We start from the raw sequence: 134587 nt of genomic DNA, 5'->3' as shown, positions 1-134587 counted from the left end.
GGTGGACCCCTGGGTAGCTTGCTGGGGTCAGAGGCCCCTAGGAGGAGGGCCAGGGGGCACCCTGTGGCCTCTACTGCAAGTCCAGGGAGAGAGGTGGATCCCTGGTTAGCTTGCTGGGGTCAGAGGCCCCTAGGTGGAGGGCCAGGGGGCACTCTTGGGCTTCTTCTGCAAGTCCTGGGAAAGAGGTGGAACCCTGGGTAGCTTGCTGGTGTCAGAGGCCCCTAGGTGGAGGGCCAGGGGGGACCCAGGGGCCTCTATTACAAGTCCAGGGAGAGAGGTGGACCCCCGGGTAGCTTACTGGGGTCAGAGACCCTAGGTGGAGGGCCATGACGCACCCTGCGGCCTCTACTGCAAGTCCAGGGAGAGAGGTGGACCCCCGGGTAGCTTGCTGGGGTCAGAGGCCCCTAGGTTGAGGGCTAGGGAGCACCCTGGGGCCTCTACTGCAAGTCCAGGGAGAGAGGTGGACCCCTGGGTAGCTGGCTGGGGTCAGGAGCCCCTAGAAGGAGGGCCTGGGGGCACCCTGGGGCCTCTACTGCAAGTCCAGGGAGAGAGGTGGACCCCTGGGTAGCTTGCTGGGATCAGAGGCCCCTAGGTGGAGGGCCAGGGGGCACCCTGGGGCCACTACTGCAAGTCCAAAGAGAATGGTGGACCCCTGGGTAGCTTGCTGGGGTCAGAGGCCCCTAGGTTGAGGGCCACGGGGCACCCTGGGGCCTCTACTGCAAGTCCAGGGGGAGAGTTGGATCCCTGGGTAGCTTGCTGGGGTCAGAGGCCCCCAGGTGGAGGGTCAGGGGGCACCCTGGTGCCTCTACTGCAAGTTCAGGGAGAAAGGTGGACCCCTGGGTAGCTTGCTGGGGTCAGAGGCCCCTAGTTGAAGGTCCAGGGGCCACCCTAGGCCCTCTACTGAAAGTCCAGGGAGAGAGGTGGACCACTGGGTAGCTTGCTGGGGTCAGAGGCCCCTAGGAGGAGGGCCAGGGTGCACCCTGTGGCCTCTAATGCAAGTCCAGGGAGAGAGGTGGACCCCTGGGCAGCTTGCTGGTGTCAGAGGCCCCTGGTTGAAGGGCCAGGGGGCAGCCTAGGGTCTCTACTGCAAGTCCAGGGAGAGAAGTGGACCCCTGGGTAGCTTGCTGGGGTCAGTTGCCCCTAGGAGGAGGGCCAGGGTGCACCCTGTGGCCTCTACTGCAAGTCCAGGGAGAGAGGTGGACCCCTGGGTAGCTTGCTGGGGTCAGAGGCCCCTAGGTGGAGGGCCAGCGGGCATACTGGGGTCTCTACTGCAAGTCAAGGGAGAGAGGTGGACCCCTGGGTAGCTTGCTGTGGTCAGAGGCCCCTAGGAGGAGGGCCAATGGGCACCCTGGGACCTCTACTGCAAGTCCAGGGAGAGAGGTGGACCCCTAGGCAGCATCCTGCTGTCAGAGGCTCCTTGGTGGAGGGCCAGGGGGCACCCTAGGGCCTCTACTGCAAGTCCAGGGATAGAGATGGACCCCTGGGTAGCTTGCTGGGGTAAGAGGCCCCTAGGTTTAGGGCCACAGGGCACCCTGGGGCCTCTACTGCAAGTCCAGGGGGAGAGTTGGATCCCTGGGTAGCTTGCTGGGGTCAGAGGCCCGTAGGTGGAGGGCCAGGAGGCACCCTGGGGCCTCTACTGCAAGTCCAGGGAGAGAGGTTGACCCCTAGGTAGCTTGCTGGGGTCAGAGGCCCCTAGGTGGAGAATCAGGGGGCACCCTGGGGCCTCTACTGCAAGTCCAGGGAGAGAGGTGAACCAATGGGTTGCTTGCTGGGGTCAGAGGCCCCTAGGCGGGGGGCCAGGGGGCACCCTGGGGCCTCTACTGCAAGTCCAGTGAGAGAGGTGGACCCCTGGGTAGCTTGCTGGGGTCAGAGGCCCCTAGGTAGAGGGCCAAGGGGCACCCTGGGGCCTCTACTGCAAGTCCAGGGAGAGAGGTGGACCCCTGGGTAGCTTACTGGGGTCAGAGGCCCCTAGGTGGAGGTCCAGGGGGCACCCTGGGGCCTCTACTGCAAGACCAGGGAGAGAATTGAACCCCTGGGTACCTTGCTGGGGTCAGAGGCCCCTAGGCGGGGGGCCAGGGGGCACCCTGGGGATTCTACTGCAAGTTCAGTGAGAGAGGTGGACCCCTGGGTAGCTTGCTGGGGTCAGAGGCCCCTAAGTGGAGGGCCAGGGGGCACCCTGTGGCCTCTACTTTAAGTCCAGTGAGAGAGGTGGACCCCTGAGTAGCTTGCTGGTGTCAGAGGCCCCTAGTTGAAGGTCCATGGGGCACCCTAGGGCCTCTACTGCAAGTCCAGGGAGAGAGGTGGGCCCCTGGGTAGCTTGCTGGGGTCAGAGGCCCCTAGGAGGAGGGCCAGGGTGCACGCTGTGGCATCTACTGCAAGTCCAGGGAGAGAGGTGGACCCCTGGGTAGCTTGCTGGGGTCAGAGGCCCCTAGGTGGAGGGCCAGGAGGCACCCTGGGGCCTCTACTGCAAGTCCAGGGAGAGAGGTTGACCCCTGGGTAGCTTGCTGGTGTCAGAGGCCCCTAGTTGGAGGGCCAGGGGGCACCCTAGGGCCTCTACTGCAAGTCCAGGGAGAGAGGTGGACCCCTGGGTAGCTTGCTGGGGTCAGAGGCCCCTAGGAGGAGGGCCAGGGGGCACCCTGTGGCCTCTACTGCAATTCCAGGGAGAGAGGTGGATCCCTGGTTAGCTTGCTGGGGTCAGAGGCCCCTAGGTAGAGGGCCAGGGGGCACCCTGGGGCCTCTACTGCAAGTCCAGGGAGAGAGGTGGACCCCTGGGTAGCTTACTGGGGTCAGAGGCCCCTAAGTGGAGGGCCAGGGGGCACCCTGTGGCCTCTACTTTAAGTCCAGTGAGAGAGGTGGACCCCTGAGTAGCTTGCTGGTGTCAGAGGCCCCTAGTTGAAGGTCCATGGGGCACCCTAGGGCCTCTACTGCAAGTCCAGGGAGAGAGGTGGGCCCCTGGGTAGCTTGCTGGGGTCAGAGGCCCCTAGGAGGAGGGCCAGGGTGCACGCTGTGGCATCTACTGCAAGTCCAGGGAGAGAGGTGGACCCCTGGGTAGCTTGCTGGGGTCAGAGGCCCCTAGGTGGAGGGCCAGGAGGCACCCTGGGGCCTCTACTGCAAGTCCAGGGAGAGAGGTTGACCCCTGGGTAGCTTGCTGGTGTCAGAGGCCCCTAGTTGGAGGGCCAGGGGGCACCCTAGGGCCTCTACTGCAAGTCCAGGGAGAGAGGTGGACCCCTGGGTAGCTTGCTGGGGTCAGAGGCCCCTAGGAGGAGGGCCAGGGGGCACCCTGTGGCCTCTACTGCAATTCCAGGGAGAGAGGTGGATCCCTGGTTAGCTTGCTGGGGTCAGAGGCCCCTAGGTAGAGGGCCAGGGGGCACCCTGGGGCCTCTACTGCAAGTCCAGGGAGAGAGGTGGACCCCTGGGTAGCTTACTGGGGTCAGAGGCCCCTAGGTGGAGGGCCAGGGGGCACCCTGTGGCCTCTACTTTAAGTCCAGTGAGAGAGGTGGACCCCTGAGTAGCTTGCTGGTGTCAGAGGCCCCTAGTTGAAGGGCCAGGGGGCACCCTAGGGTCTCTACTGCAAGTCCAGGGAGAGAGGTGGACCCCTGGGTAGCTTGCTGGGGTCAGAGGCCACTAGGAGGAGTGCCAGGGTGCACCCTGTGGCCTCTACTGCAAGTCCAGGGAGAGAGGTGGACCCCTGGGTAGCTTGCTGGGGTCAGAGGCCCCTAGGTGGAGGGCCAGGGGGCATACTGGGGCCTCTACTGCAAATCGAGGGATAGAAGTGGACCCCTGGGTAGCTTGCTGTGGTCAGAGGCCCCTAGGAGGAGGGCCAAGGGGCACCCTGGGGCCTGTACTGCAAGTCCAGGGAGAGAGGTGGACCCCTGGGCAGCTTCCTGCTGTCAGAGGCCCCTTGGTGGAGGGCCAGGGGGCAACCGAGGGCCTCTACTGCAAGTCCAGGGATAGAGATGGACCCCTGGGTAGCTTGCTGGGGTCAGAGGCCCGTAGGTGGAGGGCCAGGGGGCACCCTGGGGCCACTACTGCAAGTCCAGGGATAGAGATGGACCCCTGGGTAGCTTGCTGGGGTAAGAGGCCCCTAGGTTTAGGGCCACAGGGCACCCTGGGGCCTCTACTGCAAGTCCAGGGGGAGAGTTGGATCCCTGGGTAGCTTGCTGGGGTCAGAGGCCCCTAGGTGGAGGGCCAGGAGGCACCCTGGGGCCTCTACTGCAAGTCCAGGGAGAGAGGTTGACCCCTAGGTAGCTTGCTGGGGTCAGAGGCCCCTAGGTGGAGAATCAGGGGGCACCCTGGGGCCTCTACTGCAAGTCCAGGGAGAGAGGTGAACCAATGGGTTGCTTGCTGGGGTCAGAGGCCCCTAGGCGGGGGGCCAGGGGGCACCCTGGGGCCCTCTACTGCAAGTCCAGTGAGAGAGGTGGACCCCTGGGTAGCTTGCTGGGGTCAGAGGCCCCTAGGTGGAGGTCCAGGGGGCACCCTGGGGCCTCTACTGCAAGTCCAGTGAGAGAATTGAACCCCTGGGTACCTTGCTGGGGTCAGAGGCCCCTAAGTGGAGGGCCAGGGGGCACCCTGTGGCCTCTACTTTAAGTCCAGTGAGAGAGGTGGACCCCTGGGTAGCTTGCTGGTGTCAGAGGCCCCTAGTTGAAGGTCCATGGGGCACCCTAGGGCCTCTACTGCAAGTCCAGGGAGAGAGGTGGGCCCCTGGGTAGCTTGCTGGGGTCAGAGGCCCCTAGGAGGAGGGCCAGGGTGCACGCTGTGGCATCTACTGCAAGTCCAGGGAGAGAGGTGGACCCCTGGGTAGCTTGCTGGGGTCAGAGGCCCCTAGGTGGAGGGCCAGGAGGCACCCTGGGGCCTCTACTGCAAGTCCAGGGAGAGAGGTTGACCCCTGGGTAGCTTGCTGGTGTCAGAGGCCCCTAGTTGGAGGGCCATGGGGCACCCTAGGGCCTCTACTGCAAGTCCAGGGAGAGAGGTGGACCCCTGGGTAGCTTGCTGGGGTCAGAGGCCCCTAGGAGGAGGGCCAGGGGGCACCCTGTGGCCTCTACTGCAATTCCAGGGAGAGAGGTGGATCCCTGGTTAGCTTGCTGGGGTCAGAGGCCCCTAGGTAGAGGGCCAGGGGGCACCCTGGGGCCTCTACTGCAAGTCCAGGGAGAGAGGTGGACCCCTGGGTAGCTTACTGGGGTCAGAGGCCCCTAAGTGGAGGGCCAGGGGGCACCCTGTGGCCTCTACTTTAAGTCCAGTGAGAGAGGTGGACCCCTGAGTAGCTTGCTGGTGTCAGAGGCCCCTAGTTGAAGGTCCATGGGGCACCCTAGGGCCTCTACTGCAAGTCCAGGGAGAGAGGTGGGCCCCTGGGTAGCTTGCTGGGGTCAGAGGCCCCTAGGAGGAGGGCCAGGGTGCACGCTGTGGCATCTACTGCAAGTCCAGGGAGAGAGGTGGACCCCTGGGTAGCTTGCTGGGGTCAGAGGCCCCTAGGTGGAGGGCCAGGAGGCACCCTGGGGCCTCTACTGCAAGTCCAGGGAGAGAGGTTGACCCCTGGGTAGCTTGCTGGTGTCAGAGGCCCCTAGTTGGAGGGCCAGGGGGCACCCTAGGGCCTCTACTGCAAGTCCAGGGAGAGAGGTGGACCCCTGGGTAGCTTGCTGGTGTCAGAGGCCCCTAGTTGAAGGTCCATGGGGCACCCTAGGGCCTCTACTGCAAGTCCAGGGAGAGAGGTGGGCCCCTGGGTAGCTTGCTGGGGTCAGAGGCCCCTAGGAGGAGGGCCAGGGTGCACGCTGTGGCATCTACTGCAAGTCCAGGGGGAGAAGTGGATCCCTAGGTAGCTTGCTGGGATCAGAGGCCCCTAGGTGGTGGGCCAGGGGGCACCCTGGGGTGTCTACTGCAAGTCCAGGGAGAGAGGTGGACCCCTGGGTAGCTTGCTGGGGTCAGAGGCCCCTATGTGGAGGTCCAGGGGGCACCCTGGGGCCTCTACTGCAAGTCCAGGGAGAGAGTTGAACCCCTGGGTAGCTTGCTGGGGTCAGAGGCCCCTAGGCGGGGGGCCAGGGGGCACCCTGGGGATTCTACTGCAAGTTCAGTGAGAGAGGTGGACCCCTGGGTAGCTTGCTGGGGTCAGAGGCCCCTAGGTGGAGGCCCAGGGGGCAGCCTGGGGCCTCTACTGCAAGTCCATTGAGAGAGGTGGACCCCTGGGTAGCTTGCTGGTGTCAGAGGCCCCTAGTTGAAGGGCCAGGGGGCACCCTAGGGTCTCTACTGCAAGTCCAGGGAGAGAGGTGGACCCCTGGGTAGCTTGCTGGGGTCAGAGGCCGCTAGGAGGAGTGCCAGGGTCCACCCTGTGGCCTCTACTGCAAGTCCAGGGAGAGAGGTGGACCCCTGGGTAGCTTGCTGGGGTCAGAGGCCCCTAGGTGGAGGGCCAGGGGGCATACTGGGGCCTCTACTGCAAATCGAGGGAGAGAAGTGGACCCCTGGGTAGCTTGCTGTGGTCAGAGGCCCCTAGGAGGAGGGCCAAGGGGCACCCTGGGGCCTGTACTGCAAGTCCAGGGAGAGAGGTGGACCCCTGGGCAGCTTCCTGCTGTCAGAGGCCCCTTGGTGGAGGGCCAGGGGGCAACCGAGGGCCTCTACTGCAAGTCCAGGGATAGAGATGGACCCCTGGGTAGCTTGCTGGGGTGAGAGGCCCCTAGGTTGAGGGCCACGATGCACCCTGGGGCCTCTACTGCAAGTCCAGGGGGAGAGTTGGAACCCTGGGTAGCTTGCTGGGGTCAGAGGCCCCTAGGTGGAGGGCCAGGGGGCACCCTGGGGCCTCTACTGCAAGTCCAGGGAGAGAGGTGGACCCCTGGGTAGCTTGCTGGGGTCAGAGGCCCCTAGGTCGAGAATCAGGGGGCACCCTGGGGATTTTACTGCAAGTCCAGGGAGAGAGGTGGACCCCTGGGTAGCTTGCTGGGGTCAGAGGCCCCTAGGTGGAGGGCCAGGGGGCAACCTGGGGCCTCTACTGCAAGTCCAGTTAGAGAGGTGGACCCCTGGGTAGCTTGCTAGTGTCAGAGGCCCCTAGTTGAAGGGCCAGGGGGCACCCTGGGGCCTCTACTGCAAGTCCAGGGAGAGAGGTGGATCCCTGGGTTGCCTGCTGGGGTCAGAGGCCCCTAGGTGGAGGTCCAGGGGGCACCCTGGAGCCTCTACTGCAAGTCCAGTGAGAGAGGTGGACCCTTGGATAGCTTGCTGGTGTCAGAGGCCCCTAGTTGAAGGTCCAGGGGGCACCCTAGGGCCTCTACTGCAAGTCCAGGGAGAGAGGTTGACCACTGGGTAGCTTGCTGGGGTCAGAGGCCCCTAGGAGGAGGGCCAGGGTGCTCCCTGTGGCCTCTAATGCAAGTCCAGGGAGAGAGGTGGACCCCTGGGTAGCTTGCTGGGGTCAGAGGCCCCTAGGTGGAGGACCAGGGGGCATACTGGGGCCTCTACTGCAAGTCCAGGGATAGAGGTGGACCCCTGGGTAGCTTGCTGGGGTCAGAGGCCCCTTAATGGAGGTTCAGGGGGCACCCTGGGGCCTCTATTGCAAATCCAGGGAGAGAGGTGAACCCCTGGGTAGCTTGCTGAGGTCAGAAGGCCCTAGGTGGAGGGCCAGGGGCACCCGGGGGCCTCTACTGCAAGTCCAGGGAGAGAGGTGGACCCATGGGTAGCTTGCTGTGGTCAGAGGCCCATAGGAGGAGGGCCAGTGGGCACCCTGGGGCCTGTACTGCAAGTCCAGGGAGAGAGGTGGACCCCTGGGCAGCTTCCTGCTGTCAGAGGCCCCTTGGTGGAGGGCCAGGGCGCACCCTAGGGCCTCTACTGCAAGTCCAGGGAGAGAGGTGGACCCCTGGGTAGCTTGCTTGGGTCACAGGCAATAGGTGGAGGGCCAGGGAGCACCCAGGGGCCTCTACTGCAAGTCCAGGGAGAGAGGTGGACCCATGGGTAGCTTGCTGTGGTCAGAGGCCCATAGGAGGAGGGCCAGTGGGCACCCTGGGGCCTGTACTGCAAGTCCAGGGAGAGAGGTGGACCCCTGGGCAGCTTCCTGCTGTCAGAGGCCCCTTGGTGGAGGGCCAGGGGGCACACTAGGGCCTCTACTGCAAGTCCAGGGAGAGAGGTGGACCCCTGGGTAGCTTGCTGGGGTCAGAGGCCATAAGATGGAGGGCCAGGGGGCACCCTGGGGCCTCTACTGCAAGTCCAGGGAGAGAGGTGGACCCATGTGTAGCTTGCTGGGTTCAGAGGCCCCTAGGTTTAGGGCAAGGGGGCACCCTGGGGCCTATACTGCAAGTCCAGTGAGAGAGGTGGACCCCTGGGCAGCTTGCTGGGGTCAGAGGCCCCTAGGTGAAGGGCCAGGGGGCACCCTAGGGCCTCTACTGCAAGTCCAGGGAGAGAGGTGGACCCCTGGGTAGCTTTCTGGGGTCAGAGGCCCCTAGGAGGAGGGCCAGGGGGCACCCTGTGGCCTCTACTGCAAGTCCAGGGAAAGAGGTGGACCCCTGGGCAGCTTGCTGGGGTCAGAGGCCCCTAGGTTGAGGGCCACGGGGCACCCTGGGGCCTCTACTGCAAGTCCAAGGGGAGAGGTGGATCCCTAGGTAGCTTGCTGGGATCAGAGGCCCCTAGGTGGTGGGCCAGGGGGCACCATGGGGTGTCTACTGCAAGTCCAGGGAGACAGGTGGACCCCTGGGTAGCTTGCTGGGGTCAGAGGCTCCTAGGTGGAGGTCCAGGGGGCACCCTGGGGCCTCTACTGCAAGTCCAGGGAGAGAGTTGAACCCCTGGGTAGCTTGCTGGGGTCAGAGGCCCCTAGGCGAGGGCCAGGGGGCACCCTGGGGATTCTACTGCAAGTTCAGTGAGAGAGGTGGACCCCTGGGTAGCTTGCTGGGGTCAGAGGCCCCTAGGTGGAGGCCCAGGGGGCAGCCTGGGGCCTCTACTGCAAGTCCAGTGAGAGAGGTGGACCCCTGGGTAGCTTGCTGGTGTCAGAGGCCCCTAGTTGAAGGGCCAGGGGGCACCCTAGGGTCTCTACTGCAAGTCCAGGGAGAGAGGTGGAAACCTTGGTAGCTTGCTGGGGTCAGAGGCCGCTAGGTTGAGGGCCAGGGGGAATACTGGGGCCTCTACTGCAAGTCGAGGGAGAGAGGTGGACCCCTGGGTAGCTTGCTGTGGTCAGAGGCCCCTAGGAGGAGGGCCAAGGGGCACCCTGGGGCCTGTACTGCAAGTCCAGGGAGAGAGGTGGACCCCTGGGCAGCTTCCTGCTGTCAGAGGCCCCTTGGTGGAGGGCCAGGGGGCAACCGAGGGCCTCTACTGCAAGTCCAGGGATAGAGATGGACCCCTGGGTAGCTTGCTGGGGTCAGAGGCCCCTAGGTTGAGGGCCACGCGGCACCCTGGGGCCTCTACTGCAAGTCCAGGGGGAGAGATCGATCCATGGGTAGCTTGCTGGGGTCAGAGGCCCCTAGGTGGAGGGCCAGGGGGCACCCTGGGGCCTCTACTGCAAGTCCAGGGAGATAGGTGGACCCCTGGGAAGCTTGCTGGGGTCAGAGGCCCCTAGGTGGAGAATCAGGGGGCACCCTGGGGATTCTACTGCAAGTCCAGGGAGAGAGGTGAACCCCTGGGTTGCTTGCTGGGGTCAGAGGCCCCTAGGCGGGGGGCCAGGGCGCACCCTGGGGCCTCTACTGCAAGTCCAGTGAGAGAGGTGGTCCTCTGGGTAGCTTGCTGGGGTCAGAGGCCCCTAGGTGGAGGGCCAGGGGGCACCCTGGGGCCTCTACTGCAAGTCCAATGAGAGAGGTGGACCCCTGGGTAGCTTGCTAGTGTCAGAGGCCCCTAGATGAAGGACCAGGGGGCACCCTGGGGCCTCTTTTGCAAGTCCAGGGAGAGAGATGGATCCCTGGGTAGCTTGCTGTGGTCAGAGGCCCCTTGGTGGAGGGCCAGGGGGCACCCTAGGGAATCTACTGCAAGTCCAGGGATAGAGATGGACCCCTGGGTAGCTTCCTGCTGTCAGAGGCCCCTTGGTGGAGGGCCAGGGGGCACCCTAGGGCCTCTACTGCAAGTCCAGGGAGAGAGGTGGACCCCTGGGTAGCTTGCTTGGGTCAGAGGCCCCTAGGTGGAGGGCCAGGGGGCACTCTTGGGCCTCTTTTGCAAGTCCTGGGAAAAAGGTGGAACCCTGGGTAGCTTGCTTGTGTCAGAGGCCCCTAGGTGGAGGGCCAGGGGGAACCCAGGGGCCTCTACTACAAGTCCAGGGAGAGAGGTGGACCCCCGGGTAGCTTACTGGGGTCAGGGGCCCCTAGGTGGTGGGCCATGACGCACCCTAGGGCCTCTACTTCAAGTCCAGGGAGAAAGGTGGACCCCTGGGTAGCTTGCTGGGGTCAGATGCCCCTAGGAGGAGGGCCAGGGTGCACCCTGTGGCCTCTACTGCAAGTCCAGGGAGAGAGGTGGACCCCTGGGTAGCTTGCTGGGGTCAGAGGCCCCTAGGTGGAGGTCCATGGGGCACTCTGGGGCCTCTACTGCAAGTCCAGGGAGAGAGGTGAACCCCTGGGTAGCTTGCTGGGGTCAGAGGCCCCTAGGCGTGGGGCCAGGGGGCACCCTGGGGATTCTACTGCAAGTTCAGTGAGAGAGGTGGACCCCTGGGTAGCTTGCTGGGGTCAGAGGCCCCTAGGTGGAGGCCCAGGGGGCAGCCTGGGGCCTCTACTGCAAGTTTAGGGAGAGAGGTGGACCCCTGGGTAGCTTACTGGGGTCAGAGGCCCCTAAGTGGAGGGCCAGGGGGCACCCTGTGGCCTCTACTTTAAGTCCAGTGAGAGAGGTGGACCCCTGAGTAGCTTGCTGGTGTCAGAGGCCCCTAGTTGAAGGTCCATGGGGCACCCTAGGGCCTCTACTGCAAGTCCAGGGAGAGAGGTGGGCCCGTGGGTAGCTTGCTGGGGTCAGAGGCCCCTAGGAGGAGGGCCAGGGTGCACGCTGTGGCATCTACTGCAAGTCCAGGGAGAGAGGTTGACCCCTGGGTAGCTTGCTGGTGTCAGAGGCCCCTAGTTGGAGGGCCAGGGGGCACCCTAGGGCCTCTACTGCAAGTCCAGGGAGAGAGGTGGACCCCTGGGTAGCTTGCTGGGGTCAGAGGCCCCTAGGAGGAGGGCCAGGGGGCACCCTGTGGCCTCTACTGCAATTCCAGGGAGAGAGGTGGATCCCTGGTTAGCTTGCTGGGGTCAGAGGCCCCTAGGTAGAGGGCCAGGGGGCACCCTGGGGCCTCTACTGCAAGTCCAGGGAGAGAGGTGGACCCCTGGGTAGCTTACTGGGGTCAGAGGCCCCTAGGTGGAGGGCCAGGGGGCACCCTGTGGCCTCTACTTTAAGTCCAGTGAGAGAGGTGGACCCCTGAGTAGCTTGCTGGTGTCAGAGGCCCCTAGTTGAAGGGCCAGGGGGCACCCTAGGGTCTCTACTGCAAGTCCAGGGAGAGAGGTGGACCCCTGGGTAGCTTGCTGGGGTCAGAGGCCACTAGGAGGAGTGCCAGGGTGCACCCTGTGGCCTCTACTGCAAGTCCAGGGAGAGAGGTGGACCCCTGGGTAGCTTGCTGGGGTCAGAGGCCCCTAGGTGGAGGGCCAGGGGGCATACTGGGGCCTCTACTGCAAATCGAGGGAGAGAAGTGGACCCCTGGGTAGCTTGCTGTGGTCAGAGGCCCCTAGGAGGAGGGCCAAGGGGCACCCTGGGGCCTGTACTGCAAGTCCAGGGAGAGAGGTGGACCCCTGGGCAGCTTCCTGCTGTCAGAGGCCCCTTGGTGGAGGGCCAGGGGGCAACCGAGGGCCTCTACTGCAAGTCCAGGGATAGAGATGGACCCCTGGGTAGCTTGCTGGGGTCAGAGGCCCGTAGGTGGAGGGCCAGGGGGCACCCTGGGGCCACTACTGCAAGTCCAGGGATAGAGATGGACCCCTGGGTAGCTTGCTGGGGTAAGAGGCCCCTAGGTTTAGGGCCACAGGGCACCCTGGGGCCTCTACTGCAAGTCCAGGGGGAGAGTTGGATCCCTGGGTAGCTTGCTGGGGTCAGAGGCCCCTAGGTGGAGGGCCAGGAGGCACCCTGGGGCCTCTACTGCAAGTCCAGGGAGAGAGGTTGACCCCTAGGTAGCTTGCTGGGGTCAGAGGCCCCTAGGTGGAGAATCAGGGGGCACCCTGGGGCCTCTACTGCAAGTCCAGGGAGAGAGGTGAACCAATGGGTTGCTTGCTGGGGTCAGAGGCCCCTAGGCGGGGGGCCAGGGGGCACCCTGGGGCCTCTACTGCAAGTCCAGTGAGAGAGGTGGACCCCTGGGTAGCTTGCTGGGGTCAGAGGCCCCTAGGTGGAGGTCCAGGGGGCACCCTGGGGCCTCTACTGCAAGTCCAGTGAGAGAATTGAACCCCTGGGTACCTTGCTGGGGTCAGAGGCCCCTAGGCGGGGGGCCAGGGGGCACCCTGGGGATTCTACTGCAAGTTCAGTGAGAGAGGTGGACCCCTGGGTAGCTTGCTGGGGTCAGAGGCCCCTAAGTGGAGGGCCAGGGGGCACCCTGTGGCCTCTACTTTAAGTCCAGTGAGAGAGGTGGACCCCTGGGTAGCTTGCTGGTGTCAGAGGCCCCTAGTTGAAGGTCCATGGGGCACCCTAGGGCCTCTACTGCAAGTCCAGGGAGAGAGGTGGGCCCCTGGGTAGCTTGCTGGGGTCAGAGGCCCCTAGGAGGAGGGCCAGGGTGCACGCTGTGGCATCTACTGCAAGTCCAGGGAGAGAGGTGGACCCCTGGGTAGCTTGCTGGGGTCAGAGGCCCCTAGGTGGAGGGCCAGGAGGCACCCTGGGGCCTCTACTGCAAGTCCAGGGAGAGAGGTTGACCCCTGGGTAGCTTGCTGGTGTCAGAGGCCCCTAGTTGGAGGGCCAGGGGGCACCCTAGGGCCTCTACTGCAAGTCCAGGGAGAGAGGTGGACCCCTGGGTAGCTTGCTGGGGTCAGAGGCCCCTAGGAGGAGGGCCAGGGGGCACCCTGTGGCCTCTACTGCAATTCCAGGGAGAGAGGTGGATCCCTGGTTAGCTTGCTGGGGTCAGAGGCCCCTAGGTAGAGGGCCAGGGGGCACCCTGGGGCCTCTACTGCAAGTCCAGGGAGAGAGGTGGACCCCTGGGTAGCTTACTGGGGTCAGAGGCCCCTAAGTGGAGGGCCAGGGGGCACCCTGTGGCCTCTACTTTAAGTCCAGTGAGAGAGGTGGACCCCTGAGTAGCTTGCTGGTGTCAGAGGCCCCTAGTTGAAGGTCCATGGGGCACCCTAGGGCCTCTACTGCAAGTCCAGGGAGAGAGGTGGGCCCCTGGGTAGCTTGCTGGGGTCAGAGGCCCCTAGGAGGAGGGCCAGGGTGCACGCTGTGGCATCTACTGCAAGTCCAGGGAGAGAGGTGGACCCCTGGGTAGCTTGCTGGGGTCAGAGGCCCCTAGGTGGAGGGCCAGGAGCCACCCTGGGGCCTCTACTGCAAGTCCAGGGAGAGAGGTTGACCCCTGGGTAGCTTGCTGGTGTCAGAGGCCCCTAGTTGGAGGGCCAGGGGGCACCCTAGGGCCTCTACTGCAAGTCCAGGGAGAGAGGTGGACCCCTGGGTAGCTTGCTGGGGTCAGAGGCCCCTAGGAGGAGGGCCAGGGGGCACCCTGTGGCCTCTACTGCAATTCCAGGGAGAGAGGTGGATCCCTGGTTAGCTTGCTGGGGTCAGAGGCCCCTAGGTAGAGGGCCAGGGGGCACCCTGGGGCCTCTACTGCAAGTCCAGGGAGAGAGGTGGACCCCTGGGTAGCTTACTGGGGTCAGAGGCCCCTAGGTGGAGGGCCAGGGGGCACCCTGTGGCCTCTACTTTAAGTCCAGTGAGAGAGGTGGACCCCTGAGTAGCTTGCTGGTGTCAGAGGCCCCTAGTTGAAGGGCCAGGGGGCACCCTAGGGTCTCTACTGCAAGTCCAGGGAGAGAGGTGGACCCCTGGGTAGCTTGCTGGGGTCAGAGGCCACTAGGAGGAGTGCCAGGGTGCACCCTGTGGCCTCTACTGCAAGTCCAGGGAGAGAGGTGGACCCCTGGGTAGCTTGCTGGGGTCAGAGGCCCCTAGGTGGAGGGCCAGGGGGCATACTGGGGCCTCTACTGCAAATCGAGGGAGAGAAGTGGACCCCTGGGTAGCTTGCTGTGGTCAGAGGCCCCTAGGAGGAGGGCCAAGGGGCACCCTGGGGCCTGTACTGCAAGTCCAGGGAGAGAGGTGGACCCCTGGGCAGCTTCCTGCTGTCAGAGGCCCCTTGGTGGAGGACACCCTGGGGCCTCTACTGCAAGTCCAGGGAGAGAGGTGGAACCCCTGGGTAGCTTGCTGGGGTCAGAGGCAATAGGTGGAGGGCCAGGGAGCACCCTGAGGCCTCTACTGCAAGTCCAGGGAGAGAGGTGGTCCCCTGGGTAGCTTGCTGGGGTCAGAGGCCATAAGGTGGAGGGCCAGGGGGCACATTGGGGCCTCTACTGCAAGTCCAGGGAGAGAAGTGGACCCCTGGGTAGCTTGCTGGGGTCAGAGGCCCCTAATTGGAGGGACAGGGGACACCCTGGGGCCTCTACTGCAAGTCCAGTTAGAGGGGTGGACCCCTGGGTAGCTTGCTGGGGTCAGAGGACCCTAGGTGAAGGGCCAGGGGGCACCCTACTGCCTCTACTTCAAGTCCAGGAAGAGAAGTGGACCCCTGGGAAGCTTGCTGGGGTCAGAGGCCCCTAGGAGGAGGGCCAGGGGGCACCCTGTGGCCTCTACTGCAAGTCCAGTGAGAGAGGTGGACCCCTGGGTAGCTTGCTGGGGTCAGAGGCCCCCAGGTTAAGGGCCAGGGGGCACACTAGGGCCTCTACTGCAAGTCCAGGGAGAGAGGTGAACCCCTGGGTAGCTTGCCAAGGTAAGATGGCCCTAGGTGGAGGGCAAGGGGCACCCTTGGGCCTTTACTGCAAGTCCTGGGAGAGAGGTGGAACCCCTGGGTAGCTTGCTGGGGTCAGAGGCAATAGGTGGAGGGCCAGGGAGCACCCTGGGGCCTCTACTGCAAGTCCAGGGAGAGAGGTGGACCCCTGGGTAGATTGCTGGTGTCAGAGGCCCCTAGGTCGAGGGCCAGGGGGGGACCCAGGGGCCTCTACTACTAATCCAGGGAGAGAAGTTGACCCCCAGGTAGCTTACTGGGATCAGAGCCCTCTAGGTGGAGGGCCATGAGGCACCCTGGGGCCTCTACTGCAAGTCCAGGGAGAGAGGTTGACCCCCAGGTAGCTTACTGGGGTGAGAGGCCCCTTGGTGGAAGGCCAGGGGCACCCTAGGGCCTCTACTGCAAGTCTAGGGAGAGAGGTGGACCCCTGGGTAGCTTGCTGGGGTCAGAGGCCATTAGGTGGAGGCCAAGGGGGCACCCTGGGGCCTATACCGCAAGTCTATGGAGAGAGGTGGACCCCTGGGTAGCTTGCTGGGGTCATAGGCCCCTAGGTGCAGGGCCAGGGGGCACCCTAGTGCCTCTACTGCAACTCCAGGGAGAGAGGTGGACCCCTGGGTAGCTTGCTGAGGTGAGAGGCCCCTAGGTTGAAGGCTAGGGAGCACCCTGGGGCCTCTACTGCAAGTCCAGGGAGAGAGGACGACCCCTGGGTAGCTGGCTGGGGTCAGGAGCCCCTAGAAGGAGGGCCTGGGGGCACCCTGGGGCCTCTACTGCAAGTCCAGGGAGAATGGTGGACCCCTGGGTAGCTTGCTTTGGTCAGAGGCCCCTAGGTTGAGGGCCACGGGGCACCCTGGGGCCTCTACTGCAAGTCCAGGGGGAGAGTTGGATCCCTGGGTAGCTTGCTGGGGTCAGAGGCCCCAAGGTGGAGGTCCAGGGGGGCATCCTGGGGCCTCTACTGCAAGTCCAGCGAGAGAGGTGAACCCCTGGTTAGCTTGCTGAGGTCAGAAGGCCCTAGGTGGAGGGCCAGGGGCACCCTGGGGCCTCTACTGCAAGTCCAGGGAGAGAGGTGGACCCCTGGGTAGCTTGCTGGGGTCAGAGGCCATAAGGTGGAGGGCCAGGGGGCACCTTGGGGCCTCTACTGCAAGTCCAGGGAGAGAGGTGGACCCCTGGGTAGCTTGCTGGGGTCAGAGGCCCCTAGGTGGAGGGATAGGGGACACCCTGGGGCTTCTACTGCAAGTCCAGTGAGAGAGGTGGACCCCTGGGTAGCTTGCTGGGGTCAGAGCCCCCTAGGTGAAGGGCCAGGGGGGCACCCTAGTGCCTCTCCTTCAAGTCCAGGAAGAGAGGTGGACCCCTGGGTAGCTTGCTGGGGTATGAGGCCCCTAGGTGGAGGTCCCGGGGGCACCCTGGGGCCTCTACTGCAAGTCCAGGGAGAGAGGTGAACCCCTGGGTAGCTTGCTGGGGTCAGAGGCCCCTAGGCGGGTGGCCAGGGGGCACCCTGTGGATTCTACTGCAAGTTCAGTGAGAGAGGTGGACCCTTGGGTAGCTTGCTGGGTTCAGAGGCCCCTAGGTGGAGGGCCAGGGGGCACACTGGGGCCTCTACTGCAAGTCCAGGGAGAGAGGTGAACCCCTGGGTAGCTTTCTGGGGTCAGAGGCCCCTAGGCGGGGGGCCAGGGGGCACCCTGGGGATTCTACTGCAAGTTCAGTGAGAGAGGTGGACCCCTGGGTAGCTTGCTGGGGTCAGAGGCCCCTAGGTGGAGGGCCAGGGGGCAGCCTAGGGCCTCTACTGCAAGTCTAGTGAGAGAGGTGGACCCCTGGTTAGCTTGCTGGGGTTAGAGGCCCCTAGGAGGAGGGCCAGGGGGCACCCTGGGGCCTCTACTGCAAGTCCAGGGAGAGAGGTGGACCCCCAGGTAGCTTACTGGGGTGAGAGGCCCGTAGGTGGAGGGACATGAGGCACCCTGGGGCCTCTACTCCAATTCCAGGGAGAGAGGTGAACCCCTGGGCAGTTTCCTGCTGTCAGAGGCCCCTTGGTGGAAGGCCAGGGGCACCCTAGGGCCTCTACTGCAAGTCTAGGGAGAGAGGTGGACCCCTGGGTAGCTTGCTGGGGTCAGAGGCCATTAGGTGGAGGCCAAGGGGGCACCCTGGGGCCTATACCGCAAGTCTATGGAGAGAGGTGGACCCCTGGGTAGCTTGCTGGGGTCATAGGCCCCTAGGTGAAGGGCCAGGGGGCACCCTAGTGCCTCTACTGCAACTCCAGGGAGAGAGGTGGACCCCTGGGTAGCTTGCTGAGGTGAGAGGCCCCTAGGTTGAAGGCTAGGGAGCACCCTGGGGCCTCTACTGCAAGTCCAGGGAGAGAGGACGACCCCTGGGTAGCTGGCTGGGGTCAGGAGCCCCTAGAAGGAGGGCCTGGGGGCACCCTGGGGCCTCTACTGCAAGTCCAGGGAGAATGGTGGACCCCTGGGTAGCTTGCTTTGGTCAGAGGCCCCTAGGTTGAGGGCCACGGGGCACCCTGGGGCCTCTACTGCAAGTCCAGGGGGAGAGTTGGATCCCTGGGTAGCTTGCTGGGGTCAGAGGCCCCTAGGTGGAGGTCCAGGGGGGCATCCTGGGGCCTCTACTGCAAGTCCAGCGAGAGAGGTGAACCCCTGGTTAGCTTGCTGAGGTCAGAAGGCCCTAGGTGGAGGGCCAGGGGCACCCTGGGGCCTCTACTGCAAGTCCAGGGAGAGAGGTGGACCCCTGGGTAGCTTGCTGGGGTCAGAGGCCATAAGGTGGAGGGCCAGGGGGCACCTTGGGGCCTCTACTGCAAGTCCAGGGAGAGAGGTGGACCCCTGGGTAGCTTGCTGGGGTCAGAGGCCCCTAGGTGGAGGGATAGGGGACACCCTGGGGCTTCTACTAAAAGTCCAGTGAGAGAGGTGGACCCCTGGGTAGCTTGCTGGGGTCAGAGCCCCCTAGGTGAAGGGCCAGGGGGCACCCTAGTGCCTCTCCTTCAAGTCCAGGAAGAGAGGTGGACCCCTGGGTAGCTTGCTGGGGTCAGAGGCCCCTAGGTGGAGGGCCAGGGGGCATCCTGGGGCCTCTAATGCAAGTCCAGGTAGAGAGGTGGACCCCTGGGCAGCTTCCTGCTGTCAGAGGCCCCTTGTTGGAGGGCCAGGGGGCACCCTAGGTCTTCTAATGCAAGTCCAGGCATAAAGGTGGACCCCTGGGTAGCTTGCTAAGGTCAGAGATACCCTAGGTTGAGGGCCATGGGGCACCCTGGGGCCTCTACTGCAAGTCCAGGGGGAGAGTTGGATCCCTGGGTAGCTTGCTAGGGTCAGAGGCCCCTAGGTGGAGGGCCAGGGGGCACCCTGGGGCCTCTACTGCAAGTCCAGGGAGAGAGGTGAACCCCTGGGTAGCTTGCTGGGGTCAGAGGCCCCTAGGTGGAGGCCCAGGGGGCACCTTGGGGCCTCTACTGCAAGTCCAGAAAGAGAGGTGGACCCCTGGGTAGCTTGCTGGGGTCAGAGGCCCCTAGGTGGAGGGCCAGGGGGGACCCTGGGGCCTCTACTGCAAGTCCAGGGAGAGAGGTGGACCCCTGGGTAGCTTGCTGGGGTCAGAGGCCCCTAGGTTGAGGGCCACGGGGCACCCTGGGGCCTCCACTGCAAGTCCAGGGGGAGAGTTGGATCCCTGGGTAGCTTGCTGGGGTCAGAGGCCCCTAGGAGGAGGGCCAGGGGGCACCCTGGGGCCTCTTCTGCAAGTCCAGGGATAGAGGTGGACCCCTGGGTAGCTTGCTGGGGTCAGAGGCCCCTTAATGGAGGTTCAGGGGGCACCCTGCGGCCTCTATTGCAAGTCCAGGGAGAGAGGTGAACCCCTGGGTAGCTTGCTGAGGTCAAAAGGCCCTAGGTGGAGGGCCAGGGGCACCCGGGGGCCTCTACTGCAAGTCCAGGGAGAGAGGTGGACCCATGGGTAGCTTGCTGTGGTCAGAGGCCCATAGGAGGAGGGCCAGTGGGCACCCTGGGGCCTGTACTGCAAGTCCAGGGAGAGAGGTGGACCCCTGGGCAGCTTCCTGCTGTCAGAGGCCCCTTGGTGGAGGGCCAGGGGGCACCCTAGGGCCTCTAATGCTCGTCCAGGGAGAGAGGTGGACCCCTGGGTAGCTTGCTTGGGTCACAGGCAATAGGTGGAGGGCCAGGGAGCACCCAGGGGCCTCTACTGCAAGTCCAGGGAGAGAGGTGGACCCCTGTGTAGCTTGCTGGGGTCAGAGGCCCCTAGGTTTAGGGCAAGGGGGCACCCTGGGGCCTATACTGCAAGTCCAGTGAGAGAGGTGGACCCCTGGGCAGCTTGCTGGGGTCAGAGGCCCCTAGGTGAAGGGCCAGGGGGCACCCTAGGGCCTTTACTGCAAGTCCAGGGAGAGAGGTGGACCCCTGAGTAGCTTGCTGGGGTCAGAGGCCCCTAGGAGGAGGGCCAGGGGGCATCCTGTGGCCTCTACTGCAAGTCCAGGGAAAGAGGTGGACCCCTGGGCAGCTTGCTGGGGTCAGAGGCCCCTAGGTTGAGGGCCACGGGGCACCCTGGGGCCTCTACTGCAAGTCCAGGGGGAGAAGTGGATCCCTAGGTAGCTTGCTGGGATCAGAGGCCCCTAGGTGGTGGGCCAGGGGGCACCCTGGGGTGTCTACTGCAAGTCCAGGGAGAGAGGTGGACCCCTGGGTAGCTTGCTGGGGTCAGAGGCCCCTATGTGGAGGTCCAGGGGGCACCCTGGGGCCTCTACTGCAAGTCCAGGGAGAGAGTTGAACCCCTGGGTAGCTTGCTGGGGTCAGAGGCCCCTAGGCGGGGGGCCAGGGGGCACCCTGGGGATTCTACTGCAAGTTCAGTGAGAGAGGTGGACCCCTGGGTAGCTTGCTGGGGTCAGAGGCCCCTAGGTGGAGGCCCAGGGGGCAGCCTGGGGCCTCTACTGCAAGTCCATTGAGAGAGGTGGACCCCTGGGTAGCTTGCTGGTGTCAGAGGCCCCTAGTTGAAGGGCCAGGGGGCACCCTAGGGTCTCTACTGCAAGTCCAGGGAGAGAGGTGGACCCCTGGGTAGCTTGCTGGGGTCAGAGGCCGCTAGGAGGAGTGCCAGGGTCCACCCTGTGGCCTCTACTGCAAGTCCAGGGAGAGAGGTGGACCCCTGGGTAGCTTGCTGGGGTCAGAGGCCCCTAGGTGGAGGGCCAGGGGGCATACTGGGGCCTCTACTGCAAATCGAGGGAGAGAAGTGGACCCCTGGGTAGCTTGCTGTGGTCAGAGGCCCCTAGGAGGAGGGCCAAGGGGCACCCTGGGGCCTGTACTGCAAGTCCAGGGAGAGAGGTGGACCCCTGGGCAGCTTCCTGCTGTCAGAGGCCCCTTGGTGGAGGGCCAGGGGGCAACCGAGGGCCTCTACTGCAAGTCCAGGGATAGAGATGGACCCCTGGGTAGCTTGCTGGGGTGAGAGGCCCCTAGGTTGAGGGCCACGATGCACCCTGGGGCCTCTACTGCAAGTCCAGGGGGAGAGTTGGAACCCTGGGTAGCTTGCTGGGGTCAGAGGCCCCTAGGTGGAGGGCCAGGGGGCACCCTGGGGCCTCTACTGCAAGTCCAGGGAGAGAGGTGGACCCCTGGGTAGCTTGCTGGGGTCAGAGGCCCCTAGGTCGAGAATCAGGGGGCACCCTGGGGATTTTACTGCAAGTCCAGGGAGAGAGGTGGACCCCTGGGTAGCTTGCTGGGGTCAGAGGCCCCTAGGTGGAGGGCCAGGGGGCAACCTGGGGCCTCTACTGCAAGTCCAGTGAGAGAGGTGGACCCTTGGATAGCTTGCTGGTGTCAGAGGCCCCTAGTTGAAGGTCCAGGGGGCACCCTAGGGCCTCTACTGCAAGTCCAGGGAGAGAGGTTGACCACTGGGTAGCTTGCTGGGGTCAGAGGCCCCTAGGAGGAGGGCCAGGGTGCTCCCTGTGGCCTCTAATGCAAGTCCAGGGAGAGAGGTGGACCCCTGGGTAGCTTGCTGGGGTCAGAGGCCCCTAGGTGGAGGACCAGGGGGCATACTGGGGCCTCTACTGCAAGTCCAGGGATAGAGGTGGACCCGTGGGTAGCTTGCTGGGGTCAGAGGCCCCTTAATGGAGGTTCAGGGGGCACCCTGGGGCCTCTATTGCAAATCCAGGGAGAGAGGTGAACCCCTGGGTAGCTTGCTGAGGTCAGAAGGCCCTAGGTGGAGGGCCAGGGGCACCCGGGGGCCTCTACTGCAAGTCCAGGGAGAGAGGTGGACCCATGGGTAGCTTGCTGTGGTCAGAGGCCCATAGGAGGAGGGCCAGTGGGCACCCTGGGGCCTGTACTGCAAGTCCAGGGAGAGAGGTGGACCCCTGGGCAGCTTCCTGCTGTCAGAGGCCCCTTGGTGGAGGGCCAGGGCGCACCCTAGGGCCTCTACTGCAAGTCCAGGGAGAGAGGTGGACCCCTGGGTAGCTTGCTTGGGTCACAGGCAATAGGTGGAGGGCCAGGGAGCACCCAGGGGCCTCTACTGCAAGTCCAGGGAGAGAGGTGGACCCATGGGTAGCTTGCTGTGGTCAGAGGCCCATAGGAGGAGGGCCAGTGGGCACCCTGGGGCCTGTACTGCAAGTCCAGGGAGAGAGGTGGACCCCTGGGCAGCTTCCTGCTGTCAGAGGCCCCTTGGTGGAGGGCCAGGGGGCACACTAGGGCCTCTACTGCAAGTCCAGGGAGAGAGGTGGACCCCTGGGTAGCTTGCTGGGGTCAGAGGCCATAAGATGGAGGGCCAGGGGGCACCCTGGGGCCTCTACTGCAAGTCCAGGGAGAGAGGTGGACCCATGTGTAGCTTGCTGGGTTCAGAGGCCCCTAGGTTTAGGGCAAGGGGGCACCCTGGGGCCTATACTGCAAGTCCAGTGAGAGAGGTGGACCCCTGGGCAGCTTGCTGGGGTCAGAGGCCCCTAGGTGAAGGGCCAGGGGGCACCCTAGGGCCTCTACTGCAAGTCCAGGGAGAGAGGTGGACCCCTGGGTAGCTTTCTGGGGTCAGAGGCCCCTAGGAGGAGGGCCAGGGGGCACCCTGTGGCCTCTACTGCAAGTCCAGGGAAAGAGGTGGACCCCTGGGCAGCTTGCTGGGGTCAGAGGCCCCTAGGTTGAGGGCCACGGGGCACCCTGGGGCCTCTACTGCAAGTCCAAGGGGAGAGGTGGATCCCTAGGTAGCTTGCTGGGATCAGAGGCCCCTAGGTGGTGGGCCAGGGGGCACCCTGGGGTGTCTACTGCAAGTCCAGGGAGACAGGTGGACCCCTGGGTAGCTTGCTGGGGTCAGAGGCCCCTAGGTGGAGGTCCAGGGGGCACCCTGGGGCCTCTACTGCAAGTCCAGGGAGAGAGTTGAACCCCTGGGTAGCTTGCTGGGGTCAGAGGCCCCTAGGCGAGGGCCAGGGGGCACCCTGGGTATTCTACTGCAAGTTCAGTGAGAGAGGTGGACCCCTGGGTAGCTTGCTGGGGTCAGAGGCCCCTAGGTGGAGGCCCAGGGGGCAGCCTGGGGCCTCTACTGCAAGTCCATTGAGAGAGGTGGACCCCTGGGTAGCTTGCTGGTGTCAGAGGCCCCTAGTTGAAGGGCCAGGGGGCACCCTAGGGTCTCTACTGCAAGTCCATGGAGAGAGGTGGAAACCTTGGTAGCTTGCTGGGGTCAGAGGCCGCTAGGTTGAGGGCCAGGGGGCATACTGGGGCCTCTACTGCAAGTCGAGGGAGAGAGGTGGACCCCTGGGTAGCTTGCTGTGGTCAGAGGCCCCTAGGAGGAGGGCCAAGGGGCACCCTGGGGCCTGTACTGCAAGTCCAGGGAGAGAGGTGGACCCCTGGGCAGCTTCCTGCTGTCAGAGGCCCCTTGGTGGAGGGCCAGGGGGCAACCGAGGGCCTCTACTGCAAGTCCAGGGATAGAGATGGACCCCTGGGTAGCTTGCTGGGGTCAGAGGCCCCTAGTTGAAGGGCCAGGGGGCACCCTGGGGCCTCTACTGCAAGTCCAGGGAGAGAGGTGGATCCCTGGGTTGCCTGCTGGGGTCAGAGGCCCCTAGGTGGAGGTCCAGGGGGCACCCTGGAGCCTCTACTGCAAGTCCAGTGAGAGAGGTGGACCCTTGGATAGCTTGCTGGTGTCAGAGGCCCCTAGTTGAAGGTCCAGGGGGCACCCTAGGGCCTCTACTGCAAGTCCAGGGAGAGAGGTTGACCACTGGGTAGCTTGCTGGGGTCAGAGGCCCCTAGGAGGAGGGCCAGGGTGCTCCCTGTGGCCTCTAATGCAAGTCCAGGGAGAGAGGTGGACCCCTGGGTAGCTTGCTGGGGTCAGAGGCCCCTAGGTGGAGGACCAGGGGGCATACTGGGGCCTCTACTGCAAGTCCAGGGATAGAGGTGGACCCCTGGGTAGCTTGCTGGGGTCAGAGGCCCCTTAATGGAGGTTCAGGGGGCACCCTGGGGCCTCTATTGCAAATCCAGGGAGAGAGGTGAACCCCTGGGTAGCTTGCTGAGGTCAGAAGGCCCTAGGTGGAGGGCCAGGGGCACCCGGGGGCCTCTACTGCAAGTCCAGGGAGAGAGGTGGACCCATGGGTAGCTTGCTGTGGTCAGAGGCCCATAGGAGGAGGGCCAGTGGGCACCCTGGGGCCTGTACTGCAAGTCCAGGGAGAGAGGTGGACCCCTGGGCAGCTTCCTGCTGTCAGAGGCCCCTTGGTGGAGGGCCAGGGCGCACCCTAGGGCCTCTACTGCAAGTCCAGGGAGAGAGGTGGACCCCTGGGTAGCTTGCTTGGGTCACAGGCAATAGGTGGAGGGCCAGGGAGCACCCAGGGGCCTCTACTGCAAGTCCAGGGAGAGAGGTGGACCCATGGGTAGCTTGCTGTGGTCAGAGGCCCATAGGAGGAGGGCCAGTGGGCACCCTGGGGCCTGTACTGCAAGTCCAGGGAGAGAGGTGGACCCCTGGGCAGCTTCCTGCTGTCAGAGGCCCCTTGGTGGAGGGCCAGGGGGCACACTAGGGCCTCTACTGCAAGTCCAGGGAGAGAGGTGGACCCCTGGGTAGCTTGCTGGGGTCAGAGGCCATAAGATGGAGGGCCAGGGGGCACCCTGGGGCCTCTACTGCAAGTCCAGGGAGAGAGGTGGACCCATGTGTAGCTTGCTGGGTTCAGAGGCCCCTAGGTTTAGGGCAAGGGGGCACCCTGGGGCCTATACTGCAAGTCCAGTGAGAGAGGTGGACCCCTGGGCAGCTTGCTGGGGTCAGAGGCCCCTAGGTGAAGGGCCAGGGGGCACCCTAGGGCCTCTACTGCAAGTCCAGGGAGAGAGGTGGACCCCTGGGTAGCTTTCTGGGGTCAGAGGCCCCTAGGAGGAGGGCCAGGGGGCACCCTGTGGCCTCTACTGCAAGTCCAGGGAAAGAGGTGGACCCCTGGGCAGCTTGCTGGGGTCAGAGGCCCCTAGGTTGAGGGCCACGGGGCACCCTGGGGCCTCTACTGCAAGTCCAAGGGGAGAGGTGGATCCCTAGGTAGCTTGCTGGGATCAGAGGCCCCTAGGTGGTGGGCCAGGGGGCACCCTGGGGTGTCTACTGCAAGTCCAGGGAGACAGGTGGACCCCTGGGTAGCTTGCTGGGGTCAGAGGCCCCTAGGTGGAGGTCCAGGGGGCACCCTGGGGCCTCTACTGCAAGTCCAGGGAGAGAGTTGAACCCCTGGGTAGCTTGCTGGGGTCAGAGGCCCCTAGGCGAGGGCCAGGGGGCACCCTGGGGATTCTACTGCAAGTTCAGTGAGAGAGGTGGACCCCTGGGTAGCTTGCTGGGGTCAGAGGCCCCTAGGTGGAGGCCCAGGGGGCACCCTGGGGCCTCTACTGCAAGTCCATTGAGAGAGGTGGACCCCTGGGTAGCTTGCTGGTGTCAGAGGCCCCTAGTTGAAGGGCCAGGGGGCACCCTAGGGTCTCTACTGCAAGTCCAGGGAGAGAGGTGGAAACCTTGGTAGCTTGCTGGGGTCAGAGGCCGCTAGGTTGAGGGCCAGGGGGCATACTGGGGCCTCTACTGCAAGTCGAGGGAGAGAGGTGGACCCCTGGGTAGCTTGCTGTGGTCAGAGGCCCCTAGGAGGAGGGCCAAGGGGCACCCTGGGGCCTGTACTGCAAGTCCAGGGAGAGAGGTGGACCCCTGGGCAGCTTCCTGCTGTCAGAGGCCCCTTGGTGGAGGGCCAGGGGGCAACCGAGGGCCTCTACTGCAAGTCCAGGGATAGAGATGGACCCCTGGGTAGCTTGCTGGGGTCAGAGGCCCCTAGGTTGAGGGCCACGCGGCACCCTGGGGCCTCTACTGCAAGTCCAGGGGGAGAGATCGATCCATGGGTAGCTTGCTGGGGTCAGAGGCCCCTAGCTGGAGGGCCAGGGGGCACCCTGGGGCCTCTACTGCAAGTCCAGGGAGATAGGTGGACCCCTGGGAAGCTTGCTGGGGTCAGAGGCCCCTAGGTGGAGAATCAGGGGGCACCCTGGGGATTCTACTGCAAGTCCAGGGAGAGAGGTGAACCCCTGGGTTGCTTGCTGGGGTCAGAGGCCCCTAGGCGGGGGGCCAGGGCGCACCCTGGGGCCTCTACTGCAAGTCCAGTGAGAGAGGTGGTCCCCTGGGTAGCTTGCTGGGGTCAGAGGCCCCTAGGTGGAGGGCCAGGGGGCACCCTGGGGCCTCTACTGCAAGTCCAATGAGAGAGGTGGACCCCTGGGTAGCTTGCTAGTGTCAGAGGCCCCTAGATGAAGGACCAGGGGGCACCCTGGGGCCTCTTTTGCAAGTCCAGGGAGAGAGATGGATCCCTGGGTAGCTTGCTGTGGTCAGAGGCCCCTTGGTGGAGGGCCAGGGGCACCCTAGGGAATCTACTGCAAGTCCAGGGATAGAGATGGACCCCTGGGTAGCTTCCTGCTGTCAGAGGCCCCTTGGTGGAGGGCCAGGGGGCACCCTAGGGCCTCTACTGCAAGTCCAGGGAGAGAGGTGGACCCCTGGGTAGCTTGCTTGGGTCAGAGGCCCCTAGGTGGAGGGCCAGGGGGCACTCTTGGGCCTCTTTTGCAAGTCCTGGGAAAAAGGTGGAACCCTGGGTAGCTTGCTTGTGTCAGAGGCCCCTAGGTGGAGGGCCAGGGGGAACCCAGGGGCCTCTACTAAGAGTCCAGGGAGAGAGGTGGACCCCCGGGTAGCTTACTGGGGTCAGGGGCCCCTAGGTGGTGGGCCATGACGCACCCTAGGGCCTCTACTTCAAGTCCAGGGAGAAAGGTGGACCCCTGGGTAGCTTGCTGGGGTCAGATGCCCCTAGGAGGAGGGCCAGGGTGCACCCTGTGGCCTCTACTGCAAGTCCAGGGAGAGAGGTGGACCCCTGGGTAGCTTGCTGGGGTCAGAGGCCCCTAGGTGGAGGTCCATGGGGCACTCTGGGGCCTCTACTGCAAGTCCAGGGAGAGAGGTGAACCCCTGGGTAGCTTGCTGGGGTCAGAGGCCCCTAGGCGTGGGGCCAGGGGGCACCCTGGGGATTCTACTGCAAGTTCAGTAAGAGAGGTGGACCCCTGGGTAGCTTGCTGGGGTCAGAGGCCCCTAGGTGGAGGCCCAGGGGGCAGCCTGGGGCCTCTACTGCAAGTCCAGGGAGAGAGGTGGACCCCTGGGTAGCTTACTGGGGTCAGAGGCCCCTAAGTGGAGGGCCAGGGGGCACCCTGTGGCCTCTACTTTAAGTCCAGTGAGAGAGGTGGACCCCTGAGTAGCTTGCTGGTGTCAGAGGCCCCTAGTTGAAGGTCCATGGGGCACCCTAGGGCCTCTACTGCAAGTCCAGGGAGAGAGGTGGGCCCCTGGGTAGCTTGCTGGGGTCAGAGGCCCCTAGGAGGAGGGCCAGGGTGCACGCTGTGGCATCTACTGCAAGTCCAGGGAGAGAGGTGGACCCCTGGGTAGCTTGCTGGGGTCAGAGGCCCCTAGGTGGAGGGCCAGGAGGAACCCTGGGGCCTCTACTGCAAGTCCAGGGAGAGAGGTTGACCCCTGGGTAGCTTGCTGGTGTCAGAGGCCCCTAGTTGGAGGGCCAGGGGGCACCCTAGGGCCTCTACTGCAAGTCCAGGGAGAGAGGTGGACCCCTGGGTAGCTTGCTGGGGTCAGAGGCCCCTAGGAGGAGGGCCAGGGGGCACCCTGTGGCCTCTACTGCAATTCCAGGGAGAGAGGTGGATCCCTGGTTAGCTTGCTGGGGTCAGAGGCCCCTAGGTAGAGGGCCAGGGGGCACCCTGGGGCCTCTACTGCAAGTCCAGGGAGAGAGGTGGACCCCTGGGTAGCTTACTGGGGTCAGAGGCCCCTAGGTGGAGGGCCAGGGGGCACCCTGTGGCCTCTACTTTAAGTCCAGTGAGAGAGGTGGACCCCTGAGTAGCTTGCTGGTGTCAGAGGCCCCTAGTTGAAGGGCCAGGGGGCACCCTAGGGTCTCTACTGCAAGTCCAGGGAGAGAGGTGGACCCCTGGGTAGCTTGCTGGGGTCAGAGGCCACTAGGAGGAGTGCCAGGGTGCACCCTGTGGCCTCTACTGCAAGTCCAGGGAGAGAGGTGGACCCCTGGGTAGCTTGCTGGGGTCAGAGGCCCCTAGGTGGAGGGCCAGGGGGCATACTGGGGCCTCTACTGCAAATCGAGGGAGAGAAGTGGACCCCTGGGTAGCTTGCTGTGGTCAGAGGCCCCTAGGAGGAGGGCCAAGGGGCACCCTGGGGCCTGTACTGCAAGTCCAGGGAGAGAGGTGGACCCCTGGGCAGCTTCCTGCTGTCAGAGGCCCCTTGGTGGAGGGCCAGGGGGCAACCGAGGGCCTCTACTGCAAGTCCAGGGATAGAGATGGACCCCTGGGTAGCTTGCTGGGGTCAGAGGCCCGTAGGTGGAGGGCCAGGGGGCACCCTGGGGCCACTACTGCAAGTCCAGGGATAGAGATGGACCCCTGGGTAGCTTGCTGGGGTAAGAGGCCCCTAGGTTTAGGGCCACAGGGCACCCTGGGGCCTCTACTGCAAGTCCAGGGGGAGAGTTGGATCCCTGGGTAGCTTGCTGGGATCAGAGGCCCCTAGGTGGTGGGCCAGGGGGCACCCTGGGGTGTCTACTGCAAGTCCAGGGAGAGAGGTGGACCCCTGGGTAGCTTGCTGGGGTCAGAGGCCCCTATGTGGAGGTCCAGGGGGCACCCTGGGGCCTCTACTGCAAGTCCAGGGAGAGAGTTGAACCCCTGGGTAGCTTGCTGGGGTCAGAGGCCCCTAGGCGGGGGGCCAGGGGGCACCCTGGGGATTCTACTGCAAGTTCAGTGAGAGAGGTGGACCCCTGGGTAGCTTGCTGGGGTCAGAGGCCCCTAGGTGGAGGCCCAGGGGGCAGCCTGGGGCCTCTACTGCAAGTCCATTGAGAGAGGTGGACCCCTGGGTAGCTTGCTGGTGTCAGAGGCCCCTAGTTGAAGGGCCAGGGGGCACCCTAGGGTCTCTACTGCAAGTCCAGGGAGAGAGGTGGACCCCTGGGTAGCTTGCTGGGGTCAGAGGCCGCTAGGAGGAGTGCCAGGGTCCACCCTGTGGCCTCTACTGCAAGTCCAGGGAGAGAGGTGGACCCCTGGGTAGCTTGCTGGGGTCAGAGGCCCCTAGGTGGAGGGCCAGGGGGCATACTGGGGCCTCTACTGCAAATCGAGGGAGAGAAGTGGACCCCTGGGTAGCTTGCTGTGGTCAGAGGCCCCTAGGAGGAGGGCCAAGGGGCACCCTGGGGCCTGTACTGCAAGTCCAGGGAGAGAGGTGGACCCCTGGGCAGCTTCCTGCTGTCAGAGGCCCCTTGGTGGAGGGCCAGGGGGCAACCGAGGGCCTCTACTGCAAGTCCAGGGATAGAGATGGACCCCTGGGTAGCTTGCTGGGGTGAGAGGCCCCTAGGTTGAGGGCCACGATGCACCCTGGGGCCTCTACTGCAAGTCCAGGGGGAGAGTTGGAACCCTGGGTAGCTTGCTGGGGTCAGAGGCCCCTAGGTGGAGGGCCAGGGGGCACCCTGGGGCCTCTACTGCAAGTCCAGGGAGAGAGGTGGACCCCTGGGTAGCTTGCTGGGGTCAGAGGCCCCTAGGTCGAGAATCAGGGGGCACCCTGGGGATTTTACTGCAAGTCCAGGGAGAGAGGTGGACCCCTGGGTAGCTTGCTGGGGTCAGAGGCCCCTAGGTGGAGGGCCAGGGGGCAACCTGGGGCCTCTACTGCAAGTCCAGTGAGAGAGGTGGACCCTTGGATAGCTTGCTGGTGTCAGAGGCCCCTAGTTGAAGGTCCAGGGGGCACCCTAGGGCCTCTACTGCAAGTCCAGGGAGAGAGGTTGACCACTGGGTAGCTTGCTGGGGTCAGAGGCCCCTAGGAGGAGGGCCAGGGTGCTCCCTGTGGCCTCTAATGCAAGTCCAGGGAGAGAGGTGGACCCCTGGGTAGCTTGCTGGGGTCAGAGGCCCCTAGGTGGAGGACCAGGGGGCATACTGGGGCCTCTACTGCAAGTCCAGGGATAGAGGTGGACCCGTGGGTAGCTTGCTGGGGTCAGAGGCCCCTTAATGGAGGTTCAGGGGGCACCCTGGGGCCTCTATTGCAAATCCAGGGAGAGAGGTGAACCCCTGGGTAGCTTGCTGAGGTCAGAAGGCCCTAGGTGGAGGGCCAGGGGCACCCGGGGGCCTCTACTGCAAGTCCAGGGAGAGAGGTGGACCCATGGGTAGCTTGCTGTGGTCAGAGGCCCATAGGAGGAGGGCCAGTGGGCACCCTGGGGCCTGTACTGCAAGTCCAGGGAGAGAGGTGGACCCCTGGGCAGCTTCCTGCTGTCAGAGGCCCCTTGGTGGAGGGCCAGGGCGCACCCTAGGGCCTCTACTGCAAGTCCAGGGAGAGAGGTGGACCCCTGGGTAGCTTGCTTGGGTCACAGGCAATAGGTGGAGGGCCAGGGAGCACCCAGGGGCCTCTACTGCAAGTCCAGGGAGAGAGGTGGACCCATGGGTAGCTTGCTGTGGTCAGAGGCCCATAGGAGGAGGGCCAGTGGGCACCCTGGGGCCTGTACTGCAAGTCCAGGGAGAGAGGTGGACCCCTGGGCAGCTTCCTGCTGTCAGAGGCCCCTTGGTGGAGGGCCAGGGGGCACACTAGGGCCTCTACTGCAAGTCCAGGGAGAGAGGTGGACCCCTGGGTAGCTTGCTGGGGTCAGAGGCCATAAGATGGAGGGCCAGGGGGCACCCTGGGGCCTCTACTGCAAGTCCAGGGAGAGAGGTGGACCCATGTGTAGCTTGCTGGGTTCAGAGGCCCCTAGGTTTAGGGCAAGGGGGCACCCTGGGGCCTATACTGCAAGTCCAGTGAGAGAGGTGGACCCCTGGGCAGCTTGCTGGGGTCAGAGGCCCCTAGGTGAAGGGCCAGGGGGCACCCTAGGGCCTCTACTGCAAGTCCAGGGAGAGAGGTGGACCCCTGGGTAGCTTTCTGGGGTCAGAGGCCCCTAGGAGGAGGGCCAGGGGGCACCCTGTGGCCTCTACTGCAAGTCCAGGGAAAGAGGTGGACCCCTGGGCAGCTTGCTGGGGTCAGAGGCCCCTAGGTTGAGGGCCACGGGGCACCCTGGGGCCTCTACTGCAAGTCCAAGGGGAGAGGTGGATCCCTAGGTAGCTTGCTGGGATCAGAGGCCCCTAGGTGGTGGGCCAGGGGGCACCCTGGGGTGTCTACTGCAAGTCCAGGGAGACAGGTGGACCCCTGGGTAGCTTGCTGGGGTCAGAGGCCCCTAGGTGGAGGTCCAGGGGGCACCCTGGGGCCTCTACTGCAAGTCCAGGGAGAGAGTTGAACCCCTGGGTAGCTTGCTGGGGTCAGAGGCCCCTAGGCGAGGGCCAGGGGGCACCCTGGGTATTCTACTGCAAGTTCAGTGAGAGAGGTGGACCCCTGGGTAGCTTGCTGGGGTCAGAGGCCCCTAGGTGGAGGCCCAGGGGGCAGCCTGGGGCCTCTACTGCAAGTCCATTGAGAGAGGTGGACCCCTGGGTAGCTTGCTGGTGTCAGAGGCCCCTAGTTGAAGGGCCAGGGGGCACCCTAGGGTCTCTACTGCAAGTCCATGGAGAGAGGTGGAAACCTTGGTAGCTTGCTGGGGTCAGAGGCCGCTAGGTTGAGGGCCAGGGGGCATACTGGGGCCTCTACTGCAAGTCGAGGGAGAGAGGTGGACCCCTGGGTAGCTTGCTGTGGTCAGAGGCCCCTAGGAGGAGGGCCAAGGGGCACCCTGGGGCCTGTACTGCAAGTCCAGGGAGAGAGGTGGACCCCTGGGCAGCTTCCTGCTGTCAGAGGCCCCTTGGTGGAGGGCCAGGGGGCAACCGAGGGCCTCTACTGCAAGTCCAGGGATAGAGATGGACCCCTGGGTAGCTTGCTGGGGTCAGAGGCCCCTAGTTGAAGGGCCAGGGGGCACCCTGGGGCCTCTACTGCAAGTCCAGGGAGAGAGGTGGATCCCTGGGTTGCCTGCTGGGGTCAGAGGCCCCTAGGTGGAGGTCCAGGGGGCACCCTGGAGCCTCTACTGCAAGTCCAGTGAGAGAGGTGGACCCTTGGATAGCTTGCTGGTGTCAGAGGCCCCTAGTTGAAGGTCCAGGGGGCACCCTAGGGCCTCTACTGCAAGTCCAGGGAGAGAGGTTGACCACTGGGTAGCTTGCTGGGGTCAGAGGCCCCTAGGAGGAGGGCCAGGGTGCTCCCTGTGGCCTCTAATGCAAGTCCAGGGAGAGAGGTGGACCCCTGGGTAGCTTGCTGGGGTCAGAGGCCCCTAGGTGGAGGACCAGGGGGCATACTGGGGCCTCTACTGCAAGTCCAGGGATAGAGGTGGACCCCTGGGTAGCTTGCTGGGGTCAGAGGCCCCTTAATGGAGGTTCAGGGGGCACCCTGGGGCCTCTATTGCAAATCCAGGGAGAGAGGTGAACCCCTGGGTAGCTTGCTGAGGTCAGAAGGCCCTAGGTGGAGGGCCAGGGGCACCCGGGGGCCTCTACTGCAAGTCCAGGGAGAGAGGTGGACCCATGGGTAGCTTGCTGTGGTCAGAGGCCCATAGGAGGAGGGCCAGTGGGCACCCTGGGGCCTGTACTGCAAGTCCAGGGAGAGAGGTGGACCCCTGGGCAGCTTCCTGCTGTCAGAGGCCCCTTGGTGGAGGGCCAGGGCGCACCCTAGGGCCTCTACTGCAAGTCCAGGGAGAGAGGTGGACCCCTGGGTAGCTTGCTTGGGTCACAGGCAATAGGTGGAGGGCCAGGGAGCACCCAGGGGCCTCTACTGCAAGTCCAGGGAGAGAGGTGGACCCATGGGTAGCTTGCTGTGGTCAGAGGCCCATAGGAGGAGGGCCAGTGGGCACCCTGGGGCCTGTACTGCAAGTCCAGGGAGAGAGGTGGACCCCTGGGCAGCTTCCTGCTGTCAGAGGCCCCTTGGTGGAGGGCCAGGGGGCACACTAGGGCCTCTACTGCAAGTCCAGGGAGAGAGGTGGACCCCTGGGTAGCTTGCTGGGGTCAGAGGCCATAAGATGGAGGGCCAGGGGGCACCCTGGGGCCTCTACTGCAAGTCCAGGGAGAGAGGTGGACCCATGTGTAGCTTGCTGGGTTCAGAGGCCCCTAGGTTTAGGGCAAGGGGGCACCCTGGGGCCTATACTGCAAGTCCAGTGAGAGAGGTGGACCCCTGGGCAGCTTGCTGGGGTCAGAGGCCCCTAGGTGAAGGGCCAGGGGGCACCCTAGGGCCTCTACTGCAAGTCCAGGGAGAGAGGTGGACCCCTGGGTAGCTTTCTGGGGTCAGAGGCCCCTAGGAGGAGGGCCAGGGGGCACCCTGTGGCCTCTACTGCAAGTCCAGGGAAAGAGGTGGACCCCTGGGCAGCTTGCTGGGGTCAGAGGCCCCTAGGTTGAGGGCCACGGGGCACCCTGGGGCCTCTACTGCAAGTCCAAGGGGAGAGGTGGATCCCTAGGTAGCTTGCTGGGATCAGAGGCCCCTAGGTGGTGGGCCAGGGGGCACCCTGGGGTGTCTACTGCAAGTCCAGGGAGACAGGTGGACCCCTGGGTAGCTTGCTGGGGTCAGAGGCCCCTAGGTGGAGGTCCAGGGGGCACCCTGGGGCCTCTACTGCAAGTCCAGGGAGAGAGTTGAACCCCTGGGTAGCTTGCTGGGGTCAGAGGCCCCTAGGCGAGGGCCAGGGGGCACCCTGGGGATTCTACTGCAAGTTCAGTGAGAGAGGTGGACCCCTGGGTAGCTTGCTGGGGTCAGAGGCCCCTAGGTGGAGGCCCAGGGGGCACCCTGGGGCCTCTACTGCAAGTCCATTGAGAGAGGTGGACCCCTGGGTAGCTTGCTGGTGTCAGAGGCCCCTAGTTGAAGGGCCAGGGGGCACCCTAGGGTCTCTACTGCAAGTCCAGGGAGAGAGGTGGAAACCTTGGTAGCTTGCTGGGGTCAGAGGCCGCTAGGTTGAGGGCCAGGGGGCATACTGGGGCCTCTACTGCAAGTCGAGGGAGAGAGGTGGACCCCTGGGTAGCTTGCTGTGGTCAGAGGCCCCTAGGAGGAGGGCCAAGGGGCACCCTGGGGCCTGTACTGCAAGTCCAGGGAGAGAGGTGGACCCCTGGGCAGCTTCCTGCTGTCAGAGGCCCCTTGGTGGAGGGCCAGGGGGCAACCGAGGGCCTCTACTGCAAGTCCAGGGATAGAGATGGACCCCTGGGTAGCTTGCTGGGGTCAGAGGCCCCTAGGTTGAGGGCCACGCGGCACCCTGGGGCCTCTACTGCAAGTCCAGGGGGAGAGATCGATCCATGGGTAGCTTGCTGGGGTCAGAGGCCCCTAGCTGGAGGGCCAGGGGGCACCCTGGGGCCTCTACTGCAAGTCCAGGGAGATAGGTGGACCCCTGGGAAGCTTGCTGGGGTCAGAGGCCCCTAGGTGGAGAATCAGGGGGCACCCTGGGGATTCTACTGCAAGTCCAGGGAGAGAGGTGAACCCCTGGGTTGCTTGCTGGGGTCAGAGGCCCCTAGGCGGGGGGCCAGGGCGCACCCTGGGGCCTCTACTGCAAGTCCAGTGAGAGAGGTGGTCCCCTGGGTAGCTTGCTGGGGTCAGAGGCCCCTAGGTGGAGGGCCAGGGGGCACCCTGGGGCCTCTACTGCAAGTCCAATGAGAGAGGTGGACCCCTGGGTAGCTTGCTAGTGTCAGAGGCCCCTAGATGAAGGACCAGGGGGCACCCTGGGGCCTCTTTTGCAAGTCCAGGGAGAGAGATGGATCCCTGGGTAGCTTGCTGTGGTCAGAGGCCCCTTGGTGGAGGGCCAGGGGCACCCTAGGGAATCTACTGCAAGTCCAGGGATAGAGATGGACCCCTGGGTAGCTTCCTGCTGTCAGAGGCCCCTTGGTGGAGGGCCAGGGGGCACCCTAGGGCCTCTACTGCAAGTCCAGGGAGAGAGGTGGACCCCTGGGTAGCTTGCTTGGGTCAGAGGCCCCTAGGTGGAGGGCCAGGGGGCACTCTTGGGCCTCTTTTGCAAGTCCTGGGAAAAAGGTGGAACCCTGGGTAGCTTGCTTGTGTCAGAGGCCCCTAGGTGGAGGGCCAGGGGGAACCCAGGGGCCTCTACTAAGAGTCCAGGGAGAGAGGTGGACCCCCGGGTAGCTTACTGGGGTCAGGGGCCCCTAGGTGGTGGGCCATGACGCACCCTAGGGCCTCTACTTCAAGTCCAGGGAGAAAGGTGGACCCCTGGGTAGCTTGCTGGGGTCAGATGCCCCTAGGAGGAGGGCCAGGGTGCACCCTGTGGCCTCTACTGCAAGTCCAGGGAGAGAGGTGGACCCCTGGGTAGCTTGCTGGGGTCAGAGGCCCCTAGGTGGAGGTCCATGGGGCACTCTGGGGCCTCTACTGCAAGTCCAGGGAGAGAGGTGAACCCCTGGGTAGCTTGCTGGGGTCAGAGGCCCCTAGGCGTGGGGCCAGGGGGCACCCTGGGGATTCTACTGCAAGTTCAGTAAGAGAGGTGGACCCCTGGGTAGCTTGCTGGGGTCAGAGGCCCCTAGGTGGAGGCCCAGGGGGCAGCCTGGGGCCTCTACTGCAAGTCCAGGGAGAGAGGTGGACCCCTGGGTAGCTTACTGGGGTCAGAGGCCCCTAAGTGGAGGGCCAGGGGGCACCCTGTGGCCTCTACTTTAAGTCCAGTGAGAGAGGTGGACCCCTGAGTAGCTTGCTGGTGTCAGAGGCCCCTAGTTGAAGGTCCATGGGGCACCCTAGGGCCTCTACTGCAAGTCCAGGGAGAGAGGTGGGCCCCTGGGTAGCTTGCTGGGGTCAGAGGCCCCTAGGAGGAGGGCCAGGGTGCACGCTGTGGCATCTACTGCAAGTCCAGGGAGAGAGGTGGACCCCTGGGTAGCTTGCTGGGGTCAGAGGCCCCTAGGTGGAGGGCCAGGAGGAACCCTGGGGCCTCTACTGCAAGTCCAGGGAGAGAGGTTGACCCCTGGGTAGCTTGCTGGTGTCAGAGGCCCCTAGTTGGAGGGCCAGGGGGCACCCTAGGGCCTCTACTGCAAGTCCAGGGAGAGAGGTGGACCCCTGGGTAGCTTGCTGGGGTCAGAGGCCCCTAGGAGGAGGGCCAGGGGGCACCCTGTGGCCTCTACTGCAATTCCAGGGAGAGAGGTGGATCCCTGGTTAGCTTGCTGGGGTCAGAGGCCCCTAGGTAGAGGGCCAGGGGGCACCCTGGGGCCTCTACTGCAAGTCCAGGGAGAGAGGTGGACCCCTGGGTAGCTTACTGGGGTCAGAGGCCCCTAGGTGGAGGGCCAGGGGGCACCCTGTGGCCTCTACTTTAAGTCCAGTGAGAGAGGTGGACCCCTGAGTAGCTTGCTGGTGTCAGAGGCCCCTAGTTGAAGGGCCAGGGGGCACCCTAGGGTCTCTACTGCAAGTCCAGGGAGAGAGGTGGACCCCTGGGTAGCTTGCTGGGGTCAGAGGCCACTAGGAGGAGTGCCAGGGTGCACCCTGTGGCCTCTACTGCAAGTCCAGGGAGAGAGGTGGACCCCTGGGTAGCTTGCTGGGGTCAGAGGCCCCTAGGTGGAGGGCCAGGGGGCATACTGGGGCCTCTACTGCAAATCGAGGGAGAGAAGTGGACCCCTGGGTAGCTTGCTGTGGTCAGAGGCCCCTAGGAGGAGGGCCAAGGGGCACCCTGGGGCCTGTACTGCAAGTCCAGGGAGAGAGGTGGACCCCTGGGCAGCTTCCTGCTGTCAGAGGCCCCTTGGTGGAGGGCCAGGGGGCAACCGAGGGCCTCTACTGCAAGTCCAGGGATAGAGATGGACCCCTGGGTAGCTTGCTGGGGTCAGAGGCCCGTAGGTGGAGGGCCAGGGGGCACCCTGGGGCCACTACTGCAAGTCCAGGGATAGAGATGGACCCCTGGGTAGCTTGCTGGGGTAAGAGGCCCCTAGGTTTAGGGCCACAGGGCACCCTGGGGCCTCTACTGCAAGTCCAGGGGGAGAGTTGGATCCCTGGGTAGCTTGCTGGGATCAGAGGCCCCTAGGTGGTGGGCCAGGGGGCACCCTGGGGTGTCTACTGCAAGTCCAGGGAGAGAGGTGGACCCCTGGGTAGCTTGCTGGGGTCAGAGGCCCCTATGTGGAGGTCCAGGGGGCACCCTGGGGCCTCTACTGCAAGTCCAGGGAGAGAGTTGAACCCCTGGGTAGCTTGCTGGGGTCAGAGGCCCCTAGGCGGGGGGCCAGGGGGCACCCTGGGGATTCTACTGCAAGTTCAGTGAGAGAGGTGGACCCCTGGGTAGCTTGCTGGGGTCAGAGGCCCCTAGGTGGAGGCCCAGGGGGCAGCCTGGGGCCTCTACTGCAAGTCCATTGAGAGAGGTGGACCCCTGGGTAGCTTGCTGGTGTCAGAGGCCCCTAGTTGAAGGGCCAGGGGGCACCCTAGGGTCTCTACTGCAAGTCCAGGGAGAGAGGTGGACCCCTGGGTAGCTTGCTGGGGTCAGAGGCCGCTAGGAGGAGTGCCAGGGTCCACCCTGTGGCCTCTACTGCAAGTCCAGGGAGAGAGGTGGACCCCTGGGTAGCTTGCTGGGGTCAGAGGCCCCTAGGTGGAGGGCCAGGGGGCATACTGGGGCCTCTACTGCAAATCGAGGGAGAGAAGTGGACCCCTGGGTAGCTTGCTGTGGTCAGAGGCCCCTAGGAGGAGGGCCAAGGGGCACCCTGGGGCCTGTACTGCAAGTCCAGGGAGAGAGGTGGACCCCTGGGCAGCTTCCTGCTGTCAGAGGCCCCTTGGTGGAGGGCCAGGGGGCAACCGAGGGCCTCTACTGCAAGTCCAGGGATAGAGATGGACCCCTGGGTAGCTTGCTGGGGTGAGAGGCCCCTAGGTTGAGGGCCACGATGCACCCTGGGGCCTCTACTGCAAGTCCAGGGGGAGAGTTGGAACCCTGGGTAGCTTGCTGGGGTCAGAGGCCCCTAGGTGGAGGGCCAGGGGGCACCCTGGGGCCTCTACTGCAAGTCCAGGGAGAGAGGTGGACCCCTGGGTAGCTTGCTGGGGTCAGAGGCCCCTAGGTCGAGAATCAGGGGGCACCCTGGGGATTTTACTGCAAGTCCAGGGAGAGAGGTGGACCCCTGGGTAGCTTGCTGGGGTCAGAGGCCCCTAGGTGGAGGGCCAGGGGGCAACCTGGGGCCTCTACTGCAAGTCCAGTGAGAGAGGTGGACCCTTGGATAGCTTGCTGGTGTCAGAGGCCCCTAGTTGAAGGTCCAGGGGGCACCCTAGGGCCTCTACTGCAAGTCCAGGGAGAGAGGTTGACCACTGGGTAGCTTGCTGGGGTCAGAGGCCCCTAGGAGGAGGGCCAGGGTGCTCCCTGTGGCCTCTAATGCAAGTCCAGGGAGAGAGGTGGACCCCTGGGTAGCTTGCTGGGGTCAGAGGCCCCTAGGTGGAGGACCAGGGGGCATACTGGGGCCTCTACTGCAAGTCCAGGGATAGAGGTGGACCCGTGGGTAGCTTGCTGGGGTCAGAGGCCCCTTAATGGAGGTTCAGGGGGCACCCTGGGGCCTCTATTGCAAATCCAGGGAGAGAGGTGAACCCCTGGGTAGCTTGCTGAGGTCAGAAGGCCCTAGGTGGAGGGCCAGGGGCACCCGGGGGCCTCTACTGCAAGTCCAGGGAGAGAGGTGGACCCATGGGTAGCTTGCTGTGGTCAGAGGCCCATAGGAGGAGGGCCAGTGGGCACCCTGGGGCCTGTACTGCAAGTCCAGGGAGAGAGGTGGACCCCTGGGCAGCTTCCTGCTGTCAGAGGCCCCTTGGTGGAGGGCCAGGGCGCACCCTAGGGCCTCTACTGCAAGTCCAGGGAGAGAGGTGGACCCCTGGGTAGCTTGCTTGGGTCACAGGCAATAGGTGGAGGGCCAGGGAGCACCCAGGGGCCTCTACTGCAAGTCCAGGGAGAGAGGTGGACCCATGGGTAGCTTGCTGTGGTCAGAGGCCCATAGGAGGAGGGCCAGTGGGCACCCTGGGGCCTGTACTGCAAGTCCAGGGAGAGAGGTGGACCCCTGGGCAGCTTCCTGCTGTCAGAGGCCCCTTGGTGGAGGGCCAGGGGGCACACTAGGGCCTCTACTGCAAGTCCAGGGAGAGAGGTGGACCCCTGGGTAGCTTGCTGGGGTCAGAGGCCATAAGATGGAGGGCCAGGGGGCACCCTGGGGCCTCTACTGCAAGTCCAGGGAGAGAGGTGGACCCATGTGTAGCTTGCTGGGTTCAGAGGCCCCTAGGTTTAGGGCAAGGGGGCACCCTGGGGCCTATACTGCAAGTCCAGTGAGAGAGGTGGACCCCTGGGCAGCTTGCTGGGGTCAGAGGCCCCTAGGTGAAGGGCCAGGGGGCACCCTAGGGCCTCTACTGCAAGTCCAGGGAGAGAGGTGGACCCCTGGGTAGCTTTCTGGGGTCAGAGGCCCCTAGGAGGAGGGCCAGGGGGCACCCTGTGGCCTCTACTGCAAGTCCAGGGAAAGAGGTGGACCCCTGGGCAGCTTGCTGGGGTCAGAGGCCCCTAGGTTGAGGGCCACGGGGCACCCTGGGGCCTCTACTGCAAGTCCAAGGGGAGAGGTGGATCCCTAGGTAGCTTGCTGGGATCAGAGGCCCCTAGGTGGTGGGCCAGGGGGCACCCTGGGGTGTCTACTGCAAGTCCAGGGAGACAGGTGGACCCCTGGGTAGCTTGCTGGGGTCAGAGGCCCCTAGGTGGAGGTCCAGGGGGCACCCTGGGGCCTCTACTGCAAGTCCAGGGAGAGAGTTGAACCCCTGGGTAGCTTGCTGGGGTCAGAGGCCCCTAGGCGAGGGCCAGGGGGCACCCTGGGTATTCTACTGCAAGTTCAGTGAGAGAGGTGGACCCCTGGGTAGCTTGCTGGGGTCAGAGGCCCCTAGGTGGAGGCCCAGGGGGCAGCCTGGGGCCTCTACTGCAAGTCCATTGAGAGAGGTGGACCCCTGGGTAGCTTGCTGGTGTCAGAGGCCCCTAGTTGAAGGGCCAGGGGGCACCCTAGGGTCTCTACTGCAAGTCCATGGAGAGAGGTGGAAACCTTGGTAGCTTGCTGGGGTCAGAGGCCGCTAGGTTGAGGGCCAGGGGGCATACTGGGGCCTCTACTGCAAGTCGAGGGAGAGAGGTGGACCCCTGGGTAGCTTGCTGTGGTCAGAGGCCCCTAGGAGGAGGGCCAAGGGGCACCCTGGGGCCTGTACTGCAAGTCCAGGGAGAGAGGTGGACCCCTGGGCAGCTTCCTGCTGTCAGAGGCCCCTTGGTGGAGGGCCAGGGGGCAACCGAGGGCCTCTACTGCAAGTCCAGGGATAGAGATGGACCCCTGGGTAGCTTGCTGGGGTCAGAGGCCCCTAGTTGAAGGGCCAGGGGGCACCCTGGGGCCTCTACTGCAAGTCCAGGGAGAGAGGTGGATCCCTGGGTTGCCTGCTGGGGTCAGAGGCCCCTAGGTGGAGGTCCAGGGGGCACCCTGGAGCCTCTACTGCAAGTCCAGTGAGAGAGGTGGACCCTTGGATAGCTTGCTGGTGTCAGAGGCCCCTAGTTGAAGGTCCAGGGGGCACCCTAGGGCCTCTACTGCAAGTCCAGGGAGAGAGGTTGACCACTGGGTAGCTTGCTGGGGTCAGAGGCCCCTAGGAGGAGGGCCAGGGTGCTCCCTGTGGCCTCTAATGCAAGTCCAGGGAGAGAGGTGGACCCCTGGGTAGCTTGCTGGGGTCAGAGGCCCCTAGGTGGAGGACCAGGGGGCATACTGGGGCCTCTACTGCAAGTCCAGGGATAGAGGTGGACCCCTGGGTAGCTTGCTGGGGTCAGAGGCCCCTTAATGGAGGTTCAGGGGGCACCCTGGGGCCTCTATTGCAAATCCAGGGAGAGAGGTGAACCCCTGGGTAGCTTGCTGAGGTCAGAAGGCCCTAGGTGGAGGGCCAGGGGCACCCGGGGGCCTCTACTGCAAGTCCAGGGAGAGAGGTGGACCCATGGGTAGCTTGCTGTGGTCAGAGGCCCATAGGAGGAGGGCCAGTGGGCACCCTGGGGCCTGTACTGCAAGTCCAGGGAGAGAGGTGGACCCCTGGGCAGCTTCCTGCTGTCAGAGGCCCCTTGGTGGAGGGCCAGGGCGCACCCTAGGGCCTCTACTGCAAGTCCAGGGAGAGAGGTGGACCCCTGGGTAGCTTGCTTGGGTCACAGGCAATAGGTGGAGGGCCAGGGAGCACCCAGGGGCCTCTACTGCAAGTCCAGGGAGAGAGGTGGACCCATGGGTAGCTTGCTGTGGTCAGAGGCCCATAGGAGGAGGGCCAGTGGGCACCCTGGGGCCTGTACTGCAAGTCCAGGGAGAGAGGTGGACCCCTGGGCAGCTTCCTGCTGTCAGAGGCCCCTTGGTGGAGGGCCAGGGGGCACACTAGGGCCTCTACTGCAAGTCCAGGGAGAGAGGTGGACCCCTGGGTAGCTTGCTGGGGTCAGAGGCCATAAGATGGAGGGCCAGGGGGCACCCTGGGGCCTCTACTGCAAGTCCAGGGAGAGAGGTGGACCCATGTGTAGCTTGCTGGGTTCAGAGGCCCCTAGGTTTAGGGCAAGGGGGCACCCTGGGGCCTATACTGCAAGTCCAGTGAGAGAGGTGGACCCCTGGGCAGCTTGCTGGGGTCAGAGGCCCCTAGGTGAAGGGCCAGGGGGCACCCTAGGGCCTCTACTGCAAGTCCAGGGAGAGAGGTGGACCCCTGGGTAGCTTTCTGGGGTCAGAGGCCCCTAGGAGGAGGGCCAGGGGGCACCCTGTGGCCTCTACTGCAAGTCCAGGGAAAGAGGTGGACCCCTGGGCAGCTTGCTGGGGTCAGAGGCCCCTAGGTTGAGGGCCACGGGGCACCCTGGGGCCTCTACTGCAAGTCCAAGGGGAGAGGTGGATCCCTAGGTAGCTTGCTGGGATCAGAGGCCCCTAGGTGGTGGGCCAGGGGGCACCCTGGGGTGTCTACTGCAAGTCCAGGGAGACAGGTGGACCCCTGGGTAGCTTGCTGGGGTCAGAGGCCCCTAGGTGGAGGTCCAGGGGGCACCCTGGGGCCTCTACTGCAAGTCCAGGGAGAGAGTTGAACCCCTGGGTAGCTTGCTGGGGTCAGAGGCCCCTAGGCGAGGGCCAGGGGGCACCCTGGGGATTCTACTGCAAGTTCAGTGAGAGAGGTGGACCCCTGGGTAGCTTGCTGGGGTCAGAGGCCCCTAGGTGGAGGCCCAGGGGGCACCCTGGGGCCTCTACTGCAAGTCCATTGAGAGAGGTGGACCCCTGGGTAGCTTGCTGGTGTCAGAGGCCCCTAGTTGAAGGGCCAGGGGGCACCCTAGGGTCTCTACTGCAAGTCCAGGGAGAGAGGTGGAAACCTTGGTAGCTTGCTGGGGTCAGAGGCCGCTAGGTTGAGGGCCAGGGGGCATACTGGGGCCTCTACTGCAAGTCGAGGGAGAGAGGTGGACCCCTGGGTAGCTTGCTGTGGTCAGAGGCCCCTAGGAGGAGGGCCAAGGGGCACCCTGGGGCCTGTACTGCAAGTCCAGGGAGAGAGGTGGACCCCTGGGCAGCTTCCTGCTGTCAGAGGCCCCTTGGTGGAGGGCCAGGGGGCAACCGAGGGCCTCTACTGCAAGTCCAGGGATAGAGATGGACCCCTGGGTAGCTTGCTGGGGTCAGAGGCCCCTAGGTTGAGGGCCACGCGGCACCCTGGGGCCTCTACTGCAAGTCCAGGGGGAGAGATCGATCCATGGGTAGCTTGCTGGGGTCAGAGGCCCCTAGCTGGAGGGCCAGGGGGCACCCTGGGGCCTCTACTGCAAGTCCAGGGAGATAGGTGGACCCCTGGGAAGCTTGCTGGGGTCAGAGGCCCCTAGGTGGAGAATCAGGGGGCACCCTGGGGATTCTACTGCAAGTCCAGGGAGAGAGGTGAACCCCTGGGTTGCTTGCTGGGGTCAGAGGCCCCTAGGCGGGGGGCCAGGGCGCACCCTGGGGCCTCTACTGCAAGTCCAGTGAGAGAGGTGGTCCCCTGGGTAGCTTGCTGGGGTCAGAGGCCCCTAGGTGGAGGGCCAGGGGGCACCCTGGGGCCTCTACTGCAAGTCCAATGAGAGAGGTGGACCCCTGGGTAGCTTGCTAGTGTCAGAGGCCCCTAGATGAAGGACCAGGGGGCACCCTGGGGCCTCTTTTGCAAGTCCAGGGAGAGAGATGGATCCCTGGGTAGCTTGCTGTGGTCAGAGGCCCCTTGGTGGAGGGCCAGGGGCACCCTAGGGAATCTACTGCAAGTCCAGGGATAGAGATGGACCCCTGGGTAGCTTCCTGCTGTCAGAGGCCCCTTGGTGGAGGGCCAGGGGGCACCCTAGGGCCTCTACTGCAAGTCCAGGGAGAGAGGTGGACCCCTGGGTAGCTTGCTTGGGTCAGAGGCCCCTAGGTGGAGGGCCAGGGGGCACTCTTGGGCCTCTTTTGCAAGTCCTGGGAAAAAGGTGGAACCCTGGGTAGCTTGCTTGTGTCAGAGGCCCCTAGGTGGAGGGCCAGGGGGAACCCAGGGGCCTCTACTAAGAGTCCAGGGAGAGAGGTGGACCCCCGGGTAGCTTACTGGGGTCAGGGGCCCCTAGGTGGTGGGCCATGACGCACCCTAGGGCCTCTACTTCAAGTCCAGGGAGAAAGGTGGACCCCTGGGTAGCTTGCTGGGGTCAGATGCCCCTAGGAGGAGGGCCAGGGTGCACCCTGTGGCCTCTACTGCAAGTCCAGGGAGAGAGGTGGACCCCTGGGTAGCTTGCTGGGGTCAGAGGCCCCTAGGTGGAGGTCCATGGGGCACTCTGGGGCCTCTACTGCAAGTCCAGGGAGAGAGGTGAACCCCTGGGTAGCTTGCTGGGGTCAGAGGCCCCTAGGCGTGGGGCCAGGGGGCACCCTGGGGATTCTACTGCAAGTTCAGTAAGAGAGGTGGACCCCTGGGTAGCTTGCTGGGGTCAGAGGCCCCTAGGTGGAGGCCCAGGGGGCAGCCTGGGGCCTCTACTGCAAGTCCAGGGAGAGAGGTGGACCCCTGGGTAGCTTACTGGGGTCAGAGGCCCCTAAGTGGAGGGCCAGGGGGCACCCTGTGGCCTCTACTTTAAGTCCAGTGAGAGAGGTGGACCCCTGAGTAGCTTGCTGGTGTCAGAGGCCCCTAGTTGAAGGTCCATGGGGCACCCTAGGGCCTCTACTGCAAGTCCAGGGAGAGAGGTGGGCCCCTGGGTAGCTTGCTGGGGTCAGAGGCCCCTAGGAGGAGGGCCAGGGTGCACGCTGTGGCATCTACTGCAAGTCCAGGGAGAGAGGTGGACCCCTGGGTAGCTTGCTGGGGTCAGAGGCCCCTAGGTGGAGGGCCAGGAGGAACCCTGGGGCCTCTACTGCAAGTCCAGGGAGAGAGGTTGACCCCTGGGTAGCTTGCTGGTGTCAGAGGCCCCTAGTTGGAGGGCCAGGGGGCACCCTAGGGCCTCTACTGCAAGTCCAGGGAGAGAGGTGGAACCCTGGGTAGCTTGCTGGGGTCAGAGGCCCCTAGGAGGAGGGCCAGGGGGCACCCTGTGGCCTCTACTGCAATTCCAGGGAGAGAGGTGGATCCCTGGTTAGCTTGCTGGGGTCAGAGGCCCCTAGGTAGAGGGCCAGGGGGCACCCTGGGGCCTCTACTGCAAGTCCAGGGAGAGAGGTGGACCCCTGGGTAGCTTACTGGGGTCAGAGGCCCCTAGGTGGAGGGCCAGGGGGCACCCTGTGGCCTCTACTTTAAGTCCAGTGAGAGAGGTGGACCCCTGAGTAGCTTGCTGGTGTCAGAGGCCCCTAGTTGAAGGGCCAGGGGGCACCCTAGGGTCTCTACTGCAAGTCCAGGGAGAGAGGTGGACCCCTGGGTAGCTTGCTGGGGTCAGAGGCCACTAGGAGGAGTGCCAGGGTGCACCCTGTGGCCTCTACTGCAAGTCCAGGGAGAGAGGTGGACCCCTGGGTAGCTTGCTGGGGTCAGAGGCCCCTAGGTGGAGGGCCAGGGGGCATACTGGGGCCTCTACTGCAAATCGAGGGAGAGAAGTGGACCCCTGGGTAGCTTGCTGTGGTCAGAGGCCCCTAGGAGGAGGGCCAAGGGGCACCCTGGGGCCTGTACTGCAAGTCCAGGGAGAGAGGTGGACCCCTGGGCAGCTTCCTGCTGTCAGAGGCCCCTTGGTGGAGGGCCAGGGGGCAACCGAGGGCCTCTACTGCAAGTCCAGGGATAGAGATGGACCCCTGGGTAGCTTGCTGGGGTCAGAGGCCCGTAGGTGGAGGGCCAGGGGGCACCCTGGGGCCACTACTGCAAGTCCAGGGATAGAGATGGACCCCTGGGTAGCTTGCTGGGGTAAGAGGCCCCTAGGTTTAGGGCCACAGGGCACCCTGGGGCCTCTACTGCAAGTCCAGGGGGAGAGTTGGATCCCTGGGTAGCTTGCTGGGGTCAGAGGCCCCTAGGTGGAGGGCCAGGAGGCACCCTGTGGCCTCTACTGCAAGTCCAGGGAGAGAGGTTGACCCCTAGGTAGCTTGCTGGGGTCAGAGGCCCCTAGGTGGAGAATCAGGGGGCACCCTGGGGCCTCTACTGCAAGTCCAGGGAGAGAGGTGAACCAATGGGTTGCTTGCTGGGGTCAGAGGCCCCTAGGCGGGGGGCCAGGGGGCACCCTGGGGCCTCTACTGCAAGTCCAGTGAGAGAGGTGGACCCCTGGGTAGCTTGCTGGGGTCAGAGGCCCCTAGGTGGAGGTCCAGGGGGCACCCTGGGGCCTCTACTGCAAGTCCAGTGAGAGAATTGAACCCCTGGGTACCTTGCTGGGGTCAGAGGCCCCTAGGCGGGGGGCCAGGGGGCACCCTGGGGATTCTACTGCAAGTTCAGTGAGAGAGGTGGACCCCTGGGTAGCTTGCTGGGGTCAGAGGCCCCTAAGTGGAGGGCCAGGGGGCACCCTGTGGCCTCTACTTTAAGTCCAGTGAGAGAGGTGGACCCCTGAGTAGCTTGCTGGTGTCAGAGGCCCCTAGTTGAAGGTCCATGGGGCACCCTAGGGCCTCTACTGCAAGTCCAGGGAGAGAGGTGGGCCCCTGGGTAGCTTGCTGGGGTCAGAGGCCCCTAGGAGGAGGGCCAGGGTGCACGCTGTGGCATCTACTGCAAGTCCAGGGAGAGAGGTGGACCCCTGGGTAGCTTGCTGGGGTCAGAGGCCCCTAGGTGGAGGGCCAGGAGGCACCCTGGGGCCTCTACTGCAAGTCCAGGGAGAGAGGTTGACCCCTGGGTAGCTTGCTGGTGTCAGAGGCCCCTAGTTGGAGGGCCAGGGGGCACCCTAGGGCCTCTACTGCAAGTCCAGGGAGAGAGGTGGACCCCTGGGTAGCTTGCTGGGGTCAGAGGCCCCTAGGAGGAGGGCCAGGGGGCACCCTGTGGCCTCTACTGCAATTCCAGGGAGAGAGGTGGATCCCTGGTTAGCTTGCTGGGGTCAGAGGCCCCTAGGTAGAGGGCCAGGGGGCACCCTGGGGCCTCTACTGCAAGTCCAGGGAGAGAGGTGGACCCCTGGGTAGCTTACTGGGGTCAGAGGCCCCTAAGTGGAGGGCCAGGGGGCACCCTGTGGCCTCTACTTTAAGTCCAGTGAGAGAGGTGGACCCCTGAGTAGCTTGCTGGTGTCAGAGGCCCCTAGTTGAAGGTCCATGGGGCACCCTAGGGCCTCTACTGCAAGTCCAGGGAGAGAGGTGGGCCCCTGGGTAGCTTGCTGGGGTCAGAGGCCCCTAGGAGGAGGGCCAGGGTGCACGCTGTGGCATCTACTGCAAGTCCAGGGAGAGAGGTGGACCCCTGGGTAGCTTGCTGGGGTCAGAGGCCCCTAGGTGGAGGGCCAGGAGGCACCCTGGGGCCTCTACTGCAAGTCCAGGGAGAGAGGTTGACCCCTGGGTAGCTTGCTGGTGTCAGAGGCCCCTAGTTGGAGGGCCAGGGGGCACCCTAGGGCCTCTACTGCAAGTCCAGGGAGAGAGGTGGACCCCTGGGTAGCTTGCTGGGGTCAGAGGCCCCTAGGAGGAGGGCCAGGGGGCACCCTGTGGCCTCTACTGCAATTCCAGGGAGAGAGGTGGATCCCTGGTTAGCTTGCTGGGGTCAGAGGCCCCTAGGTAGAGGGCCAGGGGGCACCCTGGGGCCTCTACTGCAAGTCCAGGGAGAGAGGTGGACCCCTGGGTAGCTTACTGGGGTCAGAGGCCCCTAGGTGGAGGGCCAGGGGGCACCCTGTGGCCTCTACTTTAAGTCCAGTGAGAGAGGTGAACCCCTGAGTAGCTTGCTGGTGTCAGAGGCCCCTAGTTGAAGGGCCAGGGGGCACACTAGGGTCTCTACTGCAAGTCCAGGGAGAGAGGTGGACCCCTGGGTAGCTTGCTGGGGTCAGAGGCCACTAGGAGGAGTGCCAGGGTGCACCCTGTGGCCTCTACTGCAAGTCCAGGGAGAGAGGTGGACCCCTGGGTAGCTTGCTGGGGTCAGAGGCCCCTAGGTGGAGGGCCAGGGGGCATACTGGGGCCTCTACTGCAAATCGAGGGAGAGAAGTGGACCCCTGGGTAGCTTGCTGTGGTCAGAGGCCCCTAGGAGGAGGGCCAAGGGGCACCCTGGGGCCTGTACTGCAAGTCCAGGGAGAGAGGTGGACCCCTGGGCAGCTTCCTGCTGTCAGAGGCCCCTTGGTGGAGGGCCAGGGGGCAACCGAGGGCCTCTACTGCAAGTCCAGGGATAGAGATGGACCCCTGGGTAGCTTGCTGGGGTCAGAGGCCCGTAGGTGGAGGGCCAGGGGGCACCCTGGGGCCACTACTGCAAGTCCAGGGAGAATGGTGGACCCCTGGGTAGCTTGCTGGGGTCAGAGGCCCCTAGGTTTAGGGCCACGGGGCACCCTGGGGCCTCTACTGCAAGTCCAGGGGAGAGTTGGATCCATGGGTAGCTTGCTGGGGTCAGAGGCCCCCAGGTGGAGGGCCAGGGGGCACCCTGGGGCCTCTACTGAAAGTTCAGGGAGAAAGGTGGACCCCTGGGTAGCTTGCTGGGGTCAGAGGCACCTAGGTGGAGGTCCAGGGGGCACCCTGGGGCCTCTACTGCAAGTCCAGGGAGAGAGGTGAACCCCTGGGTAGCTTGCTGAGGTCAGAAGGCCCTAGGTGGAGGGCCAGGGGCACCCTGGGGCCTCTACTGCAAGTCCAGGGAGAGAGGTGGAACCCCTGGGTAGCTTGCTGGGGTCAGAGGCAATAGGTGGAGGGCCAGGGAGCACCCTGAGGCCTCTACTGCAAGTCCAGGGAGAGAGGTGGTCCCCTGGGTAGCTTGCTGGGGTCAGAGGCCATAAGGTGGAGGGCCAGGGGGCACATTGGGGCCTCTACTGCAAGTCCAGGGAGAGAAGTGGACCCCTGGGTAGCTTGCTGGGGTCAGAGGCCCCTAATTGGAGGGACAAGGGACACCCTGGGGCCTCTACTGCAAGTCCAGTTAGAGGGGTGGACCCCTGGGTAGCTTGCTGGGGTCAGAGGACCCTAGGTGAAGGGCCAGGGGGCACCCTACTGCCTCTACTTCAAGTCCAGGAAGAGAAGTGGACCCCTGGGAAGCTTGCTGGGGTCAGAGGCCCCTAGGAGGAGGGCCAGGGGGCACCCTGTGGCCTCTACTGCAAGTCCAGTGAGAGAGGTGGACCCCTGGGTAGCTTGCTGGGGTCAGAGGCCCCCAGGTTAAGGGCCAGGGGGCACACTAGGGCCTCTACTGCAAGTCCAGGGAGAGAGGTGAACCCCTGGGTAGCTTGCCAAGGTAAGATGGCCCTAGGTGGAGGGCAAGGGGCACCCTTGGGCCTTTACTGCAAGTCCTGGGAGAGAGGTGGAACCCCTGGGTAGCTTGCTGGGGTCAGAGGCAATAGGTGGAGGGCCAGGGAGCACCCTGGGGCCTCTACTGCAAGTCCAGGGAGAGAGGTGGACCCCTGGGTAGATTGCTGGTGTCAGAGGCCCCTAGGTCGAGGGCCAGGGGGGGACCCAGGGGCCTCTACTACTAATCCAGGGAGAGAAGTTGACCCCCAGGTAGCTTACTGGGATCAGAGCCCTCTAGGTGGAGGGCCATGAGGCACCCTGGGGCCTCTACTGCAAGTCCAGGGAGAGAGGTTGACCCCCAGGTAGCTTACTGGGGTGAGAGGCCCGTAGGTGGAGGGACATGAGGCACCCTGGGGCCTCTACTCCAATTCCAGGGAGAGAGGTGAACCCCTGGGCAGCTTCCTGCTGTCAGAGGCCCCTTGGTGGAAGGCCAGGGGCACCCTAGGGCCTCTACTGCAAGTCTAGGGAGAGAGGTGGACCCCTGGGTAGCTTGCTGGGGTCAGAGGCCATTAGGTGGAGGCCAAGGGGGCACCCTGGGGCCTATACCGCAAGTCTATGGAGAGAGGTGGACCCCTGGGTAGCTTGCTGGGGTCATAGGCCCCTAGGTGAAGGGCCAGGGGGCACCCTAGTGCCTCTACTGCAACTCCAGGGAGAGAGGTGGACCCCTGGGTAGCTTGCTGAGGTGAGAGGCCCCTAGGTTGAAGGCTAGGGAGCACCCTGGGGCCTCTACTGCAAGTCCAGGGAGAGAGGACGACCCCTGGGTAGCTGGCTGGGGTCAGGAGCCCCTAGAAGGAGGGCCTGGGGGCACCCTGGGGCCTCTACTGCAAGTCCAGGGAGAATGGTGGACCCCTGGGTAGCTTGCTTTGGTCAGAGGCCCCTAGGTTGAGGGCCACGGGGCACCCTGGGGCCTCTACTGCAAGTCCAGGGGGAGAGTTGGATCCCTGGGTAGCTTGCTGGGGTCAGAGGCCCCAAGGTGGAGGTCCAGGGGGGCATCCTGGGGCCTCTACTGCAAGTCCAGCGAGAGAGGTGAACCCCTGGTTAGCTTGCTGAGGTCAGAAGGCCCTAGGTGGAGGGCCAGGGGCACCCTGGGGCCTCTACTGCAAGTCCAGGGAGAGAGGTGGACCCCTGGGTAGCTTGCTGGGGTCAGAGGCCATAAGGTGGAGGGCCAGGGGGCACCTTGGGGCCTCTACTGCAAGTCCAGGGAGAGAGGTGGACCCCTGGGTAGCTTGCTGGGGTCAGAGGCCCCTAGGTGGAGGGATAGGGGACACCCTGGGGCTTCTACTGCAAGTCCAGTGAGAGAGGTGGACCCCTGGGTAGCTTGCTGGGGTCAGAGCCCCCTAGGTGAAGGGCCAGGGGGGCACCCTAGTGCCTCTCCTTCAAGTCCAGGAAGAGAGGTGGACCCCTGGGTAGCTTGCTGGGGTATGAGGCCCCTAGGTGGAGGTCCCGGGGGCACCCTGGGGCCTCTACTGCAAGTCCAGGGAGAGAGGTGAACCCCTGGGTAGCTTGCTGGGGTCAGAGGCCCCTAGGCGGGTGGCCAGGGGGCACCCTGTGGATTCTACTGCAAGTTCAGTGAGAGAGGTGGACCCTTGGGTAGCTTGCTGGGTTCAGAGGCCCCTAGGTGGAGGGCCAGGGGGCACACTGGGGCCTCTACTGCAAGTCCAGGGAGAGAGGTGAACCCCTGGGTAGCTTTCTGGGGTCAGAGGCCCCTAGGCGGGGGGCCAGGGGGCACCCTGGGGATTCTACTGCAAGTTCAGTGAGAGAGGTGGACCCCTGGGTAGCTTGCTGGGGTCAGAGGCCCCTAGGTGGAGGGCCAGGGGGCAGCCTAGGGCCTCTACTGCAAGTCTAGTGAGAGAGGTGGACCCCTGGTTAGCTTGCTGGGGTTAGAGGCCCCTAGGAGGAGGGCCAGGGGGCACCCTGGGGCCTCTACTGCAAGTCCAGGGAGAGAGGTGGACCCCCAGGTAGCTTACTGGGGTGAGAGGCCCGTAGGTGGAGGGACATGAGGCACCCTGGGGCCTCTACTCCAATTCCAGGGAGAGAGGTGAACCCCTGGGCAGTTTCCTGCTGTCAGAGGCCCCTTGGTGGAAGGCCAGGGGCACCCTAGGGCCTCTACTGCAAGTCTAGGGAGAGAGGTGGACCCCTGGGTAGCTTGCTGGGGTCAGAGGCCATTAGGTGGAGGCCAAGGGGGCACCCTGGGGCCTATACCGCAAGTCTATGGAGAGAGGTGGACCCCTGGGTAGCTTGCTGGGGTCATAGGCCCCTAGGTGAAGGGCCAGGGGGCACCCTAGTGCCTCTACTGCAACTCCAGGGAGAGAGGTGGACCCCTGGGTAGCTTGCTGAGGTGAGAGGCCCCTAGGTTGAAGGCTAGGGAGCACCCTGGGGCCTCTACTGCAAGTCCAGGGAGAGAGGACGACCCCTGGGTAGCTGGCTGGGGTCAGGAGCCCCTAGAAGGAGGGCCTGGGGGCACCCTGGGGCCTCTACTGCAAGTCCAGGGAGAATGGTGGACCCCTGGGTAGCTTGCTTTGGTCAGAGGCCCCTAGGTTGAGGGCCACGGGGCACCCTGGGGCCTCTACTGCAAGTCCAGGGGGAGAGTTGGATCCCTGGGTAGCTTGCTGGGGTCAGAGGCCCCTAGGTGGAGGTCCAGGGGGGCATCCTGGGGCCTCTACTGCAAGTCCAGCGAGAGAGGTGAACCCCTGGTTAGCTTGCTGAGGTCAGAAGGCCCTAGGTGGAGGGCCAGGGGCACCCTGGGGCCTCTACTGCAAGTCCAGGGAGAGAGGTGGACCCCTGGGTAGCTTGCTGGGGTCAGAGGCCATAAGGTGGAGGGCCAGGGGGCACCTTGGGGCCTCTACTGCAAGTCCAGGGAGAGAGGTGGACCCCTGGGTAGCTTGCTGGGGTCAGAGGCCCCTAGGTGGAGGGATAGGGGACACCCTGGGGCTTCTACTAAAAGTCCAGTGAGAGAGGTGGACCCCTGGGTAGCTTGCTAGGGTCAGAGCCCCCTAGGTGAAGGGCCAGGGGGCACCCTAGTGCCTCTCCTTCAAGTCCAGGAAGAGAGGTGGACCCCTGGGTAGCTTGCTGGGGTCAGAGGCCCCTAGGTGGAGGGCCAGGGGGCATCCTGGGGCCTCTAATGCAAGTCCAGGTAGAGAGGTGGACCCCTGGGCAGCTTCCTGCTGTCAGAGGCCCCTTGTTGGAGGGCCAGGGGGCACCCTAGGTCTTCTAATGCAAGTCCAGGCATAAAGGTGGACCCCTGGGTAGCTTGCTAAGGTCAGAGATACCCTAGGTTGAGGGCCATGGGGCACCCTGGGGCCTCTACTGCAAGTCCAGGGGGAGAGTTGGATCCCTGGGTAGCTTGCTAGGGTCAGAGGCCCCTAGGTGGAGGGCCAGGGGGCACCCTGGGGCCTCTACTGCAAGTCCAGGGAGAGAGGTGAACCCCTGGGTAGCTTTCTGGGGTCAGAGGCCCCTAGGTGGAGGCCCAGGGGGCACCTTGGGGCCTCTACTGCAAGTCCAGAAAGAGAGGTGGACCCCTGGGTAGCTTGCTGGGGTCAGAGGCCCCTAGGTGGAGGGCCAGGGGGGACCCTGGGGCCTCTACTGCAAGTCCAGGGAGAGAGGTGGACCCCTGGGTAGCTTGCTGGGGTCAGAGGCCCCTAGGTTGAGGGCCACGGGGCACCCTGGGGCCTCCACTGCAAGTCCAGGGGGAGAGTTGGATCCCTGGGTAGCTTGCTGGGGTCAGAGGCCCCTAGGAGGAGGGCCAGGGGGCACCCTGGGGCCTCTTCTGCAAGTCCAGGGATAGAGGTGGACCCCTGGGTAGCTTGCTGGGGTCAAAGGCCCCTTAATGGAGGTTCAGGGGGCACCCTGCGGCCTCTATTGCAAGTCCAGGGAGAGAGGTGAACCCCTGGGTAGCTTGCTGAGGTCAAAAGGCCCTAGGTGGAGGGCCAGGGGCACCCGGGGGCCTCTACTGCAAGTCCAGGGAGAGAGGTGGACCCATGGGTAGCTTGCTGTGGTCAGAGGCCCATAGGAGGAGGGCCAGTGGGCACCCTGGGGCCTGTACTGCAAGTCCAGGGAGAGAGGTGGACCCCTGGGCAGCTTCCTGCTGTCAGAGGCCCCTTGGTAGAGGGCCAGGGGGCACCCTAGGGCCTCTAATGCTCGTCCAGGGAGAGAGGTGGACCCCTGGGTAGCTTGCTTGGGTCACAGGCAATAGGTGGAGGGCCAGGGAGCACCCAGGGGCCTCTACTGCAAGTCCAGGGAGAGAGGTGGACCCCTGTGTAGCTTGCTGGGGTCAGAGGCCCCTAGGTTTAGGGCAAGGGGGCACCCTGGGGCCTATACTGCAAGTCCAGTGAGAGAGGTGGACCCCTGGGCAGCTTGCTGGGGTCAGAGGCCCCTAGGTGAAGGGCCAGGGGGCACCCTAGGGCCTTTACTGCAAGTCCAGGGAGAGAGGTGGACCCCTGAGTAGCTTGCTGGGGTCAGAGGCCCCTAGGAGGAGGGCCAGGGGGCATCCTGTGGCCTCTACTGCAAGTCCAGGGAAAGAGGTGGACCCCTGGGCAGCTTGCTGGGGTCAGAGGCCCCTAGGTTGAGGGCCACGGGGCACCCTGGGGCCTCTACTGCAAGTCCAGGGGGAGAAGTGGATCCCTAGGTAGCTTGCTGGGATCAGAGGCCCCTAGGTGGTGGGCCAGGGGGCACCCTGGGGTGTCTACTGCAAGTCCAGGGAGAGAGGTGGACCCCTGGGTAGCTTGCTGGGGTCAGAGGCCCCTATGTGGAGGTCCAGGGGGCACCCTGGGGCCTCTACTGCAAGTCCAGGGAGAGAGTTGAACCCCTGGGTAGCTTGCTGGGGTCAGAGGCCCCTAGGCGGGGGGCCAGGGGGCACCCTGGGGATTCTACTGCAAGTTCAGTGAGAGAGGTGGACCCCTGGGTAGCTTGCTGGGGTCAGAGGCCCCTAGGTGGAGGCCCAGGGGGCAGCCTGGGGCCTCTACTGCAAGTCCATTGAGAGAGGTGGACCCCTGGGTAGCTTGCTGGTGTCAGAGGCCCCTAGTTGAAGGGCCAGGGGGCACCCTAGGGTCTCTACTGCAAGTCCAGGGAGAGAGGTGGACCCCTGGGTAGCTTGCTGGGGTCAGAGGCCGCTAGGAGGAGTGCCAGGGTCCACCCTGTGGCCTCTACTGCAAGTCCAGGGAGAGAGGTGGACCCCTGGGTAGCTTGCTGGGGTCAGAGGCCCCTAGGTGGAGGGCCAGGGGGCATACTGGGGCCTCTACTGCAAATCGAGGGAGAGAAGTGGACCCCTGGGTAGCTTGCTGTGGTCAGAGGCCCCTAGGAGGAGGGCCAAGGGGCACCCTGGGGCCTGTACTGCAAGTCCAGGGAGAGAGGTGGACCCCTGGGCAGCTTCCTGCTGTCAGAGGCCCCTTGGTGGAGGGCCAGGGGGCAACCGAGGGCCTCTACTGCAAGTCCAGGGATAGAGATGGACCCCTGGGTAGCTTGCTGGGGTGAGAGGCCCCTAGGTTGAGGGCCACGATGCACCCTGGGGCCTCTACTGCAAGTCCAGGGGGAGAGTTGGAACCCTGGGTAGCTTGCTGGGGTCAGAGGCCCCTAGGTGGAGGGCCAGGGGGCACCCTGGGGCCTCTACTGCAAGTCCAGGGAGAGAGGTGGACCCCTGGGTAGCTTGCTGGGGTCAGAGGCCCCTAGGTCGAGAATCAGGGGGCACCCTGGGGATTTTACTGCAAGTCCAGGGAGAGAGGTGGACCCCTGGGTAGCTTGCTGGGGTCAGAGGCCCCTAGGTGGAGGGCCAGGGGGCAACCTGGGGCCTCTACTGCAAGTCCAGTTAGAGAGGTGGACCCCTGGGTAGCTTGCTAGTGTCAGAGGCCCCTAGTTGAAGGGCCAGGGGGCACCCTGGGGCCTCTACTGCAAGTCCAGGGAGAGAGGTGGATCCCTGGGTTGCCTGCTGGGGTCAGAGGCCCCTAGGTGGAGGTCCAGGGGGCACCCTGGAGCCTCTACTGCAAGTCCAGTGAGAGAGGTGGACCCTTGGATAGCTTGCTGGTGTCAGAGGCCCCTAGTTGAAGGTCCAGGGGGCACCCTAGGGCCTCTACTGCAAGTCCAGGGAGAGAGGTTGACCACTGGGTAGCTTGCTGGGGTCAGAGGCCCCTAGGAGGAGGGCCAGGGTGCTCCCTGTGGCCTCTAATGCAAGTCCAGGGAGAGAGGTGGACCCCTGGGTAGCTTGCTGGGGTCAGAGGCCCCTAGGTGGAGGACCAGGGGGCATACTGGGGCCTCTACTGCAAGTCCAGGGATAGAGGTGGACCCCTGGGTAGCTTGCTGGGGTCAGAGGCCCCTTAATGGAGGTTCAGGGGGCACCCTGGGGCCTCTATTGCAAATCCAGGGAGAGAGGTGAACCCCTGGGTAGCTTGCTGAGGTCAGAAGGCCCTAGGTGGAGGGCCAGGGGCACCCGGGGGCCTCTACTGCAAGTCCAGGGAGAGAGGTGGACCCATGGGTAGCTTGCTGTGGTCAGAGGCCCATAGGAGGAGGGCCAGTGGGCACCCTGGGGCCTGTACTGCAAGTCCAGGGAGAGAGGTGGACCCCTGGGCAGCTTCCTGCTGTCAGAGGCCCCTTGGTGGAGGGCCAGGGCGCACCCTAGGGCCTCTACTGCAAGTCCAGGGAGAGAGGTGGACCCCTGGGTAGCTTGCTTGGGTCACAGGCAATAGGTGGAGGGCCAGGGAGCACCCAGGGGCCTCTACTGCAAGTCCAGGGAGAGAGGTGGACCCATGGGTAGCTTGCTGTGGTCAGAGGCCCATAGGAGGAGGGCCAGTGGGCACCCTGGGGCCTGTACTGCAAGTCCAGGGAGAGAGGTGGACCCCTGGGCAGCTTCCTGCTGTCAGAGGCCCCTTGGTGGAGGGCCAGGGGGCACACTAGGGCCTCTACTGCAAGTCCAGGGAGAGAGGTGGACCCCTGGGTAGCTTGCTGGGGTCAGAGGCCATAAGATGGAGGGCCAGGGGGCACCCTGGGGCCTCTACTGCAAGTCCAGGGAGAGAGGTGGACCCATGTGTAGCTTGCTGGGTTCAGAGGCCCCTAGGTTTAGGGCAAGGGGGCACCCTGGGGCCTATACTGCAAGTCCAGTGAGAGAGGTGGACCCCTGGGCAGCTTGCTGGGGTCAGAGGCCCCTAGGTGAAGGGCCAGGGGGCACCCTAGGGCCTCTACTGCAAGTCCAGGGAGAGAGGTGGACCCCTGGGTAGCTTTCTGGGGTCAGAGGCCCCTAGGAGGAGGGCCAGGGGGCACCCTGTGGCCTCTACTGCAAGTCCAGGGAAAGAGGTGGACCCCTGGGCAGCTTGCTGGGGTCAGAGGCCCCTAGGTTGAGGGCCACGGGGCACCCTGGGGCCTCTACTGCAAGTCCAAGGGGAGAGGTGGATCCCTAGGTAGCTTGCTGGGATCAGAGGCCCCTAGGTGGTGGGCCAGGGGGCACCCTGGGGTGTCTATTGCAAGTCCAGGGAGACAGGTGGACCCCTGGGTAGCTTGCTGGGGTCAGAGGCCCCTAGGTGGAGGTCCAGGGGGCACCCTGGGGCCTCTACTGCAAGTCCAGGGAGAGAGTTGAACCCCTGGGTAGCTTGCTGGGGTCAGAGGCCCCTAGGCGAGGGCCAGGGGGCACCCTGGGTATTCTACTGCAAGTTCAGTGAGAGAGGTGGACCCCTGGGTAGCTTGCTGGGGTCAGAGGCCCCTAGGTGGAGGCCCAGGGGGCAGCCTGGGATCTCTACTGCAAGTCCATTGAGAGAGGTGGACCCCTGGGTAGCTTGCTGGTGTCAGAGGCCCCTAGTTGAAGGGCCAGGGGGCACCCTAGGGTCTCTACTGCAAGTCCAGGGAGAGAGGTGGAAACCTTGGTAGCTTGCTGGGGTCAGAGGCCGCTAGGTTGAGGGCCAGGGGGCATACTGGGGCCTCTACTGCAAGTCGAGGGAGAGAGGTGGACCCCTGGGTAGCTTGCTGTGGTCAGAGGCCCCTAGGAGGAGGGCCAAGGGGCACCCTGGGGCCTGTACTGCAAGTCCAGGGAGAGAGGTGGACCCCTGGGCAGCTTCCTGCTGTCAGAGGCCCCTTGGTGGAGGGCCAGGGGGCAACCGAGGGCCTCTACTGCAAGTCCAGGGATAGAGATGGACCCCTGGGTAGCTTGCTGGGGTCAGAGGCCCCTAGGTTGAGGGCCACGCGGCACCCTGGGGCCTCTACTGCAAGTCCAGGGGGAGAGATCGATCCATGGGTAGCTTGCTGGGGTCAGAGGCCCCTAGGTGGAGGGCCAGGGGGCACCCTGGGGCCTCTACTGCAAGTCCAGGGAGATAGGTGGACCCCTGGGAAGCTTGCTGGGGTCAGAGGCCCCTAGGTGGAGAATCAGGGGGCACCCTGGGGATTCTACTGCAAGTCCAGGGAGAGAGGTGAACCCCTGGGTTGCTTGCTGGGGTCAGAGGCCCCTAGGCGGGGGGCCAGGGCGCACCCTGGGGCCTCTACTGCAAGTCCAGTGAGAGAGGTGGTCCCCTGGGTAGCTTGCTGGGGTCAGAGGCCCCTAGGTGGAGGGCCAGGGGGCACCCTGGGGCCTCTACTGCAAGTCCAATGAGAGAGGTGGACCCCTGGGTAGCTTGCTAGTGTCAGAGGCCCCTAGATGAAGGACCAGGGGGCACCCTGGGGCCTCTTTTGCAAGTCCAGGGAGAGAGATGGATCCCTGGGTAGCTTGCTGTGGTCAGAGGCCCCTTGGTGGAGGGCCAGGGGGCACCCTAGGGAATCTACTGCAAGTCCAGGGATAGAGATGGACCCCTGGGTAGCTTCCTGCTGTCAGAGGCCCCTTGGTGGAGGGCCAGGGGGCACCCTAGGGCCTCTACTGCAAGTCCAGGGAGAGAGGTGGACCCCTGGGTAGCTTGCTTGGGTCAGAGGCCCCTAGGTGGAGGGCCAGGGGGCACTCTTGGGCCTCTTTTGCAAGTCCTGGGAAAAAGGTGGAACCCTGGGTAGCTTGCTTGTGTCAGAGGCCCCTAGGTGGAGGGCCAGGGGGAACCCAGGGGCCTCTACTACAAGTCCAGGGAGAGAGGTGGACCCCCGGGTAGCTTACTGGGGTCAGAGGCCCCTAGGTGGTGGGCCATGACGCACCCTAGGGCCTCTACTTCAAGTCCAGGGAGAAAGGTGGACCCCTGGGTAGCTTGCTGGGGTCAGATGCCCCTAGGAGGAGGGCCAGGGTGCACCCTGTGGCCTCTACTGCAAGTCCAGGGAGAGAGGTGGACCCCTGGGTAGCTTGCTGGGGTCAGAGGCCCCTAGGTGGAGGTCCATGGGGCACTCTGGGGCCTCTACTGCAAGTCCAGGGAGAGAGGTGAACCCCTGGGTAGCTTGCTGGGGTCAGAGGCCCCTAGGCGTGGGGCCAGGGGGCACCCTGGGGATTCTACTGCAAGTTCAGTGAGAGAGGTGGACCCCTGGGTAGCTTGCTGGGGTCAGAGGCCCCTAGGTGGAGGGCCAGGGGGGCACCCTGTGGCCTCTACTACAAGTGCAGTGAGAGAGGTGGACCCCTGGGTAGCTTGCTGGGGTCAGAGACCCCTATGAGGAGGGCCAGGGGGCACCCTGTGGCCTCTACTGCAATTCCAGGGAGAGAGGTGGATCCCTGGTTAGCTAGCTGGGGTCAGAGGCCCCTAGGTGGAGGGCCAGGGGGCATCCTGGGGCCTCTACTGCAAGTCCAGGGAGAGAGGTGAACCCCTGGGTTGCTTGCTGGGGTCAGAGGCCCCTAGGCGGGGGGCCAGGGGGCACCCTGGGGCCTCTACTGCAAGTCCAGTGAGAGAGGTGGACCCCTGGGTAGCTTGCTGGGGTCAGAGGCCCCTAGGTGGAGGGCCAGGGGGCACCCTGGGGCCTCTACTGCAAGTCCAGTGAGAGAGGTGGACCCCTGGGTAGCTTGCTGGTGTCAGAGGCCCCTAGTTGAAGGTCCAGGGGGCACCCTGGGGCCTCTACTGCAAGTCCAGGGAGAGAGGTGAACCCCTGGGTAGCTTGCTGGGGTCAGAGGCCCCTAGGCGGGGGGCCAGGGGGCAACCTGGGGATTCTACTGCAAGTTCAGTGAGAGAGGTGGACCCCTGGGTAGCTTGCTTTGGTCAGAGGCCCCTAGGTGGAGGGCCAGGGGGCACCCTGTGGCCTCTACTGCAAGTCCAGTGAGAGAGGTGGACCCCTGGGTAGCTTGCTGGTGTCAGAGGCCCCTAGTTGAAGGTCCAGGGGGCACCCTAGGGCCTCTACTGCAAGTCCAGGGAGAGAGGTGGGCCCCTGGGTAGCTTGCTGGGGTCAGAGGCCCCTAGGAGGAGGGCCAGGGTGCACGCTGTGGCCTCTACTGCAAGTCCAGGGAGAGAGGTGGACCCCTGGGTAGCTTGCTGGGGTCAGAGGCCCCTAGGTGGAGGGCCAGGGGGCACTCTGGGGCCTCTACTGCAAGTCCAGTGAGAGAGGTGGACCCCTGGGTAGCTTGCTGGGGTCAGAGGCCCCTAGGTTGAGGGCCACGGGGCACCCTGGGGCCTCTACTGCAAGTCCAGGGAGAGAGGTGGACCCGTGGGTAGCTTGCTGGGGTCAGAGGCCCCCAGGTGGAGGGCCAGGGGGCACCCTGGGGCCTCTACTGCAAGTTCAGGGAGAAAGGTGGACCCCTGGGTAGCTTGCTGTGGTCAGAGGCCCCTAGGTGGAGGTCCAGGGGGCACCCTGGGGCCTCCACTGCAAGTCCAGGGAGAGAGGTGAACCCCTGGGTAGCTTGCTGGGGTCAGAGCCCCCTAGGTGAAGGGCCAGGGGGCACCCTAGTGCCTCTACTTCAAGTCCAGGAAGAGAGGTGGACCCCTGGGTAGCTTGCTGGGGTCAGAGGCCCCTAGGCGGGGGGCCAGGGCGCACCCTGGGGCCTCTAATGCAAGTCCAGGGAGAGAGGTGGACCCCTGGGAAGCTTGCTGGGGTCAGAGGCCCCTAGGTGGAGGGCCAGGGGGGACCCTGGGGCCTCTACTGCAAGTCCAGGGAGAGAGGTGGACCCCTGGGTAGCTTGCTGGGGTCAGAGGCCCCTAGGGTGAGGGCCACGGGGCACCCTGGGGCCTCCACTGCAAGTCCAGGAGGAGAGTTGGATCCCTGGGTAGCTTACTAGGGTCAGAGGCCCCTAGGTGGAGGGCCATGGGGCACCCTGGGGTCTCCACTGCAAGTCCAGGGAGAGAGGTGAACCCCTGGGTAGCTTGCTGAGGTCAAAAGGCCCTAGGTGGAGGGCCAGGGGCACCCTGGGGCCTCTACTGCAAGTCCAGGGAGAGAGGTGGAACCCCTGGGTAGCTTGCTTGGGTCAGAGGCCCCTAGGTGGAGGTCCAGGGGGCACTCTTGGGCCTCTTCTGCAAGTCCTGGGAAAGAGGTGGAACCCTGGGTAGCTTGCTGGTGTCAGAGGCCCCTAGGTGGAGGGCCAGGGGGGACCCAGGGGCCTCTACTACAAGTCCAGGGAGAGAGGTGGACCCCCGGGTAGCTTACTGTGGTCAGAGGCCCCTAGGTGGAGGGCCAAGACGCACCCTGGGGCCTCTACTGCAAGTCCAGGGAGAGAGGTGGACCCCCGGGTAGCTTGCTGGGGTCAGAGGCCCCTAGGTTGAGGGCTAGGGAGCACCCTGGGGCCTCTACTGCAAGTCCAGGGAGAGAGGTGGACCCCTGGGTAGCTGGCTGGGGTCAGGAGCCCCTAGAAGGAGGGCCTGAGGGCACCCTGGGGCCTCTACTGCAAGTCCAGGGAGAGAGGTGGACCCCTGGGTAGCTTGCTGGGATCAGAGGCCCCTAGGTGGAGGGCCAGGGGGCACCCTGGGGCCACTACTGCAAGTCCAGAGAGAATGGTAGACCCCTGGGTAGCTTGCTGGGGTCAGAGGCCCCTAGGTTGAGGGCCACGGGGCACCCTGGGGCCTCTACTGCAAGTCCAGGGGGAGAGTTGGATCCCTGGGTAGCTTGCTGGGGTCAGAGGCCCCCAGGTGGAGGGCCAGGGGGCACCCTGGGGCCTCTACTGCAAGTTCAGGGAGAAAGGTGGACCCCTGGGTAGCTTGCTGGGGTCAGAGGCCCCTAGGTGGAGGTCCAGGGGGCACCCTGGGGTCTCCACTGCAAGTCCAGGGAGAGAGGTGAACCCCTGGGTAGCTTGCTGAGGTCAGAAGGCCCTAGGTGGAGGGCCAGGGGCACCCTGGGGCCTCTACTGCAAGTCCAGGGAGAGAGGTGGAACCCCTGGGTAGCTTGCTTGGGTCAGAGGCCCCTAGGTGGAGGTCCAGGGGGCACTCTTGGGCCTCTTCTGCAAGTCCTGGGAAAGAGGTGGAACCCTGGGTAGCTTGCTGGTGTCAGAGGCCCCTAGGTGGAGGGCCAGGGGGGACCCAGGGGCCTCTACTACAAGTCCAGGGAGAGAGGTGGACCCCCTGGAAGCTTACTGGGGTCAGAGACCCCTAGGTGTAGGGCCATGACGCACCCTGGGGCCTCTACTGCAAGTCCAGGGAGAGAGGTGGACCCCCGGGTAGTTGCTGGGGTCAGAGGCCCCTAGGTTGAGGGCTAGGGAGCACCCTGGGGCCTCTACTGCAAGTCCAGGGAGAGAGGTGGACCCCTGGGTAGCTGGCTGGGGTCAGGAGACCCTAAAAGGAGGGCCTGGGGGCACCCTGGGGCCTCTACTGCAAGGTCAGGGAGAAAGGAGGACCCCTGGGTAGCTTGCTGGGGTCAGAGGCCCCTAGGTGGAGGTCCAGGGGGCACCCTGGGGCCTCCACTGCAAGTCCAGGGAGAGAGGTGAACCCCTGGGTAGCTTGCTGAGGTCAGAAGGCCCTGAGTGGAGGGCTAGGGAGCACCCTGGGGCCTCTACTGCAAGTCCAGGGAGAGAGGTGGACCCCTGGGTAGCTGGCTGGGGTCAGGAGCCCCTAGAAGGAGGGCCTGGGGGCACCCTGGGGCCTCTACTGCAAGTCCAGGGAGAGAGGTGGACCCCTGGGTAGCTTGCTGGGATCAGAGGCCCCTAGGTGGAGGGCCAGGGGACAGCCTGGGGCCACTACTGCAAAACCAGAGAGAATGGTGGACCCCTGGGTAGCTTGCTGGGGTCAGAGGCCCCTAGGTTGAGGGCCACGGGGCACCCTGGGGCCTCTACTGCAAGTCCAGGGGGAGAGTTGGATCCCTGGGTAGCTTGCTGGGGTCAGAGGCTCCCAGGTGGAGGGCCAGGGGGCACCCTGGGGCCTCTACTGCAAGTTCAGGGAGAAAGGTGGACCCCTGGGTAGCTTGCTGAGGTCAGAGGCCCCTAGTTGAAGGTCCAGGGGGCACCCTAGGGCCTCTACTGCAAGTCAAGGGAGAGAGGTGGACCACTGGTTAGCTTGCTGGGGTCAGAGGCCCCTAGGAGGAGGGCCAGGGTGCACCCTGTGGCCTCTAATGCAAGTCCAGGGACAGAGGTGGACCCCTGGGTAGCTTGCTGGGGTCAGAGGCCCCTATGTGGAGGACCAGGGGGCATACTGGGGCCTCTTCTGCAAGTCCAGGGATAGAGATGGACCCCTGGGTAGCTTGCTGGGGTCAGAGGCCCCTAGGTTGAGGGCCACGGGGCACCCTGGGGCCTCTACTGCAAGTCCAGGGGGGGAGTTGGATCCCTGGGTAGCTTGCTGGGGTCAGAGGCCCCTAGGTGGAGGGCCAGGGGGCACCCTGGGGCCTCTACTGCAAGTCCAGGGAGAGATGGACCCCTGGGTAGCTTGCTGGGGTCAGAGGCCCCTAGGTGGAGAATCAGGGGGCACCCTGGGGCCTCTACTGCAAGTCCAGTGAGAGAGGTGGACCCCTGGGTAGCTTGCTCTGGTCAGAGGCCCCTAGGTGGAGGGCCAGGGGGCAGCCTTGGGCCTCTACTGCAAGTCCAGTGAGAGAGGTGGACCCCTGGACAGCTTGTTGGTGTCAGAGGCCCCTAGTTGTAGGGCCAGGGGGCAGCCTAGGGTCTCTACTGCAAGTCCAGTGAGAGAGGTGGACCCCTGGGTAGCTTGCTGGGGTCAGATGCCCCTAGCAGGAGGGCCAGGGTGCACCCTGTGGCCTCTACTGCAAGTCCAGGGAGAGAGGTGGACCCCTGGGTAGCTTGCTGGGGTCAGAGGCCCCTAGGTGGAGGGCCAGGGGGCATACTGGGGCCTCTACTGCAAGTCGAGGGAGAGAGGTGGACCCCTGGGTAGCTTGCTGTGGTCAGAGGCCCCTAGGAGGAGGGCCAATGGGCACCCTGGGGCCTGTACTGCAAGTCCAGGGAGAAAGGTGGACCCCTAGGCAGCTTCATGCTGTCAAAGGCCCCTAGGTGGAGGGCCAGTGGCCACCCTAGGGCCTCTACTGCAAGTCCAGTGAGAGAGGTGGACCCCTGGGCAGCTTGCTGGGGTAAGAGGCCCCTAGGTTGAGGGCCACGGCGCACCCTGGGGCCTCTACTGCAAGTCCAGGGAGAGAAGTGGACCCCTGGGTAGCTTGCTGGGGTCAGATGCCCCTAGGAGGAGGGCCAGGGTGCACCCTGTGGCCTCTACTGCAAGTCCAGGGAGAGAGGTGGACCCCTGGATAGCTTGCTGGGGTCAGAGGCCCCTAGGTGGAGGGCCAGGGGGCATACTGGGGCCTCTACTGCAAGTCGAGGGAGAGAGGTGGACCCCTGGGTAGCTTGCTGTGGTCAGAGGCCCCTAGGAGGAGGGCCAATGGGCACCCTGGGGCCTGTACTGCAAGTCCAGGGAGAGAGGTGGACCCCTAGGCAGCTTCCTGCTGTCAGAGGCCCCTTGGTGGAGGGCCAGGGGGCACCCTAGGGCCTCTACTGCAAGTCCAGGGAGAGAGGTGGACCCCTGGCTAGCTTGCTGGGGTCAGAGGCCCGTAGGTGGAGGGCCAGGGGGCACCCTGGGGCCACTACTGCAAGTCCAGGGAGAATGGTGGACCCCTGGCTAGCTTGCTGGGGTCAGAGGCCATAAGGTGGAGGGCCAGGGGGCACATTGGGGCCTCTACTGCAAGTCCAGGGAAAGAGGTGGACCCCTGGGTAGCTTGCTGGGGTCAGAGGCCCCTAATTGGAGGGACAGGGGACACCCTGGGGCCTCTACTGCAAGTCCAGTTAGAGAGGTGGACCCCTGGGTAGCTTGCTGGGGTCAGAGGCCCCTAGGTGAAGGGCCAGGGGGCACCCTACTGCCTCTACTTAAAGTCCAGTGAGAGAGGTGGACCCCTGGGTAGCTTGCTGGGGTCAGAGGCCCCTAGGAGGAGGGCCAGTGGGCACCCTGGGGCCTGTACTGCAAGTCCAGGGAGAGAGGTGGACCCCTGGGCAGCTTCCTGCTGTCAGAGGCCCCTTGGTGGAGGGCCAGGGGGCACCCTAGGGCCTCTACTGCAAGTCCAGGGAGAGAGGTGGACCCCTGGGTAGCTTGCTGGGTTCAGAGGCCCCTAGGTGGAGGGCCAGGGGGCACCCTGGGGCCTCTACTGCAAGTCCAGGGAGAGAGGTGAACCCCTGGGTAGCTTGCCAAGGTAAGATGGCCCTAGGTGGAGGGCAAGGGGCACCCTTGGGCCTTCACTGCAAGTCCTGGGAGAGAGGTGGAACCCCTGGGTAGCTTGCTGGGGTCAGAGGCAATAGGTGGAGGGCCAGGGAGCACCCTGGGGCCTCTACTGCAAGTCCAGGGAGAGAGGTGGACCCCTGGGTAGATTGCTGGTGTCAGAGGCCCCTAGGTGGAGGGCCAGGGGGGGACCCAGGGGCCTCTACTACTAATCCAGGGAGAGAAGTTGACCCCCAGGTAGCTTACTGGGATCAGAGGCCTCTAGGTGGAGGGCCATGAGGCACCCTGGGGCCTCTACTGCAAGTCCAGGGAGAGAGGTGGACCTCCAGGTAGCTTACTGGGGTGAGAGGCCCGTAGGTGGAGGGACATGAGGCACCCTGGGGCCTCTACTCCAATTCCAGGGAGAGAGGTGAACCCCTGGGCAGCTTCCTGCTGTCAGAGGCCCCTTGGTGGAGGGCCAGGGGCACCCTAGGGCCTCTACTGCAAGTCTAGGGAGAGAGGTGGACCCCTGGGTAGCTTGCTGGGGTCAGAGGCCATTAGGTGGAGGCCAAGGGGGCACCCTGGGGCCTATACCGCAAGTCTATGAAGAGTTGGACCCCTGGGTAGCTTGCTGGGGTCATAGGCTCCTAGGTGAAGGGCCAGGGGGCACCCTAGTGCCTCTACTGCAACTCCAGGGAGAGAGGTGGACCCCTGGGTAGCTTGCTGAGGTGAGAGGCCCCTAGGTTGAAGGCTAGGGAGCACCCTGGGGCCTCTACTGCAAGTCCAGGGAGAGAGGACGACCCCTGGGTAGCTGGCTGGGGTCAGGAGCCCCTAGAAGGAGGGCCTGGGGGCACCCTGGGGCCTCTACTGCAAGTCCAGGGAGAATGGTGGACCCCTGGGTAGCTTGCTTTGGTCAGAGGCCCCTAGGTTGAGGGCCACGGGGAACCCTGGGGCCTCTACTGCAAGTCCAGGGGGAGAGTTGGATCCCTGGGTAGCTTGCTGGGGTCAGAGGCCCCTAGGTGGAGGTCCAGGGGGCATCCTGGGGCCTCTACTGCAAGTCCAGGGAGAGAGGTGAACCCCTGGTTAGCTTGCTGAGGTCAGAAGGCCCTAGGTGGAGGGCCAGGGGCACCCTGGGGCCTCTACTGCAAGTCCAGGGAGAGAGGTGGACCCCTGGGTAGCTTGCTGGGGTCAGAGGCCAAAAGGTGGAGGGCCAGGGGGCACCTTGGGGCCTCTACTGCAAGTCCAGGGAGAGAGGTGGACCCCTGGGTAGCTTGCTGGGGTCAGAGGCCCCTAGGTGGAGGGATAGTGGACACCCTGGGGCTTCTACTGCAAGTCCAGTGAGAGAGGTGGACCCCTGGGTAGCTTGCTGGGGTCAGAGCCCCCTAGGTGAAGGGCCAGGGGGCACCCTAGTGCCTCTCCTTCAAGTCCAGGAAGAGAGGTGGACCCCTGGGTAGCTTGCTGGGGTATGAGGCCCCTAGGTGGAGGTCCCGGAGGCACCCTGGGGCCTCTACTGCAAGTCCAGGGAGAGAGGTGAACCCCTGGGTAGCTTGCTGGGGTCAGAGGCCCCTAGGCGGGTGGCCAGGGGGCACCCTGCGGATTCTACTGCAAGTTCAGTGAGAGAGGTGGACCCTTGGGTAGCTTGCTGGGTTCAGAGGCCCCTAGGTGGAGGGCCAGGGGGCACCCTGGGGCCTCTACTGCAAGTCCAGGGAGAGAGGTGAACCCCTGGGTAGCTTTCTGGGGTCAGAGGCCCCTAGGCGGGGGGCCAGGGGGCACCCTGGGGATTCTACTGCAAGTTCAGTGAGAGAGGTGGACCCCTGGGTAGCTTGCTGGGGTCAGAGGCCCCTAGGTGGAGGGCCAGGGGGCAGCCTAGAGCCTCTACTGCAAGTCCAGTGAGAGAGGTGGACCCCTGGTTAGCTTGCTGGGGTCAGAGGCCCCTAGGAGGAGGGCCAGGGGGCACCCTGGGGCCTCTACTGCAAGTCCAGGGATAGAGGTGGACCCCTGGGTAGCTTGCTGGGGTCAGAGGCCCCTTAATGGAGGTTCAGGGGGCACCCTGGGGCCTCTATTGCAAGTCCAGGGAGAGAGGTGAACCCCTGGGTAGCTTGCTGAGGTCAAAAGGCCCTAGGTGGAGGGCCAGGGGCACCCGGGGGCCTCTACTGCAAGTCCAGGGAGAGAGGTGGACCCATGGGTAGCTTGCTGTGGTCAGAGGCCCATAGGAGGAGGGCCAGTGGGCACCCTGGGGCCTGTACTGCAAGTCCAGGGAGAGAGGTGGACCCCTGGGCAGCTTCCTGCTGTCAGAGGCCCCTTGGTGGAGGGCCAGGGGGCACCCTAGGGCCTCTACTGCAAGTCCAGGGAGAGAGGTGGACCCCTGGGTAGCTTGCTTGGGTCATAGGCAATAGGTGGAGGGCCAGGGAGCACCCAGGGGCCTCTACTGCAAGTCCAGGGAGAGAGGTGGACCCATGGGTAGCTTGCTGTGGTCAGAGGCCCAAAGGAGGAGGGCCAGTGGGCACTCTGGGGCCTGTACTGCAAGTCCAGGGAGAGAGGTGGACCCCTGGGCAGCTTCCTGCTGTCAGAGGCCCCTTGGTGGAGGGCCAGGGGGCACCCTAGGGCCTCTACTGCAAGTCCAGGGAGAGAGGTGGACCCCTGGGTAGCTTGCTGGGGTCAGAGGCCCCTAGGTGAAGGGCCAGGGGGCACCCTAGGGCCTTTACTGCAAGTCCAGGGAGAGAGGTGGACCCCTGAGTAGCTTGCTGGGGTCAGAGGCCCCTAGGAGGAGGGCCAGGGGGCACCCTGTGGCCTCTACTGCAAGTCCAGGGAAAGAGGTGGACCCCTGGGCAGCTTGCTGGGGTCAGAGGCCCCTAGGTTGAGGGCCACGGGGCACCCTGGGGCCTCTACTGCAAGTCCAGGGAGAGAGGTGGACCCCTGGGTAGCTTGCTGGGGTCAGAGGCCCCTATGTGGAGGTCCAGGGGGCACCCTGGGGCCTCTACTGCAAGTCCAGGGAGAGAGTTGAACCCCTGGGTAGCTTGCTGGGGTCAGAGGCCCCTAGGCGGGGGGCCAGGGGGCACCCTGGGGATTCTACTGCAAGTTCAGTGAGAGAGGTGGACCCCTGGGTAGCTTGCTGGGGTCAGAGGCCCCTAGGTGGAGGGATAGGGGACACCCTGGGGCTTCTACTGCAAGTTCAGTGAGAGAGGTGGACCCCTGGGTAGCTTGCTGGGGTCAGAGGCCCCTAGGTGGAGGCCCAGGGGGCAGCCTGGGGCCTCTACTGCAAGTCCATTGAGAGAGGTGGACCCCTGGGTAGCTTGCTGGTGTCAGAGGCCCCTAGTTGAAGGGCCAGGGGGCACCCTAGGGTCTCTACTGCAAGTCCAGGGAGAGAGGTGGACCCCTGGGTAGCTTGCTGGGGTCAGAGGCCGCTAGGAGGAGTGCCAGGGTGCACCCTGTGGCCTCTACTGCAAGTCCAGGGAGAGAGGTGGACCCCTGGGTAGCTTGCTGGGGTCAGAGGCCCCTAGGTGGAGTGCCAGGGTACACCCTGTGGCCTCTACTGCAAGTCCAGGGAGAGAGGTGGACCCCTGGGTAGCTTGCTGGGGTCAGAGGCCCCTAGGTGGAGGGCCAGGGGGCATACTGGGGCCTCTACTGCAAATCGAGGGAGAGAAGTGGACCCCTGGGTAGCTTGCTGTGGTCAGAGGCCCCTAGGAGGAGGGCCAAGGGGCACCCTGGGGCCTGTACTGCAAGTCCAGGGAGAGAGGTGGACCCCTGGGCAGCTTCCTGCTGTCAGAGGCCCCTTGGTGGAGGGCCAGGGGGCAACCGAGGGCCTCTACTGCAAGTCCAGGGATAGAGATGGACCCCTGGGTAGCTTGCTGGGGTCAGAGGCCCGTAGGTGGAGGGCCAGGGGGCACCCTGGGGCCACTACTGCAAGTCCAGGGAGAATGGTGGACCCCTGGGTAGCTTGCTGGGGTCAGAGGCCCCTAGGTTTAGGGCCACGGGGCACCCTGGGGCCTCTACTGCAAGTCCAGGGGAGAGTTGGATCCATGGGTAGCTTGCTGGGGTCAGAGGCCCCCAGGTGGAGGGCCAGGGGGCACCCTGGGGCCTCTACTGCAAGTTCAAGGAGAAAGGTGGACCCCTGGGTAGCTTGCTGGGGTCAGAGGCACCTAGGTGGAGGTCCAGGGGGCACCCTGGGGCCTCTACTTCAAGTCCAGGGAGAGAGGTGAACCCCTGGGTAGCTTGCTGAGGTCAGAAGGCCCTAGGTGGAGGGCCAGGGGCACCCTGGGGCCTCTACTGCAAGTCCAGGGAGAGAGGTGGAACCCCTGGGTAGCTTGCTGGGGTCAGAGGCAATAGGTGGAGGGCCAGGGAGCACCCTGAGGCCTCTACTGCAAGTCCAGGGAGAGAGGTGGTCCCCTGGGTAGCTTGCTGGGGTCAGAGGCCATAAGGTGGAGGGCCAGGGGGCACATTGGGGCCTCTACTGCAAGTCCAGGGAGAGAGGTGGACCCCTGGGTAGCTTGCTGGGGTCAGAGGCCCCTAATTGGAGGGACAGGGGACACCCTGGGGCCTCTACTGCAAGTCCAGTTAGAGAGGTGGACCCCTGGGTAGCTTGCTGGGGTCAGAGGCCCCTAGGTGAAGGGCCAGGGGGCACCCTACTGCCTCTACTTCAAGTCCAGGAAGAGAAGTGGACCCCTGGGTAGCTTGCTGGGGTCAGAGGCCCCTAGGAGGAGGGCCAGGGGGCACCCTGTGGCCTCTACTGCAAGTCCAGTGAGAGAGGTGGACCCCTGGGTAGCTTGCTGGGGTCAGAGGCCCCCAGGTTAAGGGCCAGGGGGCACACTAGGGCCTCTACTGCAAGTCCAGGGAGAGAGGTGAACCCCTGGGTAGCTTGCCAAGGTAAGATGGCCCTAGGTGGAGGGCAAGGGGCACCCTTGGGCCTTTACTGCAAGTCCTGGGAGAGAGGTGGAACCCCTGTGTAGCTTGCTGGGGTCAGAGGCAATAGGTGGAGGGCCAGGGAGCACCCTGGGGCCTCTACTGCAAGTCCAGGGAGAGAGGTGGACCCCTGGGTAGATTGCTGGTGTCAGAGGCCCCTAGGTGGAGGGCCAGGGGGGGACCCAGGGGCCTCTACTACTAATCCAGGGAGAGATGTTGACCCCCAGGTAGCTTACTGGGATCAGAGCCCTCTAGGTGGAGGGCCATGAGGCACCCTGGGGCCTCTACTGCAAGTCCAGGGAGAGAGGTGGACCCCCAGGTAGCTTACTGGGGTGAGAGGCCCGTAGGTGGAGGGACATGAGGCACCCTGGGGCCTCTACTCCAATTCCAGGGAGAGAGGTGAACCCCTGGGCAGCTTCCTGCTGTCAGAGGCCCCTTGGTGGAGGGCCAGGGGCACCCTAGGGCCTCTACTGCAAGGCTAGGGAGAGAGGTGGACCCCTGGGTAGCTTGCTGGGGTCAGAGGCCATTAGGTGGAGGCCAAGGGGGCACCCTGGGGCCTATACCGCAAGTCTATGGAGAGAGGTGGACCCCTGGGTAGCTTGCTGGGGTCATAGGCCCCTAGGTGAAGGGCCAGGGGGCACCCTAGTGCCTCTACTGCAACTCCAGGGAGAGAGGTGGACCCCTGGGTAGCTTGCTGAGGTGAGAGGCCCCTAGGTTGAAGGCTAGGGAGCACCCTGGGGCCTCTACTGCAAGTCCAGGGAGAGAGGACGACCCCTGGGTAGCTGGCTGGGGTCAGGAGCCCCTAGAAGGAGGGCCTGGGGGCACCCTGGGGCCTCTATTGCAAGTCCAGGGAGAATGGTGGACCCCTGGGTAGCTTGCTGGGGTCAGAGGCCCCTAGGAGGAGGGCCAGGGGGCACCCTGTGGCCTCTACTGCAAGTCCAGTGAGAGAGGTGGACCCCTGGGTAGCTTGCTGGGGTCAGAGGCCCCCAGGTTAAGGGCCAGGGGGCACACTAGGGCCTCTACTGCAAGTCCAGGGAGAGAGGTGAACCCCTGGGTAGCTTGCCAAGGTAAGATGGCCCTAGGTGGAGGGCAAGGGGCACCCTTGGGCCTTTACTGCAAGTCCTGGGAGAGAGGTGGAACCCCTGTGTAGCTTGCTGGGGTCAGAGGCAATAGGTGGAGGGCCAGGGAGCACCCTGGGGCCTCTACTGCAAGTCCAGGGAGAGAGGTGGACCCCTGGGTAGATTGCTGGTGTCAGAGGCCCCTAGGTGGAGGGCCAGGGGGGGACCCAGGGGCCTCTACTACTAATCCAGGGAGAGAAGTTGACCCCCAGGTAGCTTACTGGGATCAGAGCCCTCTAGGTGGAGGGCCATGAGGCACCCTGGGGCCTCTACTGCAAGTCCAGGGAGAGAGGTGGACCCCCAGGTAGCTTACTGGGGTGAGAGGCCCGTAGGTGGAGGGACATGAGGCACCCTGGGGCCTCTACTCCAATTCCAGGGAGACAGGTGAACCCCTGGGCAGCTTCCTGCTGTCAGAGGCCCCTTGGTGGAGGGCCAGGGGCACCCTAGGGCCTCTACTGCAAGTCTAGGGAGAGAGGTGGACCCCTGGGTAGCTTGCTGGGGTCAGAGGCCATTAGGTGGAGGCCAAGGGGGCACCCTGGGGCCTATACCGCAAGTCTATGGAGAGAGGTGGACCCCTGGGTAGCTTGCTGGGGTCATAGGCCCCTAGGTGAAGGGCCAGGGGGCACCCTAGTGCCTCTACTGCAACTCCAGGGAGAGAGGTGGACCCCTGGGTAGCTTGCTGAGGTGAGAGGCCCCTAGGTTGAAGGCTAGGGAGCACCCTGGGGCCTCTACTGCAAGTCCAGGGAGAGAGGACGACCCCTGGGTAGCTGGCTGGGGTCAGGAGCCCCTAGAAGGAGGGCCTGGGGGCACCCTGGGGCCTCTATTGCAAGTCCAGGGAGAATGGTGAACCCCTGGGTAGCTTGCTTTGGTCAGAGGCCCCTAGGTTGAGGGCCACGGGGCACCCTGGGGCCTCTACTGCAAGTCCAGGGGGAGAGTTGGATCCCTGGGTAGCTTGCTGGGGTCAGAGGCCCCTAGGTGGAGGTCCAGGGGGGCATCCTGGGGCCTCTACTGCAAGTCCAGCGTGAGAGGTGAACCCCTGGTTAGCTTGCTGAGGTCAGAAGGCCCTAGGTGGAGGGCCAGGGGCACCCTGGGGCCTCTACTGCAAGTCCAGGGAGAGAGGTGGACCCCTGGGTAGCTTGCTGGGGTCAGAGGCCATAAGGTGGAGGGCCAGGGGGCACCTTGGGGCCTCTACTGCAAGTCCAGGGAGAGAGGTGGACCCCTGGGTAGCTTGCTGGGGTCAGAGGCCCCTAGGTGGAGGGATAGGGGACACCCTGGGGCTTCTACTGCAAGTCCAGTGAGAGAGGTGGACCCCTGGGTAGCTTGCTGGGGTCAGAGCCCCCTAGGTGAAGGGCCAGGGGGCACCCTAGTGCCTCTCCTTCAAGTCCAGGAAGAGAGGTGGACCCCTGGGTAGCTTGCTGGGGTATGAGGCCCCTAGGTGGAGGTCCCGGGGGCACCCTGGGGCCTCTACTGCAAGTCCAGGGAGAGAGGTGAACCCCTGGGTAGCTTGCTGGGGTCAGAGGCCCCTAGGCGGGTGGCCAGGGGGCACCCTGTGGATTCTACTGCAAGATCAGTGAGAGAGGTGGACCCTTGGGTAGCTTGCTGGGTTCAGAGGCCCCTAGGTGGAGGGCCAGGGGGCACACTGGGGCCTCTACTGCAAGTCCAGGGAGAGAGGTGAACCCCTGGGTAGCTTTCTGGGGTCAGAGGCCCCTAGGCGGGGGGCCAGGGGGCACCCTGGGGATTCTACTGCAAGTTCAGTGAGAGAGGTGGACCCCTGGGTAGCTTGCTGGGGTCAGAGGCCCCTAGGTGGAGGGCCAGGGGGCAGCCTAGGGCCTCTACTGCAAGTCCAGTGAGAGAGGTGGACCCCTGGTTAGCTTGCTGGGGTCAGAGGCCCCTAGGAGGAGGGCCAGGGGGCACCCTGTGGCCTCTACTGCAATTCCAGGGAGAGAGGTGGACCCCTGGGTAGCTTGCTGGGGTCAGAGGCCCCTAGGTGGAGGGCCAGGGGGCATCCTGGGGCCTCTAATGCAAGTCCAGGTAGAGAGGAGGACCCCTGGGCAGCTTCCTGCTGTCAGAGGCCCCTTGTTGGAGGGCCAGGGGGCACCCTAGGTCTTCTAATGCAAGTCCAGGCATAAAGGTGGACCCCTGGGTAGCTTGCTAAGGTCAGAGATACCCTAGGTTGAGGGCCATGGGGCACCCTGGGGCCTCTACTGCAAGTCCAGGGGGAGAGTTGGATCCCTGGGTAGCTTGCTAGGGTCAGAGGCCCCTAGGTGGAGGGCCAGGGGGCACCCTGGGGCCTCTACTGCAAGTCCAGGGAGAGAGGTGAACCCCTGGGTAGCTTGCTGGGGTCAGAGGCCCCTAGGTGGAGGGCCAGGGGGAACCCTGGGGCCTCTACTGCAAGTCCAGGGAGAGAGGTGGACCCCTGGGTAGCTTGCTGGGGTCAGAGGCCCCTAGGTTGAGGGCCACGGGGCACCCTGGGGCCTCCACTGCAAGTCCAGGGGGAGAGTTGGATCCCTGGGTAGCTTGCTGGGGTCAGAGGCCCCTAGGTGGAGGGCCAGGGGGCACCCTGGGGCCTCTACTGCAAGTCCAGGGATAGAGGTGGACCCCTGGGTAGCTTGCTGGGGTCAGAGGCCCCTTAATGGAGGTTCAGGGGGCACCCTGGGGCCTCTATTGCAAGTCCAGGGAGAGAGGTGAACCCCTGGGTAGCTTGCTGAGGTCAAAAGGCCCTAGGTGGAGGGCCAGGGGCACCCTGGGGCCTGTACTGCAAGTCCAGGGAGAGAGGTGGACCCCTGGGCAGGTTCCTGCTGTCAGAGGCCCCTTGGTGGAGGGCCAGGGGGCACCCTAGGGCCTCTACTGCTCGTCCAGGGAGAGAGGTGGACCCCTGGGTAGCTTGCTTGGGTCACAGGCAATAGGTGGAGGGCCAGGGAGCACCCAGGGGCCTCTACTGCAAGTCCAGGGAGAGAGGTGGACCCATGGGTAGCTTGCTGTGGTCAGAGGCCCATAGGAGGAGGGCCAGTGGGCACCCTGGGGCCTGTACTGCAAGTCCAGGGAGAGAGGTGGACCCCTGGGCAGCTTCCTGCTGTCAGAGGCCCCTTGGTGGAGGGCCAGGGGGCACCCTAGGGCCTCTACTGCAAGTCCAGGGAGAGAGGTGGACCCCCTGGGTAGCTTGCTGGGGTCAGAGGCCATAAGATGGAGGGCCAGGGGGCACCCTGGGGCCTCTACTGCAAGTCCAGGGAGAGAGGTGGACCCCTGTGTAGCTTGCTGGGGTCAGAGGCCCCTAGGTTTAGGGCAAGGGGGCACCCTGGGGCCTATACTGCAAGTCCAGTGAGAGAGGTGGACCCCTGGGCAGCTTGCTGGGGTCAGAGGCCCCTAGGTGAAGGGCCAGGGGGCACCCTAGGGCCTTTACTGCAAGTCCAGGGAGAGAGGTGGACCCCTGTGTAGCTTGCTGGGGTCAGAGGCCCCTAGGTTTAGGGCAAGGGGGCACCCTGGGGCCTATACTGCAAGTCCAGTGAGAGAGGTGGACCCCTGGGCAGCTTGCTGGGGTCAGAGGCCCCTAGGTGAAGGGCCAGGGGGCACCCTAGGGCCTTTACTGCAAGTCCAGGGAGAGAGGTGGACCCCTGAGTAGCTTGCTGGGGTCAGAGGCCCCTAGGAGGAGGGCCAGGGGGCATCCTGTGGCCTCTACTGCAAGTCCAGGGAAAGAGGTGGACCCCTGGGCAGCTTGCTGGGGTCAGAGGCCCCTAGGTTGAGGGCCACGGGGCACCCTGGGGCCTCTACTGCAAGTCCAGGGGGAGAGGTGGATCCCTAGGTAGCTTGCTGGGATCAGAGGCCCCTAGGTGGTGGGCCAGGGGGCACCCTGGGGTGTCTACTGCAAGTCCAGGGAGAGAGGTGGACCCCTGGGTAGCTTGCTGGGGTCAGAGGCCCATATGTGGAGGTCCAGGGGGCACCCTGGGGCCTCTACTGCAAGTCCAGGGAGAGAGTTGAACCCCTGGGTAGCTTGCTGGGGTCAGAGGCCCCTAGGCGGGGGGCCAGGGGGCACCCTGGGGATTCTACTGCAAGTTCAGTGAGAGAGGTGGACCCCTGGGTAGCTTGCTGGGGTCAGAGGCCCCTAGGTGGAGGCCCAGGGGGCAGCCTGGGGCCTCTACTGCAAGTCCATTGAGAGAGGTGGACCCCTGGGTAGCTTGCTGGTGTCAGAGGCCCCTAGTTGAAGGGCCAGGGGGCACCCTAGGGTCTCTACTGCAAGTCCAGGGAGAGAGGTGGACCCCTGGGTAGCTTGCTGGGGTCAGAGGCCGCTAGGAGGAGTGCCAGGGTGCACCCTGTGGCCTCTACTGCAAGTCCAGGGAGAGAGGTGGACCCCTGGGTAGCTTGCTGGGGTCAGAGGCCCCTAGGTGGAGGGCCAGGGGGCATACTGGGGCCTCTACTGCATATCGAGGGAGAGAAGTGGACCCCTGGGTAGCTTGCTGTGGTCAGAGGCCCCTAGGAGGAGGGCCAAGGGGCACCCTGGGGCCTGTACTGCAAGTCCAGGGAGAGAGGTGGACCCCTGGGCAGCTTCCTGCTGTCAGAGGCCCCTTGGTGGAGGGCCAGGGGGCAACCGAGGGCCTCTACTGCAAGTCCAGGGATAGAGATGGACCCCTGGGTAGCTTGCTGGGGTGAGAGGCCCCTAGGTTGAGGGCCACGGGGCACCCTGGGGCCTCTACTGCAAGTCCAGGGGGAGAGTTGGAACCCTGGGTAGCTTGCTGGGGTCAGAGGCCCCTAGGTGGAGGGCCAGGGGGCACCCTGGGGCCTCTACTGCAAGTCCAGGGAGAGAGGTGGACCCCTGGGTAGCTTGCTGGGGTCAGAGGCCCCTAGGTCGAGAATCAGGGGGCACCCTGGGGATTTTACTGCAAGTCCAGGGAGAGAGGTGAACCCCTGGGTTGCTTGCTGGGGTTAGAAGCCCCTAGGCAGGGGGCCAGGGGGCACCCTGGGGCCTCTACTGCAAGTCCAGTGAGAGAGGTGGACCCCTGGGTAGCTTGCTGGGGTCAGAGGCCCCTAGGTGGAGGGCCAGGGGGCAACCTGGGGCCTCTACTGCAAGTCCAGTGAGAGAGGTGGACCCCTGGGTAGCTTGCTAGTGTCAGAGGCCCCTAGTTGAAGGGCCAGGGGGCACCCTGGGGCCTCTACTGCAAGTCCAGGGAGAGAGGTGGATCCCTGGGTTGCTTGCTGGGGTCAGAGGCCCCTAGGTGGAGGTCCAGGGGGCACCCTGGAGCCTCTACTGCAAGTCCAGTGAGAGAGGTGGACCCTTGGATAGCTTGCTGGTGTCAGAGGCTCCTAGTTGAAGGTCCAGGGGGCACCCTAGGGCCTCTACTGCAAGTCCAGGGAGAGAGGTGGACCACTGGGTAGCTTGCTGGGGTCAGAGGCCCCTAGGAGGAGGGCCAGGGTGCTCCCTGTGGCCTCTAATGCAAGTCCAGGGAGAGAAGTGGACCCCTGGGTAGCTTGCTGGGGTCAGAGGCCCCTAGGTGGAGGGCCAGGGGGCACCCTGGGGCCTCTACTGCAAGTCCAGGGAGAGAGGTGGACCCCTGGGTAGCTTGCTGGGGTCAGAGGCCCCTAGGTCGAGAATCAGGGGGCACCCTGGGGATTTTACTGCAAGTCCAGGGAGAGAGGTGAACCCCTGGGTTGCTTGCTGGGGTTAGAAGCCCCTAGGCAGGGGGCCAGGGGGCACCCTGGGGCCTCTACTGCAAGTCCAGTGAGAGAGGTGGACCCCTGGGTAGCTTGCTGGGGTCAGAGGCCCCTAGGTGGAGGGCCAGGGGGCAACCTGGGGCCTCTACTGCAAGTCCAGTGAGAGAGGTGGACCCTTGGATAGCTTGCTGGTGTCAGAGGCCCCTAGTTGAAGGTCCAGGGGGCACCCTAGGGCCTCTACTGCAAGTCCAGGGAGAGAGGTGGACCACTGGGTAGCTTGCTGGGGTCAGAGGCCCCTAGGAGGAGGGCCAGGGTGCTCCCTGTGGCCTCTAATGCAAGTCCAGGGAGAGAGGTGGACCCCTGGGTAGCTTGCTAGTGTCAGAGGCCCCTAGATGAAGGACCAGGGGGCACCCTGGGGCCTCTTTTGCAAGTCCAGGGAGAGAGATGGATCCCTGGGTAGCTTGCTGTGGTCAGAGGCCCCTTGGTGGAGGGCCAGGGGGCACCCTAGGGAATCTACTGCAAGTCCAGGGATAGAGATGGACCCCTGGGTAGCTTCCTGCTGTCAGAGGCCCCTTGGTGGAGGGCCAGGGGGCACCCTAGGGCCTCTACTGCAAGTCCAGGGAGAGAGGTGGACCCCTGGGTAGCTTGCTTGGGTCAGAGGCCCCTAGGTGGAGGGCCAGGGGGCACTCTTGGGCCTCTTTTGCAAGTCCTGGGAAAAAGGTGGAACCCTGGGTAGCTTGCTTGTGTCAGAGGCCCCTAGGTGGAGGGCCAGGGGGAACCCAGGGGCCTCTACTACAAGTCCAGGGAGAGAGGTGGACCCCCGGGTAGCTTACTGGGGTCAGGGGCCCCTAGGTGGTGGGCCATGACGCACCCTAGGGCCTCTACTTCAAGTCCAGGGAGAAAGGTGGACCCCTGGGTAGCTTGCTGGGGTCAGATGCCCCTAGGAGGAGGGCCAGGGTGCACCCTGTGGCCTCTACTGCAAGTCCAGGGAGAGAGGTGGACCCCTGGGTAGCTTGCTGGGGTCAGAGGCCCCTAGGTGGAGGTCCATGGGGCACTCTGGGGCCTCTACTGCAAGTCCAGGGAGAGAGGTGAACCCCTGGGTAGCTTGCTGGGGTCAGAGGCCCCTAGGCGTGGGGCCAGGGGGCACCCTGGGGATTCTACTGCAAGTTCAGTGAGAGAGGTGGACCCCTGGGTAGCTTGCTGGGGTCAGAGGCCCCTAGGTGGAGGCCCAGGGGGCAGCCTGGGGCCTCTACTGCAAGTTTAGGGAGAGAGGTGGACCCCTGGGTAGCTTACTGGGGTCAGAGGCCCCTAAGTGGAGGGCCAGGGGGCACCCTGTGGCCTCTACTTTAAGTCCAGTGAGAGAGGTGGACCCCTGAGTAGCTTGCTGGTGTCAGAGGCCCCTAGTTGAAGGTCCATGGGGCACCCTAGGGCCTCTACTGCAAGTCCAGGGAGAGAGGTGGGCCCGTGGGTAGCTTGCTGGGGTCAGAGGCCCCTAGGAGGAGGGCCAGGGTGCACGCTGTGGCATCTACTGCAAGTCCAGGGAGAGAGGTTGACCCCTGGGTAGCTTGCTGGTGTCAGAGGCCCCTAGTTGGAGGGCCAGGGGGCACCCTAGGGCCTCTACTGCAAGTCCAGGGAGAGAGGTGGACCCCTGGGTAGCTTGCTGGGGTCAGAGGCCCCTAGGAGGAGGGCCAGGGGGCACCCTGTGGCCTCTACTGCAATTCCAGGGAGAGAGGTGGATCCCTGGTTAGCTTGCTGGGGTCAGAGGCCCCTAGGTAGAGGGCCAGGGGGCACCCTGGGGCCTCTACTGCAAGTCCAGGGAGAGAGGTGGACCCCTGGGTAGCTTACTGGGGTCAGAGGCCCCTAGGTGGAGGGCCAGGGGGCACCCTGTGGCCTCTACTTTAAGTCCAGTGAGAGAGGTGGACCCCTGAGTAGCTTGCTGGTGTCAGAGGCCCCTAGTTGAAGGGCCAGGGGGCACCCTAGGGTCTCTACTGCAAGTCCAGGGAGAGAGGTGGACCCCTGGGTAGCTTGCTGGGGTCAGAGGCCACTAGGAGGAGTGCCAGGGTGCACCCTGTGGCCTCTACTGCAAGTCCAGGGAGAGAGGTGGACCCCTGGGTAGCTTGCTGGGGTCAGAGGCCCCTAGGTGGAGGGCCAGGGGGCATACTGGGGCCTCTACTGCAAATCGAGGGAGAGAAGTGGACCCCTGGGTAGCTTGCTGTGGTCAGAGGCCCCTAGGAGGAGGGCCAAGGGGCACCCTGGGGCCTGTACTGCAAGTCCAGGGAGAGAGGTGGACCCCTGGGCAGCTTCCTGCTGTCAGAGGCCCCTTGGTGGAGGGCCAGGGGGCAACCGAGGGCCTCTACTGCAAGTCCAGGGATAGAGATGGACCCCTGGGTAGCTTGCTGGGGTCAGAGGCCCGTAGGTGGAGGGCCAGGGGGCACCCTGGGGCCACTACTGCAAGTCCAGGGATAGAGATGGACCCCTGGGTAGCTTGCTGGGGTAAGAGGCCCCTAGGTTTAGGGCCACAGGGCACCCTGGGGCCTCTACTGCAAGTCCAGGGGGAGAGTTGGATCCCTGGGTAGCTTGCTGGGGTCAGAGGCCCCTAGGTGGAGGGCCAGGAGGCACCCTGGGGCCTCTACTGCAAGTCCAGGGAGAGAGGTTGACCCCTAGGTAGCTTGCTGGGGTCAGAGGCCCCTAGGTGGAGAATCAGGGGGCACCCTGGGGCCTCTACTGCAAGTCCAGGGAGAGAGGTGAACCAATGGGTTGCTTGCTGGGGTCAGAGGCCCCTAGGCGGGGGGCCAGGGGGCACCCTGGGGCCTCTACTGCAAGTCCAGTGAGAGAGGTGGACCCCTGGGTAGCTTGCTGGGGTCAGAGGCCCCTAGGTGGAGGTCCAGGGGGCACCCTGGGGCCTCTACTGCAAGTCCAGTGAGAGAATTGAACCCCTGGGTACCTTGCTGGGGTCAGAGGCCCCTAGGCGGGGGGCCAGGGGGCACCCTGGGGATTCTACTGCAAGTTCAGTGAGAGAGGTGGACCCCTGGGTAGCTTGCTGGGGTCAGAGGCCCCTAAGTGGAGGGCCAGGGGGCACCCTGTGGCCTCTACTTTAAGTCCAGTGAGAGAGGTGGACCCCTGGGTAGCTTGCTGGTGTCAGAGGCCCCTAGTTGAAGGTCCATGGGGCACCCTAGGGCCTCTACTGCAAGTCCAGGGAGAGAGGTGGGCCCCTGGGTAGCTTGCTGGGGTCAGAGGCCCCTAGGAGGAGGGCCAGGGTGCACGCTGTGGCATCTACTGCAAGTCCAGGGAGAGAGGTGGACCCCTGGGTAGCTTGCTGGGGTCAGAGGCCCCTAGGTGGAGGGCCAGGAGGCACCCTGGGGCCTCTACTGCAAGTCCAGGGAGAGAGGTTGACCCCTGGGTAGCTTGCTGGTGTCAGAGGCCCCTAGTTGGAGGGCCAGGGGGCACCCTAGGGCCTCTACTGCAAGTCCAGGGAGAGAGGTGGACCCCTGGGTAGCTTGCTGGGGTCAGAGGCCCCTAGGAGGAGGGCCAGGGGGCACCCTGTGGCCTCTACTGCAATTCCAGGGAGAGAGGTGGATCCCTGGTTAGCTTGCTGGGGTCAGAGGCCCCTAGGTAGAGGGCCAGGGGGCACCCTGGGGCCTCTACTGCAAGTCCAGGGAGAGAGGTGGACCCCTGGGTAGCTTACTGGGGTCAGAGGCCCCTAAGTGGAGGGCCAGGGGGCACCCTGTGGCCTCTACTTTAAGTCCAGTGAGAGAGGTGGACCCCTGAGTAGCTTGCTGGTGTCAGAGGCCCCTAGTTGAAGGTCCATGGGGCACCCTAGGGCCTCTACTGCAAGTCCAGGGAGAGAGGTGGGCCCCTGGGTAGCTTGCTGGGGTCAGAGGCCCCTAGGAGGAGGGCCAGGGTGCACGCTGTGGCATCTACTGCAAGTCCAGGGAGAGAGGTGGACCCCTGGGTAGCTTGCTGGGGTCAGAGGCCCCTAGGTGGAGGGCCAGGAGCCACCCTGGGGCCTCTACTGCAAGTCCAGGGAGAGAGGTTGACCCCTGGGTAGCTTGCTGGTGTCAGAGGCCCCTAGTTGGAGGGCCAGGGGGCACCCTAGGGCCTCTACTGCAAGTCCAGGGAGAGAGGTGGACCCCTGGGTAGCTTGCTGGGGTCAGAGGCCCCTAGGAGGAGGGCCAGGGGGCACCCTGTGGCCTCTACTGCAATTCCAGGGAGAGAGGTGGATCCCTGGTTAGCTTGCTGGGGTCAGAGGCCCCTAGGTAGAGGGCCAGGGGGCACCCTGGGGCCTCTACTGCAAGTCCAGGGAGAGAGGTGGACCCCTGGGTAGCTTACTGGGGTCAGAGGCCCCTAGGTGGAGGGCCAGGGGGCACCCTGTGGCCTCTACTTTAAGTCCAGTGAGAGAGGTGGACCCCTGAGTAGCTTGCTGGTGTCAGAGGCCCCTAGTTGAAGGGCCAGGGGGCACCCTAGGGTCTCTACTGCAAGTCCAGGGAGAGAGGTGGACCCCTGGGTAGCTTGCTGGGGTCAGAGGCCACTAGGAGGAGTGCCAGGGTGCACCCTGTGGCCTCTACTGCAAGTCCAGGGAGAGAGGTGGACCCCTGGGTAGCTTGCTGGGGTCAGAGGCCCCTAGGTGGAGGGCCAGGGGGCATACTGGGGCCTCTACTGCAAATCGAGGGAGAGAAGTGGACCCCTGGGTAGCTTGCTGTGGTCAGAGGCCCCTAGGAGGAGGGCCAAGGGGCACCCTGGGGCCTGTACTGCAAGTCCAGGGAGAGAGGTGGACCCCTGGGCAGCTTCCTGCTGTCAGAGGCCCCTTGGTGGAGGACACCCTGGGGCCTCTACTGCAAGTCCAGGGAGAGAGGTGGAACCCCTGGGTAGCTTGCTGGGGTCAGAGGCAATAGGTGGAGGGCCAGGGAGCACCCTGAGGCCTCTACTGCAAGTCCAGGGAGAGAGGTGGTCCCCTGGGTAGCTTGCTGGGGTCAGAGGCCATAAGGTGGAGGGCCAGGGGGCACATTGGGGCCTCTACTGCAAGTCCAGGGAGAGAAGTGGACCCCTGGGTAGCTTGCTGGGGTCAGAGGCCCCTAATTGGAGGGACAGGGGACACCCTGGGGCCTCTACTGCAAGTCCAGTTAGAGGGGTGGACCCCTGGGTAGCTTGCTGGGGTCAGAGGACCCTAGGTGAAGGGCCAGGGGGCACCCTACTGCCTCTACTTCAAGTCCAGGAAGAGAAGTGGACCCCTGGGAAGCTTGCTGGGGTCAGAGGCCCCTAGGAGGAGGGCCAGGGGGCACCCTGTGGCCTCTACTGCAAGTCCAGTGAGAGAGGTGGACCCCTGGGTAGCTTGCTGGGGTCAGAGGCCCCCAGGTTAAGGGCCAGGGGGCACACTAGGGCCTCTACTGCAAGTCCAGGGAGAGAGGTGAACCCCTGGGTAGCTTGCCAAGGTAAGATGGCCCTAGGTGGAGGGCAAGGGGCACCCTTGGGCCTTTACTGCAAGTCCTGGGAGAGAGGTGGAACCCCTGGGTAGCTTGCTGGGGTCAGAGGCAATAGGTGGAGGGCCAGGGAGCACCCTGGGGCCTCTACTGCAAGTCCAGGGAGAGAGGTGGACCCCTGGGTAGATTGCTGGTGTCAGAGGCCCCTAGGTCGAGGGCCAGGGGGGGACCCAGGGGCCTCTACTACTAATCCAGGGAGAGAAGTTGACCCCCAGGTAGCTTACTGGGATCAGAGCCCTCTAGGTGGAGGGCCATGAGGCACCCTGGGGCCTCTACTGCAAGTCCAGGGAGAGAGGTTGACCCCCAGGTAGCTTACTGGGGTGAGAGGCCCCTTGGTGGAAGGCCAGGGGCACCCTAGGGCCTCTACTGCAAGTCTAGGGAGAGAGGTGGACCCCTGGGTAGCTTGCTGGGGTCAGAGGCCATTAGGTGGAGGCCAAGGGGGCACCCTGGGGCCTATACCGCAAGTCTATGGAGAGAGGTGGACCCCTGGGTAGCTTGCTGGGGTCATAGGCCCCTAGGTGCAGGGCCAGGGGGCACCCTAGTGCCTCTACTGCAACTCCAGGGAGAGAGGTGGACCCCTGGGTAGCTTGCTGAGGTGAGAGGCCCCTAGGTTGAAGGCTAGGGAGCACCCTGGGGCCTCTACTGCAAGTCCAGGGAGAGAGGACGACCCCTGGGTAGCTGGCTGGGGTCAGGAGCCCCTAGAAGGAGGGCCTGGGGGCACCCTGGGGCCTCTACTGCAAGTCCAGGGAGAATGGTGGACCCCTGGGTAGCTTGCTTTGGTCAGAGGCCCCTAGGTTGAGGGCCACGGGGCACCCTGGGGCCTCTACTGCAAGTCCAGGGGGAGAGTTGGATCCCTGGGTAGCTTGCTGGGGTCAGAGGCCCCAAGGTGGAGGTCCAGGGGGGCATCCTGGGGCCTCTACTGCAAGTCCAGCGAGAGAGGTGAACCCCTGGTTAGCTTGCTGAGGTCAGAAGGCCCTAGGTGGAGGGCCAGGGGCACCCTGGGGCCTCTACTGCAAGTCCAGGGAGAGAGGTGGACCCCTGGGTAGCTTGCTGGGGTCAGAGGCCATAAGGTGGAGGGCCAGGGGGCACCTTGGGGCCTCTACTGCAAGTCCAGGGAGAGAGGTGGACCCCTGGGTAGCTTGCTGGGGTCAGAGGCCCCTAGGTGGAGGGATAGGGGACACCCTGGGGCTTCTACTGCAAGTCCAGTGAGAGAGGTGGACCCCTGGGTAGCTTGCTGGGGTCAGAGCCCCCTAGGTGAAGGGCCAGGGGGGCACCCTAGTGCCTCTCCTTCAAGTCCAGGAAGAGAGGTGGACCCCTGGGTAGCTTGCTGGGGTATGAGGCCCCTAGGTGGAGGTCCCGGGGGCACCCTGGGGCCTCTACTGCAAGTCCAGGGAGAGAGGTGAACCCCTGGGTAGCTTGCTGGGGTCAGAGGCCCCTAGGCGGGTGGCCAGGGGGCACCCTGTGGATTCTACTGCAAGTTCAGTGAGAGAGGTGGACCCTTGGGTAGCTTGCTGGGTTCAGAGGCCCCTAGGTGGAGGGCCAGGGGGCACACTGGGGCCTCTACTGCAAGTCCAGGGAGAGAGGTGAACCCCTGGGTAGCTTTCTGGGGTCAGAGGCCCCTAGGCGGGGGGCCAGGGGGCACCCTGGGGATTCTACTGCAAGTTCAGTGAGAGAGGTGGACCCCTGGGTAGCTTGCTGGGGTCAGAGGCCCCTAGGTGGAGGGCCAGGGGGCAGCCTAGGGCCTCTACTGCAAGTCTAGTGAGAGAGGTGGACCCCTGGTTAGCTTGCTGGGGTTAGAGGCCCCTAGGAGGAGGGCCAGGGGGCACCCTGGGGCCTCTACTGCAAGTCCAGGGAGAGAGGTGGACCCCCAGGTAGCTTACTGGGGTGAGAGGCCCGTAGGTGGAGGGACATGAGGCACCCTGGGGCCTCTACTCCAATTCCAGGGAGAGAGGTGAACCCCTGGGCAGTTTCCTGCTGTCAGAGGCCCCTTGGTGGAAGGCCAGGGGCACCCTAGGGCCTCTACTGCAAGTCTAGGGAGAGAGGTGGACCCCTGGGTAGCTTGCTGGGGTCAGAGGCCATTAGGTGGAGGCCAAGGGGGCACCCTGGGGCCTATACCGCAAGTCTATGGAGAGAGGTGGACCCCTGGGTAGCTTGCTGGGGTCATAGGCCCCTAGGTGAAGGGCCAGGGGGCACCCTAGTGCCTCTACTGCAACTCCAGGGAGAGAGGTGGACCCCTGGGTAGCTTGCTGAGGTGAGAGGCCCCTAGGTTGAAGGCTAGGGAGCACCCTGGGGCCTCTACTGCAAGTCCAGGGAGAGAGGACGACCCCTGGGTAGCTGGCTGGGGTCAGGAGCCCCTAGAAGGAGGGCCTGGGGGCACCCTGGGGCCTCTACTGCAAGTCCAGGGAGAATGGTGGACCCCTGGGTAGCTTGCTTTGGTCAGAGGCCCCTAGGTTGAGGGCCACGGGGCACCCTGGGGCCTCTACTGCAAGTCCAGGGGGAGAGTTGGATCCCTGGGTAGCTTGCTGGGGTCAGAGGCCCCTAGGTGGAGGTCCAGGGGGGCATCCTGGGGCCTCTACTGCAAGTCCAGCGAGAGAGGTGAACCCCTGGTTAGCTTGCTGAGGTCAGAAGGCCCTAGGTGGAGGGCCAGGGGCACCCTGGGGCCTCTACTGCAAGTCCAGGGAGAGAGGTGGACCCCTGGGTAGCTTGCTGGGGTCAGAGGCCATAAGGTGGAGGGCCAGGGGGCACCTTGGGGCCTCTACTGCAAGTCCAGGGAGAGAGGTGGACCCCTGGGTAGCTTGCTGGGGTCAGAGGCCCCTAGGTGGAGGGATAGGGGACACCCTGGGGCTTCTACTAAAAGTCCAGTGAGAGAGGTGGACCCCTGGGTAGCTTGCTGGGGTCAGAGCCCCCTAGGTGAAGGGCCAGGGGGCACCCTAGTGCCTCTCCTTCAAGTCCAGGAAGAGAGGTGGACCCCTGGGTAGCTTGCTGGGGTCAGAGGCCCCTAGGTGGAGGGCCAGGGGGCATCCTGGGGCCTCTAATGCAAGTCCAGGTAGAGAGGTGGACCCCTGGGCAGCTTCCTGCTGTCAGAGGCCCCTTGTTGGAGGGCCAGGGGGCACCCTAGGTCTTCTAATGCAAGTCCAGGCATAAAGGTGGACCCCTGGGTAGCTTGCTAAGGTCAGAGATACCCTAGGTTGAGGGCCATGGGGCACCCTGGGGCCTCTACTGCAAGTCCAGGGGGAGAGTTGGATCCCTGGGTAGCTTGCTAGGGTCAGAGGCCCCTAGGTGGAGGGCCAGGGGGCACCCTGGGGCCTCTACTGCAAGTCCAGGGAGAGAGGTGAACCCCTGGGTAGCTTGCTGGGGTCAGAGGCCCCTAGGTGGAGGCCCAGGGGGCACCTTGGGGCCTCTACTGCAAGTCCAGAAAGAGAGGTGGACCCCTGGGTAGCTTGCTGGGGTCAGAGGCCCCTAGGTGGAGGGCCAGGGGGGACCCTGGGGCCTCTACTGCAAGTCCAGGGAGAGAGGTGGACCCCTGGGTAGCTTGCTGGGGTCAGAGGCCCCTAGGTTGAGGGCCACGGGGCACCCTGGGGCCTCCACTGCAAGTCCAGGGGGAGAGTTGGATCCCTGGGTAGCTTGCTGGGGTCAGAGGCCCCTAGGAGGAGGGCCAGGGGGCACCCTGGGGCCTCTTCTGCAAGTCCAGGGATAGAGGTGGACCCCTGGGTAGCTTGCTGGGGTCAGAGGCCCCTTAATGGAGGTTCAGGGGGCACCCTGCGGCCTCTATTGCAAGTCCAGGGAGAGAGGTGAACCCCTGGGTAGCTTGCTGAGGTCAAAAGGCCCTAGGTGGAGGGCCAGGGGCACCCGGGGGCCTCTACTGCAAGTCCAGGGAGAGAGGTGGACCCATGGGTAGCTTGCTGTGGTCAGAGGCCCATAGGAGGAGGGCCAGTGGGCACCCTGGGGCCTGTACTGCAAGTCCAGGGAGAGAGGTGGACCCCTGGGCAGCTTCCTGCTGTCAGAGGCCCCTTGGTGGAGGGCCAGGGGGCACCCTAGGGCCTCTAATGCTCGTCCAGGGAGAGAGGTGGACCCCTGGGTAGCTTGCTTGGGTCACAGGCAATAGGTGGAGGGCCAGGGAGCACCCAGGGGCCTCTACTGCAAGTCCAGGGAGAGAGGTGGACCCCTGTGTAGCTTGCTGGGGTCAGAGGCCCCTAGGTTTAGGGCAAGGGGGCACCCTGGGGCCTATACTGCAAGTCCAGTGAGAGAGGTGGACCCCTGGGCAGCTTGCTGGGGTCAGAGGCCCCTAGGTGAAGGGCCAGGGGGCACCCTAGGGCCTTTACTGCAAGTCCAGGGAGAGAGGTGGACCCCTGAGTAGCTTGCTGGGGTCAGAGGCCCCTAGGAGGAGGGCCAGGGGGCATCCTGTGGCCTCTACTGCAAGTCCAGGGAAAGAGGTGGACCCCTGGGCAGCTTGCTGGGGTCAGAGGCCCCTAGGTTGAGGGCCACGGGGCACCCTGGGGCCTCTACTGCAAGTCCAGGGGGAGAAGTGGATCCCTAGGTAGCTTGCTGGGATCAGAGGCCCCTAGGTGGTGGGCCAGGGGGCACCCTGGGGTGTCTACTGCAAGTCCAGGGAGAGAGGTGGACCCCTGGGTAGCTTGCTGGGGTCAGAGGCCCCGATGTGGAGGTCCAGGGGGCACCCTGGGGCCTCTACTGCAAGTCCAGGGAGAGAGTTGAACCCCTGGGTAGCTTGCTGGGGTCAGAGGCCCCTAGGCGGGGGGCCAGGGGGCACCCTGGGGATTCTACTGCAAGTTCAGTGAGAGAGGTGGACCCCTGGGTAGCTTGCTGGGGTCAGAGGCCCCTAGGTGGAGGCCCAGGGGGCAGCCTGGGGCCTCTACTGCAAGTCCATTGAGAGAGGTGGACCCCTGGGTAGCTTGCTGGTGTCAGAGGCCCCTAGTTGAAGGGCCAGGGGGCACCCTAGGGTCTCTACTGCAAGTCCAGGGAGAGAGGTGGACCCCTGGGTAGCTTGCTGGGGTCAGAGGCCGCTAGGAGGAGTGCCAGGGTCCACCCTGTGGCCTCTACTGCAAGTCCAGGGAGAGAGGTGGACCCCTGGGTAGCTTGCTGGGGTCAGAGGCCCCTAGGTGGAGGGCCAGGGGGCATACTGGGGCCTCTACTGCAAATCGAGGGAGAGAAGTGGACCCCTGGGTAGCTTGCTGTGGTCAGAGGCCCCTAGGAGGAGGGCCAAGGGGCACCCTGGGGCCTGTACTGCAAGTCCAGGGAGAGAGGTGGACCCCTGGGCAGCTTCCTGCTGTCAGAGGCCCCTTGGTGGAGGGCCAGGGGGCAACCGAGGGCCTCTACTGCAAGTCCAGGGATAGAGATGGACCCCTGGGTAGCTTGCTGGGGTGAGAGGCCCCTAGGTTGAGGGCCACGATGCACCCTGGGGCCTCTACTGCAAGTCCAGGGGGAGAGTTGGAACCCTGGGTAGCTTGCTGGGGTCAGAGGCCCCTAGGTGGAGGGCCAGGGGGCACCCTGGGGCCTCTACTGCAAGTCCAGGGAGAGAGGTGGACCCCTGGGTAGCTTGCTGGGGTCAGAGGCCCCTAGGTCGAGAATCAGGGGGCACCCTGGGGATTTTACTGCAAGTCCAGGGAGAGAGGTGGACCCCTGGGTAGCTTGCTGGGGTCAGAGGCCCCTAGGTGGAGGGCCAGGGGGCAACCTGGGGCCTCTACTGCAAGTCCAGTGAGAGAGGTGGACCCTTGGATAGCTTGCTGGTGTCAGAGGCCCCTAGTTGAAGGTCCAGGGGGCACCCTAGGGCCTCTACTGCAAGTCCAGGGAGAGAGGTTGACCACTGGGTAGCTTGCTGGGGTCAGAGGCCCCTAGGAGGAGGGCCAGGGTGCTCCCTGTGGCCTCTAATGCAAGTCCAGGGAGAGAGGTGGACCCCTGGGTAGCTTGCTGGGGTCAGAAGCCCCTAGGTGGAGGACCAGGGGGCATACTGGGGCCTCTACTGCAAGTCCAGGGATAGAGGTGGACCCGTGGGTAGCTTGCTGGGGTCAGAGGCCCCTTAATGGAGGTTCAGGGGGCACCCTGGGGCCTCTATTGCAAATCCAGGGAGAGAGGTGAACCCCTGGGTAGCTTGCTGAGGTCAGAAGGCCCTAGGTGGAGGGCCAGGGGCACCCGGGGGCCTCTACTGCAAGTCCAGGGAGAGAGGTGGACCCATGGGTAGCTTGCTGTGGTCAGAGGCCCATAGGAGGAGGGCCAGTGGGCACCCTGGGGCCTGTACTGCAAGTCCAGGGAGAGAGGTGGACCCCTGGGCAGCTTCCTGCTGTCAGAGGCCCCTTGGTGGAGGGCCAGGGCGCACCCTAGGGCCTCTACTGCAAGTCCAGGGAGAGAGGTGGACCCCTGGGTAGCTTGCTTGGGTCACAGGCAATAGGTGGAGGGCCAGGGAGCACCCAGGGGCCTCTACTGCAAGTCCAGGGAGAGAGGTGGACCCATGGGTAGCTTGCTGTGGTCAGAGGCCCATAGGAGGAGGGCCAGTGGGCACCCTGGGGCCTGTACTGCAAGTCCAGGGAGAGAGGTGGACCCCTGGGCAGCTTCCTGCTGTCAGAGGCCCCTTGGTGGAGGGCCAGGGGGCACACTAGGGCCTCTACTGCAAGTCCAGGGAGAGAGGTGGACCCCTGGGTAGCTTGCTGGGGTCAGAGGCCATAAGATGGAGGGCCAGGGGGCACCCTGGGGCCTCTACTGCAAGTCCAGGGAGAGAGGTGGACCCATGTGTAGCTTGCTGGGTTCAGAGGCCCCTAGGTTTAGGGCAAGGGGGCACCCTGGGGCCTATACTGCAAGTCCAGTGAGAGAGGTGGACCCCTGGGCAGCTTGCTGGGGTCAGAGGCCCCTAGGTGAAGGGCCAGGGGGCACCCTAGGGCCTCTACTGCAAGTCCAGGGAGAGAGGTGGACCCCTGGGTAGCTTTCTGGGGTCAGAGGCCCCTAGGAGGAGGGCCAGGGGGCACCCTGTGGCCTCTACTGCAAGTCCAGGGAAAGAGGTGGACCCCTGGGCAGCTTGCTGGGGTCAGAGGCCCCTAGGTTGAGGGCCACGGGGCACCCTGGGGCCTCTACTGCAAGTCCAAGGGGAGAGGTGGATCCCTAGGTAGCTTGCTGGGATCAGAGGCCCCTAGGTGGTGGGCCAGGGGGCACCCTGGGGTGTCTACTGCAAGTCCAGGGAGACAGGTGGACCCCTGGGTAGCTTGCTGGGGTCAGAGGCCCCTAGGTGGAGGTCCAGGGGGCACCCTGGGGCCTCTACTGCAAGTCCAGGGAGAGAGTTGAACCCCTGGGTAGCTTGCTGGGGTCAGAGGCCCCTAGGCGAGGGCCAGGGGGCACCCTGGGTATTCTACTGCAAGTTCAGTGAGAGAGGTGGACCCCTGGGTAGCTTGCTGGGGTCAGAGGCCCCTAGGTGGAGGCCCAGGGGGCAGCCTGGGGCCTCTACTGCAAGTCCATTGAGAGAGGTGGACCCCTGGGTAGCTTGCTGGTGTCAGAGGCCCCTAGTTGAAGGGCCAGGGGGCACCCTAGGGTCTCTACTGCAAGTCCATGGAGAGAGGTGGAAACCTTGGTAGCTTGCTGGGGTCAGAGGCCGCTAGGTTGAGGGCCAGGGGGCATACTGGGGCCTCTACTGCAAGTCGAGGGAGAGAGGTGGACCCCTGGGTAGCTTGCTGTGGTCAGAGGCCCCTAGGAGGAGGGCCAAGGGGCACCCTGGGGCCTGTACTGCAAGTCCAGGGAGAGAGGTGGACCCCTGGGCAGCTTCCTGCTGTCAGAGGCCCCTTGGTGGAGGGCCAGGGGGCAACCGAGGGCCTCTACTGCAAGTCCAGGGATAGAGATGGACCCCTGGGTAGCTTGCTGGGGTCAGAGGCCCCTAGTTGAAGGGCCAGGGGGCACCCTGGGGCCTCTACTGCAAGTCCAGGGAGAGAGGTGGATCCCTGGGTTGCCTGCTGGGGTCAGAGGCCCCTAGGTGGAGGTCCAGGGGGCACCCTGGAGCCTCTACTGCAAGTCCAGTGAGAGAGGTGGACCCTTGGATAGCTTGCTGGTGTCAGAGGCCCCTAGTTGAAGGTCCAGGGGGCACCCTAGGGCCTCTACTGCAAGTCCAGGGAGAGAGGTTGACCACTGGGTAGCTTGCTGGGGTCAGAGGCCCCTAGGAGGAGGGCCAGGGTGCTCCCTGTGGCCTCTAATGCAAGTCCAGGGAGAGAGGTGGACCCCTGGGTAGCTTGCTGGGGTCAGAGGCCCCTAGGTGGAGGACCAGGGGGCATACTGGGGCCTCTACTGCAAGTCCAGGGATAGAGGTGGACCCCTGGGTAGCTTGCTGGGGTCAGAGGCCCCTTAATGGAGGTTCAGGGGGCACCCTGGGGCCTCTATTGCAAATCCAGGGAGAGAGGTGAACCCCTGGGTAGCTTGCTGAGGTCAGAAGGCCCTAGGTGGAGGGCCAGGGGCACCCGGGGGCCTCTACTGCAAGTCCAGGGAGAGAGGTGGACCCATGGGTAGCTTGCTGTGGTCAGAGGCCCATAGGAGGAGGGCCAGTGGGCACCCTGGGGCCTGTACTGCAAGTCCAGGGAGAGAGGTGGACCCCTGGGCAGCTTCCTGCTGTCAGAGGCCCCTTGGTGGAGGGCCAGGGCGCACCCTAGGGCCTCTACTGCAAGTCCAGGGAGAGAGGTGGACCCCTGGGTAGCTTGCTTGGGTCACAGGCAATAGGTGGAGGGCCAGGGAGCACCCAGGGGCCTCTACTGCAAGTCCAGGGAGAGAGGTGGACCCATGGGTAGCTTGCTGTGGTCAGAGGCCCATAGGAGGAGGGCCAGTGGGCACCCTGGGGCCTGTACTGCAAGTCCAGGGAGAGAGGTGGACCCCTGGGCAGCTTCCTGCTGTCAGAGGCCCCTTGGTGGAGGGCCAGGGGGCACACTAGGGCCTCTACTGCAAGTCCAGGGAGAGAGGTGGACCCCTGGGTAGCTTGCTGGGGTCAGAGGCCATAAGATGGAGGGCCAGGGGGCACCCTGGGGCCTCTACTGCAAGTCCAGGGAGAGAGGTGGACCCATGTGTAGCTTGCTGGGTTCAGAGGCCCCTAGGTTTAGGGCAAGGGGGCACCCTGGGGCCTATACTGCAAGTCCAGTGAGAGAGGTGGACCCCTGGGCAGCTTGCTGGGGTCAGAGGCCCCTAGGTGAAGGGCCAGGGGGCACCCTAGGGCCTCTACTGCAAGTCCAGGGAGAGAGGTGGACCCCTGGGTAGCTTTCTGGGGTCAGAGGCCCCTAGGAGGAGGGCCAGGGGGCACCCTGTGGCCTCTACTGCAAGTCCAGGGAAAGAGGTGGACCCCTGGGCAGCTTGCTGGGGTCAGAGGCCCCTAGGTTGAGGGCCACGGGGCACCCTGGGGCCTCTACTGCAAGTCCAAGGGGAGAGGTGGATCCCTAGGTAGCTTGCTGGGATCAGAGGCCCCTAGGTGGTGGGCCAGGGGGCACCCTGGGGTGTCTACTGCAAGTCCAGGGAGACAGGTGGACCCCTGGGTAGCTTGCTGGGGTCAGAGGCCCCTAGGTGGAGGTCCAGGGGGCACCCTGGGGCCTCTACTGCAAGTCCAGGGAGAGAGTTGAACCCCTGGGTAGCTTGCTGGGGTCAGAGGCCCCTAGGCGAGGGCCAGGGGGCACCCTGGGGATTCTACTGCAAGTTCAGTGAGAGAGGTGGACCCCTGGGTAGCTTGCTGGGGTCAGAGGCCCCTAGGTGGAGGCCCAGGGGGCACCCTGGGGCCTCTACTGCAAGTCCATTGAGAGAGGTGGACCCCTGGGTAGCTTGCTGGTGTCAGAGGCCCCTAGTTGAAGGGCCAGGGGGCACCCTAGGGTCTCTACTGCAAGTCCAGGGAGAGAGGTGGAAACCTTGGTAGCTTGCTGGGGTCAGAGGCCGCTAGGTTGATGGCCAGGGGGCATACTGGGGCCTCTACTGCAAGTCGAGGGAGAGAGGTGGACCCCTGGGTAGCTTGCTGTGGTCAGAGGCCCCTAGGAGGAGGGCCAAGGGGCACCCTGGGGCCTGTACTGCAAGTCCAGGGAGAGAGGTGGACCCCTGGGCAGCTTCCTGCTGTCAGAGGCCCCTTGGTGGAGGGCCAGGGGGCAACCGAGGGCCTCTACTGCAAGTCCAGGGATAGAGATGGACCCCTGGGTAGCTTGCTGGGGTCAGAGGCCCCTAGGTTGAGGGCCACGCGGCACCCTGGGGCCTCTACTGCAAGTCCAGGGGGAGAGATCGATCCATGGGTAGCTTGCTGGGGTCAGAGGCCCCTAGCTGGAGGGCCAGGGGGCACCCTGGGGCCTCTACTGCAAGTCCAGGGAGATAGGTGGACCCCTGGGAAGCTTGCTGGGGTCAGAGGCCCCTAGGTGGAGAATCAGGGGGCACCCTGGGGATTCTACTGCAAGTCCAGGGAGAGAGGTGAACCCCTGGGTTGCTTGCTGGGGTCAGAGGCCCCTAGGCGGGGGGCCAGGGCGCACCCTGGGGCCTCTACTGCAAGTCCAGTGAGAGAGGTGGTCCCCTGGGTAGCTTGCTGGGGTCAGAGGCCCCTAGGTGGAGGGCCAGGGGGCACCCTGGGGCCTCTACTGCAAGTCCAATGAGAGAGGTGGACCCCTGGGTAGCTTGCTAGTGTCAGAGGCCCCTAGATGAAGGACCAGGGGGCACCCTGGGGCCTCTTTTGCAAGTCCAGGGAGAGAGATGGATCCCTGGGTAGCTTGCTGTGGTCAGAGGCCCCTTGGTGGAGGGCCAGGGGCACCCTAGGGAATCTACTGCAAGTCCAGGGATAGAGATGGACCCCTGGGTAGCTTCCTGCTGTCAGAGGCCCCTTGGTGGAGGGCCAGGGGGCACCCTAGGGCCTCTACTGCAAGTCCAGGGAGAGAGGTGGACCCCTGGGTAGCTTGCTTGGGTCAGAGGCCCCTAGGTGGAGGGCCAGGGGGCACTCTTGGGCCTCTTTTGCAAGTCCTGGGAAAAAGGTGGAACCCTGGGTAGCTTGCTTGTGTCAGAGGCCCCTAGGTGGAGGGCCAGGGGGAACCCAGGGGCCTCTACTAAGAGTCCAGGGAGAGAGGTGGACCCCCGGGTAGCTTACTGGGGTCAGGGGCCCCTAGGTGGTGGGCCATGACGCACCCTAGGGCCTCTACTTCAAGTCCAGGGAGAAAGGTGGACCCCTGGGTAGCTTGCTGGGGTCAGATGCCCCTAGGAGGAGGGCCAGGGTGCACCCTGTGGCCTCTACTGCAAGTCCAGGGAGAGAGGTGGACCCCTGGGTAGCTTGCTGGGGTCAGAGGCCCCTAGGTGGAGGTCCATGGGGCACTCTGGGGCCTCTACTGCAAGTCCAGGGAGAGAGGTGAACCCCTGGGTAGCTTGCTGGGGTCAGAGGCCCCTAGGCGTGGGGCCAGGGGGCACCCTGGGGATTCTACTGCAAGTTCAGTAAGAGAGGTGGACCCCTGGGTAGCTTGCTGGGGTCAGAGGCCCCTAGGTGGAGGCCCAGGGGGCAGCCTGGGGCCTCTACTGCAAGTCCAGGGAGAGAGGTGGACCCCTGGGTAGCTTACTGGGGTCAGAGGCCCCTAAGTGGAGGGCCAGGGGGCACCCTGTGGCCTCTACTTTAAGTCCAGTGAGAGAGGTGGACCCCTGAGTAGCTTGCTGGTGTCAGAGGCCCCTAGTTGAAGGTCCATGGGGCACCCTAGGGCCTCTACTGCAAGTCCAGGGAGAGAGGTGGGCCCCTGGGTAGCTTGCTGGGGTCAGAGGCCCCTAGGAGGAGGGCCAGGGTGCACGCTGTGGCATCTACTGCAAGTCCAGGGAGAGAGGTGGACCCCTGGGTAGCTTGCTGGGGTCAGAGGCCCCTAGGTGGAGGGCCAGGAGGAACCCTGGGGCCTCTACTGCAAGTCCAGGGAGAGAGGTTGACCCCTGGGTAGCTTGCTGGTGTCAGAGGCCCCTAGTTGGAGGGCCAGGGGGCACCCTAGGGCCTCTACTGCAAGTCCAGGGAGAGAGGTGGACCCCTGGGTAGCTTGCTGGGGTCAGAGGCCCCTAGGAGGAGGGCCAGGGGGCACCCTGTGGCCTCTACTGCAATTCCAGGGAGAGAGGTGGATCCCTGGTTAGCTTGCTGGGGTCAGAGGCCCCTAGGTAGAGGGCCAGGGGGCACCCTGGGGCCTCTACTGCAAGTCCAGGGAGAGAGGTGGACCCCTGGGTAGCTTACTGGGGTCAGAGGCCCCTAGGTGGAGGGCCAGGGGGCACCCTGTGGCCTCTACTTTAAGTCCAGTGAGAGAGGTGGACCCCTGAGTAGCTTGCTGGTGTCAGAGGCCCCTAGTTGAAGGGCCAGGGGGCACCCTAGGGTCTCTACTGCAAGTCCAGGGAGAGAGGTGGACCCCTGGGTAGCTTGCTGGGGTCAGAGGCCACTAGGAGGAGTGCCAGGGTGCACCCTGTGGCCTCTACTGCAAGTCCAGGGAGAGAGGTGGACCCCTGGGTAGCTTGCTGGGGTCAGAGGCCCCTAGGTGGAGGGCCAGGGGGCATACTGGGGCCTCTACTGCAAATCGAGGGAGAGAAGTGGACCCCTGGGTAGCTTGCTGTGGTCAGAGGCCCCTAGGAGGAGGGCCAAGGGGCACCCTGGGGCCTGTACTGCAAGTCCAGGGAGAGAGGTGGACCCCTGGGCAGCTTCCTGCTGTCAGAGGCCCCTTGGTGGAGGGCCAGGGGGCAACCGAGGGCCTCTACTGCAAGTCCAGGGATAGAGATGGACCCCTGGGTAGCTTGCTGGGGTCAGAGGCCCGTAGGTGGAGGGCCAGGGGGCACCCTGGGGCCACTACTGCAAGTCCAGGGATAGAGATGGACCCCTGGGTAGCTTGCTGGGGTAAGAGGCCCCTAGGTTTAGGGCCACAGGGCACCCTGGGGCCTCTACTGCAAGTCCAGGGGGAGAGTTGGATCCCTGGGTAGCTTGCTGGGGTCAGAGGCCCCTAGGTGGAGGGCCAGGAGGCACCCTGTGGCCTCTACTGCAAGTCCAGGGAGAGAGGTTGACCCCTAGGTAGCTTGCTGGGGTCAGAGGCCCCTAGGTGGAGAATCAGGGGGCACCCTGGGGCCTCTACTGCAAGTCCAGGGAGAGAGGTGAACCAATGGGTTGCTTGCTGGGGTCAGAGGCCCCTAGGCGGGGGGCCAGGGGGCACCCTGGGGCCTCTACTGCAAGTCCAGTGAGAGAGGTGGACCCCTGGGTAGCTTGCTGGGGTCAGAGGCCCCTAGGTGGAGGTCCAGGGGGCACCCTGGGGCCTCTACTGCAAGTCCAGTGAGAGAATTGAACCCCTGGGTACCTTGCTGGGGTCAGAGGCCCCTAGGCGGGGGGCCAGGGGGCACCCTGGGGATTCTACTGCAAGTTCAGTGAGAGAGGTGGACCCCTGGGTAGCTTGCTGGGGTCAGAGGCCCCTAAGTGGAGGGCCAGGGGGCACCCTGTGGCCTCTACTTTAAGTCCAGTGAGAGAGGTGGACCCCTGAGTAGCTTGCTGGTGTCAGAGGCCCCTAGTTGAAGGTCCATGGGGCACCCTAGGGCCTCTACTGCAAGTCCAGGGAGAGAGGTGGGCCCCTGGGTAGCTTGCTGGGGTCAGAGGCCCCTAGGAGGAGGGCCAGGGTGCACGCTGTGGCATCTACTGCAAGTCCAGGGAGAGAGGTGGACCCCTGGGTAGCTTGCTGGGGTCAGAGGCCCCTAGGTGGAGGGCCAGGAGGCACCCTGGGGCCTCTACTGCAAGTCCAGGGAGAGAGGTTGACCCCTGGGTAGCTTGCTGGTGTCAGAGGCCCCTAGTTGGAGGGCCAGGGGGCACCCTAGGGCCTCTACTGCAAGTCCAGGGAGAGAGGTGGACCCCTGGGTAGCTTGCTGGGGTCAGAGGCCCCTAGGAGGAGGGCCAGGGGGCACCCTGTGGCCTCTACTGCAATTCCAGGGAGAGAGGTGGATCCCTGGTTAGCTTGCTGGGGTCAGAGGCCCCTAGGTAGAGGGCCAGGGGGCACCCTGGGGCCTCTACTGCAAGTCCAGGGAGAGAGGTGGACCCCTGGGTAGCTTACTGGGGTCAGAGGCCCCTAAGTGGAGGGCCAGGGGGCACCCTGTGGCCTCTACTTTAAGTCCAGTGAGAGAGGTGGACCCCTGAGTAGCTTGCTGGTGTCAGAGGCCCCTAGTTGAAGGTCCATGGGGCACCCTAGGGCCTCTACTGCAAGTCCAGGGAGAGAGGTGGGCCCCTGGGTAGCTTGCTGGGGTCAGAGGCCCCTAGGAGGAGGGCCAGGGTGCACGCTGTGGCATCTACTGCAAGTCCAGGGAGAGAGGTGGACCCCTGGGTAGCTTGCTGGGGTCAGAGGCCCCTAGGTGGAGGGCCAGGAGGCACCCTGGGGCCTCTACTGCAAGTCCAGGGAGAGAGGTTGACCCCTGGGTAGCTTGCTGGTGTCAGAGGCCCCTAGTTGGAGGGCCAGGGGGCACCCTAGGGCCTCTACTGCAAGTCCAGGGAGAGAGGTGGACCCCTGGGTAGCTTGCTGGGGTCAGAGGCCCCTAGGAGGAGGGCCAGGGGGCACCCTGTGGCCTCTACTGCAATTCCAGGGAGAGAGGTGGATCCCTGGTTAGCTTGCTGGGGTCAGAGGCCCCTAGGTAGAGGGCCAGGGGGCACCCTGGGGCCTCTACTGCAAGTCCAGGGAGAGAGGTGGACCCCTGGGTAGCTTACTGGGGTCAGAGGCCCCTAGGTGGAGGGCCAGGGGGCACCCTGTGGCCTCTACTTTAAGTCCAGTGAGAGAGGTGAACCCCTGAGTAGCTTGCTGGTGTCAGAGGCCCCTAGTTGAAGGGCCAGGGGGCACACTAGGGTCTCTACTGCAAGTCCAGGGAGAGAGGTGGACCCCTGGGTAGCTTGCTGGGGTCAGAGGCCACTAGGAGGAGTGCCAGGGTGCACCCTGTGGCCTCTACTGCAAGTCCAGGGAGAGAGGTGGACCCCTGGGTAGCTTGCTGGGGTCAGAGGCCCCTAGGTGGAGGGCCAGGGGGCATACTGGGGCCTCTACTGCAAATCGAGGGAGAGAAGTGGACCCCTGGGTAGCTTGCTGTGGTCAGAGGCCCCTAGGAGGAGGGCCAAGGGGCACCCTGGGGCCTGTACTGCAAGTCCAGGGAGAGAGGTGGACCCCTGGGCAGCTTCCTGCTGTCAGAGGCCCCTTGGTGGAGGGCCAGGGGGCAACCGAGGGCCTCTACTGCAAGTCCAGGGATAGAGATGGACCCCTGGGTAGCTTGCTGGGGTCAGAGGCCCGTAGGTGGAGGGCCAGGGGGCACCCTGGGGCCACTACTGCAAGTCCAGGGAGAATGGTGGACCCCTGGGTAGCTTGCTGGGGTCAGAGGCCCCTAGGTTTAGGGCCACGGGGCACCCTGGGGCCTCTACTGCAAGTCCAGGGGAGAGTTGGATCCATGGGTAGCTTGCTGGGGTCAGAGGCCCCCAGGTGGAGGGCCAGGGGGCACCCTGGGGCCTCTACTGAAAGTTCAGGGAGAAAGGTGGACCCCTGGGTAGCTTGCTGGGGTCAGAGGCACCTAGGTGGAGGTCCAGGGGGCACCCTGGGGCCTCTACTGCAAGTCCAGGGAGAGAGGTGAACCCCTGGGTAGCTTGCTGAGGTCAGAAGGCCCTAGGTGGAGGGCCAGGGGCACCCTGGGGCCTCTACTGCAAGTCCAGGGAGAGAGGTGGAACCCCTGGGTAGCTTGCTGGGGTCAGAGGCAATAGGTGGAGGGCCAGGGAGCACCCTGAGGCCTCTACTGCAAGTCCAGGGAGAGAGGTGGTCCCCTGGGTAGCTTGCTGGGGTCAGAGGCCATAAGGTGGAGGGCCAGGGGGCACATTGGGGCCTCTACTGCAAGTCCAGGGAGAGAAGTGGACCCCTGGGTAGCTTGCTGGGGTCAGAGGCCCCTAATTGGAGGGACAAGGGACACCCTGGGGCCTCTACTGCAAGTCCAGTTAGAGGGGTGGACCCCTGGGTAGCTTGCTGGGGTCAGAGGACCCTAGGTGAAGGGCCAGGGGGCACCCTACTGCCTCTACTTCAAGTCCAGGAAGAGAAGTGGACCCCTGGGAAGCTTGCTGGGGTCAGAGGCCCCTAGGAGGAGGGCCAGGGGGCACCCTGTGGCCTCTACTGCAAGTCCAGTGAGAGAGGTGGACCCCTGGGTAGCTTGCTGGGGTCAGAGGCCCCCAGGTTAAGGGCCAGGGGGCACACTAGGGCCTCTACTGCAAGTCCAGGGAGAGAGGTGAACCCCTGGGTAGCTTGCCAAGGTAAGATGGCCCTAGGTGGAGGGCAAGGGGCACCCTTGGGCCTTTACTGCAAGTCCTGGGAGAGAGGTGGAACCCCTGGGTAGCTTGCTGGGGTCAGAGGCAATAGGTGGAGGGCCAGGGAGCACCCTGGGGCCTCTACTGCAAGTCCAGGGAGAGAGGTGGACCCCTGGGTAGATTGCTGGTGTCAGAGGCCCCTAGGTCGAGGGCCAGGGGGGGATCCAGGGGCCTCTACTACTAATCCAGGGAGAGAAGTTGACCCCCAGGTAGCTTACTGGGATCAGAGCCCTCTAGGTGGAGGGCCATGAGGCACCCTGGGGCCTCTACTGCAAGTCCAGGGAGAGAGGTTGACCCCCAGGTAGCTTACTGGGGTGAGAGGCCCGTAGGTGGAGGGACATGAGGCACCCTGGGGCCTCTACTCCAATTCCAGGGAGAGAGGTGAACCCCTGGGCAGCTTCCTGCTGTCAGAGGCCCCTTGGTGGAAGGCCAGGGGCACCCTAGGGCCTCTACTGCAAGTCTAGGGAGAGAGGTGGACCCCTGGGTAGCTTGCTGGGGTCAGAGGCCATTAGGTGGAGGCCAAGGGGGCACCCTGGGGCCTATACCGCAAGTCTATGGAGAGAGGTGGACCCCTGGGTAGCTTGCTGGGGTCATAGGCCCCTAGGTGAAGGGCCAGGGGGCACCCTAGTGCCTCTACTGCAACTCCAGGGAGAGAGGTGGACCCCTGGGTAGCTTGCTGAGGTGAGAGGCCCCTAGGTTGAAGGCTAGGGAGCACCCTGGGGCCTCTACTGCAAGTCCAGGGAGAGAGGACGACCCCTGGGTAGCTGGCTGGGGTCAGGAGCCCCTAGAAGGAGGGCCTGGGGGCACCCTGGGGCCTCTACTGCAAGTCCAGGGAGAATGGTGGACCCCTGGGTAGCTTGCTTTGGTCAGAGGCCCCTAGGTTGAGGGCCACGGGGCACCCTGGGGCCTCTACTGCAAGTCCAGGGGGAGAGTTGGATCCCTGGGTAGCTTGCTGGGGTCAGAGGCCCCAAGGTGGAGGTCCAGGGGGGCATCCTGGGGCCTCTACTGCAAGTCCAGCGAGAGAGGTGAACCCCTGGTTAGCTTGCTGAGGTCAGAAGGCCCTAGGTGGAGGGCCAGGGGCACCCTGGGGCCTCTACTGCAAGTCCAGGGAGAGAGGTGGACCCCTGGGTAGCTTGCTGGGGTCAGAGGCCATAAGGTGGAGGGCCAGGGGGCACCTTGGGGCCTCTACTGCAAGTCCAGGGAGAGAGGTGGACCCCTGGGTAGCTTGCTGGGGTCAGAGGCCCCTAGGTGGAGGGATAGGGGACACCCTGGGGCTTCTACTGCAAGTCCAGTGAGAGAGGTGGACCCCTGGGTAGCTTGCTGGGGTCAGAGCCCCCTAGGTGAAGGGCCAGGGGGGCACCCTAGTGCCTCTCCTTCAAGTCCAGGAAGAGAGGTGGACCCCTGGGTAGCTTGCTGGGGTATGAGGCCCCTAGGTGGAGGTCCCGGGGGCACCCTGGGGCCTCTACTGCAAGTCCAGGGAGAGAGGTGAACCCCTGGGTAGCTTGCTGGGGTCAGAGGCCCCTAGGCGGGTGGCCAGGGGGCACCCTGTGGATTCTACTGCAAGTTCAGTGAGAGAGGTGGACCCTTGGGTAGCTTGCTGGGTTCAGAGGCCCCTAGGTGGAGGGCCAGGGGGCACACTGGGGCCTCTACTGCAAGTCCAGGGAGAGAGGTGAACCCCTGGGTAGCTTTCTGGGGTCAGAGGCCCCTAGGCGGGGGGCCAGGGGGCACCCTGGGGATTCTACTGCAAGTTCAGTGAGAGAGGTGGACCCCTGGGTAGCTTGCTGGGGTCAGAGGCCCCTAGGTGGAGGGCCAGGGGGCAGCCTAGGGCCTCTACTGCAAGTCTAGTGAGAGAGGTGGACCCCTGGTTAGCTTGCTGGGGTTAGAGGCCCCTAGGAGGAGGGCCAGGGGGCACCCTGGGGCCTCTACTGCAAGTCCAGGGAGAGAGGTGGACCCCCAGGTAGCTTACTGGGGTGAGAGGCCCGTAGGTGGAGGGACATGAGGCACCCTGGGGCCTCTACTCCAATTCCAGGGAGAGAGGTGAACCCCTGGGCAGTTTCCTGCTGTCAGAGGCCCCTTGGTGGAAGGCCAGGGGCACCCTAGGGCCTCTACTGCAAGTCTAGGGAGAGAGGTGGACCCCTGGGTAGCTTGCTGCTGTCAGAGGCCCCTTGTTGGAGGGCCAGGGGGCACCCTAGGTCTTCTAATGCAAGTCCAGGCATAAAGGTGGACCCCTGGGTAGCTTGCTAAGGTCAGAGATACCCTAGGTTGAGGGCCATGGGGCACCCTGGGGCCTCTACTGCAAGTCCAGGGGGAGAGTTGGATCCCTGGGTAGCTTGCTAGGGTCAGAGGCCCCTAGGTGGAGGGCCAGGGGGCACCCTGGGGCCTCTACTGCAAGTCCAGGGAGAGAGGTGAACCCCTGGGTAGCTTTCTGGGGTCAGAGGCCCCTAGGTGGAGGCCCAGGGGGCACCTTGGGGCCTCTACTGCAAGTCCAGAAAGAGAGGTGGACCCCTGGGTAGCTTGCTGGGGTCAGAGGCCCCTAGGTGGAGGGCCAGGGGGGACCCTGGGGCCTCTACTGCAAGTCCAGGGAGAGAGGTGGACCCCTGGGTAGCTTGCTGGGGTCAGAGGCCCCTAGGTTGAGGGCCACGGGGCACCCTGGGGCCTCCACTGCAAGTCCAGGGGGAGAGTTGGATCCCTGGGTAGCTTGCTGGGGTCAGAGGCCCCTAGGAGGAGGGCCAGGGGGCACCCTGGGGCCTCTTCTGCAAGTCCAGGGATAGAGGTGGACCCCTGGGTAGCTTGCTGGGGTCAAAGGCCCCTTAATGGAGGTTCAGGGGGCACCCTGCGGCCTCTATTGCAAGTCCAGGGAGAGAGGTGAACCCCTGGGTAGCTTGCTGAGGTCAAAAGGCCCTAGGTGGAGGGCCAGGGGCACCCGGGGGCCTCTACTGCAAGTCCAGGGAGAGAGGTGGACCCATGGGTAGCTTGCTGTGGTCAGAGGCCCATAGGAGGAGGGCCAGTGGGCACCCTGGGGCCTGTACTGCAAGTCCAGGGAGAGAGGTGGACCCCTGGGCAGCTTCCTGCTGTCAGAGGCCCCTTGGTGGAGGGCCAGGGGGCACCCTAGGGCCTCTAATGCTCGTCCAGGGAGAGAGGTGGACCCCTGGGTAGCTTGCTGGGGTCAGAGGCCATTAGGTGGAGGCCAAGGGGGCACCCTGGGGCCTATACCGCAAGTCTATGGAGAGAGGTGGACCCCTGGGTAGCTTGCTGGGGTCATAGGCCCCTAGGTGAAGGGCCAGGGGGCACCCTAGTGCCTCTACTGCAACTCCAGGGAGAGAGGTGGACCCCTGGGTAGCTTGCTGAGGTGAGAGGCCCCTAGGTTGAAGGCTAGGGAGCACCCTGGGGCCTCTACTGCAAGTCCAGGGAGAGAGGACGACCCCTGGGTAGCTGGCTGGGGTCAGGAGCCCCTAGAAAGAGGGCCTGGGGGCACCCTGGGGCCTCTACTGCAAGTCCAGGGAGAATGGTGGACCCCTGGGTAGCTTGCTTTGGTCAGAGGCCCCTAGGTTGAGGGCCACGGGGCACCCTGGGGCCTCTACTGCAAGTCCAGGGGGAGAGTTGGACCCCTGGGTAGCTTGCTTTGGTCAGAGGCCCCTAGGTGGAGGTCCAGGGGGGCATCCTGGGGCCTCTACTGCAAGTCCAGCGAGAGAGGTGAACCCCTGGTTAGCTTGCTGAGGTCAGAAGGCCCTAGGTGGAGGGCCAGGGGCACCCTGGGGCCTCTACTGCAAGTCCAGGGAGAGAGGTGGACCCCTGGGTAGCTTGCTGGGGTCAGAGGCCATAAGGTGGAGGGCCAGGGGGCACCTTGGGGCCTCTACTGCAAGTCCAGGGAGAGAGGTGGACCCCTGGGTAGCTTGCTGGGGTCAGAGGCCCCTAGGTGGAGGGATAGGGGACACCCTGGGGCTTCTACTAAAAGTCCAGTGAGAGAGGTGGACCCCTGGGTAGCTTGCTAGGGTCAGAGCCCCCTAGGTGAAGGGCCAGGGGGCACCCTAGTGCCTCTCCTTCAAGTCCAGGAAGAGAGGTGGACCCCTGGGTAGCTTGCTGGGGTCAGAGGCCCCTAGGTGGAGGGCCAGGGGGCATCCTGGGGCCTCTAATGCAAGTCCAGGTAGAGAGGTGGACCCCTGGGCAGCTTCCTGCTGTCAGAGGCCCCTTGTTGGAGGGCCAGGGGGCACCCTAGGTCTTCTAATGCAAGTCCAGGCATAAAGGTGGACCCCTGGGTAGCTTGCTAAGGTCAGAGATACCCTAGGTTGAGGGCCATGGGGCACCCTGGGGCCTCTACTGCAAGTCCAGGGGGAGAGTTGGATCCCTGGGTAGCTTGCTAGGGTCAGAGGCCCCTAGGTGGAGGGCCAGGGGGCACCCTGGGGCCTCTACTGCAAGTCCAGGGAGAGAGGTGAACCCCTGGGTAGCTTTCTGGGGTCAGAGGCCCCTAGGTGGAGGCCCAGGGGGCACCTTGGGGCCTCTACTGCAAGTCCAGAAAGAGAGGTGGACCCCTGGGTAGCTTGCTGGGGTCAGAGGCCCCTAGGTGGAGGGCCAGGGGGGACCCTGGGGCCTCTACTGCAAGTCCAGGGAGAGAGGTGGACCCCTGGGTAGCTTGCTGGGGTCAGAGGCCCCTAGGTTGAGGGCCACGGGGCACCCTGGGGCCTCCACTGCAAGTCCAGGGGGAGAGTTGGATCCCTGGGTAGCTTGCTGGGGTCAGAGGCCCCTAGGAGGAGGGCCAGGGGGCACCCTGGGGCCTCTTCTGCAAGTCCAGGGATAGAGGTGGACCCCTGGGTAGCTTGCTGGGGTCAAAGGCCCCTTAATGGAGGTTCAGGGGGCACCCTGCGGCCTCTATTGCAAGTCCAGGGAGAGAGGTGAACCCCTGGGTAGCTTGCTGAGGTCAAAAGGCCCTAGGTGGAGGGCCAGGGGCACCCGGGGGCCTCTACTGCAAGTCCAGGGAGAGAGGTGGACCCATGGGTAGCTTGCTGTGGTCAGAGGCCCATAGGAGGAGGGCCAGTGGGCACCCTGGGGCCTGTACTGCAAGTCCAGGGAGAGAGGTGGACCCCTGGGCAGCTTCCTGCTGTCAGAGGCCCCTTGGTGGAGGGCCAGGGGGCACCCTAGGGCCTCTAATGCTCGTCCAGGGAGAGAGGTGGACCCCTGGGTAGCTTGCTTGGGTCACAGGCAATAGGTGGAGGGCCAGGGAGCACCCAGGGGCCTCTACTGCAAGTCCAGGGAGAGAGGTGGACCCCTGTGTAGCTTGCTGGGGTCAGAGGCCCCTAGGTTTAGGGCAAGGGGGCACCCTGGGGCCTATACTGCAAGTCCAGTGAGAGAGGTGGACCCCTGGGCAGCTTGCTGGGGTCAGAGGCCCCTAGGTGAAGGGCCAGGGGGCACCCTAGGGCCTTTACTGCAAGTCCAGGGAGAGAGGTGGACCCCTGAGTAGCTTGCTGGGGTCAGAGGCCCCTAGGAGGAGGGCCAGGGGGCATCCTGTGGCCTCTACTGCAAGTCCAGGGAAAGAGGTGGACCCCTGGGCAGCTTGCTGGGGTCAGAGGCCCCTAGGTTGAGGGCCACGGGGCACCCTGGGGCCTCTACTGCAAGTCCAGGGGGAGAAGTGGATCCCTAGGTAGCTTGCTGGGATCAGAGGCCCCTAGGTGGTGGGCCAGGGGGCACCCTGGGGTGTCTACTGCAAGTCCAGGGAGAGAGGTGGACCCCTGGGTAGCTTGCTGGGGTCAGAGGCCCCTATGTGGAGGTCCAGGGGGCACCCTGGGGCCTCTACTGCAAGTCCAGGGAGAGAGTTGAACCCCTGGGTAGCTTGCTGGGGTCAGAGGCCCCTAGGCGGGGGGCCAGGGGGCACCCTGGGGATTCTACTGCAAGTTCAGTGAGAGAGGTGGACCCCTGGGTAGCTTGCTGGGGTCAGAGGCCCCTAGGTGGAGGCCCAGGGGGCAGCCTGGGGCCTCTACTGCAAGTCCATTGAGAGAGGTGGACCCCTGGGTAGCTTGCTGGTGTCAGAGGCCCCTAGTTGAAGGGCCAGGGGGCACCCTAGGGTCTCTACTGCAAGTCCAGGGAGAGAGGTGGACCCCTGGGTAGCTTGCTGGGGTCAGAGGCCGCTAGGAGGAGTGCCAGGGTCCACCCTGTGGCCTCTACTGCAAGTCCAGGGAGAGAGGTGGACCCCTGGGTAGCTTGCTGGGGTCAGAGGCCCCTAGGTGGAGGGCCAGGGGGCATACTGGGGCCTCTACTGCAAATCGAGGGAGAGAAGTGGACCCCTGGGTAGCTTGCTGTGGTCAGAGGCCCCTAGGAGGAGGGCCAAGGGGCACCCTGGGGCCTGTACTGCAAGTCCAGGGAGAGAGGTGGACCCCTGGGCAGCTTCCTGCTGTCAGAGGCCCCTTGGTGGAGGGCCAGGGGGCAACCGAGGGCCTCTACTGCAAGTCCAGGGATAGAGATGGACCCCTGGGTAGCTTGCTGGGGTGAGAGGCCCCTAGGTTGAGGGCCACGATGCACCCTGGGGCCTCTACTGCAAGTCCAGGGGGAGAGTTGGAACCCTGGGTAGCTTGCTGGGGTCAGAGGCCCCTAGGTGGAGGGCCAGGGGGCACCCTGGGGCCTCTACTGCAAGTCCAGGGAGAGAGGTGGACCCCTGGGTAGCTTGCTGGGGTCAGAGGCCCCTAGGTCGAGAATCAGGGGGCACCCTGGGGATTTTACTGCAAGTCCAGGGAGAGAGGTGGACCCCTGGGTAGCTTGCTGGGGTCAGAGGCCCCTAGGTGGAGGGCCAGGGGGCAACCTGGGGCCTCTACTGCAAGTCCAGTTAGAGAGGTGGACCCCTGGGTAGCTTGCTAGTGTCAGAGGCCCCTAGTTGAAGGGCCAGGGGGCACCCTGGGGCCTCTACTGCAAGTCCAGGGAGAGAGGTGGATCCCTGGGTTGCCTGCTGGGGTCAGAGGCCCCTAGGTGGAGGTCCAGGGGGCACCCTGGAGCCTCTACTGCAAGTCCAGTGAGAGAGGTGGACCCTTGGATAGCTTGCTGGTGTCAGAGGCCCCTAGTTGAAGGTCCAGGGGGCACCCTAGGGCCTCTACTGCAAGTCCAGGGAGAGAGGTTGACCACTGGGTAGCTTGCTGGGGTCAGAGGCCCCTAGGAGGAGGGCCAGGGTGCTCCCTGTGGCCTCTAATGCAAGTCCAGGGAGAGAGGTGGACCCCTGGGTAGCTTGCTGGGGTCAGAGGCCCCTAGGTGGAGGACCAGGGGGCATACTGGGGCCTCTACTGCAAGTCCAGGGATAGAGGTGGACCCCTGGGTAGCTTGCTGGGGTCAGAGGCCCCTTAATGGAGGTTCAGGGGGCACCCTGGGGCCTCTATTGCAAATCCAGGGAGAGAGGTGAACCCCTGGGTAGCTTGCTGAGGTCAGAAGGCCCTAGGTGGAGGGCCAGGGGCACCCGGGGGCCTCTACTGCAAGTCCAGGGAGAGAGGTGGACCCATGGGTAGCTTGCTGTGGTCAGAGGCCCATAGGAGGAGGGCCAGTGGGCACCCTGGGGCCTGTACTGCAAGTCCAGGGAGAGAGGTGGACCCCTGGGCAGCTTCCTGCTGTCAGAGGCCCCTTGGTGGAGGGCCAGGGCGCACCCTAGGGCCTCTACTGCAAGTCCAGGGAGAGAGGTGGACCCCTGGGTAGCTTGCTTGGGTCACAGGCAATAGGTGGAGGGCCAGGGAGCACCCAGGGGCCTCTACTGCAAGTCCAGGGAGAGAGGTGGACCCATGGGTAGCTTGCTGTGGTCAGAGGCCCATAGGAGGAGGGCCAGTGGGCACCCTGGGGCCTGTACTGCAAGTCCAGGGAGAGAGGTGGACCCCTGGGCAGCTTCCTGCTGTCAGAGGCCCCTTGGTGGAGGGCCAGGGGGCACACTAGGGCCTCTACTGCAAGTCCAGGGAGAGAGGTGGACCCCTGGGTAGCTTGCTGGGGTCAGAGGCCATAAGATGGAGGGCCAGGGGGCACCCTGGGGCCTCTACTGCAAGTCCAGGGAGAGAGGTGGACCCATGTGTAGCTTGCTGGGTTCAGAGGCCCCTAGGTTTAGGGCAAGGGGGCACCCTGGGGCCTATACTGCAAGTCCAGTGAGAGAGGTGGACCCCTGGGCAGCTTGCTGGGGTCAGAGGCCCCTAGGTGAAGGGCCAGGGGGCACCCTAGGGCCTCTACTGCAAGTCCAGGGAGAGAGGTGGACCCCTGGGTAGCTTTCTGGGGTCAGAGGCCCCTAGGAGGAGGGCCAGGGGGCACCCTGTGGCCTCTACTGCAAGTCCAGGGAAAGAGGTGGACCCCTGGGCAGCTTGCTGGGGTCAGAGGCCCCTAGGTTGAGGGCCACGGGGCACCCTGGGGCCTCTACTGCAAGTCCAAGGGGAGAGGTGGATCCCTAGGTAGCTTGCTGGGATCAGAGGCCCCTAGGTGGTGGGCCAGGGGGCACCCTGGGGTGTCTACTGCAAGTCCAGGGAGACAGGTGGACCCCTGGGTAGCTTGCTGGGGTCAGAGGCCCCTAGGTGGAGGTCCAGGGGGCACCCTGGGGCCTCTACTGCAAGTCCAGGGAGAGAGTTGAACCCCTGGGTAGCTTGCTGGGGTCAGAGGCCCCTAGGCGAGGGCCAGGGGGCACCCTGGGTATTCTACTGCAAGTTCAGTGAGAGAGGTGGACCCCTGGGTAGCTTGCTGGGGTCAGAGGCCCCTAGGTGGAGGCCCAGGGGGCAGCCTGGGATCTCTACTGCAAGTCCATTGAGAGAGGTGGACCCCTGGGTAGCTTGCTGGTGTCAGAGGCCCCTAGTTGAAGGGCCAGGGGGCACCCTAGGGTCTCTACTGCAAGTCCAGGGAGAGAGGTGGAAACCTTGGTAGCTTGCTGGGGTCAGAGGCCGCTAGGTTGAGGGCCAGGGGGCATACTGGGGCCTCTACTGCAAGTCGAGGGAGAGAGGTGGACCCCTGGGTAGCTTGCTGTGGTCAGAGGCCCCTAGGAGGAGGGCCAAGGGGCACCCTGGGGCCTGTACTGCAAGTCCAGGGAGAGAGGTGGACCCCTGGGCAGCTTCCTGCTGTCAGAGGCCCCTTGGTGGAGGGCCAGGGGGCAACCGAGGGCCTCTACTGCAAGTCCAGGGATAGAGATGGACCCCTGGGTAGCTTGCTGGGGTCAGAGGCCCCTAGGTTGAGGGCCACGCGGCACCCTGGGGCCTCTACTGCAAGTCCAGGGGGAGAGATCGATCCATGGGTAGCTTGCTGGGGTCAGAGGCCCCTAGGTGGAGGGCCAGGGGGCACCCTGGGGCCTCTACTGCAAGTCCAGGGAGATAGGTGGACCCCTGGGAAGCTTGCTGGGGTCAGAGGCCCCTAGGTGGAGAATCAGGGGGCACCCTGGGGATTCTACTGCAAGTCCAGGGAGAGAGGTGAACCCCTGGGTTGCTTGCTGGGGTCAGAGGCCCCTAGGCGGGGGGCCAGGGCGCACCCTGGGGCCTCTACTGCAAGTCCAGTGAGAGAGGTGGTCCCCTGGGTAGCTTGCTGGGGTCAGAGGCCCCTAGGTGGAGGGCCAGGGGGCACCCTGGGGCCTCTACTGCAAGTCCAATGAGAGAGGTGGACCCCTGGGTAGCTTGCTAGTGTCAGAGGCCCCTAGATGAAGGACCAGGGGGCACCCTGGGGCCTCTTTTGCAAGTCCAGGGAGAGAGATGGATCCCTGGGTAGCTTGCTGTGGTCAGAGGCCCCTTGGTGGAGGGCCAGGGGGCACCCTAGGGAATCTACTGCAAGTCCAGGGATAGAGATGGACCCCTGGGTAGCTTCCTGCTGTCAGAGGCCCCTTGGTGGAGGGCCAGGGGGCACCCTAGGGCCTCTACTGCAAGTCCAGGGAGAGAGGTGGACCCCTGGGTAGCTTGCTTGGGTCAGAGGCCCCTAGGTGGAGGGCCAGGGGGCACTCTTGGGCCTCTTTTGCAAGTCCTGGGAAAAAGGTGGAACCCTGGGTAGCTTGCTTGTGTCAGAGGCCCCTAGGTGGAGGGCCAGGGGGAACCCAGGGGCCTCTACTAAGAGTCCAGGGAGAGAGGTGGACCCCCGGGTAGCTTACTGGGGTCAGGGGCCCCTAGGTGGTGGGCCATGACGCACCCTAGGGCCTCTACTTCAAGTCCAGGGAGAAAGGTGGACCCCTGGGTAGCTTGCTGGGGTCAGATGCCCCTAGGAGGAGGGCCAGGGTGCACCCTGTGGCCTCTACTGCAAGTCCAGGGAGAGAGGTGGACCCCTGGGTAGCTTGCTGGGGTCAGAGGCCCCTAGGTGGAGGTCCATGGGGCACTCTGGGGCCTCTACTGCAAGTCCAGGGAGAGAGGTGAACCCCTGGGTAGCTTGCTGGGGTCAGAGGCCCCTAGGCGTGGGGCCAGGGGGCACCCTGGGGATTCTACTGCAAGTTCAGTAAGAGAGGTGGACCCCTGGGTAGCTTGCTGGGGTCAGAGGCCCCTAGGTGGAGGCCCAGGGGGCAGCCTGGGGCCTCTACTGCAAGTCCAGGGAGAGAGGTGGACCCCTGGGTAGCTTACTGGGGTCAGAGGCCCCTAAGTGGAGGGCCAGGGGGCACCCTGTGGCCTCTACTTTAAGTCCAGTGAGAGAGGTGGACCCCTGAGTAGCTTGCTGGTGTCAGAGGCCCCTAGTTGAAGGTCCATGGGGCACCCTAGGGCCTCTACTGCAAGTCCAGGGAGAGAGGTGGGCCCCTGGGTAGCTTGCTGGGGTCAGAGGCCCCTAGGAGGAGGGCCAGGGTGCACGCTGTGGCATCTACTGCAAGTCCAGGGAGAGAGGTGGACCCCTGGGTAGCTTGCTGGGGTCAGAGGCCCCTAGGTGGAGGGCCAGGAGGAACCCTGGGGCCTCTACTGCAAGTCCAGGGAGAGAGGTTGACCCCTGGGTAGCTTGCTGGTGTCAGAGGCCCCTAGTTGGAGGGCCAGGGGGCACCCTAGGGCCTCTACTGCAAGTCCAGGGAGAGAGGTGGACCCCTGGGTAGCTTGCTGGGGTCAGAGGCCCCTAGGAGGAGGGCCAGGGGGCACCCTGTGGCCTCTACTGCAATTCCAGGGAGAGAGGTGGATCCCTGGTTAGCTTGCTGGGGTCAGAGGCCCCTAGGTAGAGGGCCAGGGGGCACCCTGGGGCCTCTACTGCAAGTCCAGGGAGAGAGGTGGACCCCTGGGTAGCTTACTGGGGTCAGAGGCCCCTAGGTGGAGGGCCAGGGGGCACCCTGTGGCCTCTACTTTAAGTCCAGTGAGAGAGGTGGACCCCTGAGTAGCTTGCTGGTGTCAGAGGCCCCTAGTTGAAGGGCCAGGGGGCACCCTAGGGTCTCTACTGCAAGTCCAGGGAGAGAGGTGGACCCCTGGGTAGCTTGCTGGGGTCAGAGGCCACTAGGAGGAGTGCCAGGGTGCACCCTGTGGCCTCTACTGCAAGTCCAGGGAGAGAGGTGGACCCCTGGGTAGCTTGCTGGGGTCAGAGGCCCCTAGGTGGAGGGCCAGGGGGCATACTGGGGCCTCTACTGCAAATCGAGGGAGAGAAGTGGACCCCTGGGTAGCTTGCTGTGGTCAGAGGCCCCTAGGAGGAGGGCCAAGGGGCACCCTGGGGCCTGTACTGCAAGTCCAGGGAGAGAGGTGGACCCCTGGGCAGCTTCCTGCTGTCAGAGGCCCCTTGGTGGAGGGCCAGGGGGCAACCGAGGGCCTCTACTGCAAGTCCAGGGATAGAGATGGACCCCTGGGTAGCTTGCTGGGGTCAGAGGCCCGTAGGTGGAGGGCCAGGGGGCACCCTGGGGCCACTACTGCAAGTCCAGGGATAGAGATGGACCCCTGGGTAGCTTGCTGGGGTAAGAGGCCCCTAGGTTTAGGGCCACAGGGCACCCTGGGGCCTCTACTGCAAGTCCAGGGGGAGAGTTGGATCCCTGGGTAGCTTGCTGGGGTCAGAGGCCCCTAGGTGGAGGGCCAGGAGGCACCCTGTGGCCTCTACTGCAAGTCCAGGGAGAGAGGTTGACCCCTAGGTAGCTTGCTGGGGTCAGAGGCCCCTAGGTGGAGAATCAGGGGGCACCCTGGGGCCTCTACTGCAAGTCCAGGGAGAGAGGTGAACCAATGGGTTGCTTGCTGGGGTCAGAGGCCCCTAGGCGGGGGGCCAGGGGGCACCCTGGGGCCTCTACTGCAAGTCCAGTGAGAGAGGTGGACCCCTGGGTAGCTTGCTGGGGTCAGAGGCCCCTAGGTGGAGGTCCAGGGGGCACCCTGGGGCCTCTACTGCAAGTCCAGTGAGAGAATTGAACCCCTGGGTACCTTGCTGGGGTCAGAGGCCCCTAGGCGGGGGGCCAGGGGGCACCCTGGGGATTCTACTGCAAGTTCAGTGAGAGAGGTGGACCCCTGGGTAGCTTGCTGGGGTCAGAGGCCCCTAAGTGGAGGGCCAGGGGGCACCCTGTGGCCTCTACTTTAAGTCCAGTGAGAGAGGTGGACCCCTGAGTAGCTTGCTGGTGTCAGAGGCCCCTAGTTGAAGGTCCATGGGGCACCCTAGGGCCTCTACTGCAAGTCCAGGGAGAGAGGTGGGCCCCTGGGTAGCTTGCTGGGGTCAGAGGCCCCTAGGAGGAGGGCCAGGGTGCACGCTGTGGCATCTACTGCAAGTCCAGGGAGAGAGGTGGACCCCTGGGTAGCTTGCTGGGGTCAGAGGCCCCTAGGTGGAGGGCCAGGAGGCACCCTGGGGCCTCTACTGCAAGTCCAGGGAGAGAGGTTGACCCCTGGGTAGCTTGCTGGTGTCAGAGGCCCCTAGTTGGAGGGCCAGGGGGCACCCTAGGGCCTCTACTGCAAGTCCAGGGAGAGAGGTGGACCCCTGGGTAGCTTGCTGGGGTCAGAGGCCCCTAGGAGGAGGGCCAGGGGGCACCCTGTGGCCTCTACTGCAATTCCAGGGAGAGAGGTGGATCCCTGGTTAGCTTGCTGGGGTCAGAGGCCCCTAGGTAGAGGGCCAGGGGGCACCCTGGGGCCTCTACTGCAAGTCCAGGGAGAGAGGTGGACCCCTGGGTAGCTTACTGGGGTCAGAGGCCCCTAAGTGGAGGGCCAGGGGGCACCCTGTGGCCTCTACTTTAAGTCCAGTGAGAGAGGTGGACCCCTGAGTAGCTTGCTGGTGTCAGAGGCCCCTAGTTGAAGGTCCATGGGGCACCCTAGGGCCTCTACTGCAAGTCCAGGGAGAGAGGTGGGCCCCTGGGTAGCTTGCTGGGGTCAGAGGCCCCTAGGAGGAGGGCCAGGGTGCACGCTGTGGCATCTACTGCAAGTCCAGGGAGAGAGGTGGACCCCTGGGTAGCTTGCTGGGGTCAGAGGCCCCTAGGTGGAGGGCCAGGAGGCACCCTGGGGCCTCTACTGCAAGTCCAGGGAGAGAGGTTGACCCCTGGGTAGCTTGCTGGTGTCAGAGGCCCCTAGTTGGAGGGCCAGGGGGCACCCTAGGGCCTCTACTGCAAGTCCAGGGAGAGAGGTGGACCCCTGGGTAGCTTGCTGGGGTCAGAGGCCCCTAGGAGGAGGGCCAGGGGGCACCCTGTGGCCTCTACTGCAATTCCAGGGAGAGAGGTGGATCCCTGGTTAGCTTGCTGGGGTCAGAGGCCCCTAGGTAGAGGGCCAGGGGGCACCCTGGGGCCTCTACTGCAAGTCCAGGGAGAGAGGTGGACCCCTGGGTAGCTTACTGGGGTCAGAGGCCCCTAGGTGGAGGGCCAGGGGGCACCCTGTGGCCTCTACTTTAAGTCCAGTGAGAGAGGTGAACCCCTGAGTAGCTTGCTGGTGTCAGAGGCCCCTAGTTGAAGGGCCAGGGGGCACACTAGGGTCTCTACTGCAAGTCCAGGGAGAGAGGTGGACCCCTGGGTAGCTTGCTGGGGTCAGAGGCCACTAGGAGGAGTGCCAGGGTGCACCCTGTGGCCTCTACTGCAAGTCCAGGGAGAGAGGTGGACCCCTGGGTAGCTTGCTGGGGTCAGAGGCCCCTAGGTGGAGGGCCAGGGGGCATACTGGGGCCTCTACTGCAAATCGAGGGAGAGAAGTGGACCCCTGGGTAGCTTGCTGTGGTCAGAGGCCCCTAGGAGGAGGGCCAAGGGGCACCCTGGGGCCTGTACTGCAAGTCCAGGGAGAGAGGTGGACCCCTGGGCAGCTTCCTGCTGTCAGAGGCCCCTTGGTGGAGGGCCAGGGGGCAACCGAGGGCCTCTACTGCAAGTCCAGGGATAGAGATGGACCCCTGGGTAGCTTGCTGGGGTCAGAGGCCCGTAGGTGGAGGGCCAGGGGGCACCCTGGGGCCACTACTGCAAGTCCAGGGAGAATGGTGGACCCCTGGGTAGCTTGCTGGGGTCAGAGGCCCCTAGGTTTAGGGCCACGGGGCACCCTGGGGCCTCTACTGCAAGTCCAGGGGAGAGTTGGATCCATGGGTAGCTTGCTGGGGTCAGAGGCCCCCAGGTGGAGGGCCAGGGGGCACCCTGGGGCCTCTACTGAAAGTTCAGGGAGAAAGGTGGACCCCTGGGTAGCTTGCTGGGGTCAGAGGCACCTAGGTGGAGGTCCAGGGGGCACCCTGGGGCCTCTACTGCAAGTCCAGGGAGAGAGGTGAACCCCTGGGTAGCTTGCTGAGGTCAGAAGGCCCTAGGTGGAGGGCCAGGGGCACCCTGGGGCCTCTACTGCAAGTCCAGGGAGAGAGGTGGAACCCCTGGGTAGCTTGCTGGGGTCAGAGGCAATAGGTGGAGGGCCAGGGAGCACCCTGAGGCCTCTACTGCAAGTCCAGGGAGAGAGGTGGTCCCCTGGGTAGCTTGCTGGGGTCAGAGGCCATAAGGTGGAGGGCCAGGGGGCACATTGGGGCCTCTACTGCAAGTCCAGGGAGAGAAGTGGACCCCTGGGTAGCTTGCTGGGGTCAGAGGCCCCTAACTGGAGGGACAAGGGACACCCTGGGGCCTCTACTGCAAGTCCAGTTAGAGGGGTGGACCCCTGGGTAGCTTGCTGGGGTCAGAGGACCCTAGGTGAAGGGCCAGGGGGCACCCTACTGCCTCTACTTCAAGTCCAGGAAGAGAAGTGGACCCCTGGGAAGCTTGCTGGGGTCAGAGGCCCCTAGGAGGAGGGCCAGGGGGCACCCTGTGGCCTCTACTGCAAGTCCAGTGAGAGAGGTGGACCCCTGGGTAGCTTGCTGGGGTCAGAGGCCCCCAGGTTAAGGGCCAGGGGGCACACTAGGGCCTCTACTGCAAGTCCAGGGAGAGAGGTGAACCCCTGGGTAGCTTGCCAAGGTAAGATGGCCCTAGGTGGAGGGCAAGGGGCACCCTTGGGCCTTTACTGCAAGTCCTGGGAGAGAGGTGGAACCCCTGGGTAGCTTGCTGGGGTCAGAGGCAATAGGTGGAGGGCCAGGGAGCACCCTGGGGCCTCTACTGCAAGTCCAGGGAGAGAGGTGGACCCCTGGGTAGATTGCTGGTGTCAGAGGCCCCTAGGTCGAGGGCCAGGGGGGGACCCAGGGGCCTCTACTACTAATCCAGGGAGAGAAGTTGACCCCCAGGTAGCTTACTGGGATCAGAGCCCTCTAGGTGGAGGGCCATGAGGCACCCTGGGGCCTCTACTGCAAGTCCAGGGAGAGAGGTTGACCCCCAGGTAGCTTACTGGGGTGAGAGGCCCGTAGGTGGAGGGACATGAGGCACCCTGGGGCCTCTACTCCAATTCCAGGGAGAGAGGTGAACCCCTGGGCAGCTTCCTGCTGTCAGAGGCCCCTTGGTGGAAGGCCAGGGGCACCCTAGGGCCTCTACTGCAAGTCTAGGGAGAGAGGTGGACCCCTGGGTAGCTTGCTGGGGTCAGAGGCCATTAGGTGGAGGCCAAGGGGGCACCCTGGGGCCTATACCGCAAGTCTATGGAGAGAGGTGGACCCCTGGGTAGCTTGCTGGGGTCATAGGCCCCTAGGTGAAGGGCCAGGGGGCACCCTAGTGCCTCTACTGCAACTCCAGGGAGAGAGGTGGACCCCTGGGTAGCTTGCTGAGGTGAGAGGCCCCTAGGTTGAAGGCTAGGGAGCACCCTGGGGCCTCTACTGCAAGTCCAGGGAGAGAGGACGACCCCTGGGTAGCTGGCTGGGGTCAGGAGCCCCTAGAAGGAGGGCCTGGGGGCACCCTGGGGCCTCTACTGCAAGTCCAGGGAGAATGGTGGACCCCTGGGTAGCTTGCTTTGGTCAGAGGCCCCTAGGTTGAGGGCCACGGGGCACCCTGGGGCCTCTACTGCAAGTCCAGGGGGAGAGTTGGATCCCTGGGTAGCTTGCTGGGGTCAGAGGCCCCAAGGTGGAGGTCCAGGGGGGCATCCTGGGGCCTCTACTGCAAGTCCAGCGAGAGAGGTGAACCCCTGGTTAGCTTGCTGAGGTCAGAAGGCCCTAGGTGGAGGGCCAGGGGCACCCTGGGGCCTCTACTGCAAGTCCAGGGAGAGAGGTGGACCCCTGGGTAGCTTGCTGGGGTCAGAGGCCATAAGGTGGAGGGCCAGGGGGCACCTTGGGGCCTCTACTGCAAGTCCAGGGAGAGAGGTGGACCCCTGGGTAGCTTGCTGGGGTCAGAGGCCCCTAGGTGGAGGGATAGGGGACACCCTGGGGCTTCTACTGCAAGTCCAGTGAGAGAGGTGGACCCCTGGGTAGCTTGCTGGGGTCAGAGCCCCCTAGGTGAAGGGCCAGGGGGGCACCCTAGTGCCTCTCCTTCAAGTCCAGGAAGAGAGGTGGACCCCTGGGTAGCTTGCTGGGGTATGAGGCCCCTAGGTGGAGGTCCCGGGGGCACCCTGGGGCCTCTACTGCAAGTCCAGGGAGAGAGGTGAACCCCTGGGTAGCTTGCTGGGGTCAGAGGCCCCTAGGCGGGTGGCCAGGGGGCACCCTGTGGATTCTACTGCAAGTTCAGTGAGAGAGGTGGACCCTTGGGTAGCTTGCTGGGTTCAGAGGCCCCTAGGTGGAGGGCCAGGGGGCACACTGGGGCCTCTACTGCAAGTCCAGGGAGAGAGGTGAACCCCTGGGTAGCTTTCTGGGGTCAGAGGCCCCTAGGCGGGGGGCCAGGGGGCACCCTGGGGATTCTACTGCAAGTTCAGTGAGAGAGGTGGACCCCTGGGTAGCTTGCTGGGGTCAGAGGCCCCTAGGTGGAGGGCCAGGGGGCAGCCTAGGGCCTCTACTGCAAGTCTAGTGAGAGAGGTGGACCCCTGGTTAGCTTGCTGGGGTTAGAGGCCCCTAGGAGGAGGGCCAGGGGGCACCCTGGGGCCTCTACTGCAAGTCCAGGGAGAGAGGTGGACCCCCAGGTAGCTTACTGGGGTGAGAGGCCCGTAGGTGGAGGGACATGAGGCACCCTGGGGCCTCTACTCCAATTCCAGGGAGAGAGGTGAACCCCTGGGCAGTTTCCTGCTGTCAGAGGCCCCTTGGTGGAAGGCCAGGGGCACCCTAGGGCCTCTACTGCAAGTCTAGGGAGAGAGGTGGACCCCTGGGTAGCTTGCTGGGGTCAGAGGCCATTAGGTGGAGGCCAAGGGGGCACCCTGGGGCCTATACCGCAAGTCTATGGAGAGAGGTGGACCCCTGGGTAGCTTGCTGGGGTCATAGGCCCCTAGGTGAAGGGCCAGGGGGCACCCTAGTGCCTCTACTGCAACTCCAGGGAGAGAGGTGGACCCCTGGGTAGCTTGCTGAGGTGAGAGGCCCCTAGGTTGAAGGCTAGGGAGCACCCTGGGGCCTCTACTGCAAGTCCAGGGAGAGAGGACGACCCCTGGGTAGCTGGCTGGGGTCAGGAGCCCCTAGAAGGAGGGCCTGGGGGCACCCTGGGGCCTCTACTGCAAGTCCAGGGAGAATGGTGGACCCCTGGGTAGCTTGCTTTGGTCAGAGGCCCCTAGGTTGAGGGCCACGGGGCACCCTGGGGCCTCTACTGCAAGTCCAGGGGGAGAGTTGGATCCCTGGGTAGCTTGCTGGGGTCAGAGGCCCCTAGGTGGAGGTCCAGGGGGGCATCCTGGGGCCTCTACTGCAAGTCCAGCGAGAGAGGTGAACCCCTGGTTAGCTTGCTGAGGTCAGAAGGCCCTAGGTGGAGGGCCAGGGGCACCCTGGGGCCTCTACTGCAAGTCCAGGGAGAGAGGTGGACCCCTGGGTAGCTTGCTGGGGTCAGAGGCCATAAGGTGGAGGGCCAGGGGGCACCTTGGGGCCTCTACTGCAAGTCCAGGGAGAGAGGTGGACCCCTGGGTAGCTTGCTGGGGTCAGAGGCCCCTAGGTGGAGGGATAGGGGACACCCTGGGGCTTCTACTAAAAGTCCAGTGAGAGAGGTGGACCCCTGGGTAGCTTGCTAGGGTCAGAGCCCCCTAGGTGAAGGGCCAGGGGGCACCCTAGTGCCTCTCCTTCAAGTCCAGGAAGAGAGGTGGACCCCTGGGTAGCTTGCTGGGGTCAGAGGCCCCTAGGTGGAGGGCCAGGGGGCATCCTGGGGCCTCTAATGCAAGTCCAGGTAGAGAGGTGGACCCCTGGGCAGCTTCCTGCTGTCAGAGGCCCCTTGTTGGAGGGCCAGGGGGCACCCTAGGTCTTCTAATGCAAGTCCAGGCATAAAGGTGGACCCCTGGGTAGCTTGCTAAGGTCAGAGATACCCTAGGTTGAGGGCCATGGGGCACCCTGGGGCCTCTACTGCAAGTCCAGGGGGAGAGTTGGATCCCTGGGTAGCTTGCTAGGGTCAGAGGCCCCTAGGTGGAGGGCCAGGGGGCACCCTGGGGCCTCTACTGCAAGTCCAGGGAGAGAGGTGAACCCCTGGGTAGCTTTCTGGGGTCAGAGGCCCCTAGGTGGAGGCCCAGGGGGCACCTTGGGGCCTCTACTGCAAGTCCAGAAAGAGAGGTGGACCCCTGGGTAGCTTGCTGGGGTCAGAGGCCCCTAGGTGGAGGGCCAGGGGGGACCCTGGGGCCTCTACTGCAAGTCCAGGGAGAGAGGTGGACCCCTGGGTAGCTTGCTGGGGTCAGAGGCCCCTAGGTTGAGGGCCACGGGGCACCCTGGGGCCTCCACTGCAAGTCCAGGGGGAGAGTTGGATCCCTGGGTAGCTTGCTGGGGTCAGAGGCCCCTAGGAGGAGGGCCAGGGGGCACCCTGGGGCCTCTTCTGCAAGTCCAGGGATAGAGGTGGACCCCTGGGTAGCTTGCTGGGGTCAAAGGCCCCTTAATGGAGGTTCAGGGGGCACCCTGCGGCCTCTATTGCAAGTCCAGGGAGAGAGGTGAACCCCTGGGTAGCTTGCTGAGGTCAAAAGGCCCTAGGTGGAGGGCCAGGGGCACCCGGGGGCCTCTACTGCAAGTCCAGGGAGAGAGGTGGACCCATGGGTAGCTTGCTGTGGTCAGAGGCCCATAGGAGGAGGGCCAGTGGGCACCCTGGGGCCTGTACTGCAAGTCCAGGGAGAGAGGTGGACCCCTGGGCAGCTTCCTGCTGTCAGAGGCCCCTTGGTGGAGGGCCAGGGGGCACCCTAGGGCCTCTAATGCTCGTCCAGGGAGAGAGGTGGACCCCTGGGTAGCTTGCTTGGGTCACAGGCAATAGGTGGAGGGCCAGGGAGCACCCAGGGGCCTCTACTGCAAGTCCAGGGAGAGAGGTGGACCCCTGTGTAGCTTGCTGGGGTCAGAGGCCCCTAGGTTTAGGGCAAGGGGGCACCCTGGGGCCTATACTGCAAGTCCAGTGAGAGAGGTGGACCCCTGGGCAGCTTGCTGGGGTCAGAGGCCCCTAGGTGAAGGGCCAGGGGGCACCCTAGGGCCTTTACTGCAAGTCCAGGGAGAGAGGTGGACCCCTGAGTAGCTTGCTGGGGTCAGAGGCCCCTAGGAGGAGGGCCAGGGGGCATCCTGTGGCCTCTACTGCAAGTCCAGGGAAAGAGGTGGACCCCTGGGCAGCTTGCTGGGGTCAGAGGCCCCTAGGTTGAGGGCCACGGGGCACCCTGGGGCCTCTACTGCAAGTCCAGGGGGAGAAGTGGATCCCTAGGTAGCTTGCTGGGATCAGAGGCCCCTAGGTGGTGGGCCAGGGGGCACCCTGGGGTGTCTACTGCAAGTCCAGGGAGAGAGGTGGACCCCTGGGTAGCTTGCTGGGGTCAGAGGCCCCTATGTGGAGGTCCAGGGGGCACCCTGGGGCCTCTACTGCAAGTCCAGGGAGAGAGTTGAACCCCTGGGTAGCTTGCTGGGGTCAGAGGCCCCTAGGCGGGGGGCCAGGGGGCACCCTGGGGATTCTACTGCAAGTTCAGTGAGAGAGGTGGACCCCTGGGTAGCTTGCTGGGGTCAGAGGCCCCTAGGTGGAGGCCCAGGGGGCAGCCTGGGGCCTCTACTGCAAGTCCATTGAGAGAGGTGGACCCCTGGGTAGCTTGCTGGTGTCAGAGGCCCCTAGTTGAAGGGCCAGGGGGCACCCTAGGGTCTCTACTGCAAGTCCAGGGAGAGAGGTGGACCCCTGGGTAGCTTGCTGGGGTCAGAGGCCGCTAGGAGGAGTGCCAGGGTCCACCCTGTGGCCTCTACTGCAAGTCCAGGGAGAGAGGTGGACCCCTGGGTAGCTTGCTGGGGTCAGAGGCCCCTAGGTGGAGGGCCAGGGGGCATACTGGGGCCTCTACTGCAAATCGAGGGAGAGAAGTGGACCCCTGGGTAGCTTGCTGTGGTCAGAGGCCCCTAGGAGGAGGGCCAAGGGGCACCCTGGGGCCTGTACTGCAAGTCCAGGGAGAGAGGTGGACCCCTGGGCAGCTTCCTGCTGTCAGAGGCCCCTTGGTGGAGGGCCAGGGGGCAACCGAGGGCCTCTACTGCAAGTCCAGGGATAGAGATGGACCCCTGGGTAGCTTGCTGGGGTGAGAGGCCCCTAGGTTGAGGGCCACGATGCACCCTGGGGCCTCTACTGCAAGTCCAGGGGGAGAGTTGGAACCCTGGGTAGCTTGCTGGGGTCAGAGGCCCCTAGGTGGAGGGCCAGGGGGCACCCTGGGGCCTCTACTGCAAGTCCAGGGAGAGAGGTGGACCCCTGGGTAGCTTGCTGGGGTCAGAGGCCCCTAGGTCGAGAATCAGGGGGCACCCTGGGGATTTTACTGCAAGTCCAGGGAGAGAGGTGGACCCCTGGGTAGCTTGCTGGGGTCAGAGGCCCCTAGGTGGAGGGCCAGGGGGCAACCTGGGGCCTCTACTGCAAGTCCAGTTAGAGAGGTGGACCCCTGGGTAGCTTGCTAGTGTCAGAGGCCCCTAGTTGAAGGGCCAGGGGGCACCCTGGGGCCTCTACTGCAAGTCCAGGGAGAGAGGTGGATCCCTGGGTTGCCTGCTGGGGTCAGAGGCCCCTAGGTGGAGGTCCAGGGGGCACCCTGGAGCCTCTACTGCAAGTCCAGTGAGAGAGGTGGACCCTTGGATAGCTTGCTGGTGTCAGAGGCCCCTAGTTGAAGGTCCAGGGGGCACCCTAGGGCCTCTACTGCAAGTCCAGGGAGAGAGGTTGACCACTGGGTAGCTTGCTGGGGTCAGAGGCCCCTAGGAGGAGGGCCAGGGTGCTCCCTGTGGCCTCTAATGCAAGTCCAGGGAGAGAGGTGGACCCCTGGGTAGCTTGCTGGGGTCAGAGGCCCCTAGGTGGAGGACCAGGGGGCATACTGGGGCCTCTACTGCAAGTCCAGGGATAGAGGTGGACCCCTGGGTAGCTTGCTGGGGTCAGAGGCCCCTTAATGGAGGTTCAGGGGGCACCCTGGGGCCTCTATTGCAAATCCAGGGAGAGAGGTGAACCCCTGGGTAGCTTGCTGAGGTCAGAAGGCCCTAGGTGGAGGGCCAGGGGCACCCGGGGGCCTCTACTGCAAGTCCAGGGAGAGAGGTGGACCCATGGGTAGCTTGCTGTGGTCAGAGGCCCATAGGAGGAGGGCCAGTGGGCACCCTGGGGCCTGTACTGCAAGTCCAGGGAGAGAGGTGGACCCCTGGGCAGCTTCCTGCTGTCAGAGGCCCCTTGGTGGAGGGCCAGGGCGCACCCTAGGGCCTCTACTGCAAGTCCAGGGAGAGAGGTGGACCCCTGGGTAGCTTGCTTGGGTCACAGGCAATAGGTGGAGGGCCAGGGAGCACCCAGGGGCCTCTACTGCAAGTCCAGGGAGAGAGGTGGACCCATGGGTAGCTTGCTGTGGTCAGAGGCCCATAGGAGGAGGGCCAGTGGGCACCCTGGGGCCTGTACTGCAAGTCCAGGGAGAGAGGTGGACCCCTGGGCAGCTTCCTGCTGTCAGAGGCCCCTTGGTGGAGGGCCAGGGGGCACACTAGGGCCTCTACTGCAAGTCCAGGGAGAGAGGTGGACCCCTGGGTAGCTTGCTGGGGTCAGAGGCCATAAGATGGAGGGCCAGGGGGCACCCTGGGGCCTCTACTGCAAGTCCAGGGAGAGAGGTGGACCCATGTGTAGCTTGCTGGGTTCAGAGGCCCCTAGGTTTAGGGCAAGGGGGCACCCTGGGGCCTATACTGCAAGTCCAGTGAGAGAGGTGGACCCCTGGGCAGCTTGCTGGGGTCAGAGGCCCCTAGGTGAAGGGCCAGGGGGCACCCTAGGGCCTCTACTGCAAGTCCAGGGAGAGAGGTGGACCCCTGGGTAGCTTTCTGGGGTCAGAGGCCCCTAGGAGGAGGGCCAGGGGGCACCCTGTGGCCTCTACTGCAAGTCCAGGGAAAGAGGTGGACCCCTGGGCAGCTTGCTGGGGTCAGAGGCCCCTAGGTTGAGGGCCACGGGGCACCCTGGGGCCTCTACTGCAAGTCCAAGGGGAGAGGTGGATCCCTAGGTAGCTTGCTGGGATCAGAGGCCCCTAGGTGGTGGGCCAGGGGGCACCCTGGGGTGTCTATTGCAAGTCCAGGGAGACAGGTGGACCCCTGGGTAGCTTGCTGGGGTCAGAGGCCCCTAGGTGGAGGTCCAGGGGGCACCCTGGGGCCTCTACTGCAAGTCCAGGGAGAGAGTTGAACCCCTGGGTAGCTTGCTGGGGTCAGAGGCCCCTAGGCGAGGGCCAGGGGGCACCCTGGGTATTCTACTGCAAGTTCAGTGAGAGAGGTGGACCCCTGGGTAGCTTGCTGGGGTCAGAGGCCCCTAGGTGGAGGCCCAGGGGGCAGCCTGGGATCTCTACTGCAAGTCCATTGAGAGAGGTGGACCCCTGGGTAGCTTGCTGGTGTCAGAGGCCCCTAGTTGAAGGGCCAGGGGGCACCCTAGGGTCTCTACTGCAAGTCCAGGGAGAGAGGTGGAAACCTTGGTAGCTTGCTGGGGTCAGAGGCCGCTAGGTTGAGGGCCAGGGGGCATACTGGGGCCTCTACTGCAAGTCGAGGGAGAGAGGTGGACCCCTGGGTAGCTTGCTGTGGTCAGAGGCCCCTAGGAGGAGGGCCAAGGGGCACCCTGGGGCCTGTACTGCAAGTCCAGGGAGAGAGGTGGACCCCTGGGCAGCTTCCTGCTGTCAGAGGCCCCTTGGTGGAGGGCCAGGGGGCAACCGAGGGCCTCTACTGCAAGTCCAGGGATAGAGATGGACCCCTGGGTAGCTTGCTGGGGTCAGAGGCCCCTAGGTTGAGGGCCACGCGGCACCCTGGGGCCTCTACTGCAAGTCCAGGGGGAGAGATCGATCCATGGGTAGCTTGCTGGGGTCAGAGGCCCCTAGGTGGAGGGCCAGGGGGCACCCTGGGGCCTCTACTGCAAGTCCAGGGAGATAGGTGGACCCCTGGGAAGCTTGCTGGGGTCAGAGGCCCCTAGGTGGAGAATCAGGGGGCACCCTGGGGATTCTACTGCAAGTCCAGGGAGAGAGGTGAACCCCTGGGTTGCTTGCTGGGGTCAGAGGCCCCTAGGCGGGGGGCCAGGGCGCACCCTGGGGCCTCTACTGCAAGTCCAGTGAGAGAGGTGGTCCCCTGGGTAGCTTGCTGGGGTCAGAGGCCCCTAGGTGGAGGGCCAGGGGGCACCCTGGGGCCTCTACTGCAAGTCCAATGAGAGAGGTGGACCCCTGGGTAGCTTGCTAGTGTCAGAGGCCCCTAGATGAAGGACCAGGGGGCACCCTGGGGCCTCTTTTGCAAGTCCAGGGAGAGAGATGGATCCCTGGGTAGCTTGCTGTGGTCAGAGGCCCCTTGGTGGAGGGCCAGGGGGCACCCTAGGGAATCTACTGCAAGTCCAGGGATAGAGATGGACCCCTGGGTAGCTTCCTGCTGTCAGAGGCCCCTTGGTGGAGGGCCAGGGGGCACCCTAGGGCCTCTACTGCAAGTCCAGGGAGAGAGGTGGACCCCTGGGTAGCTTGCTTGGGTCAGAGGCCCCTAGGTGGAGGGCCAGGGGGCACTCTTGGGCCTCTTTTGCAAGTCCTGGGAAAAAGGTGGAACCCTGGGTAGCTTGCTTGTGTCAGAGGCCCCTAGGTGGAGGGCCAGGGGGAACCCAGGGGCCTCTACTACAAGTCCAGGGAGAGAGGTGGACCCCCGGGTAGCTTACTGGGGTCAGAGGCCCCTAGGTGGTGGGCCATGACGCACCCTAGGGCCTCTACTTCAAGTCCAGGGAGAAAGGTGGACCCCTGGGTAGCTTGCTGGGGTCAGATGCCCCTAGGAGGAGGGCCAGGGTGCACCCTGTGGCCTCTACTGCAAGTCCAGGGAGAGAGGTGGACCCCTGGGTAGCTTGCTGGGGTCAGAGGCCCCTAGGTGGAGGTCCATGGGGCACTCTGGGGCCTCTACTGCAAGTCCAGGGAGAGAGGTGAACCCCTGGGTAGCTTGCTGGGGTCAGAGGCCCCTAGGCGTGGGGCCAGGGGGCACCCTGGGGATTCTACTGCAAGTTCAGTGAGAGAGGTGGACCCCTGGGTAGCTTGCTGGGGTCAGAGGCCCCTAGGTGGAGGGCCAGGGGGGCACCCTGTGGCCTCTACTACAAGTGCAGTGAGAGAGGTGGACCCCTGGGTAGCTTGCTGGGGTCAGAGACCCCTATGAGGAGGGCCAGGGGGCACCCTGTGGCCTCTACTGCAATTCCAGGGAGAGAGGTGGATCCCTGGTTAGCTAGCTGGGGTCAGAGGCCCCTAGGTGGAGGGCCAGGGGGCATCCTGGGGCCTCTACTGCAAGTCCAGGGAGAGAGGTGAACCCCTGGGTTGCTTGCTGGGGTCAGAGGCCCCTAGGCGGGGGGCCAGGGGGCACCCTGGGGCCTCTACTGCAAGTCCAGTGAGAGAGGTGGACCCCTGGGTAGCTTGCTGGGGTCAGAGGCCCCTAGGTGGAGGGCCAGGGGGCACCCTGGGGCCTCTACTGCAAGTCCAGTGAGAGAGGTGGACCCCTGGGTAGCTTGCTGGTGTCAGAGGCCCCTAGTTGAAGGTCCAGGGGGCACCCTGGGGCCTCTACTGCAAGTCCAGGGAGAGAGGTGAACCCCTGGGTAGCTTGCTGGGGTCAGAGGCCCCTAGGCGGGGGGCCAGGGGGCAACCTGGGGATTCTACTGCAAGTTCAGTGAGAGAGGTGGACCCCTGGGTAGCTTGCTTTGGTCAGAGGCCCCTAGGTGGAGGGCCAGGGGGCACCCTGTGGCCTCTACTGCAAGTCCAGTGAGAGAGGTGGACCCCTGGGTAGCTTGCTGGTGTCAGAGGCCCCTAGTTGAAGGTCCAGGGGGCACCCTAGGGCCTCTACTGCAAGTCCAGGGAGAGAGGTGGGCCCCTGGGTAGCTTGCTGGGGTCAGAGGCCCCTAGGAGGAGGGCCAGGGTGCACGCTGTGGCCTCTACTGCAAGTCCAGGGAGAGAGGTGGACCCCTGGGTAGCTTGCTGGGGTCAGAGGCCCCTAGGTGGAGGGCCAGGGGGCACTCTGGGGCCTCTACTGCAAGTCCAGTGAGAGAGGTGGACCCCTGGGTAGCTTGCTGGGGTCAGAGGCCCCTAGGTTGAGGGCCACGGGGCACCCTGGGGCCTCTACTGCAAGTCCAGGGAGAGAGGTGGACCCGTGGGTAGCTTGCTGGGGTCAGAGGCCCCCAGGTGGAGGGCCAGGGGGCACCCTGGGGCCTCTACTGCAAGTTCAGGGAGAAAGGTGGACCCCTGGGTAGCTTGCTGTGGTCAGAGGCCCCTAGGTGGAGGTCCAGGGGGCACCCTGGGGCCTCCACTGCAAGTCCAGGGAGAGAGGTGAACCCCTGGGTAGCTTGCTGGGGTCAGAGCCCCCTAGGTGAAGGGCCAGGGGGCACCCTAGTGCCTCTACTTCAAGTCCAGGAAGAGAGGTGGACCCCTGGGTAGCTTGCTGGGGTCAGAGGCCCCTAGGCGGGGGGCCAGGGCGCACCCTGGGGCCTCTAATGCAAGTCCAGGGAGAGAGGTGGACCCCTGGGAAGCTTGCTGGGGTCAGAGGCCCCTAGGTGGAGGGCCAGGGGGGACCCTGGGGCCTCTACTGCAAGTCCAGGGAGAGAGGTGGACCCCTGGGTAGCTTGCTGGGGTCAGAGGCCCCTAGGGTGAGGGCCACGGGGCACCCTGGGGCCTCCACTGCAAGTCCAGGAGGAGAGTTGGATCCCTGGGTAGCTTACTAGGGTCAGAGGCCCCTAGGTGGAGGGCCATGGGGCACCCTGGGGTCTCCACTGCAAGTCCAGGGAGAGAGGTGAACCCCTGGGTAGCTTGCTGAGGTCAAAAGGCCCTAGGTGGAGGGCCAGGGGCACCCTGGGGCCTCTACTGCAAGTCCAGGGAGAGAGGTGGAACCCCTGGGTAGCTTGCTTGGGTCAGAGGCCCCTAGGTGGAGGTCCAGGGGGCACTCTTGGGCCTCTTCTGCAAGTCCTGGGAAAGAGGTGGAACCCTGGGTAGCTTGCTGGTGTCAGAGGCCCCTAGGTGGAGGGCCAGGGGGGACCCAGGGGCCTCTACTACAAGTCCAGGGAGAGAGGTGGACCCCCGGGTAGCTTACTGTGGTCAGAGGCCCCTAGGTGGAGGGCCAAGACGCACCCTGGGGCCTCTACTGCAAGTCCAGGGAGAGAGGTGGACCCCCGGGTAGCTTGCTGGGGTCAGAGGCCCCTAGGTTGAGGGCTAGGGAGCACCCTGGGGCCTCTACTGCAAGTCCAGGGAGAGAGGTGGACCCCTGGGTAGCTGGCTGGGGTCAGGAGCCCCTAGAAGGAGGGCCTGAGGGCACCCTGGGGCCTCTACTGCAAGTCCAGGGAGAGAGGTGGACCCCTGGGTAGCTTGCTGGGATCAGAGGCCCCTAGGTGGAGGGCCAGGGGGCACCCTGGGGCCACTACTGCAAGTCCAGAGAGAATGGTAGACCCCTGGGTAGCTTGCTGGGGTCAGAGGCCCCTAGGTTGAGGGCCACGGGGCACCCTGGGGCCTCTACTGCAAGTCCAGGGGGAGAGTTGGATCCCTGGGTAGCTTGCTGGGGTCAGAGGCCCCCAGGTGGAGGGCCAGGGGGCACCCTGGGGCCTCTACTGCAAGTTCAGGGAGAAAGGTGGACCCCTGGGTAGCTTGCTGGGGTCAGAGGCCCCTAGGTGGAGGTCCAGGGGGCACCCTGGGGTCTCCACTGCAAGTCCAGGGAGAGAGGTGAACCCCTGGGTAGCTTGCTGAGGTCAGAAGGCCCTAGGTGGAGGGCCAGGGGCACCCTGGGGCCTCTACTGCAAGTCCAGGGAGAGAGGTGGAACCCCTGGGTAGCTTGCTTGGGTCAGAGGCCCCTAGGTGGAGGTCCAGGGGGCACTCTTGGGCCTCTTCTGCAAGTCCTGGGAAAGAGGTGGAACCCTGGGTAGCTTGCTGGTGTCAGAGGCCCCTAGGTGGAGGGCCAGGGGGGACCCAGGGGCCTCTACTACAAGTCCAGGGAGAGAGGTGGACCCCCTGGAAGCTTACTGGGGTCAGAGACCCCTAGGTGTAGGGCCATGACGCACCCTGGGGCCTCTACTGCAAGTCCAGGGAGAGAGGTGGACCCCCGGGTAGTTGCTGGGGTCAGAGGCCCCTAGGTTGAGGGCTAGGGAGCACCCTGGGGCCTCTACTGCAAGTCCAGGGAGAGAGGTGGACCCCTGGGTAGCTGGCTGGGGTCAGGAGACCCTAAAAGGAGGGCCTGGGGGCACCCTGGGGCCTCTACTGCAAGGTCAGGGAGAAAGGAGGACCCCTGGGTAGCTTGCTGGGGTCAGAGGCCCCTAGGTGGAGGTCCAGGGGGCACCCTGGGGCCTCCACTGCAAGTCCAGGGAGAGAGGTGAACCCCTGGGTAGCTTGCTGAGGTCAGAAGGCCCTGAGTGGAGGGCTAGGGAGCACCCTGGGGCCTCTACTGCAAGTCCAGGGAGAGAGGTGGACCCCTGGGTAGCTGGCTGGGGTCAGGAGCCCCTAGAAGGAGGGCCTGGGGGCACCCTGGGGCCTCTACTGCAAGTCCAGGGAGAGAGGTGGACCCCTGGGTAGCTTGCTGGGATCAGAGGCCCCTAGGTGGAGGGCCAGGGGACAGCCTGGGGCCACTACTGCAAAACCAGAGAGAATGGTGGACCCCTGGGTAGCTTGCTGGGGTCAGAGGCCCCTAGGTTGAGGGCCACGGGGCACCCTGGGGCCTCTACTGCAAGTCCAGGGGGAGAGTTGGATCCCTGGGTAGCTTGCTGGGGTCAGAGGCTCCCAGGTGGAGGGCCAGGGGGCACCCTGGGGCCTCTACTGCAAGTTCAGGGAGAAAGGTGGACCCCTGGGTAGCTTGCTGAGGTCAGAGGCCCCTAGTTGAAGGTCCAGGGGGCACCCTAGGGCCTCTACTGCAAGTCAAGGGAGAGAGGTGGACCACTGGTTAGCTTGCTGGGGTCAGAGGCCCCTAGGAGGAGGGCCAGGGTGCACCCTGTGGCCTCTAATGCAAGTCCAGGGACAGAGGTGGACCCCTGGGTAGCTTGCTGGGGTCAGAGGCCCCTATGTGGAGGACCAGGGGGCATACTGGGGCCTCTTCTGCAAGTCCAGGGATAGAGATGGACCCCTGGGTAGCTTGCTGGGGTCAGAGGCCCCTAGGTTGAGGGCCACGGGGCACCCTGGGGCCTCTACTGCAAGTCCAGGGGGGGAGTTGGATCCCTGGGTAGCTTGCTGGGGTCAGAGGCCCCTAGGTGGAGGGCCAGGGGGCACCCTGGGGCCTCTACTGCAAGTCCAGGGAGAGATGGACCCCTGGGTAGCTTGCTGGGGTCAGAGGCCCCTAGGTGGAGAATCAGGGGGCACCCTGGGGCCTCTACTGCAAGTCCAGTGAGAGAGGTGGACCCCTGGGTAGCTTGCTCTGGTCAGAGGCCCCTAGGTGGAGGGCCAGGGGGCAGCCTTGGGCCTCTACTGCAAGTCCAGTGAGAGAGGTGGACCCCTGGACAGCTTGTTGGTGTCAGAGGCCCCTAGTTGTAGGGCCAGGGGGCAGCCTAGGGTCTCTACTGCAAGTCCAGGGAGAGAGGTGGACCCCTGGGTAGCTTGCTGGGGTCAGATGCCCCTAGCAGGAGGGCCAGGGTGCACCCTGTGGCCTCTACTGCAAGTCCAGGGAGAGAGGTGGACCCCTGGGTAGCTTGCTGGGGTCAGAGGCCCCTAGGTGGAGGGCCAGGGGGCATACTGGGGCCTCTACTGCAAGTCGAGGGAGAGAGGTGGACCCCTGGGTAGCTTGCTGTGGTCAGAGGCCCCTAGGAGGAGGGCCAATGGGCACCCTGGGGCCTGTACTGCAAGTCCAGGGAGAAAGGTGGACCCCTAGGCAGCTTCATGCTGTCAAAGGCCCCTAGGTGGAGGGCCAGTGGCCACCCTAGGGCCTCTACTGCAAGTCCAGTGAGAGAGGTGGACCCCTGGGCAGCTTGCTGGGGTAAGAGGCCCCTAGGTTGAGGGCCACGGCGCACCCTGGGGCCTCTACTGCAAGTCCAGGGAGAGAAGTGGACCCCTGGGTAGCTTGCTGGGGTCAGATGCCCCTAGGAGGAGGGCCAGGGTGCACCCTGTGGCCTCTACTGCAAGTCCAGGGAGAGAGGTGGACCCCTGGATAGCTTGCTGGGGTCAGAGGCCCCTAGGTGGAGGGCCAGGGGGCATACTGGGGCCTCTACTGCAAGTCGAGGGAGAGAGGTGGACCCCTGGGTAGCTTGCTGTGGTCAGAGGCCCCTAGGAGGAGGGCCAATGGGCACCCTGGGGCCTGTACTGCAAGTCCAGGGAGAGAGGTGGACCCCTAGGCAGCTTCCTGCTGTCAGAGGCCCCTTGGTGGAGGGCCAGGGGGCACCCTAGGGCCTCTACTGCAAGTCCAGGGAGAGAGGTGGACCCCTGGCTAGCTTGCTGGGGTCAGAGGCCCGTAGGTGGAGGGCCAGGGGGCACCCTGGGGCCACTACTGCAAGTCCAGGGAGAATGGTGGACCCCTGGCTAGCTTGCTGGGGTCAGAGGCCATAAGGTGGAGGGCCAGGGGGCACATTGGGGCCTCTACTGCAAGTCCAGGGAAAGAGGTGGACCCCTGGGTAGCTTGCTGGGGTCAGAGGCCCCTAATTGGAGGGACAGGGGACACCCTGGGGCCTCTACTGCAAGTCCAGTTAGAGAGGTGGACCCCTGGGTAGCTTGCTGGGGTCAGAGGCCCCTAGGTGAAGGGCCAGGGGGCACCCTACTGCCTCTACTTAAAGTCCAGTGAGAGAGGTGGACCCCTGGGTAGCTTGCTGGGGTCAGAGGCCCCTAGGAGGAGGGCCAGTGGGCACCCTGGGGCCTGTACTGCAAGTCCAGGGAGAGAGGTGGACCCCTGGGCAGCTTCCTGCTGTCAGAGGCCCCTTGGTGGAGGGCCAGGGGGCACCCTAGGGCCTCTACTGCAAGTCCAGGGAGAGAGGTGGACCCCTGGGTAGCTTGCTGGGTTCAGAGGCCCCTAGGTGGAGGGCCAGGGGGCACCCTGGGGCCTCTACTGCAAGTCCAGGGAGAGAGGTGAACCCCTGGGTAGCTTGCCAAGGTAAGATGGCCCTAGGTGGAGGGCAAGGGGCACCCTTGGGCCTTCACTGCAAGTCCTGGGAGAGAGGTGGAACCCCTGGGTAGCTTGCTGGGGTCAGAGGCAATAGGTGGAGGGCCAGGGAGCACCCTGGGGCCTCTACTGCAAGTCCAGGGAGAGAGGTGGACCCCTGGGTAGATTGCTGGTGTCAGAGGCCCCTAGGTGGAGGGCCAGGGGGGGACCCAGGGGCCTCTACTACTAATCCAGGGAGAGAAGTTGACCCCCAGGTAGCTTACTGGGATCAGAGGCCTCTAGGTGGAGGGCCATGAGGCACCCTGGGGCCTCTACTGCAAGTCCAGGGAGAGAGGTGGACCTCCAGGTAGCTTACTGGGGTGAGAGGCCCGTAGGTGGAGGGACATGAGGCACCCTGGGGCCTCTACTCCAATTCCAGGGAGAGAGGTGAACCCCTGGGCAGCTTCCTGCTGTCAGAGGCCCCTTGGTGGAGGGCCAGGGGCACCCTAGGGCCTCTACTGCAAGTCTAGGGAGAGAGGTGGACCCCTGGGTAGCTTGCTGGGGTCAGAGGCCATTAGGTGGAGGCCAAGGGGGCACCCTGGGGCCTATACCGCAAGTCTATGAAGAGTTGGACCCCTGGGTAGCTTGCTGGGGTCATAGGCTCCTAGGTGAAGGGCCAGGGGGCACCCTAGTGCCTCTACTGCAACTCCAGGGAGAGAGGTGGACCCCTGGGTAGCTTGCTGAGGTGAGAGGCCCCTAGGTTGAAGGCTAGGGAGCACCCTGGGGCCTCTACTGCAAGTCCAGGGAGAGAGGACGACCCCTGGGTAGCTGGCTGGGGTCAGGAGCCCCTAGAAGGAGGGCCTGGGGGCACCCTGGGGCCTCTACTGCAAGTCCAGGGAGAATGGTGGACCCCTGGGTAGCTTGCTTTGGTCAGAGGCCCCTAGGTTGAGGGCCACGGGGAACCCTGGGGCCTCTACTGCAAGTCCAGGGGGAGAGTTGGATCCCTGGGTAGCTTGCTGGGGTCAGAGGCCCCTAGGTGGAGGTCCAGGGGGCATCCTGGGGCCTCTACTGCAAGTCCAGGGAGAGAGGTGAACCCCTGGTTAGCTTGCTGAGGTCAGAAGGCCCTAGGTGGAGGGCCAGGGGCACCCTGGGGCCTCTACTGCAAGTCCAGGGAGAGAGGTGGACCCCTGGGTAGCTTGCTGGGGTCAGAGGCCAAAAGGTGGAGGGCCAGGGGGCACCTTGGGGCCTCTACTGCAAGTCCAGGGAGAGAGGTGGACCCCTGGGTAGCTTGCTGGGGTCAGAGGCCCCTAGGTGGAGGGATAGTGGACACCCTGGGGCTTCTACTGCAAGTCCAGTGAGAGAGGTGGACCCCTGGGTAGCTTGCTGGGGTCAGAGCCCCCTAGGTGAAGGGCCAGGGGGCACCCTAGTGCCTCTCCTTCAAGTCCAGGAAGAGAGGTGGACCCCTGGGTAGCTTGCTGGGGTATGAGGCCCCTAGGTGGAGGTCCCGGAGGCACCCTGGGGCCTCTACTGCAAGTCCAGGGAGAGAGGTGAACCCCTGGGTAGCTTGCTGGGGTCAGAGGCCCCTAGGCGGGTGGCCAGGGGGCACCCTGCGGATTCTACTGCAAGTTCAGTGAGAGAGGTGGACCCTTGGGTAGCTTGCTGGGTTCAGAGGCCCCTAGGTGGAGGGCCAGGGGGCACCCTGGGGCCTCTACTGCAAGTCCAGGGAGAGAGGTGAACCCCTGGGTAGCTTTCTGGGGTCAGAGGCCCCTAGGCGGGGGGCCAGGGGGCACCCTGGGGATTCTACTGCAAGTTCAGTGAGAGAGGTGGACCCCTGGGTAGCTTGCTGGGGTCAGAGGCCCCTAGGTGGAGGGCCAGGGGGCAGCCTAGAGCCTCTACTGCAAGTCCAGTGAGAGAGGTGGACCCCTGGTTAGCTTGCTGGGGTCAGAGGCCCCTAGGAGGAGGGCCAGGGGGCACCCTGGGGCCTCTACTGCAAGTCCAGGGATAGAGGTGGACCCCTGGGTAGCTTGCTGGGGTCAGAGGCCCCTTAATGGAGGTTCAGGGGGCACCCTGGGGCCTCTATTGCAAGTCCAGGGAGAGAGGTGAACCCCTGGGTAGCTTGCTGAGGTCAAAAGGCCCTAGGTGGAGGGCCAGGGGCACCCGGGGGCCTCTACTGCAAGTCCAGGGAGAGAGGTGGACCCATGGGTAGCTTGCTGTGGTCAGAGGCCCATAGGAGGAGGGCCAGTGGGCACCCTGGGGCCTGTACTGCAAGTCCAGGGAGAGAGGTGGACCCCTGGGCAGCTTCCTGCTGTCAGAGGCCCCTTGGTGGAGGGCCAGGGGGCACCCTAGGGCCTCTACTGCAAGTCCAGGGAGAGAGGTGGACCCCTGGGTAGCTTGCTTGGGTCATAGGCAATAGGTGGAGGGCCAGGGAGCACCCAGGGGCCTCTACTGCAAGTCCAGGGAGAGAGGTGGACCCATGGGTAGCTTGCTGTGGTCAGAGGCCCAAAGGAGGAGGGCCAGTGGGCACTCTGGGGCCTGTACTGCAAGTCCAGGGAGAGAGGTGGACCCCTGGGCAGCTTCCTGCTGTCAGAGGCCCCTTGGTGGAGGGCCAGGGGGCACCCTAGGGCCTCTACTGCAAGTCCAGGGAGAGAGGTGGACCCCTGGGTAGCTTGCTGGGGTCAGAGGCCCCTAGGTGAAGGGCCAGGGGGCACCCTAGGGCCTTTACTGCAAGTCCAGGGAGAGAGGTGGACCCCTGAGTAGCTTGCTGGGGTCAGAGGCCCCTAGGAGGAGGGCCAGGGGGCACCCTGTGGCCTCTACTGCAAGTCCAGGGAAAGAGGTGGACCCCTGGGCAGCTTGCTGGGGTCAGAGGCCCCTAGGTTGAGGGCCACGGGGCACCCTGGGGCCTCTACTGCAAGTCCAGGGAGAGAGGTGGACCCCTGGGTAGCTTGCTGGGGTCAGAGGCCCCTATGTGGAGGTCCAGGGGGCACCCTGGGGCCTCTACTGCAAGTCCAGGGAGAGAGTTGAACCCCTGGGTAGCTTGCTGGGGTCAGAGGCCCCTAGGCGGGGGGCCAGGGGGCACCCTGGGGATTCTACTGCAAGTTCAGTGAGAGAGGTGGACCCCTGGGTAGCTTGCTGGGGTCAGAGGCCCCTAGGTGGAGGGATAGGGGACACCCTGGGGCTTCTACTGCAAGTTCAGTGAGAGAGGTGGACCCCTGGGTAGCTTGCTGGGGTCAGAGGCCCCTAGGTGGAGGCCCAGGGGGCAGCCTGGGGCCTCTACTGCAAGTCCATTGAGAGAGGTGGACCCCTGGGTAGCTTGCTGGTGTCAGAGGCCCCTAGTTGAAGGGCCAGGGGGCACCCTAGGGTCTCTACTGCAAGTCCAGGGAGAGAGGTGGACCCCTGGGTAGCTTGCTGGGGTCAGAGGCCGCTAGGAGGAGTGCCAGGGTGCACCCTGTGGCCTCTACTGCAAGTCCAGGGAGAGAGGTGGACCCCTGGGTAGCTTGCTGGGGTCAGAGGCCCCTAGGTGGAGTGCCAGGGTACACCCTGTGGCCTCTACTGCAAGTCCAGGGAGAGAGGTGGACCCCTGGGTAGCTTGCTGGGGTCAGAGGCCCCTAGGTGGAGGGCCAGGGGGCATACTGGGGCCTCTACTGCAAATCGAGGGAGAGAAGTGGACCCCTGGGTAGCTTGCTGTGGTCAGAGGCCCCTAGGAGGAGGGCCAAGGGGCACCCTGGGGCCTGTACTGCAAGTCCAGGGAGAGAGGTGGACCCCTGGGCAGCTTCCTGCTGTCAGAGGCCCCTTGGTGGAGGGCCAGGGGGCAACCGAGGGCCTCTACTGCAAGTCCAGGGATAGAGATGGACCCCTGGGTAGCTTGCTGGGGTCAGAGGCCCGTAGGTGGAGGGCCAGGGGGCACCCTGGGGCCACTACTGCAAGTCCAGGGAGAATGGTGGACCCCTGGGTAGCTTGCTGGGGTCAGAGGCCCCTAGGTTTAGGGCCACGGGGCACCCTGGGGCCTCTACTGCAAGTCCAGGGGAGAGTTGGATCCATGGGTAGCTTGCTGGGGTCAGAGGCCCCCAGGTGGAGGGCCAGGGGGCACCCTGGGGCCTCTACTGCAAGTTCAAGGAGAAAGGTGGACCCCTGGGTAGCTTGCTGGGGTCAGAGGCACCTAGGTGGAGGTCCAGGGGGCACCCTGGGGCCTCTACTTCAAGTCCAGGGAGAGAGGTGAACCCCTGGGTAGCTTGCTGAGGTCAGAAGGCCCTAGGTGGAGGGCCAGGGGCACCCTGGGGCCTCTACTGCAAGTCCAGGGAGAGAGGTGGAACCCCTGGGTAGCTTGCTGGGGTCAGAGGCAATAGGTGGAGGGCCAGGGAGCACCCTGAGGCCTCTACTGCAAGTCCAGGGAGAGAGGTGGTCCCCTGGGTAGCTTGCTGGGGTCAGAGGCCATAAGGTGGAGGGCCAGGGGGCACATTGGGGCCTCTACTGCAAGTCCAGGGAGAGAGGTGGACCCCTGGGTAGCTTGCTGGGGTCAGAGGCCCCTAATTGGAGGGACAGGGGACACCCTGGGGCCTCTACTGCAAGTCCAGTTAGAGAGGTGGACCCCTGGGTAGCTTGCTGGGGTCAGAGGCCCCTAGGTGAAGGGCCAGGGGGCACCCTACTGCCTCTACTTCAAGTCCAGGAAGAGAAGTGGACCCCTGGGTAGCTTGCTGGGGTCAGAGGCCCCTAGGAGGAGGGCCAGGGGGCACCCTGTGGCCTCTACTGCAAGTCCAGTGAGAGAGGTGGACCCCTGGGTAGCTTGCTGGGGTCAGAGGCCCCCAGGTTAAGGGCCAGGGGGCACACTAGGGCCTCTACTGCAAGTCCAGGGAGAGAGGTGAACCCCTGGGTAGCTTGCCAAGGTAAGATGGCCCTAGGTGGAGGGCAAGGGGCACCCTTGGGCCTTTACTGCAAGTCCTGGGAGAGAGGTGGAACCCCTGTGTAGCTTGCTGGGGTCAGAGGCAATAGGTGGAGGGCCAGGGAGCACCCTGGGGCCTCTACTGCAAGTCCAGGGAGAGAGGTGGACCCCTGGGTAGATTGCTGGTGTCAGAGGCCCCTAGGTGGAGGGCCAGGGGGGGACCCAGGGGCCTCTACTACTAATCCAGGGAGAGATGTTGACCCCCAGGTAGCTTACTGGGATCAGAGCCCTCTAGGTGGAGGGCCATGAGGCACCCTGGGGCCTCTACTGCAAGTCCAGGGAGAGAGGTGGACCCCCAGGTAGCTTACTGGGGTGAGAGGCCCGTAGGTGGAGGGACATGAGGCACCCTGGGGCCTCTACTCCAATTCCAGGGAGAGAGGTGAACCCCTGGGCAGCTTCCTGCTGTCAGAGGCCCCTTGGTGGAGGGCCAGGGGCACCCTAGGGCCTCTACTGCAAGGCTAGGGAGAGAGGTGGACCCCTGGGTAGCTTGCTGGGGTCAGAGGCCATTAGGTGGAGGCCAAGGGGGCACCCTGGGGCCTATACCGCAAGTCTATGGAGAGAGGTGGACCCCTGGGTAGCTTGCTGGGGTCATAGGCCCCTAGGTGAAGGGCCAGGGGGCACCCTAGTGCCTCTACTGCAACTCCAGGGAGAGAGGTGGACCCCTGGGTAGCTTGCTGAGGTGAGAGGCCCCTAGGTTGAAGGCTAGGGAGCACCCTGGGGCCTCTACTGCAAGTCCAGGGAGAGAGGACGACCCCTGGGTAGCTGGCTGGGGTCAGGAGCCCCTAGAAGGAGGGCCTGGGGGCACCCTGGGGCCTCTATTGCAAGTCCAGGGAGAATGGTGGACCCCTGGGTAGCTTGCTGGGGTCAGAGGCCCCTAGGAGGAGGGCCAGGGGGCACCCTGTGGCCTCTACTGCAAGTCCAGTGAGAGAGGTGGACCCCTGGGTAGCTTGCTGGGGTCAGAGGCCCCCAGGTTAAGGGCCAGGGGGCACACTAGGGCCTCTACTGCAAGTCCAGGGAGAGAGGTGAACCCCTGGGTAGCTTGCCAAGGTAAGATGGCCCTAGGTGGAGGGCAAGGGGCACCCTTGGGCCTTTACTGCAAGTCCTGGGAGAGAGGTGGAACCCCTGTGTAGCTTGCTGGGGTCAGAGGCAATAGGTGGAGGGCCAGGGAGCACCCTGGGGCCTCTACTGCAAGTCCAGGGAGAGAGGTGGACCCCTGGGTAGATTGCTGGTGTCAGAGGCCCCTAGGTGGAGGGCCAGGGGGGGACCCAGGGGCCTCTACTACTAATCCAGGGAGAGAAGTTGACCCCCAGGTAGCTTACTGGGATCAGAGCCCTCTAGGTGGAGGGCCATGAGGCACCCTGGGGCCTCTACTGCAAGTCCAGGGAGAGAGGTGGACCCCCAGGTAGCTTACTGGGGTGAGAGGCCCGTAGGTGGAGGGACATGAGGCACCCTGGGGCCTCTACTCCAATTCCAGGGAGACAGGTGAACCCCTGGGCAGCTTCCTGCTGTCAGAGGCCCCTTGGTGGAGGGCCAGGGGCACCCTAGGGCCTCTACTGCAAGTCTAGGGAGAGAGGTGGACCCCTGGGTAGCTTGCTGGGGTCAGAGGCCATTAGGTGGAGGCCAAGGGGGCACCCTGGGGCCTATACCGCAAGTCTATGGAGAGAGGTGGACCCCTGGGTAGCTTGCTGGGGTCATAGGCCCCTAGGTGAAGGGCCAGGGGGCACCCTAGTGCCTCTACTGCAACTCCAGGGAGAGAGGTGGACCCCTGGGTAGCTTGCTGAGGTGAGAGGCCCCTAGGTTGAAGGCTAGGGAGCACCCTGGGGCCTCTACTGCAAGTCCAGGGAGAGAGGACGACCCCTGGGTAGCTGGCTGGGGTCAGGAGCCCCTAGAAGGAGGGCCTGGGGGCACCCTGGGGCCTCTATTGCAAGTCCAGGGAGAATGGTGAACCCCTGGGTAGCTTGCTTTGGTCAGAGGCCCCTAGGTTGAGGGCCACGGGGCACCCTGGGGCCTCTACTGCAAGTCCAGGGGGAGAGTTGGATCCCTGGGTAGCTTGCTGGGGTCAGAGGCCCCTAGGTGGAGGTCCAGGGGGGCATCCTGGGGCCTCTACTGCAAGTCCAGCGTGAGAGGTGAACCCCTGGTTAGCTTGCTGAGGTCAGAAGGCCCTAGGTGGAGGGCCAGGGGCACCCTGGGGCCTCTACTGCAAGTCCAGGGAGAGAGGTGGACCCCTGGGTAGCTTGCTGGGGTCAGAGGCCATAAGGTGGAGGGCCAGGGGGCACCTTGGGGCCTCTACTGCAAGTCCAGGG

The sequence above is a fragment of the Danio rerio genome, chromosome 14 (genome assembly GCF_052040795.2).
Source record: "Danio rerio strain M-AB ecotype USA chromosome 14, GRCz13ab, whole genome shotgun sequence".
Taxonomy (NCBI): domain Eukaryota; kingdom Metazoa; phylum Chordata; class Actinopteri; order Cypriniformes; family Danionidae; genus Danio; species Danio rerio.
The sequence above is the reverse complement of the archived record's forward strand: the minus strand, read 5'-3'. Positions refer to the sequence as shown.